Source organism: Acomys russatus, chromosome 32 (genome assembly GCF_903995435.1).
Source record: "Acomys russatus chromosome 32, mAcoRus1.1, whole genome shotgun sequence".
Classification (NCBI taxonomy): domain Eukaryota; kingdom Metazoa; phylum Chordata; class Mammalia; order Rodentia; family Muridae; genus Acomys; species Acomys russatus.
In genome coordinates, this window is record NC_067168.1 from 41,524,255 (window position 1) to 41,668,433 (window position 144,179).

Below are 144,179 nucleotides of genomic sequence, written 5' to 3' on the forward strand. Positions count from 1 at the left end.
TTGAGAGCACCAGGTGTTAGATGGACGGCTCTCCACCCACCCTATGCTGTATCACTAACTCATGGCATTTGAATCTTGAGAAACAGATGTACGCTGTGTAGTGTTCACTCAACATTTTCATTGCACGCTGCATGGTCTTTCACTATCTTCACTCATCAAAGGGTATTTTCACTTCATTTTCTGAATTACTTCAAACTCCCTGGTAGTGGGAGCTATCTGTACATGATTTGATTCTTGTTGCCTTTTAAAATGTGCATGCATAAAATGCTCCTAAGACTGATGCTTAAAAGAAGCTGGATTTCATGAAATAAAAGGCCCTGTCAGCACTGTGCATGACTGGTTTCCTTTTTCTGTCAGCTCTTTGTCTATGGATGATTCAATACCTTCTTAATAAGTGAACTAGATTCAACTGGAAAGTTATTTTTAACCACTGAAGAGGCTAGAAATGGTCTGTCTTAGTCAACAGCTAAATATATATGTGAAAGAATGTACAGCAAAGCATGGGGTTGTTGTTTATTCATTTTTTTTCTACTCAGCAGTTATGGGAAACTCAAGAGCCCAGCTCAGGCTCAGCTACGCCTTCAATGAGATACAGCAGTTTCTTGATTGATGGAAAACACCACCAGGGGTGGAGAGTTCGCAATTCCATTATTTCTGTTTGTTTCTTGAAATATTAAAAAAAAATACTATCAATCAGGTAGTTGGCTTAACGGTTATAAGAATAATCATTTGAGAGGGTAGGATGAGAGCTCGCTCATTGAAGACCTGAGTAAGATCCCTCGGAACTAAAAGAAAAAAGGCTGGGTGTGGTGGCCTGCCTTTGTAACCAGGTCAGATCCCTGAACCAGCTAGTCCCATCTACTTGAGACTCTGTCTCATACAATAACAATAAATGATAGAAAGATAGATAGATAGATAGATAGATAGATAGATAGCCAGACAGACAAATAGGTGATAGATAGATTTTTAAAAATCAAACTAAACCAAAACAAGCAATGGATAGAATAGATAAAATTGTCTTTTAAAGTCTTCATTCTAGAAGAGACAGAGAATTGCCAAAGAAACATACAAGTCAGTGGTGGCAAAGCAAATACAATTAGCCAAAAGTCAAACTCTGCTAAGAATGAAATAATAGGTCTTGTTTTAAACATCTTTCAATGCTGGTTTCAAATGACTTAAATTGATGTGGGCTTTACTGGTTTGACTTGTTGACAGTGGCCAGACCCTTCCTGTTGTCAAGTTGCCAAGGCAACTATCAACTGAGCAATCCCTCTTAGTGACAGGCTAGACTGACCTCATAGTCACCTGGCTGCGTCCACCGGGCTGCACGCACTGGGATACTACCTGCCACTGTTGCTGCAGCAGCATCTACCCCAGAGACCGAACTCCAGCTACAATTGCTCTAGACAATGTGTGTGAGCTTTAGCCTTCAAAAGTCTTGGTGATCTAGGATGACCCTGCTAACCCTGTAGCTTTTCAGCTTTCTAACTTCAGGCCAGGAGGTAGCACGTCCCCCTAGTGACCCAAGAGAAAGCTTGAAACTGGTGTCATTTGAGGCCAGTGACTGGTCCTTTGTGTGTAAGTCTTATGATTGGTGGTCCTGGAAGCAGTTGTGACTGGTGTAAATCACAGTCTTGCATTTGCATGCCATATACTCATCCTTGGCTGTTTGGCTTATTTTTCTAGGCATTTTGGAAACATCCCCCTGTGCTCTCCCCAACCCCCACCTTCCCGCAGGATGGTTTTACTTACCTGCTTATGATCTTTATCATGGTAGTGTCTTAATTAGGATTTCTATTGCTGCAACAAAACACCAAAAGCAAGTTGAGGAGGAAAGGGCTTATGTGTCTTATACTTCCACAATGTAATCCATCACTGAAGGAAGTCAGGACAGGAACTCAAGCAAGGCAGGAACCTGGAGGCAGGAAGCCATGGAGGAGTGCTGCCTACTGGCTTACTCATCATGATGTGATCATCTTGGGTTTTTGTGTTGTTGTTGTTGTTGTTGTTTAGAGAACCGAGGATCACCAGCCTAGGAATAGCCACGCCCACAATGGGGGTAGGTCCTCCCCCTTTGGTCATTAACTAAGAAAATGCCCTACAGCTGGAACTGCATTTTTCTCAATTGAGGTCCCCTACTTTCAGACAACTCAAGCTTGTGTCAAGTTGAAATAAAGCTAGCCTGCGTTTGTAGTATAAGTTGACTTGGTAATGCAAAGAGGAAAAAATTGGAAGGTCAGAAGATGTGCCAGCACCTAACACTGCTGAGGTAGTGGAGGCAGCCATAGCAATAGAGAGAAGGCAGCCGAAGAGTTCCAGAGGACAGAGGACAGTGAGGAAGAGAAATGTGGGGAGGAGTAAGGATGGTGGGCATAAAGAGACAGACAGTGAAGGCAAAGAACAACATTATTGGAAGGCACAAAGCTCAGTGAGACAGACATGGGAGCCCAGGGGCCCTGGCTGCTTCATGACTTCAGGGACCAGCCAAGGCCTAAGGGCACCTTTATATCTACATCTCTGAGGCTCAAGAGCTATCATGTGAGATGCTGTTGAGGAGCTGTGATGCCCAAAGTTTTGGAGCTGTGCCACCACCCGGTGCCAAGCACTACTGCTGCTCATTTCTACTAAGAGCTGAGGGTTGTACTAAATACGAAGGGCCAGATCAAGAATGGGGATAGGCCGGAGAAAGAGGCCTCTGACAGGAGCACCTAGAAAGTTTTCTTCTTCTTCTTCTTCTTTTCTTCTTCTTTTTCTTCTTCTTCTTCTTCTTTCTTTTTTTTCTTCTTCTTCTTCTTCTTCTTCTTCTTCTTCTTCTTCTTCTTCTTCTTCTTCTTCTTCTTCTTAATGTTTACAGCTGACATTCCTAAGCCTCTGTGTCTCTGTGCTTGGATCTATGAGGCCCTGTGTCTGCCAACTCACTCCATAAATGCTTGAATTCAAGATTCCAAAACTTCCAGCACTGGGAGAGCTAGACACTATTTTTCTATTCTTCTCATGATTCCCATCTGTGTGGAACAAACTGACTCCAGCCAGTTGTCTGGTAACAGCACTAAGTATTATGAAGAAAAACAGAAGAAAGGCTGGAGTGTAGAAGGGAGGGAATAGGGAGAAGTGGCTATTGTAGACCAGTTGATCAGGCCCCTGTAGTGTGGTCAGAGTGTGAGGACTACAGCCACAGTGTATCCAAGGACCAGCGTGGAGCAAAGTGAATGTTGGAGTAGCTGTATATGATTAAATCAAAGATGTTTTGGAAGTCAGTTATACAGACTTGCGTGGATAGGACCTAGAGTGACGCGGATGCTCACTACAGCATTTGACCTGAGTGTTAGAAGAAGTATGTAACTGTACTTTGGATGCTGGGGTGTAAATGGGAAAGAGTAGATATGGGAAGAACAGATTCTTACAAATTTTAATAAAAATTTCAAAGGAAAACTGTAGCTATTTAATTATTGCTGCAACCCCACAATACCCACATACAAATAAAACAAAATAGAAAGGAGAAGAAAAGAATCAAATGAATAGGAAAATAAGTCAGTTCCTGGAGTCACATTTGCTTCTGGGCTTTTCCTCCTGGTTCTTGAGTTGACGTGGCCTCTTCCACACATGTATCCGAGCACTGCACATCTTCCATCCCGCACAACATGCTTTCTCCTCCTCTCCTCTGCTTCCTTGAGGGCGGCTTCTATCTTCACACCTTCATTCTGCACAGTACTGAAATCCAGTTTGCTGTCTTATTTCCTATAGCTTTTAGTCCTTGCAAAAGAACGTCACAGACATTTTTATAAAGAGGATTTTCAGTGTAGTTCAGTAATTACATGCTTTCCAAGTGCTTAGCAATTTCTTCTTCTTTTTCCTCTTCTTCTTCTTCTTCTTCTTCTTCTTCTTCTTCTTCTTCTTCTTCTTCTTCTTCTTCTTCTTCTTCTTCTTCTTCTCCTTCTTCTTCTTCTTCTTCTCCTTCTTCTTCTTCTTCTTCCTCTTCTTCTTCTTGTTTTTTGAGACGGTGTTTCTCTGTGTAACAGCTCTGGCTGTCCTGGAACTCACTCTGTAGTCCAGTCCAGGCTGGTCTGGAACTTACAAAGATCTGCCTGCTTCTGCCTCCTAAGTTCTGGGATTAAAGGCATGTGCCACAAGGAAAGCTTTTCTCCATCAAAGCTGCAACATTGTCTCTGAATCTTATTTCACAATCTCAAATGTAGTTAGGATCTTTCAAGCTATTCTCCCAAGGAAGATAACTGCTGAGCCACAGGATCATGCAATAACCAAGTACTTTCAAGTAGCCAGGTCGTAATGCACCACCGTGCCATGTGTGCATCCAATGCTGCTGAACTCCAATGTGCCGTCGTGGCATCTTTGGGGAATCTTCTTTGTTCTCTTTATGAATTCCATCTGGGCATTTCCAACAAGCAAACGCATAGTCTACCAAGTACACATGCTTAGGGTTCCTGTAGTTCAGAAGGAGGGTGGCGGCCTTGTTATTGCTGTACACATATTTATGCTCATGGGTGTCTCCCAGGAGATCTACAGTTCTTAAGCTAAGCTGCAAGGCAGTTTTCGGGAAAAAAATTTTTTTTGATGTTTGTTTCATCTATTTTCTGACCCTTACTCCCCTTTCCCCCTGTTATAAAGTAACTTTATTAAGTTCATTTACACATACTGTAGATCTTCACAGCGAAACAGCTCAAGCAATCATGTCTAGTGTTAATGGCTGTTTATCCTGGAGTTGTAATGGAAGAAGCAGTGGCTGGGGCTTTGATTCTAGAAGCTTCTACAGATAGACTGATGGGCATGTTAGTCACTTTTCTCACTGTTGTGGCAAAATGACTCATGGGAGGAAGGACCCTGGGAGGGTTCATGGTGGGGAAGGCAGTCCGTCTCACAGAACATAGGAAGAGGAAGGAATTCAGAAAGGTCAAGAGGAAGAGGTAGTTGGCAGGAGAGATGGCTCAGTGGTTCAGAGCACTGCTTGCTCTTCCAGAGGACCTGGATGAATCCCTAAACCTGCATCGCAGCTCCCAGCCATCCATAACTCTCTTCTGCCCACCCCAGACACCAAGCAAGATATGGTAGACAGGTATACACACAGGCAAAACACTCATGTACATATAAATAAGTAAGTGAGTAAATGAACGAACCCTTTAAATATACACCCACAGTAACCTGCTTGCTACAGCCGCCTCTTATTCCTCTCTATTCCCCCAGTAATTGCTTCATGTTATGAATCCATCAAGTGAGTAAAACAGAAATTAGGTTAGACCCCAATAAACTCCAAAGCCCACCAGTGGGCAGTCAAACCCAGTACAAGGGCCTCTAGAGGACTGGTCACATTCAAGGCACAGTAGGGCTGATGGATGGAATAGAGCATCCAGAGGAGGGATTCAGGACATATGCTTTTGGTCGGACAACTTTTAGGCGGGACTTGTGGCTTCCTGAAGTGGGAGCAGGAGATTTATAATGTGACCTGCGTAGGCTGTGCTAGATTTGGGCCGTCTATAAATCAGCCCTCCTCAGATGATTTATTGGTAATTATGAGTCTCAGCTTCCAGGGAGGAAGTTGGGAATGAAAGACTTAAATTGTACTAGTGCAGGAACGGTATTTTAAGTCACAGGGTTAGATAGCGCAGACCGTGTTTGAAGATTAAGAAAGAAGAAGCAAATGAAAAGCCAGAGCCTGGGAGCATAGCTCCCAAGGAGGAGAAATCTGCCAAGTCCTCAAAAAGACAGTGTCTCCACTATTCTCCCTCTTGCTGAGACAGAATAGCCTAGCATTGGCATCTTATGCAGGGGAAGATTCTGATACAGTTTCGCATGCTCACTGTTTAAAATGGCGTTTCGTGTGGGCTGGTAGCGATGTGTGATGCCACTGATGATTTAACTCCTTAAGGCACTGCTGGTATCTAAGTGAGTACATTACACAACGTGAGACTTGCCTCGTGAAACCAAAGCACAGGGCAGAACTCAAATCAGCAGCTTTCCCTGGGGCTGTGGCATAAAACTCAGACACAGGTCAGAAGTGGCCACGACAGCACAGTCCACAGCCTGACAGGCATTCCAACAAGTGCAGTCCTGTCTCCAAGCTAGGGTCTGTTCCCCTCAACCAAGAAGAGCCAGGGAAACAGTCGTTGCTTCTCTGATTTCAGAAGATGCTAGTTGAAGATTCCATTCAGCCCCAGCCAAGTTCTAGTGTGGAGGATGAGGAGCTAGGGGCTTTATCTAAAACCCCTGCCTCAGGATTCCAGGTGTTTATCAACTTGGAGAGCTCTTGAGTGGGAGAGAGTGGGGGGAGGGTGAGAGAGGGGGAGAGGAGAGGGGGGGGGAGGGGGGAGGAGAGGCCAAACTGTTAACTATAAAATAGCTTTAATGGATATGTCTGGTAGGGCAGCTGCCCCAATCTCAAAATACAGTCCAAAGATGATTAGCTACCATTGTGTCAAAAGTCACCCTTTAGAGACAATTGCTATATTGCCATATGTTGCCTTTCTTTTTCTTTTTTCTTTAAGTGTATTGCGTATGTGTGTTTGGAGCTTTGGAGCTTTGTGCATAGGAGTTCTGGTGCCTGCAGAGACCAGAAGAGGGCCTAGATCCCCTATCACTAGAGTCTTAAGCGCCAAACTCATGTGCTGAGAACCAAACCCTGGCCCTCTGAGAGAGCAGCAAGCGTTCTTAATTTCTGAGACATCATCTCCAGTCCCATCACCACCCATCTTTTTTCTTTTTCTTTTTTTCTTCCAACAACAGAACTTTGTTACTTATTATATTGTGTGTGCAGCTGGGTGCTCACTCTGTCTTCAAACTGAGAGCCTTCGTCGACTGCCCAAGGACACTTGGAAGCACAAGATACAAAGAATTTCAAAAGACTTCTCTGGTTTTCTGGTTAACACCCCTCTCCTGAAGTCACCCTGACCTATTATGTATCCCAAATGGTTTAAGTGACCAGAGTGCCACCTTAAAAAGTCACTGTGGAAGACCAGAATATGCCACACTTTGTATACCTCCTTAGCATTTGAACTATTTTGAGATGTTGGACAGTGCAGGAGCGGGAGGGGACAGGGGAAGACCGGGTTTGGGGAGACGTAGGGGTAGAAATGCTGAGAACAGAACTCACGCACGAAATTCTCAAAAGCTAGAGTAAAATGAAGGCTCGATTTCTGCTTAATTAGAATAGGAAGCTGATGAACAAGCTCTTTTTAAGGGCAGCAAGTATCGGGAGATATATAGAATAGATTGTGTCATGTGCAACTGACTGGCGGGCCCAGAAATGCGGGCACGTACAGTCTTGTCTTGATCAGCAGTGTTTGCAGAGCAGGCCTGAAAGGCATGGCCCCCAACTCCAGAAGTATGGAGCCATAATTATTCCAGTGAAAGTGACAGGAGGAAGCTAATTAGAAATGTGATAGAAGATGATTAGGCAGTTACTTCAGGGGGAAAGGGAACGAGAGGAGAAGGTGCCAACTGGGGTAGCTTCTGTGGAAAGGGATAGAGTGGGGTGGGGCTGGTTTAGATGAAAAATTCCCTGTCTGTCACCTGGGGAAGCAAGTTTCCTCAAGATGCCATTAACATATCATTTGCACTCAGAGTTTAAGACCTAAAAGGAAAGGTCACCACAAAACAGAAAGTCCTGGGAGCAGAACAAGGCAAGGGTTTAAAAGGCTGTGACTGGCAGGAGGGACGGGCTCCCTGCTGAGGGCACTTGGAGAGTGCTGCCAACTGCTAATACTCCTGACCTCGCCATAGCCCAAACTAAAATGACCAGGATGGAACACAGCCTGGAGGAAAGTCAGGGGACCTTGGCTTCTGTTTTGGCCAAGGCTCTTGAGTGTGAGCCCAGAGACCTTGTGCGGTTTAAAAAAAAAAAAGAAAAAAGCTTTCTCTTCCTATGCTCTGCTTGGCCTCTCCAGTCTGCCAAGGGTGTCTTCTCTCCTCTGCAGTTTGAGCTGGTGCTGTGATTTGAATGTGGACATACCCCCCACAGGCTTGCAGTTGAGCCTTCCCTGGTGGAGCTATTTTTGGAAAGCTGTGGAACCTTAAGGGGTGGAGTCTCGCTGGAGGAAGTGGGTCATGGAGGGTTCCCTTGAGGATTTATTGCAAGGTCCCACTTCTGAATCTTGCTTCCTGGTCGTGGACCCTGTTACTCCCACCAGGTGATAATAAGACTACTGCCAGAGTTCTTGAGCCCGAATTCGAAGCAAGCTTTAATTAAACACTGGCCAGAATGAGGAACTCCATCCGGGTCCATCTTGGAATTCCTGGAAAATGGTGACAAGTCACATTTTGCAGAGGTTTATAAAGGCAACCCTATAAGGCTATGTATTTCCCACCAGGTCCAATCAGGGGCAAGTGTACATCCTGACATATTTCCTGCATCACCTGTGCAGTTGGGTCAAATCAGCTTGTCTGGGGAAGCTAAAACACACGAGGCTGGTCATCTTACGTAAACAACAGCTTCCAGCATTTCAGGAAGTAGCTGTCCTTGGGCAAGGGCCTTACAAGTTAGAGGCATTTCTGTTTTATGAATCTCTTAGGCATAGCCATTAAAATTTAAAGCGTAGCTTCACACTCTCAAAGCCACGACGTGACCAGCTGCCTCCTGTTCCCGCTGCCATGCCGTCCCAACTACAGTGGACTGTGTCACCTTGAACTGTAAACCCACAGATACTTTTCCTCCCTGCTTGTCAGGGACTTGGTCCCAGCAACCAGAAAAGTAATAGAACTGCTGAGTTAGACCACTGGGTGCTCCAGGGCTCTGTGTGGTTGCCCCGAAGTCTAGCCTTGCTGGTGTTCAAGGTGGGCAATCCGAGGCTGCTGCTGCCCTTAGAACCATCCTGGAACTGGAGTGAGGATTGAATGGCAACATAAAATGAGCATTTAAATAAATGCCAGTTTGCAAAGGCAGACAGGAAGCCCATGCTCACCTGAATGTGCAGGGAGTCGGGTGGGATGAGAAGGAACCCCTCAAATACAAGTAGAGGAGGCGGGAGCTATGAAAGTTCTAGAAAGGGCAGTACACCTGGCAGTCAGATGTTTTATGGGGTTTTTTTTCCTCAGCTAATGAGGCTACTTCCTTTCTTGAGGTTTTTAGAGAATTGGCGGCCCTCTGAACCCATCTCCTATGATTGCCATAAATATACTGTTATCCTCCAACGACTTTTTTAAAAGTCCATTTTTTTACTCATTTATCATTCAAGACATAACATTTGTGAAAGTCCAGATGTCATGTCCTACTGTCTTTCTAGTATGTTTTGAAAAAAAAATAAAGGCATATTTGCTTTTAAAAAAAAAGCCACATTCTTGCTGGCTCGCAGACACGGGACCATCTTAGGTCCCAGCATACACCCTACACACGAGAAGCGCTACCCACACTCAGCCACTCACTTGGTTCTGGTTGCTCTCTTGGCAAGAATTTCTTCAGACTTTGTTAGGTAGGGTGTTCTGGGCTGTCTTGTGCAGGGGAGGGGAGGGGGGGAGGAGATGAGAAGCAAACAGAGATACGAGGAGGGAGATGCAAAGCTGTGCTAGCTGGAGTTCTGGGCATTTTCCTCATGGTGTGGCCCTTTGTCCTACGGAACTGGTCAGTTTTAATCAGAAGACAACACGGAACACAGAAAAGCAAGCGCTTCACTCGCTCAAAATTTCAGGTTCCTGGATGACTTGGCTCTGTCCGTGATTGTAGCTGGGGAGCCTGTGTTCTGAAAAATCCAGCTCTTCCCTTGGGAGGTGGGCATCCCCTCCTCCTGGGCCTGATGGAGGCTCAGGGTTCATGCTCATTTAGTGAGTGTTTTGTTATATTGTCAACACTCACGTAGGCAGACCCTTTCCTGCACCTGGACTGTACCATGACCTCCTTCCCTCTGTGTTTTTAATGGTACGTAGGGTTTGGTTTTTTTGTTTTGTTTTGTTTTCTTCTATAAATCTGCCCTTCCACAAAGCCAAGATGCAAGCAAGGTTTCTTAAATTCAGCACACAAATGCAAAGCTTCGTACGGGCTACCGAAGAGCACATGGGGCAGTCACTGGCATGATAGTAAGAGAAAAGAAAACACACAGCAGAGGCACATTTCATGAAGCAACCATTACCATGACAACCCTGGACCAAACAGGTCCTGGGGTGGGAGAGAGGCCGTGCTGGCAGACCAGGAGCCACCATGCCAGGACACATGTATCAGGGACAGACAGCCAGAGATAAGGGACAGCAGGCTGCCCAGGGCTAGTGTCTATCTGTGTTAGTAAGCTTCTGTCAGGAATTATTTTTTTCCGTTTTGTGTGTATGTGTTCATGTGCCGACATGCAAGTACACATATGTAGATGTGGCTGGCAAAGGCTAGAGGTTAGCCTCCAGTGTTGCTCCTTAGACCTGTACATTTGGATTTTATAGTCTCTTCCCTGGGGCTCAGCTAGGCTAAGCTGGTTGATGAACAAGCCTCACGGAGCCTCTATCTTTGCCTCCTGAGCTGAGATTAAAAGTGCCTACCAGCATCTGTGGCTAATTTGCCTGGGATCTGAGGGCCAAGCTCATTTTCTCATGCTTGTACAACTGCCCTGTCTCTCCTGGATTGTTTTTAAAGGGGCTCAAATCTGTTGTAGAATGCTCCACCCCCACCCCAACATAAGAGACAGAGCCATCTTTATCAGAGCAGCTATGATGTCCTATAGGGCACTGCTGGAAAGGTTAAAGTCTAGTCTGGTATATCCAGATAGCCACCTAAGCTTGGTCTATTATGACGGACTCCCTTTTTCTTCCCCTGATCTGGGGATCCCTAGATCCCCTAAGAAGATCACATAGCCCTCAGGAAAGATTATAGGCCCGACCCTTTCCTGATAGAACCTGTGCAGCAAGCAAGCAAATGGGGATTCCTGGAAATGCCCTACCTTTTGCTAAGGAGATCCTAGCCTTCAGCAAATGACCTTTAATCATACCTGGAAGTTTTTCCCCCACCTATAGGATAATTAAGCAATGTGTTCTCCTTCTTGTGATAGGGCCCTGTGCCACTGCATGTAAACTTGGTGCTGTACCACTGCATGTAAGTCAAGTATCTTTTTAATTACAGTGAGACATGAGATAATATAAGATGAAATATGAGCCACACAAAAGATATGATTTTGAGAGGTTTATTATATGGGCATGGGGAGAGAAGAGAGAGGATGAGAGAGCAAAGAGGTAAGAGATTAAAGAGAGGGGTGAGGTGGGCTTGTCCTTTTATATACTGGGCGGGGCCATGCCCAGTGGCAGGTGGGCAATGACATCACAGGTGGGCAGACTGGTTCAGAATCCTAACACTCCTCCCTTTTCCTATAGTTAAAAAAAACAAATGAGGATGTTGGATCTTTTTTCATGTAATGTAAGTCAAAGTATATAGATGTAGACTCACTGGAAGCAGCTTTTGGCTACCATGTAAGGGGAGAAGAGAGGCAGGGCGCAGGAGCAACAACACGTCCAGAGTGTATGGGGAAGCTCTGAAATGCTCTAGCTGTTCCTGAAAGAAATGGGGCCTTTGATCTTGAGGTCCATCAAGACGTCAAGCAGCACCTGGACGGGCCTGCCAGATGCGGTAGCCAGGCCACCTGGCAGATGATGAGCAACTACCCCATAAGAGATCTTCAAGACTGGGCCTGGTGCCCTCCCCTCACAGAAACAGGGGGTGGAGAGGGTCAGCAGACCCTTCCCTTAGATTCAAACCACTCTTTCCTATACCTCCTCCCAGACTGCATGTAATCTCATGGTCTCAGGATGTGCCAGGCTATAGGGAAGGAAGGTCCACTAAGGGGCTCAGTCTGCGTAGCTATGAGGACGTCATCGCCCATGTGGGGGTGAGGCTGTGGGTAATCCACCCTCCTGTAACTTACCTTGTGCCACACTCTGTAAGTAGGCGTGGTGACTCGTTTCTTCGCCAAGTGGGACTTGGATGGGACCGTGACTTTGCTTTGTCACTGGCACCTAATCTGAGGTGAGCAGACATGGTCTACCTGCCCAGGGACATGAACTCACAGTACTGTCCAGAGACAACCGACATGGAAAGGGTAGAGAGGATTTGTAGACTGACATTTTCTGCCATGCTGCAGAATAATCTCCTGTGCGAAGTGGGTTTAGCTGCTGGGAACAGCAACAAGAGGCAAGATTGTCTGCAGTCTTTTGATTTATTTGATCTCCTAGACATCTTTATTTATATAAAAGACAAATGCTGCATAGAATGAAAATAAGTGCTTTAGATTTTGATATAAAAAGAATATTGTGCATTCACATTACTATTTTAATACATGAATATGGCTGAAGTGTTCAATAAAAGAATAAGACCTTCCCTTTATGCAGAGTAGTGAAAAAAAGTCAACATTTTTAGGAATGACAGCAATGTTATTCCTTGGTCTTTTTTTTTTTTTTGGATAAGAAAAAAAAATTACACAAACAAAACAAGCCACAGTAACATGACGCCATGTTCCAGTTTCTGATGAAGACCCACTTTTGAACCCTAGAAATCCTAGTGGACCGGTATTCTACAAGTTCACCACTAGAGGGCGGTGAACATCAGCTACTGGGATGGCACTGGCAAGCCTTAAGGTGCAAATGGATTTGGCAGTTTCCGTGGTGTTCACAGCACACTCCCACGGGAAAGAGTGCATAGATTTTTTTGTCCTACCCCCAACTTGACCATACATCTTAAAATCCCCTGTTATCTGAGGCCTCCCATGGTCCAGACAGAACAAAAGACTCCTTGATAGTCTTTCAGTCATGTTCCTATTGGTTGAAAATAGGTAGCTTCAAAACCACGTTAAAAAAAAAAAAAAAGCTGTTGCTTGCATCATCCACTTTTGTTGGTGGATTAACAAGATTCCTATTAAAGCTCATTCTTTGCTCTCATCCAAGTGGACACAGACTCCTGGCTCTATACGGGCTCCTGTGTGTCCCCTATTCAAAGACCCACTCGTAATTTCTGCAAAGGTTAGGGCAACGAGGAGACCAGTAGCCATAAAGAAAGACTCAGAGAGCAGAGAGGTTTCCTTGCAGAGGCATGTGGGACTTACTATGCATACGAATGAGACGTGACCTAATGGCAGTCACCTACAGGAGGTCTTTTGAGGTCCAATTCATGGTTAGCTTCAAATCATAGCACGAGAGGTCTGTGCTGCCCAATCTGTTGGCAGAACAAGGCGGCATGAATGCACGCTGCTGGTGTGTGCACGCGTGTGAGGGTGCTGGTGCATGCACTCCTGTGAGGGTGCCGGTGTGTGCACGTGTGATAGAGGCCAGAGGTCAATGTCAGATGTTCTTCCTCGGGATGCTGTTCTCCTTGCTTTGGAGACAGCCTTCCTAACTCCCGGGTATAGTCATCTCACCAGTGATGAGATGGCAAGCGTGTTCCATGGACCATGGGTTTTTCACGGGTTCTGGTGGCCTGAGCTCAGTTCCTCTTTCTTGTATGGCAAGCATTTTTACTTGCTGCGCTACCTTTCTAGGCTCATGAATGCACACTTCCTACAGCGGATTATTGACCAGAAGTAGCTTTCCTTTCTAGACTGGGGTGTGTGTGCGCGTAATGGGACTAAGACCTGTTAGTGCTGAGAAGCGAAGCCCTCGCCTTCTGGCTGTAAATGGTGCCACCTGGTGGCAGAATTAGGTACCACCTCCTTTCCTTCTCCTGGAATCTAGCTTTTTTTTTTTTTTTTCCCCCTGTAACATCTCAAATACTTAGAAAGAAGCTAACTTTCAAACATTGTGCTGACCAAGCAAAACAAGGGCCCAGAGTGTTCCCAGACACCGCTGTACAGTACGGGCAGCGTGTGTCACTCAAATCCTGGATGCTATTTGGGAGCCTGGGAGATGGAACCCACTGGTGTTGCCATGGCAAGCTGGAAGCTCCAGCAGGATTGGCAGAAATGAAATACACTGAGCCACAGGGGGCTGGGTGTAGGGTGTGCCACATTTAAAAGGGGATAATGGCTTGGGGGGGGGTGAATAATAGTAACTTAGGCACAGGAGAAAATCAAAAAACACAATCTTTTAAGTAGATGGTGGGGTGAATTCAAGGATGGGGAAACCGTCTTCTTTGATTGTGGTCGTCTGTAAAAGCAGAAAAAAGATGGGTGGGGGGGCCAAGTTTCTAGGCTAAGTGAGAAGGTTTGCAAGTCAGATGTGGGTCTTGAACGTCAAAGATAAAATCAAGAAAAGCAAAGGCACATGGGAGACCCCGGGACATAGTGGTGGGTTGGAACTTAGCTCCCTGGCCAGGAAAGCACCCTAGTGTGGAGGGTAATTATTGCAAAACAAAATGTTTTGTGGCCGAAGCAGGCTGTGAGGCATGGATCCTTCTCACACAATTGTCTCCCCAACCCTGCAGTCAGGAGACCATCCTGTGTGCGATTGTCAAGTGCTAAAGCCGTCCCGAGTCCCTTCTGCTCCCCTCTGGAGCTCTCCAATAAAAACTAATTTCTTGGGAACGTTAGATCTTTTTCTTTGTCTCCTTGCAGAGAATGGCTATATGTAGAGAGATATAGACATATAGATATATAGATATATAGATATATAAAACATAGCTATTTATATTTACATTACAGGCATTAATAAAGTGCAAACGTTATTGGCTGTTGTAAAAATCAATCTCATTTCCTGAGGAGGTGCTAGCACAGCTTATGCCATGACTATGTCCAAGGCATAGAATGCTCTCTGTCACTCATCCCCCGCTGCTGCTGCTGCCGCTGCTGCCGCTGCTGCTGCTGCTGCTACAGTTGCAGCGGCAGCAGCAGTGGTGGCTGTTTCTGAACACGGAGCAGTGTTTGGGGAAGAACGAAGCAAGTCCTTGGTTTTCCAGAAGCATCCATCAGGAAAGCATCCTGCTGCCTCTGGTCTTTGGTTAGAGGACGGCTTCTGGAGGCTTGGCCCAGTCTGGCCAGAAAAAGCTATTTGGTAGTGTTCAGCGAGCCATCTTCTGGAATCTTCTCCTGGGAGCAGCTCCTCCCGGAGAGTCTATCAGGGTGCTCCAGCTCACTGAAGCGCTCAGCCACACACTGGGCTGTGAGGCGGGCCTCGGGGTCATGGTCCCAGCACTCGGTCAGTGTCTCACACACGATCTGGATGCCCTGCAGAGGAAGGGAGGGGTCCCAAGGGCACCGTCAGTGGGTGGTCTCCAGGGAATTAGTATCACTATGCCATTATCAAAGTCCACAGCTCAGAACAGGGCTCACCCTTTCTATGTGCTCATGTGTGTGCAAGGCTGGGTCAAAAGCTAACGGCAGCTGTCTTTTCAATCGCTCCCCACCTTATTTTTTGAGACACAGTTTCTCCCTGAGCCTGGAGCTCGCTGATTTGGGATCCTTCTGACTCCTCTCCCTCTGTGCAACTTTCCAGGTGCTCACCACTGCACTCAGCTTCTTGCACAGATACTGGGGAGTCCAAACCCTTTACTGATGATGCCATCTCTCCAGTGCCTAGGGTCCAGTCTTGGTAGCACACATTGTATGGATTGTAACAAATACATCCATTATATATCCATCTGCTTCCCACCTTAGGCTGGGTTCTCTCTCTCCCTTCCTTTCCATTGCTTCTGGTGTCTTACTCTTTCAGACTGTAACAACAGCTCTGTTTGAACAGAACTGGACACCCAAGCCCAGAGTGGGACAGGCATTAACCTTGGTTCATTCAGTAAGGCCCATATTTCATGAAGTGACTCTCAAGCTGCTTTCAGAACTGCCTAGGGTGACCCCAGGATGCCCCAGTCATGTCCATTGACATTATGATAGGCCCCATGACATGGCTGTCTTTGTATGCAAATATGCCTAAGTGTAAGTTATTTCATAGGTTATCCCCACCAGTTAGCCCCACCCCCTTGAGGCCCGTGCAGGAAAGGCTATCCAGAACAGCAACAGACTCTATCACAGCTGGATTTCGTTTTTGCATCAAGAATGTTTTTTTTTTGTTAATATTTTAAGTCCTTTCAGAAAGCCAGAAGGTAAGTAAATAGCCTGAGAGGTGGAAGTAAGATCAACTCCTTCCATGGAGAGGTCAACAATGCCCCTGGCGATCTCCACACAGGTGGGACAGATGCATCTTACACTCTTCGTGGAGAGTTGGCACTTGCCTGTCAATACCAGCAACTTTCACAACATCTGGGGAGTCCCCACTGCCCCCCCAGCTCTTGATGTGGAATTAATTGCATAATTCACCTAACTGATAGTATTGATTGATGGCCCTGTTAAGAGTAGAGTGCTATTGTTGCTATACCAGAAGCATTCATTTTGTTCTGACACAGTAATTACAGGCAGTAAATTAAATTAAATATTAAGCATTACCTTGAAATCAATAGGGCAACAAATCTCATTAAGAGAAAAAAATGTATTATGCAAATTCTTTCCAGAATTTCATCATAATGACTAACGGCTTCATCATAAGAACTTTGCAGGAGAGACCTCACGAGGTGGTGACAGAGTTTAAGTGGAACAGACCATTCCAGTACTTTATAATTCTTGAGTTTCTACAAACAGCACAAAGCAGAATGCAAAAATTTTTAGCACCAGAGACATTTTGTTTGAGACTCTGGTGTAGATCTTGGCCCTGGGAAGCCTGGCTCACCTACTCCCTGCTCGCAGGGCTGGCTCTGGGCCAGGACTGCCCTGAGCAGGCTTCCTGGCCCATCTGTCTTCCTGACTGTGCCTGACTTACTGTTCCTGGCCCTCGCTTGGATTCTCCTTGCCTTTAGGCAGACCTACACAGCCATGGCCTAGGAGGATGAAGGACTTTCCAAGAGAGCAATAAAGGGCTTTGCTGGATGGAAAAAAAAAATCGTTTTGCCAGAGAGATGGGGGAAACATTGTTTTAGCTCTTTCCTCACTGAGGCCCTTTCTTGGGTGTATCACACATGAAGCCAACTGTCTCTCACTCACAACCTATCCTGTCTTCCCCTCTCCTCTGACCTCTGCTATGAGAACAGCCTCAACTTCCAGATCCTGGCAAGGAATGGCAGAGGGCCTTGAGGATGTCACTCAACGGGCCAGGCCCCTCCTTCTCCCCCAGCAAGTTCCTCCTTGACTTGCTGCCCTCCACAGTGGTGAGCCAGCCTCTTCCTTCCCAGGCATGCTTACACGCAGCAACCCTCTTGTCTCCGTGCACAGCAGCAGATACAAGCATGCCAGATCCCCGACACCCCTGCTTGCTTCCAGGCACTAAGTATTTCTTTCTGAAGTTGAAGGACCACAGAGGAGGTAAGTTAGAGGCCAGAGAGCATGAGATGCAGGCTCCTTATGTGAAGGCACCGCACCGCAGTGGGCAGCTGACATAGCTAGCAAAATATCTTAACCCTGAATCAAGAGGGCTTGGGAAATGTGACCAGTGCCCTCCAGTGGTTTTCTGAGAACTCTCCATGAATGCTGTATAAGCCTGGGGAATATAACTTATGAGGAGTTTCTCCTTATGAACACACAAACCTAACAGAGTTACAAAGAACCAATGACTTTGCGCTTAGAGTAAAGCTCTATCTCCCAGAATCCTCTGCTGCCCATGAGACCTTCTGACTCTTCAAAAGCCAGCACGACATACCTGGTGGTTGAGCCAGAAGCTGGGGATTTCAGGCCGTCCTCGATCTCTCAGCACATTGTCCTTCATGCTCTCCACACAGGGGTGCTCCCGCACCTTGGAACCAAATGGGGGCTCGTAATCTTTCACTTCTGTGAAGAAAACAGGCAGACGTGGGCCAGATGAGCACAAGGCACATGGCTGAGAAAAGTATGCTTGGTGAGTGCCTGGCTGGGTGATACGAGGTACCGAATGGTAGAATGAACCTGTTGCTGCCAGAACATGTTTCATGGTGGTGTTGGAAGGATGCTGGACACTGTCCACCGGTGATTGTTCAGTCCTTCTAGGCATCATTTTACTAGTCGGTACCTATGGACTAAGGCAGACATGTGCCCAGCTTTCCCATCAATGCAAGTGCACTCAACTGGGGGCAGGATACTGTTTCTAAGGAGGGACTCCCATCCAGCACAGGCTGGAGAGGCAGCTCAGCAGTTAAGTGTGGGCTCTTGCAGAGAGGACCAGAGCTTGGTTCTCAGCACCCAAGTTGGCATTCACACAATTACTTTTCACTTCAGCTCCAGGAGCCCGGGAGCTCTGATCCTCAATAAATGTACCCCCAATCTTTGTGTCAGTTCCCACTTCTGGAAATGCTGGTCCAAGCCATCTGCCCAGGAAGATCTTTCTTTCTCTTTTGGCTTCTGTCTGCTCAGCTGCACCATCTGAAGATGGCTGTCACTCTGCCACCAGTGCCTTGCAAAGCCCTTCCTTAGGAAATAGGAAGAGTGCTCAGAACCATCCAGTGTCACGGGGGTCTGATGAAGTGCTTTTGCCTTTTCAGAAGGCTTCCTAGCTTTTCCCTTCCCAGGGAGCACTTCAGAGAGCGCTCCAGGGACCACAATTCTCCTACCCATACTCCAAAACAACAGGCCAAAACATTGCACCACAGTGAAGAAAATACCAGAATAAGACTCTAGCCCACTGTCCACCTCAGGGAAGACAGGCCAAAGAGCAAAACAAGCACTTGTGTGGTTGAACTATTAACTAGGGCTAGCTTATTCCACTCCAAGTTCTAACCCTTGAAGTCATATGTGATGGCTCAACTTCATTTTCACCTTGCCTGGACTTGGAATCACCTAGGAGACACACCTCTGGGTGTGTCCCTGAGGTTCAGGAAGGAGAGAACGCCCTAGTCTCAATGCACACAACACCCTTCAAGGGGCTGCAATCCAAAAGCAAATCAAAAGGCTCAAAGGAGCCCAGGTGACTAGGCCCAGTCCCTCCCTGCCTCAGGACTATGGACACCCCAGGTGACCATTAGCTACCTCATGTCCCTGTGTGGGCTGTACCCACAAACTCTGGGCCTAAAGAAGTCATTCCTTTCTTAAGGTGCTTTGGTTGCAGCTGTCTTGATCACAGCATTTATTTTAAAGAGGAAGTTCAAAGGAGGCTTCTGTTTGGGTGAAGATGGCTGTGGAGTGCTTCAGCTTGGCAGGGAAGAAATAGATGTGCTTCCTCAAAGCAAGGGAAAGCTTAGCTGAGTTCCCTCCATTTCTCCTGAGACCTTGGGTGCTGAGAGACTTCCTGTGCTTAAAGGGATACTAGCCCTGTTTCCTTTCTTTGGCTAAAATGGGGAAGGGGGAGGGTCAAGGGTCATTCATCTGGAAGGCTCTGGCGACTGATTCTCTGTGACCCACCGGGGAGGATCGAGAGCTTTGCTGCCTTCTAAATTTAAAACAGAAAAATCGGGTGGGGGCAAAGAACATCATGTGACCTAAACCTGCAAGGTGACCCTTAAAGAGGGAACAGAGGCACATGCCTGTCATCTCAGCACAGGAGAGGTTGTTACGAATCTGAAGCCAGCTGGAGCTACACAATGACCTTTAAGCAAACAGTCTGGGCTACAGAGTGAGAGCTCCGTGTCTAAACCGTTCAATCACTCACTAGTCAAGGGCTCTCCCGGGTTAGGAGTGGGGCGAGAGGATTTGAAGTGCACATATATCTACATCTGTTTAATCAGATCAGCTAATCGATCAAATTTTGTTTAGCTAATTAATTAATTGTGCACAAGCTGTGGCAAGCTTGTGGAGGTCAGAGGACAACTTTGGGGGGTTGTTCATTCCCTCATTCTGCCGCGAGGGTCCCGCGACTTGAACTCAGGAGCTCGTGTTTGGCGGCTGGTGCCTCCACCTCCTGAGCCATTTCCTATCCTTCTGCACACATCTCAAACTAATTTTTCCTTCAACCCCTGAAAACGCCACATTTGCACAATATATGCATCCACAGCAGATAACAATGTGTACTTGCTTTTTTTTTTTTTTTTCTGACTAAGGATTTTGTTGATTCTTCTTTCTCTGGTTTTTCCCCTCATTTTGAACACCCTGGTACTGACATTTCTTCTCTCTCCTCCTTACACTTGGCTGTGTGTACACCTGCCGCTCAGCCAATACGTCTACTATCCGCTCCGTACACTAAAGCGGAGGTGTTGGCTGCTACCTTTGTGGCTCTTCAGGCAATCCTATTTGCTGTTCTCTGGGCCTCCATGGGGACCTGGGGACATGAACAGTGCATGGGAGGCCATTCTTTCCTGAAGAGAGTTTTCTAACTGCTACTCGGATCTAAATTTCCTTCAAGTTTTGGCAGATGTTCACCTTGACCCTGAATGAGAAGGCAGTTATAAACTGAGTTAAAATCCGGACTCTGAGAAGCAAGGTCAAAGGTCAGACCGCTGAGGGAGAAGGTTAGCAGGCAGGAAGTTCTGTTGTAGGTGGGTGAGCTATGAGAAGAACCCCAGACTCCGTATTAAAATAGTCCTAAGAATGGAGCAGAATGGCTGCTTGGCAGCACGCATATTGGTGGCCTGGACTCTTTGGCTCCCAGCATCTCCCCACAGCTTGGAAGACTGCAGTGTTCAATCCACCTCAGTCAAGGACTCACATCTGAACTCTTATTGACTCTGCCTATCTACTTATCTTTCATATTGGGGCTTAAAATAATTTATAAAATGCACGTGTTTAAGCCCATGAAATTACTCAATGAAGGTTTCTAGAAAAATCAGACCTCTTCTCACCGCTGTGCCCTGGGTTCTTCCACTAAGATGGCTTCGGTGAGATTAAAAGCGATTTAAATCATTACATTATTGGTTATAAGTGGACACTTCTCAATCTACTTTTTATGAAAGATCAGGTAAGTCGCCCTCAGTTCAATAGGAGAGGCTTCTGCAAAATGCGGTAGGAATGAATTACAGGGAAATTGAATCCCAGTTGGGTGGCTCTAGCTATACTGCGTTCCTATTAAACTCACTTAGCAGCGTAGTAAGATGGCTCAGTGGGTAAAGGCATCTGTTGCCAAGCCTGAGAGCTCAAATGGTGGGCAGAGGGAATCAACTCTTATAGCGTGTCCTTTGACCTTCACAAGTATTCCAGGGCACGTGTGTGTTGCCCCAGGAAATACTGTCATAAAAAAAAAAAAAAAAGGTAAAGTCACTGAGACCCACTCTTGGTCCCTTCCTCACCCTATAGGAAGTCTGAAACAAGCACTTCTAGCACACTGGTCTCAAATGAGCCAGGGTGGGAGCTGGGTCACGACAACGGAAAATGAACGGAGGTTACTGATCATGTTTTGAGAATGTCACAGGATGCGGAGCAACAGTTTGGAGAGATGTGACAGCCACAGTTCACCATTAAGAAGAGTGAGGCTGGAAGCCAGTCCCCGAATCTAGAGAGAGGACTCAGCGTTGCTCCAGCTGTCTCAGCCACACTGCAGAAAAGGCTTTGTCTTGCCTCTCCATGTAGCACCTCATAAGGTGCTTCCTGCATCCTGCCCACAGCACCCAGGGAATACCACACCCACTGACTCCCTGCCAGGTGTCTCCCTCCATCCCAACCTTAGTGAGGCCCTCTCTACCATAGACTCTCAAGAAGGGCTCCTTTGGGGATCTGCGGGATGGAGACAGTTGGCAGTTTCTAAACGAGCTGTGGAAAAGCTAGTTAAAAAGAAATCCCCTGACTGTCGTGATTTCCCCAGCAGGGCACCCAGACACTGTGTGTTCTGGCTTTGGGAAAGGTGGGGCCGGTGGTGGTGATGATGGAGGCGGAGAAAGAACAGGACAGTCTCAAGCTTCTAACCACAAGCAGCAGAGGAGGGCGGGGTTGGCATGGCACCAGTACAATGTTTACTCAGGTTCCTCTTTGTGGGATCCAGGGTGCTGAGACTAAAGCAGACATCTTTACCACAGTCAAGCCAGCCCTGGTCCCATCCTGAGAGTGCTAGGACAGAATGCCCTGTGCTCCCCATATCGTTCGAAACACACCATTCTGAAAAGACCTTTGTTTTACTGCTGTACAAAGCTTCCTCTGGCTTTCCTTCTCCCTGCCGCCAAGGTTGAGGACCACCGCGGCTGCTCTTCCTAGCACTCAGGAAGTCCAGCAAGCTCCTCTGAAGGGAAACAGCCTGTCCTTCTTGGCATCCCCATGGATCCGACCCCCAGACAGGTCTGGTTTCGCTTTGACCATCAGCATCTGGCCCACAGCTGTTGTGGCTGTAGTTGGGCAGTGTCCCCCAAGGCATAGGCTCCTCTGATTTTATATTTACTTTCCAAATGGTGCTGCCTCGGAGTCCTTCAAAACAAATGGTTTTCATCCTGGTCTTCCTGAAGTTTCTCCAAGCCTCCTTCTCCTTTGTTCTTTTGGGGCTTGCTTCTTCAAGGAGAAGGCACTATTTGTATCCAAGCCTTGCTCGCAGCCACTGTGTGTCAGCTTCTATTTCAGGGGTCCAGGTGGCCAGGGACTGGGGTCGGTCGATTTGCATGTGGGCCAGTTCTGGCTGGGGATGGATACACGTGGTGCCTGCCGTGTTTCCCAAAGGGGCCTTGGACACCTCCCTCATCTGCCTCCCACACACCACAGTGCAAACACTTGCCCAGACCCCAGGCCAACTGCCTGGCCTGGGACAGAGGCTCTTTGTAAAAGAGAGCCAGTGTCAGGCCTGTCCTTGCCCAGTGGAGGTCTCCTGCCTTCTCTCCATTAGAAAGCAGCGGCACGGCAACCATCCTTCCATCTTGTCCTCTCCAAACAACTCAGTTTCTCATTTTTCTTATGTATTCCTTGAGATGCTCCAAGTGTCTGAAGTTCCTACCCCTATGGTGTTATCTGTCCCCTAAATCTGCTATATTTTTCCTTCTGAAATAACTGTATCCACCAGTCCATTGCTGGACATCAGATCTGCCGCTGACCTGCTCCCTTGGGGAGAGGGAACTTTTGGGCCTGCTGCTCTTGCCAGGTGTGGCGCTATATTCCTGGTCCATCTTCCGGTACCAGGGAGCCTGAGCCTGGGGAGCTGTGACTGTGATGCCACTGTGAGCTTCCTAGCAAGAGCGTGCCTCAAAAATAAAAAATGAACTCCCGTTCCTCCACAGGGGGAACAGTGCCTGAACACAGAGGCATCCATTAGGCGTCATCTGAGTGAGTGAACGAACGGATGCATGAAGGAAGGACTATACAGAAACTGAGAGCCTTGACATCTGTTAACAGGGATCTGAGGAGCAGGAAGAAGATGACTCTCAGTAAAATGCTTGCCTAGCAAACACAGGGACCTGAATTTAGTCAGAAGAGAGCAAATTTAAAACACGTGTATGTGGCAGCTCCTGCCTGCCATTCCAGAGGAGATGGAGGCAGGTACACACCTGGGGCTTGCTGACCAGTCCATCGGACCTAGGTGGCAAGTCCTAGGGGAACTGAGACATCCTGTCTTAAAAAACAAGGTGGACATTTCCTGGTTGACCTCTGGCTGTCATGCTCACATGTTACACACACGCATACATACATATACACACACGTGTGTGTGTATGTGTGTGTACACACTCAGGGATCCACCAGGGGAGACTGGGCATTTCACAGCTGCAGACGTTCAGAAGCAAGACCCCTAAGGAGGATCGCCTGACACTTACTGAAGTACTTAGCAAGGACTTGGTACTTCTGAAGAGCTGTGTGTGCCTGCAGGTTGTGCAGAGAGGCTCAGACCCCCACATAATACTCTGAGTATTTATTTCCTCAATTCTCCACCAATCAGACTGACTCTGTCCCACAGAGAGGCAGGCCACTGGCTACAGGGCTCCTGGTGCCTTGGCTGTCCCACCCTGGAAGCCTGATTTCTCATCTGTGAGGGGAGGATGACAGCTGCAGGCTCCAAATGTGATTCTGGTGGATTCGGTGCACGGATGGATGAAGCTGCTGCTTTGGTGATGTCATTTGTGATGCCTTTCAGAGCTTTGTTAACCTGGACCAAATCTTCCTATTCCCTTACTGTGGTGGTCGGTGGGGCTCTGTGGTGGAATGTCACGCTAAAGGAACCTTACATCTGGCTTCAGAAGGAATGAGTTATCACGTGTTAACACTACCCTCCTGGTAATGCACATCCCCAGGGCTGTGCTGGGTGCTTCCTCCCTTGGGCTGCTCTGCAGAGTCCAGGCTGCCTGAGAGAGGACCACTGCAAAAGGACACCCAGCCACACCGCTCAAAAATGCATTGCACTCCAACTGTCCTGCCTTGGCACCTACTGACTTAAGCTGGCCTGGCCATCTAGCTCTCTGTCTTCTTCTGATGGCAGCAACCCCCTCCCCTGCCCCCCACCTTGTTGCTATAACTGAACCGCCTCCGGCTACAAAGAAGTTCATGCCTGAGTGTTAGTCCCAGGAAACTGCTTGAAATGGAGTCGACAGAAGCTGAAAGAAGTTTATAGTGATATCGCTAGAGTAAGGATGCAGCATGGGGGTGGCACCAAGAAAATAGAAGGGGAGGGGTGGGGCAGGGCGGGGCAGCCACAGGGGCAGGGCAGGCATCCCCAGAAAAGTCACCATCACCACAATCCCCTAAAGCAGGGCAGGAAGGATTTAATTCTCCTAGGACTTCTGTCACATAATGCATGCTGCTTACTGGCTTGCTCTTCATGGCTCGCTTCCTCTGATTTCTTAGAGCTCCCAGGACTACCTGTCTAGGGTTGGCACTGCACTTAGCTGTTCACTTAAACTAGATGGGATATTAGCTGACCCGATTGTGGGTAAGATTGCAATTTGTGATGGCTGATGAAGAAAATATTCTGCCTCATCATTTAAATGTATTAAGTATAATTATTATGTGTGGGGGAGGGGCACATGGACCATGACATGTAAGTGGAGGTCAGAAGTCTGTAAAGTTAGTTCTTTCCTTCCACTGCTACATGGGCCCAGATCAACAGGCTTTTATAGAAAGCATCTTTGCCTCTGAGCCATCTCAAAGGCCCTTCATCACCATCATCATCATCATCACCACCACCACTCTACTTCCTCTTTGGAATTCAATAGCTGATGAAAGGAGTAATCACATATCATCAAGGGGGTAAAGGTCAAGCTTTAGAAGGACCAGGGACACTTCCCCCTCCTGCACTTACACATCAAAGTCCCCTAGCAATTAGAGAACTTCTTATCTATTTTAGTAAAAAGATGACGAATAGGAAATGTGTGGCAATGTTTAAAAAGCATGGTTTGTTGTTGATGACGATGATGTTTTTGGTCTTTTGCTTTCTGGTTTTTGCTTTCTGGTTTTTTGTTTGTTTCTTTGTTTGAAGTGCAAGTCTTTCTTGCACACTCCAAACTTCTGGGGGCCACAGTCAGAATTCCTGTCCACCTGTGATCCTGGCATCAGGAAAGAGGAGGACATGAAGGCTTGTGCCTGCAGGGGACACGTCTGTATGTGTCTCATGTGCTTTCCATGTGTACAAATAATGTAAAAAGAAATTTTTCTGACATGAAAGCTAGGTTAACCAAGCTGTCTTTAAGGTCTTTAAATTGTCTTAAAAGAAATTTAAAAAGATAATCTAAGGGACAGAGGAGACACTTCACTTGGGGCAGTGCTTGCCATGAGAGGTCCTGAGTGTGGATGCCCACACCCAGGTAATAAGCTGGGCATGATGGCATGCACTTGCAATCTCAGTACGGGGAAGGCAGGGGCAGGTGGATCCCAGCAGCTCCCAGGCCACCCAGCCTAGCTGAACTAGATAGGGCCAAGTTCAATGAGGCTTCATCTCAAAGACAAAGTGGAGAGACACTGTGGAAGACACAAGAAGTTGACTTTGGGTGCCCACAGGTACACACACACACACTAACATACACATATACATGCGCACACACACACATACACAACACCCAAACACATAAACACACATGCACATATACACACCTACACACACACACACACACACACACACACACACACACACACACACACGACGTGATACTCTCAGAAGAGGCCAATGTATTCTCACGGACTTAAATCTAGTGATGTATGTGAGGGTAAACACAGCCTGGGTTTCTGCAGTTGGAGTGGAGTCAGGGGAATCAGGAGTGGGGAGTTATGATCAAATGAGAGCCAGGATAGGGATCCACGCAGTCCCTGCCTGTTCTTACCACAAAGGCTGTAAAGGGTTTTTCTGAGATGAGCTGAACAAACCACATCCTGGTTCCTTCCACAAGGAAACTGGTTTATCCTGTAACTTATTTTAGAACCCAGAAAAGTTGTTGAGCTTGGCTCTACCTCATGTGCCTCAGTTCTTCCTTACTCAGCAAATATCAACAGGGAGATGCTCTAGGCAGGGATTACACTGCAAGTGGAATGCACCACAGCCTAAGGCTGACTCTCTTGACAGACATGGAGACCAGACATCATAATCTCAGTGGCTGTCTAGAGAAGCACAGCTCTCAAAGCATGGGAGAAGGTACTGTCAGCCACGTACACTACCTGTCGGGAACAGCATTGTCTTGGACATGACTCCCATCAGTCTGCAGATTCACTTTGGAGCTGTTAAAGCTTCCAAATAGAAAATTGTTTATAATGGCTGATAGATGATTAAATAAATTTGACTGTGAGGAAATAGCTCTCTCTCTCTCTCTCTCTCTCTCTCTCTCTCTCTCTCTCTCTCTCTCTCTCTCACACACACACACACACACACACACACACACACACACACACCTACTTTTAGAAGTATGGAGGAAGACCTCTTAGGCAGGAAACTAGGAGAGAATTGTGCCAGGCAGAGAGGAATCTCCTTATCCACTGAGGCCAGAGAAATAGATGACAGTGACCCAACAAGGAATGAGAAGGAGGTGACCAAGATCTTCCTTGGAGTGTAGGTACCCAAACATATTCTGCAAGGAATGAAGACTTCCAGACCCAGCAATGGGTCGAGTTGGAATGGCCCTGGACAATATGTTGGGAAGCTTGGGTTATGAACCAAAGGGGTTGCTATTTGAGCAATAAAATAAATACCGCATTTTTCAGACTATAAGACACATCCAGTTTTTAGAGCAGTAAAACAAGAAAAACAGTAAAAACAGCAATCGGACCATACCATGAAGCACACACTAATGCCCCCCACCACATACACTTTTAGGGGGAAAGCATGTCTTATTGTCCAAAAAATATGGTAATGACAATGACATTAATGGACATCCATAGAATGAAAGAGAGACTCATTGTCCTCCGCTGATATAAGTGCACAAATAACGGATAAATAACAAGGGGTACTGAGAGGAAGACTAGAAATTTCCTCAGAGCGAAATAGCTACTAATTAACCAGGGGTAAGAAAAACAGAAGCATTGCCACGTGGCAAACGTCACAGTGATACAGTGATATCTGTTTCAAGTAAGAATTCTCAGTAGATGCTCAAATTAACAGATGAGATTATGCCCAGGCCTGAGTGTCCTCCCCTGCATGTGTTCATCACAAATTGGAAAACAGCATCTCTACAGAAGGGGACCAGGCAGCCAGACTTCCTAGCTGACATCAGCAGCCCCGGCCTTGGTTCCATGTGCTCAGAAGTTACCACAGTGCTGTTCTGATTCCAGACACGTCATCTCAATCTAACGAGAAAACCAGCACAACCCAAAGTGGGATCCAGGCTCTGTCTCAAGGTCACGGAAGACTGAGTGGGCTGAACTAAAGCAAGACTACGGAAACACATGAGTTAGATCTGTGTGGATCCTCACCCCCCCCCCTCCCCCCCCCGCCCGAGCCCTCTTCCGGAAAATCACATTACTGGTGACTGGGGAGTACAAGTGAGGTCTATGGGTCAACTGCACCAATGTTAATGTCCGGCTTTAATAAAGTTACATTGTTTCTTCTCTTTTGGATTTAGGCTGGGTTTTAAACTGAATTAAAGGTAGATGGTGGACTGGAGTCTCTGTACTTTTATTGTTGTTGTTACTGTTGTTTTCAGGTTTGTGTGTTTAGGACAGGATTTCTGTAGTCCAGGCTGGCCTGTAAATTACTATGTAGCCCAAACTGATCTGGAATCTACTGCACTCCTTTTGCCTTAGGATCCTGAATGCTAGAATTACACACTACTCTCTGTGTTAATTTTTAAATTTAATTTTGTGTGTATATATGTATGTGTGCATGCTTGTGAGGGGGTGTGCACTTTTGACATTGGGTCAATATTCCTCTACCAGGCTCCTCTTTATGTTTTGAGACACAGTCTCTTACTCAACCTGGAGCAAGCTGACTTGGGTCGACTGCCTGGCCATTAAGCCTCAAGGATGCCCCTGTGTCTGCCCCCATTAGGATTACAGGTGCCCTCCACAAATTATAACCATTACGTGGGTGCTGAGGAGCTGGACTCATGTCATCACACTTGTGCGCTAAGGCTTTATTGATTAAGCCATCTCCCTAGTGCTCTGTGTTCTTCTTCATGCTATTCTGTAAGTCTAATTTATAAAACAAAAAAGTGTGAAAGAATGAAGCCAAGTTTGACTTCATGTGGACCAGGCTGGGATGTGCTCATCTTCCAGGGGAGACCCTGATGGAAGTTACTGAGTGGAGAGTGGGTAATGGACGTAGAATGTAGAGCATTACCAATCTCACTTTCTGGCCATGTAGCATCAATCCTGCCCCAAACAGTGATGGCAGAACATCCTGGTAGCAGAACAGCCAAAGGCTGTCCATTTGCATCTACACTCTCAAGGGCAAGGCGATGGCAGCCTAGGTCGGCTAGTTTTATGTCAACTTGACCCAAGCTAGAGTCATTATGGGAAAGGGAACCTCAATGGAGAAAATCCCCACAGCAGACTGACTCATGAGGCATCTTTTTGGCTGATGATTGACGTGGGAGAGCCCAGCTCACGGGGGCAGTGCCACCCCTGGACAGGTGGTCCTGGGAGCTCTAAGAAATCAGACTAAGCAAGGCATGAAGAGCAAGCCCTGAAAGAGCATTCCTCCGTTGGCTTCTCATTAGCTCCCTCCTCAGGTCCCTGCCTTTTTTGAGTGCCTGCCCTGACGTTCCAGGGCCACGGACTGTTCACCTCAAAGTGTCAGATGAATAAAGCTCTTTGTCCTCATGTTGCTTTTTCGGTCAGTGTCTCAGCAAGTGATGGGATCCCTAAGGCAACCTCTCACAGCGGAAAGTGACGTGATGCACTCACAGCACGCAGGGAAGAGAGCCAGGGGACCTGGCAGAGTTGTGGTCCTCTGCTTGGGGAGAATTGCTCAAAGAGTGAAAGAAGATACTCGAAGGTGGGGAAAGGACAGAAGGCCGGAGCCCCTGGGGTTCGCAGAGGAAAGGCAGAAGAGACGTCTTAGAGGCAAGCCATCTTCTCCAATTAGCATCCCTAGAGTCTTAAAGCCCAAATAGACGTATTAAACCATCCTGCTTAGTTTTGTGAAAAAGAAGTCATCTCTATAAGAGAGTAAATATTTAGTCGAGTGGTTTTTTTTTTTTTTTTTCCAGTCCTTTAAATCCAAATGAGAAGAAACAAAATGCAGATGCTCATCTGACTGTTATCGTTTAGGGAAATAGAAGTAATTCTTATTCCTGCTTCAAGGGGCCACCTCTCAAAAACTATTGAAGCATCCGTGGAGAGAAGGTAAGTCTATATAGCTGTGTGAGAAGAGATGGAAAGTTCTTCCTTTAGAAACCTTGGCTATTCAGAATCATCCCCAGCACTTAGGAGGCAGAGACAGGTGGATCAATGTGAGTTCGAGGCCAGCCTGGTCTACAAAGCGAGTCCAGGACAGGCAAGGCTGCACAGAGAAACCCTGTCTCAAAACAAACAAAAAACAAACAAACAAAACAAAACAAAAAACAAAAAACAAACCCAAAAAACAAACAAAAAAACAGAATCATCCCTAGAAATTCTAGAATAGCCACACGCTGCACGATCTCAACTGTCTCTCAGTGTGGAGCACACTGGTCGGTTGGTGCTGAACCCTGCGACCCTGCCTGAAACAGACGGAATTACATCATCTGGGCTGGGGACAACAGCGTCATCCCCCACAGACTGCGCTGGGACCAAGCACGTACCTCCCACCGCATTGCAGCGGGATGTCATTTCCCAGAGGACCAGAGCCATGGAGTAGACATCGGTCTGCTTGAAGGACTCCACGTTTTCCAAATTCATCCTGGACTCCAGAACTTCCGGGGCCATGTATCTTGCAGTTCCCACCTAAAGTCAAAAGAGGCACAGCATGAGGTTCGTCGCTTAACTGAGGGGATCTGTCACGGGGGACTTAAGCTTGGCCTTCTCATAGAGGCTCACTTTTTTGTTTGTGTCTAGAGGTTCCTTACTTTATTCACCCTCAGCATCCTCTCTTATTTCCCGCCTTTCTTCTTCCCAAGCCCTTCTTCCTAACAAGCGCCCTGTCTGCTTCCATGTCTTTCAAAAATGCATTTGATTGGAGTTGCTCCTATAAGCATGGATGGGGCTTTCCTGGATGGTGGGCGACTATCAGCGGCTGCTCCACTGAAGAAACACGACCCCTCTCTCTTCACCCGCAGTGGTCATTAACTGACGACAGCCCCTAGGGTAGACTTCCAAGATGGCTGGCTTCTTTCACACCCTCTTGACCAGATACAAAAGCCCAGCAGCTTAAAACAATGGCCTTACAGGCATTTTCTTCCGGTAGCAGGCCTCCAGCTAGGGTGGCTCACCAAGCTCAAGGCCAGGCCAGGCCATGTTATGTAACAATTGCGCCCAGCCATCCTACAGCTCTAAATTAGGGGAGGAAGACCCATCAGAGCACATAAAGCCCCCATCCCTCAGGACGGGACTGGACTTTCAGTTTCCGAGGCCCCCTCTGTTCTGCCTTTGTCTGTGTGTCTGCTGCGCATGCGTATCTTTTCACGACCAACAAATGCCTTACTTCAATTGCTGATTCTGCTCGTTGCTGTTTGCTGTGTTTGAGATTTCTCCACTGCTGTCTTTTACCCTTATGATTTTTTTCTCCTTTTCAATTCTTTAACTAGCAGAGAAAAGGACCCTGATCAAGTCCCTAGATGAACCCTCTGCAATGGCAGCAAGCGCTCTTAGCCACTCAGCCACCTCTCCACCCTCTTACGTACTTATTTGTGTTTTTGCAAATTAGAGTTTTTCCCCCCTTATTCTTGAAACACCAAGACTCATGATGAAAATAATTGCCACCCGTTTGGGTCACTTAAGGACCATTTAATTTTAATTTACCCCATGGCCCATATGACATAATTTCATAAATCCCTGCTAAATTAAAGTCATATGAAAAGACCAAGTCACACAATAATTTCCATGAATGTGATGTGTAGCTGTAATCTGGTTACTTAGGCCTATGATCAATTTTATGATTGACATTAAACAAACAGGGTGCCCACAGGGGGAAAAAACTATTTCTAAGAGAAAATTTTCAAGTGAAAAATGTCTGACACTGTAGCATATTCAGTCCATCCTATGTCAATCACTGTCCTGTCATGCAGAGGTCAAATAATTTGATGCCGCTGTTCCAAAGAGTGGCTCTTCCTGGCATGCCTTTGAAGACACTTTCCTTTTTAACAGAGCACTCTGTGAGTCACTGTCCTGACATATTAATTTGTTTGTGTCTCAGCAAGATGACCTCCACACAGCATGTGCTGCTATGGACAGAGCGCTGACAAGGCAGAAAACTCACACGCTCCGTCCGTTCAGTTCAAGGAGAGCTTTAGACTGTGCCCTGCACACCAGCTAGAGAAAACAGCAGTGCTGCCGGTGGACCCACTGTGCGAGCATAAACTGCAGGATCACTGGCTGCAAACATGGCTCAGTCAGCAAAGAGCTTGCCACGAGAGCAAGAACACAGCACTTTAGACTCTACACTAAAGGTGGCTGTGGCGCCACACCCCTGTAGCTCCACCACTGTGTGGAAGGGGACAGAGACAGGAGGACCCCTGGAGCTAGCTGTACAGCCAGCCTACCCAAACTGGTGAGTTCCAGTTTCAGTAAGCAGCCATGGTGCACTAAACAAGGTGAGGAGCAACCAAGGAATGTGGCCTTCACGTGAATACACATGTGTGTACACTGACACATATGTGCATCTGTCCGCGCACGCACACACACACACACACACACACACACACACACACCTCTCGTAATGAAAACATTTCAGAAAGAAAATAAAAGAAAGAGGTGAGGCCAGTCATGAAGTCAGGGGGCAGAGCTGCCCCCACTCACCTGCCCACTGTTGGCCAGGTCATCCACAGACAGAGTAGGGTCCAGGCGCAAGGACAGCCCAAAGTCACACAGGCAACAGGTCAAGTCATTCTTCACTAGGATGTTGGAGCTCTTGAGATCCCTGTGGACAATGGGCATCTTGGGCCTCCCACACGGAGTGTGGTCACTGTGGAGATGAGCAATGCCCCGTGCCAGGGAGCTGCCCAGCTTCCGCAGGTCCTCCCAGCTGATGACATGCCTCGTGAGGTACTCCTGCAGGTTTCCCTTGGCGTGGAACGCCGTGATCAGCCAGTACTGCTTGCCCAGCTCTGTCTTCCGCTCCTCAGCTGTCAGGAACTGCAGGACGTTCTCGTGTTTCAGGTTGATATCCGAGAAGATGTCCTTCTCCGTTTTCCACGAGGAGTATTCCTCATAGGGGAAGATCTTGACAGCCACGGTCTCAAACTGCTCCGAGGTGTTCTGCTTCAGCTTGGCCTTGTAGACCTCGGCGAAGCGGCCCTTCCCCACCAGTGTGTCCAGCTCGATGGGCAGCAGTTCCGTGTTGTGGTTGATGTTGTTGGCACACGTGGAGCTGATGTCAGAACGGTCGTCCTCCAGGATGATGGCGCAGTTGTCGCTGAACTCCATGAGCTTCCGGGACTTGTTGCTCTCCCAGGACGGGCTCAGTTTCTGCTGCCGGTGGACACGGTAGCAGTAGAAGATGATGATGACGGCTATGGCGATCCCCAGCGGAGGCAGGAGACTGACTCCAGTCACTTGGATAATGACCAATAACAGGTCGGGGCTGCTGGTGGTGTATTCTGATGTGGAGATAAGACAAAAGGGAGAGAAGGCATTAGGCTCAGGAGGTGTGAACCACCAGGAAGCAAGTCCACCAGCATGTATGTATGCACAGTGGCCTATGAACCATCTCCATGGATACTAGGGAGTGATTCTTTCCAGGAATGCTACACACTAGCACACCATTCGTGTCCTTCCCAATATGAATCTGAATCCGAAATGATCAAGCATATACCATAATAACCAATCCATTGTTGTTAGATACTGTTGTCAAGTCTCTTCCTCATCAGCAGTCACACAAATGATGCAACACGGGGGGGGGGGGGGGGGAATGAGGCTGAGGAGATGACTCAACTGGTAAAGCACCTGCCTTGTGAGGATGTAGTCCTCCAGAACCCATGTAAATGTGTACATGCTTGTAATCCCAGATTTGGGGAAACAGAGAGAGGCAGGTGGATCTCTGAGGCTCATTCGTCAGACAGTCCAGCCAAGTCAGTGAGTCTCAGGTTAAGTGAGAGACCCTGTCCCCAAAAGAGTACTAGTCAGTGCTAAGAAATCCACTAGCATCTACATGCACATGTGTGCACATTGTGTACCTGCAGACATAAACACGTATATGTGCATGCATGCAGATACACACATGCACATGTGCGTGCACACACACACACACACACACACATACACACACGCGCACACACACACGCACGCACATGCCAGGTTGACATAAGGTAACAGGCTCCCAAGAGACCTTTCCTTCCATGCCTCTCCTTACCACTCAGGCACAGAGCTGATGGTTGAGGGTAGCCTGGATGTACAGCACAGAAAGAGCAGGGGCAGATGGGAGTACAGGAAGGAGCAAAGGCTCCCTGTCTGGGATCATCTATGTAAACGTCTCCTATTCTTCAAATGTCCACTTACATGCCACTCTCTAAGAAAAGCTGGGAAACTTAGTGCAACGTCTTGCGTCCTCTCTGCCCTTCCTGAGTCAGTACAATCAGGGCGGAACAGCTACACTAACTAAACGACGACTAAGGCGGAGGCCTTGGGATGGAGGTCGAATGACATAACTGCTGCTTTCAAATGGTTGCTCATCTATAGAGAGGTGTGACTAAGTGCTCCCTGCTTTTCTGTCCCCTTGACAGGATCATGTGTTTGAAAACTTGATTCCCAGCTATTGGTGCTGTTTTGAACGCTTATAGAACCGTCGCCAAGGGGAACCTCATTCATTAGGGAAGTGAGTCTTTTAGAGTAGGTATTGAGGTAATATAATCTCATTTTCAGTGACCTCTCTGCTTCCTATGGGTGCACTGTGGCCAGGTCCTGCTAGCCTGCTTTCACCACGGTGACTGACTGTATCCCTACAAACTGTAAGCCTAAATACTCGCCTCCTTCCTTAATTTGATTCTGGTCATTTGGTCACAGCAAGACAAAAGTAACAATCCATATCGTGCCTGGTGAAACTGCAGATCGGCGGTTCTCAAGGGATCCCCCTAAGACCATCAGAAAACACTGATGTGTACATTATGATGCATAAATGCTGCAAAATTATAGTTAGCAATTTATTACAAAATTACCAGTTGAGGTAGCAATGAAAATAACTTTATGGCTGGGGTCACCACTGCATGAGGAATTGCGTTTAAGAATTGCAGCATTAGGAAGATTGAAAACCACTGCTCTAGAGACTATCATAGTCCATATTGTTCCTGTTGGTCCCAGCCTCCATCCACTTTGCCCTTCTAGCTCCCAGCCAGGCTACGTGGGAACACCAGCTCTGAGTCTGAGAAGCAGAAAGAGCAGTCTCTGCCAGTCTGTCACCTTGTGTGCACTCAATAGCCTTTTTTTTTTCTGCTGGTTGGTGATGGTGGAAACAACCATCTTGTATGCAGTTTGGGTTCGCCAGCCAGCTTTGACCTTTTGTTACTGATTCTCCTCTTGGGGAAAAAGGACATGGTTAGTACTCTACCATGGGAAGAGGGTGTTTGAAGACATCCACATGAAAGCCAGAATCCACTCATGTGTTGTTCATCTGCACTCGAGGTACTCATCAATGACAGGCCTTAGGCTCTGACACTGTAGTCACAGGATTCCTGAATGCCTACTATAGGCAGGCCACTGTCCTCAAACTGCCCAGTGCAGGAGCCGGGGTTTACACACAAATGCTGGGCACTCTGGCGCTGCAGAAGGGAGCCAGGTATATGGTACAATATGTGGGGTTAATGGGGCACAAGGAATCCTAGAAGGACATGGAAGTTACAGGAGCAGAGACTCTTTGAGCCGTTCTCTGACAGATGAGAGCTCCCCATGGGGCACAGAAAGAACACGTGTGAGGGAAAATGAGCACATGGCAGATCTGAGAACCTTTCTAGAATACTCCGTGAGGGAACAGAGAGGTATGTAGTTGCTAGAGCGTACTGAGATGGATGTCAGACCGAGGATTTGTAATTACTCAGCTGATAGTCCTCAGCTGCTTCAGTGACAGGGGGTGGAGGGTGATGAGAATTCAAGCCAGGGAGCTAAGACGAAGACAATGGTACCTGCGAAGGAATCCTAACTGACATTCGGTGTGGCCGCTTAAAGTGACAAAAGAAAGGAGACACACAGACATGGGATGTTCTGACTCACACTACCTTTTAAGTGAAATGTTTGGCGAATCCATTGACTGAACTCCAAGGTTGTAACTCTGCTTCATGCCACCCAAAACTAAAGTAACTCTGAAATCTTAGAATTCTAGCAACCAGCTGGGGAAAACATAGTTTTCTGAAGAGATACGTCAATGAACTTTAAAAACAGGAAAAAGAGGACTGGAGAGATAATTTAGTGTTAAGAGCATTTGCTGTTCTTGCAAAGGACTAAGGATTGCTTCCTAGCACCCACATGGCAATTTACAACTGTCCTTTACTCTGGTTCCAGGGGGTCTGACACCCTCTTCTGGACTTCACACGGGCAGTACACATATATGCATGGAAGCAAAACACTCATATACACAAAACAAAAGTAAAATAAATCTTTAAAAAATAGGAAAAGATATATAATTAGTGATGGAGCCTTCAAGACACAAATAAAATAAAAATAAAGATATGTTTAAGATTTAGTTAGTTAGTTGGTTTTGAGACAGGGTTTCTCTGTGTGGCCTTGGCTGCCATGGACTCACTTTGTAGACCAGGCTGGCCTTGAACTCACAGTGATCCACCTGTCTCTGCATCTCTGAGTGCTGGGATAAAAGGTGTGCGCTACCATGCCCTGCTGATTTATTTTATTTTTAATTATGTGCAAGTGTGTGTGTGTGTGTAGTTAAGTAGGTAGTAAGTAGGTAGGTGACTTCAGAGGCAAAGGGGGGGGGGGTCAGATCGCTTGAAACTGGAGCTATAGTGAGTTCTGAGCGTAGTTCAGTGTGGGTGTTGGGACCTGAACTCAGGTCAGCTGCAACAAAAACACACTGTCAACTACTGAGCCATCTCATCAGCCCCTGAAACACACATTCACATTGGATAATAAGTAGTGGACTCTCCTTATGCTAGGAGGACTAGAGTGTAACAAAGACTGTTAGGACAGGGTATGAGTGGCAGAGCACGGCAGTTACACACACACACAAAATCCTGGGTGGCAAAATTAAAGACAGACTGAGATACTATTCAGGTGCCACAGCAGATTACAGCCCCTAGCCCTGCTACCTGTGGACACGTTAGCACAGGAAGGCTTGCTTGTCTCGGCTCTCCTCCGCCAGATCTACACGAGATACTTTGCCATAAACTGATTTGGTTGATTGACTAGATGTTCCTCTCAAGACGATGGAAGCCTCATAGGTGCAAGGGTCAGGTCATCCGGTAATACTGGAATATGCTGGCAACTGGCATAGGCTGGACTTCATGATTTCCTATGTTCAGGCCGTGAGATAAATAGAGCCTTATGCTGTAAAGCAGGCAGATTTGGCCAGCTTTTGTATGGCCTTATGATCGGGATACCCCCCCCCCCCTCGCTTTCAATGGTTGTTAAACAGAGGGGTTGGCGGAGGGAGAGAGAAGCCCTCTGTGGATTCTCCTAATAGGGACCTTCCTGCAAGAAAGATCAGCTCTGCTCCATAAAGCCAAAAATATTTACTATCTGGTACTGTTTAATAGAAAGAAAAAAAAAAAAAAAAAAAACCAGCAGCCTCCTGTCCTATAAATGTTATTTTTAATGCCCTGTAACACACTGGAAGCATTTGGAGAGATTTTACTTTGGTGTAGTGTGAATATTCCTTCGCACAGATAAGAGAATATGATTCAGACTTTTTAAACTATACCTGCGTGATTTCTTAGCTGTGCCTCCAATGCATTAAAACATCTGCACAACCTGCTCATCTGTTATTAATCAGCTTATAATTCCTAGCTCCTCACAGGAAAGGTCTTCCATTCTCATTTCTATTTCTTTCAAGTCTGAGGCAAGTACCCACACTGAAATTAACGTGTGTGGTGTTGATCGCAGAAGGTTCCACAAGTCCCCTGATTTAAGGTCAGAAACCAAATCTTCACTTTCCCCTCCAGCTTCCTGTGACCTTTATTTTTAAAACCTACATATAAAGCTGTGTGTGCATGTGTGCGTGTGCGCACGTGTGTGTGTGTGTGTGTGTGTGTGTGTGTGTGTGGTGACTGAATAACATTAGTCAATCTAGAGACTTCAAAGAGGAGGTGAAGGGAGTCACAATAACAACTCAAGACAGAAGGAAGCTCTAGGATGTGGCTGGATGCAAGCAAGAGCCACCCAGGCACGCCCCAGGCACGCCCCCCAGGCATGCCCCCAGGCACGCCCCCAGCCACCCCTCACCCCTTGAGTTGACCTCTGGGCTTCTATTAGACAAAGAGAGCTTTAGGTATGGGCACACACTGGGGTCAGAAACTCACACTGTTTCTTCCGGCTAACCCCCAAATATGAAAGACTCCAAACTAAGCACATGCCATGTGCTGGCTGGGCTCACAGCGCTTACATAAGTCTTATATTTAATTGCTGGGAAAACTCTGCAGGCTAGAAGTTGCTATTATTATAAGACCCATGTCCCAGAGAGGAAAGCTGAAGTTCAGACTGTTTAATTTCCCAAGACTGACTCAGGCAATAAGGAAGCCAATATTTGCAACAAGCTTTATTTGACCAGAGCTCTTAGCCTTATGCCACAGTGTCTCTGAATGTCACACTGGTGACAAGAGCCAGCGACAAATGGCTTCAAGTAACCTCTCAATTTGACACAGCACTTGCCTTTATTGGAGGCTAGACCAAGGATTTCAGTGGCCATCTGTTCAGCCATACTACCAACTTTTTCTCTTTTCATGCGTGTGAGTGTTAGCTTGTGTGAGTACACACGCGCCACAGACATGCCTGGCACCCATAGAAGCCAGAAGAGAGCGTGGGATCCCCTGGAACTGGAGTTACAGATGGCTGTAAACCCTGATGGATGCTGGACCCTGCACCCTGGTGGTCTACAAGAGCAGTCAGTGCTCTTATCAACAGAGCCATGCTCCCAGTTCTTGGGTGGGGATCACAAGGGCCACACAGTCGGTGTAGAGACTTTTTTCTCAATTAGGAGCCACAGTGGGGTACTGTCCCTAAGTGGACATATCTTCCTGCTAGGAAATAAGGATCTACATTGAGAGTGAACTTGGGAGCCTCCTCCAGGGCCTCACACATACAGAGATTCAAGACACACTTGTGAAACTAGTGCAGTCTTTCACGGAAAGCTTTCTTTTTATGTGACATAAAATTAGAGCTATCTCTGGGGTATAATTTCTTGAAGGCGCATTAAAAGAAATGAGGCTTATGTTCACAATAGGGAAATGGTCTCATCCTGGGCGTCGTGAGTGGAATCAGTGGTTCTGTGAACTTAGTGAGCAAAAGGCCTCGGCTTCTCTCATCCTTAAATAAATGCATCATTTAAAAAATAATTATTTCTTATTTCACGTGTATGTGGGTGTGCCTGTGTGAATGTATGTGCACCCTCCGTGTACAGTGCCCTCTGTGGTCAGAAGAAAGCATTGCAGGCCCTGGAATTGAAGTTACAGATGGTCCTAAGCTGCTATGTAGGTGCTGGGAAACAAATCTATGCGAGTTGTAGTAAGTACTCTTAACCACTGAGTCATCACTTCAGCCCCAACCAAAGCGCTCTGAATCATTCCTTAGTATTTGCTGTACCTACAATTATGTCACCAGTAGCGATCATAGATACGCTCGTGGCAAGTGACATTTGGAAGAGCTACCTTGACAAATGCACGCGTTACTCATGACTTAGACATCCGTCTTTTCTTTCTTTCCAGATCTGCCAGTAGACCCTGCCCAAGCATTAGTATAGAAATACATATTCATCTATAAAAACATGAGATCATTGCATTTCAATGCGGTAATATTTCACACGCGTTTACAAGTCCCTCCGAGCAATTCTGCAGGCGTCATCTGACTTCAATTAGTCCATAGCGTGCACAAGCACAGAAAACAAAGTATCCTTGGACAAGAGAAGGTATCAAGTGCTGGCTGCTCTGACAGTGTTTCCGTCAGTGGAAACACCACCTGGATGGGCACAGAGCTTCCCGCCAAAGCAACTGTGGCGTCTGTTGCTAGCTCTGCTTGGCCTGGGAAGGAGCTCTGCGCTGTAGCGGGAGCCCTCTGTGATTCTGGCCTCAGGAAAGACAAGGAGCACACAGTGAGCTCTGTTAGCCAGGGCGCTAAGCGACTCGTGCGTGAGCATTATACTGCCAACAGTCCTGAATCAGGTCCGTTTCACCTACACTGCGGAGATGGGCGTTGTGTTTAGGCTGTGTATGCTATGCTTCCTTATCGAAGATTCCCAGAGCGCTTCCCCTGGTAGGTGCTTAGCAATAAAATGAGGGGAGTGACTCGGGACAGGATGCTCTTTCTTTCCTCTGTGCATCTCACTCTAGCACCACTTCCTTTCTGGCCAGTTGCATACGTATCCTGTGGCTCCAGATGCTCACGGTGACGTGAACATCTTAACACTTAGATAGTTGGTGACATCTCTTCAAGGATCTCTCTAGATGGCACGTCATGTTCATTAATATACACACCAGACACCAAGGTGGGCAGAAACCAAAGCAGAATGTCCCTTTCTAGTGTGGTTACACTAATGGATTTTCACTTCAAGCCTTTATTGGAAACTGCTCAACTGCTATAAATGTTAACACAGGAGTTCATGTGCCTTAACTTCATGTATGGTCATTGGGTTTTTATCGAGACATAAATAACAATCCACTTAGAATTTTTGTTTTAGTTTCTTTTTTTTTTTTTTTTTTTTTTTTTTTTTTTTGCTTTAGGTTTTGAGACCCTGTCTCTCATAGCTCAGGTAAGCTTCATCTTTGCTGTGTAGCTGGGGATGACATTGACCACCTCACCTTCAGAGCGGTGGCATTACAGGCAAGTCCCACCATATTGGATTCCAGTGGTGCTGCAGGTTGAACCGGCAGCCTTGGGGCAGGCTATACAAGCACCCCACCAACTGAGCCACACTCAGAGGTTCCGCACTCAGAGTGTTTTCACCACCATGTTGGCCTCATTATTTGTTTATACTAAGCATTAGGGAGTCTCAGTTTTAAGTTTTTAGCATGGCAGAGGACATAAGGAGCCTGGGAGTTGCTTGTTTTCATCTATTCCGTGTGCATGTGTTGACATGCATGTGACTGTGTGTGTGTGCGTGCCTGCCCGTGACCATGTTTATAAGCAATGCTCTTGATTCATGACTGATATGGGAGGGCCCAGCCCACTGTGGGCAGCACCATTCCTATGCAGATGGGCCTCAGCTAGATGAGAGAACTAGCTAAGAATGAGCCAGAGAGCTACTGCTCCATGGCCTCTGCTCAGTTCCTGCCCTGACTTAGTGATGGACCGCGGCCTAGAAGTATAATCCAAATATAAACCCTTTCCTTCACAAGTTGCCTCAGTTATAGCAATCATCACCCAGTAGAAACCAAAGCAGAATAACCCTGCTCAATTCATCTATGTGTCTTTGTCTAAGTATCTCCATGTATATATCCATGCATATATGTATGCATACTTATTCATATATGTTTGTGTGTGTGTGTGTGTGTGTGTGTGTGTGTGTGTGTGTGTATAAGTAGGTAGCTAAGTAGGTGAGTAGATAGATGATAGGTAGGTGGATAGAGAGATACACTGATTAATTAATTGATTGATTGGGAAAAGAGGGAGAGAGAAAGCTCAGCTATGTTGTATATACGACAATTCTAGAGTTTGAATATCTTGCTGTGATCACGTGATTCTTTAAGCGTTTCATTGTCCGGTGCAGAATCTCTTTGTACTTTTCCATTCTAAGTGAGGTCCCAGACCAACAGCATGAGCACACATGACCTAAGAGCCCATGGGAAAGTGGCGTGTTTGCCCCTGTTCTGAATTATCATTACGTCAGAAAGGACATTTGGATGTTGCCTGCGTGGCCCTTCCCGCCTTTAAGCTTCAGAAGCACCTTTCACACAGCTAGAGTAGGTGTCTTAGCACTCTGCCAGAGAGACTGCAGTCCTAAAAACTAAGTCTCTTAGTGGCATCATCATTGGCAGAGTGGTGGCACAATTGCATTCAGAATGGCCAACAAGAAAACAATTCCCAGGAATATTCCAGTCAATTAACCAGCAGAGGAGTGTGGAATGAGATAGGAGCCCCCATTCATCCTCTCAAACGAAAAGCAAGCCAATCCAAGCAAACAATTACACATGATTTTAATTAAACAACGGGAGAGTAAACTGGCTGCAGTCACAGGACTGACTAACTGGCACCATGGTGACAGTGCTGCTAAGCATTCTGGGTAGATTTTTGAGGATATTTCTTTTCCTGTAATGAGGGAAGAGGCGTTCTCTCTGTGCACTTTGTTTGAATTCCTACTGCAAATATATCAAAGCAAAGCCCTCCCTACCTAACAGTCTCCTTTGAATGGGTTTCTTCTTGACTCTCCTTTGAATAAAGTTCAGTCTGGTGCAAAAGCCTCTTCTGGGAAGGAAGTATGATAAACCCTCAAGCCGAGAGCTACAATAAAGAGGCCTGGCCACTACAAAGTCCAAATACTAGGATATTTCAAAGTCATTCTTCATGGGGGCTAGGGAGACACTTTCGTCGCTAAAGTGCTTGCCTTGTAAGCAGAAATACTGGAGTTCAGCATTCAGAAACCACACTTGAAAAATTGGGAATGATGGCATGTGCCTGTGATCTCAGTGCTTAGGAGACAGCAACGCGTGGGTCCCGTGGTGGGGGGAGGGGGGTGGGCTCACGGACCAGCCAGCCTAGCCTACTTGGCAAGTTGCAGACCAAAGAGAGGCCTCACTTCAAAAACACAAGATCAAGAACATATGAGGAATCTAATGTTGTCCTCTGGCCTTCATACATATATGCACACACACATGCATGCACACACACACACACACACACGCACACGCACACGCACACGTACACACATGATTGGTGCTGGAGTTAGCAAGAAGTTAGGGAACTGAGAAAGGAGGGAGATTCTCCAGGGCACAGCTTAAAACTGAACTGTTAGCTTTTAACCCAGAGAAGGGCAGCTGATCACTGACCTGAAGCGGAAAGGTAACCTGACAACAAATGCAGTTAGATATTTCCCACTCTCCATAGCACGCACGCAGGCACGCACGCATGCATGCCCGGCTTAGGAGTCTCACAGAAAAGCCTTTAACTAACTGCAGAGTTAATGCCAACACCGATAGTGTGGTTATTTCCTCACTGGCTAGTCCACAGTGCTTATGCCCAGAAGCCTGCGTCGTCCTGACTCTGGGTAGCCCCTTTTTTATTGCCAACACTGTAGATTGGCAGGCTCTCCAGCTACCTACACGGCAAAGCTCTGGACAAGTCTGTGAGCTGGCTTTCAGACTGGACGAACTGAGGTGGGAAGTGCCACCCTGAAGGTGACAGGCACACTTCCATGGTCTCAGGTCCTGGACCTGATGAAAAGGATAGAGTAAACGCAACCCTGGGGGTCTCCTCTTCTGCCTCCTGATCCAGGACATAGTGGACCCGGCTACCTTGAACTCTGGTCTCCCCATGAGCTCCCTGGTTGCCTGTCTCCTCCCTGTGCTCTAGAATCCTAAACCCAGAGATGCACTGAAGTTGGGTGTTTAGCATCTTCTCCAGGGAGATGAGCTGGCTTTGGAAAAGACCGTGCACTATAAACATCATCAGTGTCTTCAACAGTATCTGGTAATGGCTGATACTTTATGCCCTAAACTGTGACCCTGCTGACTGGGTACCTTTTTGGTCCATGTCATCACACCCTTCACTCACTCTTAAGGCTCGTTCTAAAGCCACAGAAGCCCAGCCCATCTTCTGCAGACCAGGGGCCTCACCAAACTAACTTTTTTTTTTTTTTTTAATTTATTCTTGTTACATCTCAATGGTTATCCCATCCCTTGTGTCCTCCCATTCTTCCTTCCCTCCCCATTTTCCCATTATTCCCCTCCCCTATGAGTGTTCCTGAGGGGGATTACCTCCCCCTGTATATGTTCATAGGGTGTCAAGTCTCTTCTTGGTAACCTGCTGTCCTTCCTCTGAGTGGCACCAGGTCCTCCCCTCCAGGGGTCCCGCTCAAACTAAGGCACCAGCCAAGGACAATACAGGCGGTAAACCAAATTAACTTCTAATCACATGAAAGCAATCCTGTTCCTCTCGAGATTAGCCAACCGACATAAGCCTTGCTTGTTTTTCTCCTTAATCTTAAACTGAATTTTTGCTTCCTCTGTGGAGATGGCTTCGACTCACTAAGGTCTCTACCCAGGGTACACAGGGAGTACAACGCAAGACACAGAATCTAGCTGAACAGCGTTTGTGGGTCCAGTGGCTCTTGGTGTCAGCTACATACTGAGACATCCTGTGGGACTAGAAAACACTCTTGATACCAGGTCCAAAACCAGTTAAAGCCAGAACCTGCGGGAGGGAGGCACAGCTGATACAGGCTTTATGAAGCACCTGGGAGGTGAACACTGCAGCCAAGGCAGTTATGTCGGCCCGGCCTGGGAAAATAGGAGAAATTTAACACCTAAATTTCAGATCCATTGTATGTGAAATGACATTATGCTAGGCTTGTCTGGAGCTGGAGTTACAGGCAGGTGTGAGCGAGCACCAGACGTTGATGCTGAGAACTGAGCCTGGGTCCTCTGCAAGAGCAGCAAGTGCTCGTGACCACTGAGCCATCATCCCAGGCCCATGTATAGCTCTCCTTAAATCAGAAGGACAAATGAAAATTGTTTTATTAAAAGTCAACATTTTGTAGTGTATATATATATATATATATATATATATATATATATATACACACACATATATATATATATGGCGGCAGGATTGCATACTTGTGTGTCAGCTGGTACACACCCATGAATGTGCACGTGTGTGGGGGGGCGTGGTGAGGCAAGAGTCCACCTAAGGTGTTCATCAAGAGCTGCCCACCTTGTTTTTGAGTCTCGCACTGGCCTGGAGCTCAAGAAATAAGCTTGGCTAGCCAGTGAGTGAGCCCAGGGGGTGTCTTCCTGCCCTGTCTCTGCTTCCCCAGGGCTGAGACTGCCAGCAAATGCTACCACACTCAGCTTTCTCATGTGGAGCCTGGGGTCCCAACCATCTCAGGTCCTTAGGTTTACAAGACAAGCACTTTACTGACTCGGGCATCTTCCCCAGCCCTGGTATCATTGTTTCTAATAGACATAATGAATAACAAAAAAAGGCTTACATAACAGTAGGCAGGAGTGGCTTACTGTCAGAAAAGACTCCAAAGCCAGGAGCCTGTACGTGGAGAAGTTCAGATGTACACTATCTGGAATTCAGCTTGAGTGGAAATAAAAGTCAGTTCACAGGGTTTGCCAGCTTCTCGGAGTCCTTTTTTTTTTTCCCCCATTGTATAATAGGACTCTCTAAAAGTAGCCAACGGTTTAACACCAGCCATTTTGCCATTACCTGTGGGTGTGGAGTTTGTGGAACACATAGAGGCAAGCTGCGGAGGACACAGACATGCAGCCACTGTAGCAGCTCTAGGGTCTGATTAGTGCAGTGGCCACTCATAGCCAGTAGACGGGTCCAGGGAAAGCTGCACACATACTGGACCCCCACCACGACCCCCACCTCCGCCTCTGCAATGACTTTAACCCATACTTTTCTTCTTATTGTAACAATTTTTCTCAACCATATTTCCACCGCCTGCCCCCCCCCTTCCCGTCTTCTTTTCTTCTTCAATTCTACTTTTAGTCCAGAAAGTAAACCAGCCTTGTTTCATCTTAAACCAAAGATGCAAAGCTGGAAAGGAGCCATTCTGAGGGCTGAGTGCACAATCAAAGGCAACGTGTAACCAGAGGCCCGGGGTTGCCAGCGCACCACTTACTCTTCTCGTTGCGTGCCTGTAGGACCTAAGGGACTGGGATGGAGCTCAGCTAGTAGAGTGCTCACTAGCCCAGCACGCAGGAAGCCCTGAGTTGATTCCCCAGCACCCTAACATCCCACCTCAGAATCCCACAGCCCTAGTGGGGACACACCCGTAATCTCAGCGCTGGAGAAGCAGAGGGAGAAGAGGCAGAAAGGTCAGGGTCAGGACAGGGAATACATGTCGGCTGACAGAACACTTGCCTAGCTTTCAGGAAGCCCTGGGCTGGGTCCTGAGCAAGTCATAAACTGGGCATGGCGGTGCAGGCCTGCCATCTAAGCACTCAAGACAGAGGCAGGAGGATAAGAAGTTCAAGGTCATCTTCTTCAACTATGTAGAAGACTCAAAACCAGCCTGAGCTATATGAGAATATGTCTCAAAACCAAAATAAATAAATAAATAAATAAATAAATAAATAAATAAATAAATTAAAGTTAAAGATACCACAAACCCCTAAATTTCTTTTCAGAAGTCAGTTGCTGGGCTATACAGGCTCAACATAAGATTGGGGTTCAGGGGGACAACACTTCTAAACTGCTTTCACTTGGAAGGCACTGGAAGTCAGTGAAGTGTGCATGGGATCTGGTGCACCCAGAATGGACTAAGTGGATGGCAAGAAGCACTACCATTAAGGTTGTAATGGGCCCAGAGGGAACCAGCTGGCTGAGATGTACTGCCAGCAAAGTTAAACATAGACAGGAAACCACATGTCTGATACTGTTTGAAAAAAGAAAAAAAAAAAAAAACAAAAAAACAAAAAAAAAAAAAAACCATTTGTCTTCCTGCCAGAGTGAGGCTCGCAAACCAAAAGGCTGTTTTAGGTTAAGAAGAAATTCTACAACAATGAGAGAGGAAGGGAGCAAAGCATTGTGGTTGGAGTCCTTGCTCTCCTCTCTTCTCTCAACTTCTCAGGTAGCCTATATGTGTCTCCATGCTAACTGCTAAGGCCTGCGTGCAGCAGGCAGCCAGCTGTCCACACAGCTAGGTGAGACAATGATCCGCTTCCCTATAGAATTTATTTCTGAGTGTGTGTATGTACATGCATATGCCTCTGTGTGTGTGTTTGTGTGTGTGTTTGTGTGTATGTGGGTGTGCACTTGAATAACAACAGCAATTAAATTAGCAAAAAAGAATTTGAAATTTGAGAGACAGCACAAGGCTGCACAGGAGAACTGGAGGGAGGGAAAGGAAGGGAGAAAATGATGTAATTATATTGTAATTAAAAATAAGTTATTATTAAAAAGAGAAATGATCCTTCCTAGGCAGAGAAAATGTGGAACTTCTCCTGGCTTTCCCCAGCAGAAACATCCAAACTTTAGCCATGGGCTGGACATGACCACATGTAGCCAAGAAGAGCCAGTATAAGCATCCTAACACTCAATCATACTTAAATCATATTCCTTTTGAGGTAAGGTCTTGTGTGGCCCAGGCTGGCCTTGAATTCTGAATTCTGATCCTCCTGCCTCTACCCCCTGAGCGTTGAGATTCCAGGTGAGTGTGAGCATACTTGAACTTATGTCATGTTGGGGATCAAATTCAGGGCCTCACGCATGCTAGTTAAGCGCCCTCCCAAATGAGTTATGTCCCCAGCCCTCAACACAAAATTTTCTCCTTTTTTTTTTTTTTTTTTTTTTGCAATTTTCTTTTCTAAATCCATAGCAATGTTCTCAACTGCGATATCTATAAATGACAGTGCCTTTCTGTAATGTCCAAATGACTGACAGGCACAGAAGTTAATGTAGACAGTGATGCACTGCTTTTCACAGTAACACAATTCATATGGGAATGTGTCAGGACAAAGGAGAACACGTGACCTTATAGTCGCCTGGTGACCAGGGAGTAGCAAGGGAAACCTTGCGCAGCTCAAGTTACTGCTGGCTCTGCTGTGCTACAGTCTCAAAATCCACAGGCTTATTTATTCTCCCAGCATCCTATCAAGCTCACCATTCATTCTTCTTGTCTCTATTTGTGTGTGCACATGTATGTGTAGATGTGTGTGAATGTGTGTATGCCTCTTTGTATGTGGAGGAGGGACAATGTGTATGAGCATTGTATCTAAGGTGGGTGGTTGTGTGTGTGTGTGTGTGTGTGTGTGTTTGTGTGCATGCACACATGTGCACATGTGCATTGGAAGGCCCAAGGTGAATGTTCGAAATAATTCTCCATTACTCATCCACCTTCTGCATGAGGCATGGTCCCTTAATTTAACCCAGGACTTGCCAATATGGCTAATCTCAAATGGCTAATTTGTTATAAAATTAAAAGGAAAAAAGATTATTTTTCCAGGCATGGTGGTTGGTCCATGCTTTTAACTCCAGCACTCTGAAAACAGACCCGGGTAGATCTCTGTAATCTTCAAACCAGCTTCGTCTAAATAGTAAGTTTCAAACCAGCCAGGGCTACCTAAGGAGACCATGTCTCCAAAAGAAGAGTCACTACTAGAAAATGAGGCACACCTGAAAGCAGCCTGCCCACCTGAACATATCTACCAGAGGCTCCAGCATGGCAAAGCCCTCACTTTCATAATCGTGTCCTGCAAGTCCTTAGTCTGGGTCTTAGGAATGGTTCTGCCTTGCCTATACAGAGAGACTTGCCCTTGGCCCAGTCTGTTGGATGTCTAGGATTTACCTCCGTTGTTAATTCCCTTTCCTACATGCCCACAGTGCCTCTAAGGTTCCAAAATGAGCTGTTTTCCCTCCATGTGGAAAGCAAATGTAGGATGATCAGAAATCGTCACTGGGATCCAGAAGACGTAGACGCCACCTGCTTACTTCCTTGTGGCTCATTTTCTTGCTTTCTGCATACCAAGCCCCAACAGAATACATAACAACCCACTGAAGAGCCACACAACTTGGGCAAACTCTCATCAGTGTCACAGCATCATCCCCCAAAGAGTGACACTAGGCTAAGGAGCATATCTCTTGCAGACCCAAGACAGGAGGGCTTGTACAAAGCATCCTGAAGACTGCCTAGATGGCCTGTTGTTATTGGGAAGTAAAGGGGACATTCTCACAGGTAAATGAATGCAAAAAAGGAAGCAAGAGCTGTGCTTGCTCGGTCTGAAAATGGCTCATTATCATTACTCATTGGGGAAATGCAAGTCAAAAGCACAGAAAAATGCTGTCTCATCCCACTCAGAATGGCTACAATTAAAAACAGAAACATTAGGCAAGTGCTAGGCCCTATAGCAGTGCTTGCTGACAAGCCCACCAGCCCAAGTTCGATATCCAGGGCTCACACAGTAGAAGGGGAGAGAACCTACTCCTGAAAACTGTCCTCTGAGCTCCACACACATGCTGCACAGTGCCCCCCAATATGTAACTGCAATGTAAAAAAGAGACAGAACTAATACTTGCAAAACTTGGAGAAGGAGAAATTGTCTTACACTGCTAGTAGAAATGTAAATTGCTATAGGCATCATGAAGAGCAGCATGGTGGCCATCATGAAGAGCAGCATGGCGGCCATCACGAAAAGCAGCATGGCGGCCATCACGAAGAGCAGCATGGTGGCCATCAGGAAGAGCAGCATGGCGGCCATCATGAAGAGCAGCATGGCGGCCATCATGAAGAGCAGCATGGCGGCCATCACGAAGAGCAGCATGGCAGCCATCACGAAGAGCAGCATGGTGGCCATCACGAAGAGCAGCATGGCGGCCATCATGAAGAGCAGCATGGCGGCCATCATGAAGAGCAGCATGGAGGTGAATGAATGAGCAGAATGTGAATGTGTGCATCTGTATGTTGTGAAATGCTGCCCTCTGAGCATAATGGCCATCCTCATACTCAACAGAGAAGCTGTGATCGCCTGAGCCGTCCTCAAGACTGAACCTGCTGACTTCCCTCATTGGACCCTCACATGAGATCACTGCCACTCCTTTCTATACCTTCTTCCACTCTAGCTGCATGGGGTCTCAGTCTTGGAAAGCACTAAAACAGATACTATATATAAAGTAAGAAAGTGATGGGGAAATCCATCTTTGCATCCCTGGGGAAGTTGTCATGCATACTGGGGAGAGATCTTTTGTTTATGCTTCTGTTGCATGTGGGATCACCCCTGATCCTCTGAGCTCCTCCTCACCCAGTAAGCCTGATAAACTCACAGCTTTGTCAAGTTTGACTTTGGTAGAATCATACTTTGGTCTGTAGTTGAAGCCTTTGCTTCTCATCAGGAAAAGTTACACAACACACACACACACACACACACACACACACACAGGATGAAACATTATTCAGTTATTAAAAATGCAATACTTCCATTTTCAGTAGTTTAGATGATGCTAAAAAGTATGGTAAGTAAAATGAGTCAGACAGTGAAAGACAAATGCTGTGCACTCTTCTACCTGGAAACTAAAAAGTTAAGTTCTCGGCAGTAGAAACAGAACAGCAGACTCTGGAGCTTGGAGAGGGTATGCCGAGAGACCAGTTAATGGTACAGGAGTGTGGCGGGGTGGCAAGAATAATACCTAATATTCTACTGCACAGTAGATGCACCATGTTGACAAAAATTAATTGAATATTTCAAAATAGTTACTACAGAGGGCTTTGGATGTTTCCACGCAATGAAGTGATAAATGTTTGAGGCAAGTGACACTGCAGGTGTACTGAGGATGGTTACTCCTGTATTGAAATGCTTTACTGTACCCCAAATGCTACCTTGTATCCAAAGCACCACATTGCTCCACAAATATATACAATCCTGTTAAAATATTTTAAGGTATGGCTGGGGAGAGGGATGAGGGCATAACCACTTGCTGTGTAAGTGTGAGCACCTGAGTTTGGGTCTACACAGAAGCTAGGTGTAGTGGTGTACACCCATAACTCGGCACTGGGGGTAAGGTGTAGGGATAAAAGGACATCCCAAACTTGCTGGCTGGCCAGCCAGCCTAGCTGAAAACAATGATCCCTGAGTTCAGTATCAGGGACCTTGTCCCAAAAATAAGATGGGAAGTGATAGAAGGAGACGTCAGACATCAGACACTAGCCTTTGGCCTCCACCTAGACGCACAGTGGCTATCCCTGCATACACACACAGCACACATACATACAATCACATGCATTACATTGCCACGTAAACATACATTTTCTAGAAGATCTTGACATGTCTGTAGATATGTTTACTGCAAAAATTTTCTTTACAATTGAAGAATTTATACATGAGATTCACCTTTCACTAGCCTATGATGTAACCGCACCAAATAAAGGTTTTGCTTGAGAACATAGTTATCAAGGCCTCTCTGGTTCCACCTTCCTCTCTCTCTCTCTCTCTCTGTGTGTGTGTGTGTGTGTGTGTGTGTGTGTGTGTGTGTGTGTGTGTGTATGTGTGTGTGTGAAGGTGCTTGAGAGGCCAGAAGGTGTCTGATCACCTGGAGCTATAACTACAGATAGTTGTGAGCCACCAGGCCTGGGTGCTGGGAACAGAACCTCAGTCCTCTGGAAATGAAGGGAGCACTCTTAACTGCTGAGTCATGGTTTCAGTGCCACCCCTCACCCCCACCCTCTACAAGTGCTGCTGACATTTCAGTGTCCCCGAGACCCTGTGATGACGCAAATGCTGGAGGCTCTCAGGGTTAAGGTTGGGATTAGGAAGGCATGGGCAAGGCAGGAGTGTTAGCTGGGATTTTCTAGAAAAGCTACACCCCTGTTGCAGATCAGAAGGGCCACCGACTCATCAATCAGAGCTTACTGATAAGGCTGGGCTAGAGTGCTATGGGTGCTGACAGAAGATTACCTTGGGCTACTTTATCCCCTCTAATTGCTGCTTGTCACCAACCACACGATCCGACTTAACATCCTTTGAGGACCAGGTGGAACCTTTGGAATGAGTTAAGTGACTGACAGAGCTCTTGCTTCCAGAAGCTCGGAAGCTAAGAACGGAGTCAGGCAGAGTCTGGAGCCATCTGGAGAGATTCCTCCGCTTGGCCATCTCCAGCCTGCCGGCTGCATGCTGCCCCCATGGTATATTCGCTAAATATCTCAATATTTTTAATTGCCCTTTGTTCTATAACCACACAGGGTTGGTCTAACCACTTCCACTGTGGTGCGTGTTCTCAAGGCTAAACCAAGACTGTGTTCCCCGGGCCATGCCCATTCCTACTCGCCTCAGAATAAACACTCTTACTTTCTTTGGAGCAAGAGAGGTTGTAGTGGTTAGCTTGGTTTTTTGTTTGTCAATTTAACATGTGGTAGAGGCACCTGGGAAGGAGGGACTTTCGCTGAGGAAGTGCCTCCATTAGATTGGCCTGCGGGCATGTCTCGATTAACTGTTGATGTGCAGAGCCCAGCCCACCATGGAGAATGCCACCCTGGTGGTCCTGTGCATTCAAAGAAGTAGGCTGAACAAGAAGTAGGAGAACAAGACAATCAGGAGCATTTCCTGCCGGCTTCTGCTTCAGTGCGTGCCTTGAGGTTCCTGCCTTGAGTCCCTGCCCTGACTTTTCTCAACCGATGAATTAATGATGAGAAATGTAAGCCAAATAAACCCTTCTCTTCCCAAGTTGCCTTTGGTCATGGTCTTTGTCACAGCAATGGAAACCTAGTTAGGATAGGTGAATTTTACAAAGAGCCTCTGTGGCAGCTGCTGGGGACTCTGTTGTCCTGACAGTAACCCTCAGATGCCATCACAGCACCCAGCCATAAGCACAGAGTGGCCAGCCAGCCCTGAGCAAGCTTTCTGTGGAAATAAAGAAACAGGAGGGACTACTCAGAGCATGATTACTCTAGTCCCCGATCTGAAAGTCACTTTCAGCCCTTCTGCTCTTATTTAGCAGCTTCCTGCTGTGATTCTGAGTCAAAACAAGAACAAAGTGCTTAATTTGTAATATTACCCGGCAGTGTAAAGGCCGTGGTTAGCTTTGATTAGAAATCCTAGACTCAGCATGCTCCCTTTGACTGGGGAAGGTATGCAGGGAGAAAAGAGAGACTGGAAGAGGCACAGATTAAAATGAAGCAAGCTTTCCAGCATGCCCGCAGTGTGGTACCCAGGCATCTGGATGCTTTGTTTGCAGGGCCTGACCAGAACTCAGCTGGAGAATGCAGATGCCATAACAGACCTGGAACTGGGCAATTCTAGCATCAAGGAAGCAGAGACAGAAGGTTCCTTGGGGCTCAGTGTCCAGCCTAACCTACTCGGTGAGTTCTAGACCATCAAGAGACCCTGCCTCAAAAGCAAGGTGTGGCTCTAATCCCAGCATTCAGGAGACTGAGGCAGGAGGATTCTAAACTTGAGGCCAATCTGGGTTGGACTTAATGAATTACAGACTTAACCTGAGCAGCATAGTGACTATCTCAAGATTAATTAATTAATTAATTAATTAATTAATTAATTATCTCAGGAAAATATTTGTCTGCATTCATTATTTACCTGCAATCTTACATAGAGCAGTAGTACCTCTGGCCAGCCAACCCAGCCTAATCATGCCCCAATAAGAGAGCCTGCTTCCAAAAGCAAGGCGGATGGCTGCTGAGGAACGACATCCAAGGTTGGCTTCTGGCCATCACACCCATGAGCACACAGATGCACATACACTGTGCACACACCCACATATCTATGCACTCACGCAGAGAAAATAAATTTCAAATAATACTGATGATTTGCAGTTTGAACAAATGTCCAGGTGCTGTCGATGGCCCTGAGAACGAATGTGGGGAAACCATTGCTTTAGGGGAAAGAGACTTAACTTGTCAAGGCAAGGTACAAAAAACGGGCTCTGGGGAATGAAATCTGAGAAGGGGCAGCCTGGACCCCACTGCTTCCTGAGCACCTCCGTCCTTCTGGAAGCATGTCCTCAGAGCACGCTCCAGTGTCCCGCACAACAGCAACGTGGCTCCGCTGGAGGACAGCAATGGGGGGGGGGGGGGGGGGGGGGTGACAGCTCACCTTCTGAAAAGATGATGTGGTCATTGCACTCTTCCATGTTACAGGCGCACATGAAGAAAGTCTCGCCTGCCCTTTTCTTTTCCTTCATGATACACTTGGGAGACGTGGCGTCCTCCAGGGTAAACCCGTGGTAGGTGAGCTTGGGGTCATGGCAAACTGTCTCCAGCGTAATGTTTTCATCATTCTTCCTCCTGGGGTTCGGAGGTTCGTTGAGGACAAGAGAGGGAGACAGAAAGTGGGCGGGGGATGAATAACCAGTCTCTGGATAGAATAATCCCGTCTGTACATTGCTCAGGAAATAGCTTCCGCTAACAGCAGTCACTTCCTGTTCTCAAGCACTCCTAAGCCATCGCATACTCTCCTGCACTGACTTTGCTGTTTACGATTATAACTAAGACAGCTCTCCCTGGGGGGGGGGGGGGTCTCTACCTGAACCTTCAAGCATCATGACTCAGGTCCTTATAGAGGGGAAGGTGTGGAAAAGAGAAGTCCCAGGGACCCAGTCATTTTAAATCTCCCACTCCTGGGGCACTACAGGCTCACACCGTGCCTCTAGCTCATGGGGCAGAGTTGGTATCTTGTCCAACCAGAGAGTTCTTAGAGAGGTCCCCCAGGGACACGGTGGTATATCTTTCTCTTTCTATCTTTGGTATACATGTGTGTGCGCGCATATATGTGTACCTGCGCACATATGCATGTGGAGGCCAGAGGTCAACCACCAGTGCTGTTCTTCTGGAGATGCCCCCCTTGATTACTGAGACAGGGTCTCTCACTGGCCCGGAGCTTGCCAACTCTGCTAGGCTGGCCAGCCAGCAAGCTGCAGGCTTCCTCTTGTCTCTGTTTCCAGAGTGCTGGGATGGCAAGTACAGGTCACCACACCCAACTGCCTCTAGGGAGCAAACTCAGGTCCTCACACTTGTACAGAAAGCACTTTACTGACCACAGCACTCCTAAGGCCCATGATCGGCTTTTCCTGGGTGGCGGACACAAGTCACTCTTTATGTGTATGGGATAGGGGTTTGGGGTACATTTCATGCCAATAGTTGGTTCCAAAAACAAAATGGGAAGGAAGAGCCTAAATAAAGAAATGCAAGCTCCTGAATCTGAGAAAGGGTCAGGGGAGAAAACAGGTAATTAAGGGAGCAGAGAGAGGGGCAGGGTGTTCTTCCTTTCCAGAACAGAAAAATACGAATAGTTTATGCTGTACAAAATGGATTTTCTCTCTTCGATCCAAATGTCTGGAGACTAATTTGGCCTAGAGATCAAAGGATAAACAGCATGGCATATAGTTTGGGAAATGCCCAAGTGTACATCATATTTGCTCAAGTACAAATTCATTTATTTTAATTTTATGTGTACCTGTGAGTGCCTATATGTGCACCACATGCATACTTAGTGCTAGAGGAGGTCAGAAGAGGGCGTCACATCCCTTAGAACTAACTGGAGTGCCTGGAGGCGAAGAGCCTCCATGTGGGTGCTGAGAAATGAACTAAACCACCTGGGGGTGACATGAGCCTGTGGTGGGGGTGAGGGGTGGGGGCATTTCACATCCAAACCATGATAGGAGGTGTTCTGGCAATTAGATTTAATAATTGACAGAGAAAGGCCAGGAATATCAGTATCTGTATTTGAGGGGATATACGCAGTGACTCTTGCCACGAGCACACATGACTTACAAAGATGGAAAACAAAGTGCTCTGATTTGAATGTGAAATGTGCCCAATAGGCTTAGGTGTATGAATGCTTGAGCTCCAGGTTAGTTCTCTGCTCCCTAAATGCTGATACCATGTGACTGTCCGCCGTCTTCCTACATGAGGAGCTGCATTCCCTTAGATCTGTAACCCAGAACAAACCTTCAACCTGAAGTTGCTTTGGCCAGGAGGTTTGTCACAGCACTGTGTAAGGTGATAGGAAAAGCAAGACCCCCTTTCTGCAAAGGCCCTCTTACCACACAGCCACACAAACTTACCACACAGCCACACAAACTTACCACACAGCCACACAGACTTACCACATGGCCACGCAGACTTACCACACGGCCACGCAGACTTACCACACGGCCACGCAGACTTACCACACGGCCACGCAGACTTATCACACGGCCACGCAGACTTACCACACGGCCACGCAGACTTACCACACGGCCACACAGACTTACCACATGGCCACACAGACTTACCATACGGCCACACAGTCTTACCACACGGCCACGCAGACTTACCACATGGCCACGCAGACTTACCACATGGCCACACAGACTTACCATACGGCCACACAGTCTTACCACACGGCCACGCAGACTTACCACACGGCCACACAGACTTACCACATGGCCACACAGACTTACCATACGGCCACACAGTCTTACCACACGGCCACGCAGACTTACCACACGGCCACGCAGACTTACCACACGGCCACGCAGACTTACCACATGGCCACACAGACTTACCACACGGCCACGCAGACTTACCACACGGCCACGCAGACTTACCACACGGCCACGCAGACTTCATGTGGCTTCTCACAGATGGATGTGATGCTGCAGTTGCTCATGCAGGACTTCTGGTTGTCACAAGTGGACGATCTCACATCACAAAACTTACACAGCTGTGGAAGCTTGACTGCACCACTGTTGTCATTGGTCATCACATCGCTGTTAACTGAGAGAAGAGAGAAAGAGCGAAAGGTTATCCCACTATCACACGGCCTGGGTTTGATCCCAGGATCCCATACTATAAAGAGAGAAGCAACTCCTGAAATGTGCCCTCTGACTTCCGAATAAAAGACATGGCATGTGTGTATCCTCCATAATAAATAAATAAAGGAAAGAGCATGGAGAACGCTAATTTAAAAGACTCCATCTCATCAAGTAGAATTCTCAGGTGCATGTAAGGGGTGATGCCCATTGCATGGTGGTGGTGATGGAGATGCAGAGTAGCTTCTGGGCTTTGTCAATGATGGACACAAGCATGTTTTACACACACATACACACACACACACACACACACACACACACACACACATACACACACATACACACACCCCCCAACCCTATCAATCGACAAACAGACTGGCCCACTGCCCTGGATGTTCCAAGTTCTCTTGAAGAAACTTGGTTTACTGGGGCTGGATATGCAGCTCAATTCCTAGAGTACCTGCCTATCCACCATGAACCTGGGAGTCCCATTGTCAGCATTGTGTAAACTGGGCATGGTGGTGCACCAAGCCCTCAGGAGGTAGAGGACGGAGGGTCAAGAGTTCGAGGTTATCCTCTGCTATATAGTGACTTTGAAGCCAGTCCAGGCCACATGAGACCCTGTCTAAAATAAATAAGCAAGCAAACCAATCAACCAACCAACCAATCAATAAAATCAGGCCAGAGCAAGGGGAACAAGTTAGAGGTGGGCACATAAAATGGAGTTACCAGAAAAGAGTCATCACCCAAGTGGGCAGAGAGGGCACCACCAAAGTGAAAGCCAAGAGTGATGGAAACAGACATGAAGGGTTGAACTGACGTGTTCCTGGGAGGCTGCCATACCCTCCGATGTGAGGACTAAGGGGTGAAGGAACTGGGGTGACTGCAGGGTGGAGGGATGTGGTCAGAGAGGTGGCAGGCTGACAGCAGGTCCTTAAAGTGCAATCATTTTCCACCTAGAAGTGGCAGAGGAGGGGAAGAAGGCAGTGGTCAAACCACCTCCTGTGCAAAGACCTTGGCAGTTCTCTCAGGTTTAGGCTAGGAACAAGATGGCGAGGCTTATGTTTCCGGCCAGATTCGCACTCCCACACTTGGCCCACACCATCTTGTGTCCCAGCACTGCCTTCTTTCCCTTCTCTACTGGCTCTACATGGAAATGTGACTCCACCTCAAGGTCCCAACAGTGGTCTCCCTCCTCTCTGACCACCTTCACCCCACCTTGCAGTCACCCCAGCTCCTCACCCCTTAGTCCTCACATTGGAGGGTATGGCAGCCTCTCTAGGAACATGTCAGTTTAATCCTTAGTGTCTGTTTCTACCACCCTTGTCACGCTTTTTGGTCTCTGATTAAATGACATTCTTCATCCTAAAGTGAGCGGCTTGAAACTACCGAAGGATTCTGGTTTCCTGTTGGCCAAGCTATGTGGGTCACACACTTCCATATAACCTACCCACTGACATGAAAGTTCCAAGAGCCTCAGGCTACCTGTGTGTCCAGTGTGTCAAAGAGCACCAGCATAGAGAAGGCATCTGTATTAGTTCCTTTTCTCACTGCTGTGACCCAATATCTGGCAAGGAACAACATAAGGAAGGTCAGGTTTATCTTGGTTCACAGTGTGAGGGCACAGTCCACCATGGTGAGGAAGGCATGGCAGCTGGGGTGGGAAGTAGCCAGTCACACTGTATGTAGTTAGCAAGCAGAGAGGATCGGAGTACATTAGAGATGGTTGGCAGTTGATGGAGTAAGACTAAGCTGTTGTGTACTCAAGCCAACAGAGAATTAACTCATTTTTCTCTGCTGTTTAGACACTTGGGCTTTGTGTGGCTAAGGGACAGATGCTGGCCCTGAGGCAACTAAGGGGGACATCTCCTAGAGATGCCCTGTGAGAGGGCTGAGAAGGGCCCCATGTATGCTCCTTGTGTTAGCTTGTTCCTGCCCAGAGGGTACCAGCTTCAGTCCTCCCACAGTCGCTCCCCCTCATGTGACCTTTAGATTTCTGCCCTCAACAGTTCAGCCCATGACCTTCTTTGTTAGTTGGGCACAACACCTGCTTCCTGGGTCTCTAAAAATACAAGCTTATATATTTAAGGTCTGCTTTCTTGTGGTGACAGTAAACATAGGAGGAGAAGAAAAAAAAAAAAATCAAGCCCATTCATCCCTTTCAGGCTTCTAGCTCATTTCAGGAAGTATATTTTTAGGTAAGAAACTATTTTGAAATCCCCAAACGTCTTCCAGGCTGTTTTCTGCTTAGCTAAAAATATAGGCAGCGATGAGCTCTGAACCTTGTTTAAATTTGGTACCAACACAACAATGGGTATACTTTTTTTTTCAACCTTTATGTTTGGATCCATTTGAGAAACAATTCACTCGATCCCTTAGATTTTCCTATAAGATAATAAAATAAAGAAATATGAAACTGTATTTTCTACAGACAGGTTTTTTTTTCTTAGTATTGGGTGTGTTCTGAACAGACACTGTTTGCTGGCCAGGAGGCTACGATGGTCTTCTCAATAGATAATCAAATTTTGGGGAGATGGACTTAGCCTTCTGGAATTTTAAGATCTTAACCTAGATGGGTGGTTACCAGCTTTTACCACCGTGGACAAGACAGTATCAACACTTGAGCAGCTGGTGGATTTCAGATGGCCTGACTACATGGTTCTGCAGGTGGCCTGGACCTTGGGCTCCTCTTCCTTCTCCTCCTCTTCCTTCTCCTCCTCCTTCTCTTCCTCCTCCCCTTCAGTTTTTATTTTCTTTGCATGTAACTGTGGTCGGTTGAACAAGAATGGCCCATAGGCTCATATCTTTGAACACTTGGTCCCAAGTTGGTGAAACTCTTTGGGAAGGATTAGGAGTTTCAGTCTGGTCTTGGAGGAGCTAACTGGGTATGCTGAAGTTTGAGGTCTAAAAAACCTAGCATCATCCGCAGTGTGGCTTTCTCTGCCTCCTACTTATGACTCAAGATGTGAGCTCTCAGCTTTCCCTGCCACCATGTCTTTGTTCGGCATTATGGTCTCCGATCCTATAAAGCCATGAGCCAGATTAAACACTTTCTTTTATAAGTCGCCATACACCATAGTCACAGCAATAGAGAGGTCTCTATGTTCACACGGGGCGGGGGGGGGGGGGTTGTGTGTTTGGGAGTCAGAAGAGGGGGTTGGAGTCTCCCTGGAGATGGAGTTACAGGTGGTTGTGAGATTCCAGGTATGAGTTCTGGGAACTCCAGTCTCTGCAAGAAAACTAGGCTTTCTTAACCACTGAGCCATCTCTCCAGCCCCAGGCCTCTGGATTTTTGAAGCTACATGGGTGATTCTGGTGTACAGTGGAGACTAGGATTCCTGAGGGAGAATCAAGTGTGAGAGAAGCTGTGCAGCCAAAGCACCGCAAGGGGCTGGGTATTTGACTCAGTTGCCAGCATGCTCAAATTCTACCCCACCCCCACCCCACACCACAAAAACTCATTAAATCGGTGCATGCATATTATCCCAGCATCCCATAGGTAGAGGCAGGAAGATTATCCTCTGTTACACAGGGAGATCAAGGCCAGCATGGGCTGCATGAGACCCTGCCTCAACACCAAACCAAAAACAAACCCTACACTTACGGAATTTTTGTGGTGCTGACAGGAAGTTCCCCAGTAATGCGGGGAAGAGGTCCCTTGGGAGGGAAAGCCTGCAAAGGTAGCCTTAGCTCCTGCACATCTCCTTTCCCAGGCTGGCCTGTTCTTGTCTAGCGAAAGCTCAGAACTGAAGAGAAGTGACACAAGTCGAGAGTGACAAGACAGCAGTAACAAAAGCTGATGATGCAGTTGATGACAGTAGCCACTACAACAGCCACCAAACAGATGTGTTGACAAGCCTTAGTGTCTAGGTGATGCCTGGAGTACATGCCTGATGGAAGAAACAGAAGGATCCATAAAAAAATTTACACACACACACATATATGTGTATGTATGTTGTATGTATATATATATGTATACACACACACACACACACACACACACACACACATATACATGAAGGGAGAAACAAGGACGGGAGGGAGAGAGAGAAGGAAAATGGGAAGGGGAGGGTAAAACAGGAAGTGGGGGGGACTGGAGAGGAAGGGAAGGGGAACCAGGACAGCAGCTCACCCAGCTCTTGATGCTGCCTGCAGTGGTCTGAGCTGACCAGGGCCTAGACATGTAGAGATGCTGCCTTCCAAGTAGGCCCAAGAGAAAGTCTTTCCATTGAATTCTGGTGGAATGGTAAACAGCGTACACACTTCACATTTGGGAGCAGCGAGTAGCACGTAAGGCGAGTGTATGCTTGCTCAGTGTCAGCTGGGGACACACTTTGCTTTTTAAATTTTGTTTTTATTTTATTTTTTTCTCCCGCCATTACAGCAAAGCAAAAGATACCATTGTTCAAGTTCAGCCAGGATGTTTTCTTTCCTCCCTCTTCTTCCCTACCTCCTTGGTTTTCCTTTTGTAAACCTTACAAGTTTTCTACAGTTCACCCCTACTCAGTAACCCCTGGCAAGAGGACACGACCCATGAGCAACTCCATCGGCTCCTAGAAGCCTCTAAAGCATCCGTGTTTTCTTTAGGCCAATATTCTCTTCCTTCGGTGTGGCAGCAGCCCTCTGGCCCTTTGTGAAACTGTATAGCAAGACAGATGCTTTCAATACTTTGAGACGACAACACTATTGGTCATCTGTGTTGGCCTCATGCTGTTCCAATAAAGGCTTCCTGAGCTCACTCGGGGATAGGGAGCAGAGAGACACCAGCTTTTGTTCAGCTCTTGGTTTCAAGAGGTTCACAGATGCCCTGGCAGCCTGTAGGCAACAGGTGAAGGACCTCAAGCCTCCCTCTGTGTCCTCGAGAAACCCTGTAGACCAAGTGAGCTCACAAGGATGGGCAGAGGGGGCAGCTGCACCGCAAATGCTCATCCCGGTCCATAGGAAGAAACTGCCAGCCATGCCCTTAAAGCACCAAGCAGTGATTCCTTATGTTAATCTGTGATGCTTCTGAGGCCAAAGGGATAGCATTGCAAGGAAACACATCTACATAAACAGCTAGGGACAAAGATATAATTATAGACACACCCAAGAAACCTCACCTGGCCTGAAAAGAGAGCTCAGTCAGTATGTTGCTTGCCTTGCAAGCCGGAGGTCCTGACTTCAGTCCCTAGACCCCATGTAAGAACACAGAACACACAACAATGACCATGCATGACAGCATACTGCTGCCCTTCTATTGCCTCGAGGCAGTGACAGGGGGCTCCTTGGAGCTCACTCACCAGCCAGCCTAGCCTACTTAGTGAGCTCTAGACAAATGAGAGACCTCACTTCAAAAATAAAGTGAAAGAGACCTATGTGTGTGTCTGTGTGAGCGCACACATATGCCCAGGTGCCCCCTATGTACACACACTAAAACAACAACAACAACAACCCAACACATTACCAAGACAATTTAACTAACTTTGCAATAACCTCTAACCAAAATTCAAAACACTTTCCAATCTGGTAGCTGAATTACTCTCCGTGTGTTTAGTTAAAGCGTTTAATATTAAGGCAGCACATTTTAATTGCTACCGATTCTCTGTTAGCAGCTGGCCATCCTTAGGGAATTGTCTACCCTTAGCAGGCAAGTTAATTATTCAAAATGTTCCCTAACAAGAAGTCCCAGGAAGAGGCTCTTTCACCTAGAAAGTCTCATGCTGGCCTGTGAACAGGGACAGCTGTCACAGCATGTGACAGACTCACGAGGCCCAACATATTTCACTTCTCTCCCACAAGCCCTTGAGTAATTGCAGAACCTTCACCCCAGGTTACTCCATCTTTACCTCCCATTTCCCCCAAATTCACTGCCCGGGGGCAGGGGGGGGCTCTCAGTTCTGCCTGCGAAGGAGGATTAATCTCAAAGTATCCTGTTGTCTGCATGTCTGTGGTGAGCGGCCTGAGAAGGGCTCAGATTCTCTAGCTGGGGTTAGTACTTCCTGGTCCACATCTTTGGAATGGATCTACCAGGGGCTGGAAGTTTAGGGGAAATTGGGAATTTCAGCAGGAATGCTTAAATCCCTGCCAGAAGCCTGTTCTTGTGACTTTGAACTTTGTCCTTATTATTTATTATCAATGTGTGTGTGTGTGTGTGCGTGTATGTGTTGTGTGTGTGTGTGGTGAGGGCACAGCACACAGGACATGGACACAGGACAGCCTTGGACAATTGCTTCTTCCTTCCAGCTTCACACAGGGCTCAGGGACCCAGGTAGGGTCTTCAGGATTATACAAGGAGAATTTATATCCAACAAGTTGTTTCCCCAATCCTATTCCTTCATATAACTCTGAATCCATGCCTCCCCCTCCTCTATTATGGGCCAGGTTTGGGGAGGACCTGGTAGCTCATTTACTCCGCAGACATCCGCAATGTCTGGATGTCTGGCTCAGTGCTGAATATTTAATAGTACCATAGCCACTGAGGCAGTTCAAGGTGAAGCATCTCAAAAAAAAAAAAAAAAAAAAAAAAAAAAGCCCAGCAGCAGGCAGTGAATAGGGCTCACTATGCCTGGAAGCTGTGCTTGTCAAACAGTAATATGCACACGAAGCCCTTGGGGGAAATATTGGGTCTGCAGGTGTAGGGAGTGTACTGGCTCCCAGGGGTGTGGGGGCTGGTGCGTCTGATTGAAGTGTGGAAACCAGTCAGGAACTCAGGCTGAAGTTTTTGGGCAAGAGTCTTCCCCCCAGGAAACCCCACCGACTCACATGACGGATGGCAACCTCCTTCAGTTAAAACCCATTGACAATAGCTGCCAATCATGCACGCGAAATACTTTCATGGCGGTGCCAAGGCTAAGGTTTCATTGAAAAGCTGAATGCGGGACGGGGAGACTATACAGCTCAAACCTGAACTTAATCCCCAAACCCTCATGATTTAAACAGGAAGAAAGAAGCTGCACATGGCGGTACAATGGGAGGTGGAGGCAGGCATATGCCTGCAGTCTGCTGGCTAGTCAGGCTAGCTTATTTATTAGCAAGATCGAAACCCTGCCTCAAATATATAATAATTAAAAAAAAAAAAAAGTGAATGTTTGTCACCTGAGGAATGACACCTAAGGTTGCCTTCTGGTTTATACATACACAGAAACACACACACACACACACACATACACACACAGAGACACACACACCACACACACAGACACACAGACACACACACACACACACACACACACGCATAAAGCATCTAGTTGCATATGCCCAACGCATCCATCCACCTAGCAAGTCTGACTTTACTCTTGTCTGGGGTGGAGGTTCACGGCACCCGGTGTGGAGACGGGCGTTTTTCTCCTTTCTCTGTGGCTTTTAGAGCCAGCCAAATGGAAGACTGACTTCCTCGCATTTCACAGGCATGATTCCTCTAACAGTCTTTCCCATCTGCTATTCTCTTGAACTTGGCCTCGTAAGTGATCGCAGGCCCAGAGGCTGGCTCGCCATCTGCGCCCACACTGAAAGACTTGCTCTCTGAATGGGTTTTAATTGCAGCTGGCATTTCAGAGTCAGACACCCCGGCCACCATCTGGCAGACAGCAATGTGGTTTGCCATGCCGGCAGCTAACACCCACGGCTTGGGAGATCAGGTGGGACCAGTCCACTGGCCTGTCCCGTGGTCTCCCTCACAGAACAAAGAAGCAAGTAAAAGTTTCCACTCCTATTCGATATGGTAGACAATTACTGCAGCCCATCCAACAAATGCAAAAATACTTTCTGATTGAGTTTTAGGTAAAAAAAAAAAGAAAAGTTCTGAATCCACTTCCCCGTGTGATTAAAGTGCTTTGACACAGAAAAGCTGAGCATATGTCTTCAGGTGGCAATGTCATGTGGTCCCTGAGCATTGGTACTAGACAGCTACTACTTAGCTTACTGGGAGGCGCTGAGGGCTACAGGAAGGTAACAGTGGCCGGAAGGAATTCATTCGCCTTCTTGTGCAATTGCTGTATGATTATAGTACTTTACTAAAGGGGCTGGGGGGATAGGGATGTCCTTTCAGTGAAGTGTTCGTTTTGCAAGGCATAAGAACCCGAGTTCAAGCCCACACCCCACGTAAAAGGGCAAAGCCTAGTGGCACATACTTGGTGTCCCAGCGCTGGGTGACAGAGACAGGAGGATGTCTGGCACTTGCCGGCAGGCAACACAGCTGCTTGGTGGATGTCCAGGCCTGTGAGAGACCTTGTTTTAAAAGGGGGAAGGGGTGTTCTCTCAGAATGCAACCTGGGCCTATTCTCTGCCACCAACATATACATACAAACATGTATACACATGCAAAGATGACAGAGTTAATGCTCTGAAATATGTTTGAAATGCCTTTATGTTTCCTGCTTTGTAGATAAAATAATCTCAACAAATAGTGCAAGAATCAAGGGTCATTAGAAATGCCCATTGTCATCGGAGAGGAAGGACTTACAGGCAGAGGCCCTGGACTATGGGGAGAAATGCAGGCTACAGTGGGCCCTGGCCTCCCTTGCCTTGTTCTGGCAAAGATCCTCCAAGGCTGGCATGGTAGGCTCACACTTGTAATCCCAATACTTGAGAGGTTGAGGCAGGAGGGATGCCATGAATTTGGAAATAGCCTGAGCTACATAGTAAGTTCCAGGCTAGCCTAGATTACAGAGTGATACCCTACTACTTCAAAAGGAAAGAGAGAGGGGATCAGAGGGAAGGGAACAGAAGAGAGGGAGAGAAGAGAAAGAGGGATGAAAATGAAAGAAAGAAAGAGAATAAAGAAGAAGAAAAAGGTGTGGGGCACAAGCACTCTCTCAGAGCAGGTGTGAGCCTGTGTTCCCCCAGAGCGTTTACAGTATCTATGAAAAGAGCAAATGCAAACGATTTGGCCTCTCACCTCATACTTTCACTTGTAGCTAGGCATTCCCCTCAACAGCCAGCCTTACTGTGCCAGCAGCAGGTCCAAGGCCCACACTAACCATGGGACAGAATGGTCCAGAACAAGAGACAGCTCTGTTAGTGGCACTCCAGCCTTCCCGCCCTAGGGATGCGCTCTCCGCCTCTCTGCTGCAGGAGGCTGCTCTTCACTAGACTATGCTCCCTTGTTGGGTATCCTCAAACTTCTGGGAAGTTTGGCCAGTGGGGAGATCCAGCAACGTCACCCAGAGGTAAAGGCGGTTTCCTTTGGAGCGTCTTGTCTAACTGGATCCCTGGGCATCGTTAGCCCAGCTGGCCGAGTCTCTCGCCTGGAGGCCACATTGGTGCTTTACGATTGTCCTCTACTCATCTCAGAGGCTTGATGTTGGGAAAAATCAGTTACAAAAGGCAAGAAGACCAGAAGGGAAAAGGAAAAAGTCCCAACAGAAGCGTAGAAGCCAAGAGTGTGAAACCCAGATCTTGTCCATCTAAATAGCACAATCTACTGTTCTTCTGTAAAAAGATTTGTATAAGTTCAATGGCCTGGTTAAAATGTCCAAGACAAAAGCTGATAAATGAGCTACCTGCAGACTGCCTTCCTGTGGCTCCAGCTAAAACTCACTGCGATACAGGCTAGAATGAACGGCCTGGGGTAGCAGGGCGGTTGTCTGTGTGTGTGCACCCAGACGTATGGATCTCGTTCTACTCAGAGAATTTGGCTGGGAAGGTTTCAAGCACCTTCATTAATTGCTCGTGAGTTAAATGGTCACTACAGCTCTTCCAAGAAAAGCACACAGACACAAACTTATATTCACCAAGCAAGTAAATTAAGGGATTAAGGAGTTATTATCTGTATTTCTTAAAGATTAATCCAATAGGTTCTCCAGGGGAAAACCTGGCTATCCCTGAAGAGTTTTAAAAATATATTTCACAAGGACATTTTTACAAATCCATTTACGGAATTAAACAAACTGGGCGAATGGAAAGCTAATCACTTTTTAAAGTCCCAAACATCAAATAGCTAAATGAGTTTTACTTCCCTCCTTCCTCACTAGGCAAGCAAGCAACCCCAAAACCTACCTCCCCAGTGCAGTCCCTTTGCCAACCGGAAATGGAGGGATTAAGACTTTTCTAGGCACTCCAGGAGAATCTGCCTCTCTGTCCCTCCCTCCCTCCCTCTCTCTCTGTCTCTGTCTCTCTGTCTGTGTCTGTCTCTGTCTCTCTCTGTCTCTGTCTGTCTCTGTCTGTCTGTCTGTCTGTCTGTCTTCTCTGTCTCTGTCTGTCTGTCTGTCTGTCTCTCTCTCCCCGCTTCGATGTTACATGTTCCCAAATCTGAAGACCATAACAGGGGGGGGGGGAGAAGACTAAGCATTTAAAACAATTCTTAAGGTGGATGTTTCTTGAGGTACAGCATTCGATGCTGACCTTTGGACAGATGCGCACGTGCGCACACACACACGCACACACACACATTAAAAATCAAAATGACAAAAAAAATTTTAAAATGACTCTTAGGAGTCTAGCTTGTTACATAGCTGCTGGGGAGTTGAACTCATGTCCTCCTGCTTGCCCACTGCACTCTTTATCTACTAGACTATATCCCAAGCCTGACAGTGGTTTTCTTAGAAAAGAGATTGGTCTTTTGTCACCATCTCACTTACTTCAGAGGACATTTATGGTAAGAGTGTCACAATGGTCGAAGCCCAGGCACACTGAAGTCAGACACTCGAGGGTTGCTCTGTTTCCTTCAGGAAGCTGTGATAAAACCCTGATCAAAAGCAACTTGGGTAGAAAAGGGTTTACTTTATCCTACGCATCCAGGCTACTGTCCATCATGGAGGGAAGTAGGAATAGAACTCCAGGAAGGCATGTGAAGGTAGGCCTGCTTGCTATCCCATGCAGCACCATCTCCAGGCAGGGAACTCACTCACACGAGGATCCATGGAGGATGGCGGCATGATGTTTTATGCAGGCACCTGCTTATCCAGTTACCCACTGGCCGGGACCACCTGCCTAGGGATGCTGCCAGCCACAGTGCGTTGGGCCCTCCAGCCATTAATTAGTATCAAGACGAATCTCCTAGAAGCGAGCCCACAGACCGATCTGATCTAGGCAACTGCTCAACCAGGTTTTCCTTTCAGACGACTCTAGTCTGTGTCAAGTAGGCAAGCAAACTAGCCCAAGGGCAACTTCAGGGTCAGCCTTGGACTTTCTGTGGGACTACGGACAGCATACACTCGATCTATTTCCTGAGCAATGACAAGGTACCTTACAGGGTTAAGATGGAGAACACTCAAGAAGAATGTGTGAAAATGTTCTAAGGCAGAAACAAGCATGTCTCAGCCCCCCATTAGCTAAGTAATGCTCCGTAAAACAGTCCCTCCATGAGGAAAATGATAGGAAAATAACAGTGAGAGGAGTCTAGAGAGATGGCTCGGTAATTAAGAGCACTTGTTCTTACAGAGGTCCCAGGTTCGATTGCCAGCATCCACTAGATGGTTCACAACAATTTATAACTCCAGTCCCAGAGCATGTGATAGCTCTTTTGACCTCCCCTGGCCTCCATAGACAAAGGCAAGCACGTGCTACACTTATATACACGCAGGCAAAACACACATACACATAAAAATAAATACATCTACATAATTATAAATAATTTTCAAGATTAAAAAAGAGCATGGTGACTCTGTCCCTGAGTGTTAATGGAAGGCAGTGAATGTTTCTGGGTGTTTGAGTGGGCAGACAAATGCAGCACTGTGTGATCGCAGCTGTACTATAAAGCTTTCGACAGATAAAACTGAACCGTTTTTATAATTGGTGTAAATTCTAAAGATTCTTCCCAGGTTCAACAGAGAGATGTGCTGGGATGGCATTCAGGGGACTCTCTTTAGTGATGCTGGCCATCCACCACAGGGGAAACTGATAGACCCCAAACAACCCAAAGAACCTTGTTATTATAGACATTTCAAGGGTAAGGTGTCTGTGCTTGGAGAGCAGGGGTCTCTGAACTTAAAGGGGAGGAGTCTCTGAGCTTGGAGGGGGAGGGATCTCTGAGGTGTGAAGATTAGCAAAGGTTTTAGATAGAATGTAAAGTCATAACTTAAGAGATGAATCCCATGGTCCCATCCTGTTGTGAGGCTGCTACATGCTAGGAGTTTGGCAGCATAGGGAAGGCTTTCGGTGGGAACCTTCTAGAGGAACTCCCTTCTACAAGGGGCAGCCTCTGTGTTCCACAATAAGTGTGCTGAAACGGTTTTGACCTGTGCAGGGGCTGGGAGGTAGCTCAGTAGTAGAGTACCTGCCTAACACACACACACACACACACACACACACACACACACACACACACACATGGTCCCGAGGACAATCCCTAGACTTCCTTCCTTCTTTCTTTCTCTCTCTCTCTCTCTCTCTCTCCCTCTCTCTCTCTCTCTCTCTCTCTCTCCCTCTCTCTCTCTCTTTCTACCCCCCCCCTTCCTTCTTTCCATACTGTTTGTAACCAGCTTGGACCTGACAACTTAAGAGCCATGATCAGCCGTGAAGTCTTCTGCTGACTGCTTGTACATTCGTCAGGTGAGAACTGATCTGCTTGGCAGCGTGCTAATCAGAACACAGATATACAAAGATGACAGGCCAATAATGCACTTTAGAACTGTGAGAATCTGAAATATTTAAGTGAAGTTGTGCCAGGTTCTGTTTTCTTTCTCAGAGACAGAGCTGCCACACTCAGATTCACAGCCAATGAGAGAACTGGGAAAGAACTTGGGCAACACATGTAGAATATCTTCAAGTCTCCAGGGGAGAGGCGCTCTGCACATACAGACATACAGAAAACACGTCTTTACTCTCCTAGAGCCGTTTCCTGGCATAAAGGACTGATTGCGTAACGCTGCCTTCTGATTGGTTCTGGAGGAGGGTTTGGCAAGCTGGAAATGCAAGCACATGAAAGCAGAAGAGGCTCGGAACCCTCCACACCCAGCTTCAGGTGCTGAGCAATTAGCTGCTCAACTCTCTGTGTCTTTTCATGGACCAAACAAGTCAAGTGCCTGTGATAATCTTTAAGGCCTATTCCTTTTGAAAAACATTCTCAAGTCAAGCACTGAAGATCTAGGAAATTTAAGGGTTTCAGTCCCAGCTAAACAGAATAAGTTACGGTTTGGTCTATAAGGAAAGCAGGGTGGGGCGAGGGAGACAGCTCAGTGGGTATCTGCCCACTGCCATGTAAGTATGAGTGCTGGAGGCCCATTGCTAAAGCCCATGGAAAAAGGGCAAGTGTAGTGGTGCATGCTTCCAATCCCAGGGTTGGGAGGCAGAGATGGGCAGATCCCCCCAAGGCTCATTGGCCAGCCAGGCTACTGAATCAGCAAGCCTGGGGTTCACAAAAAACAAGGTGAAGGAGGTGAGACGGCTCAACAGATAAGGGCATCTGCCACCAGGCCTGACAACTAGAGCTCAGTTGCAGAGACCCTTGTGGCAAAAGGCTAGAACTCCCAAGGCTGCGCTCTGCCCTCTACCTACGAGAGCACCCATGTACACACACAAACTCATGTGCGTACACACACAGACAGAAAGAAGGGTTTGGAGAACACGGGGTGCACAGTGTCCTGTCTGCTTTAGTGGCTGTGCGAGAGTCCCTGTCTTTTTCAACTTCCACCTCCCCGCCCTAGGCTCACACACAAACAAATCACTGCAGCTGAACAGGCTCCCTAGGGGCTAAACTCTCAGTGTCATCTGGGTATCACGAGTTCAGAGGAAGGGACTTTTTTTGCCGAGTGACAAAGGACCACTTTCCATACAGAGGCTGTAGGCATTTCCTTCTATTTTTTTTTTTTTTTTTTTTTTTTTTCAGGGCAGAGGAGGAAGCTCCAGTCCAGAGAAAGGTATTTACTGCAAGAATTTCAAACAAGCCTCAGCCTCAGAAGTGTCAGTGTTTACTTGACGCCTCCGGCCTGGACCTGAAACATAAGTAATACTAAATCCCAGGATGGTTGCATGTGTAAATCTAGTTCTTAACTGATGAGTTGATTCTTCTGCTGAGTGCCTGCAGAACACTGACATCAGCTTCCTTGTTTCCAGGGGGAGGGGTGAGCTTTAGTAACCTGGTCAAGTTAGCTCAGACAACCATCCATAAGCATCACAAAGAAGGGACTGTCCACTCCTGGGAAATAATGGTTATTCTAGGCCCAGCTCTACCATCTAAGAAGGGTTCGGTATATTGTTAGTATTAAATTCCAGATTCTGTTTTGTTTTCTTTTCTTTAACATTTATTTATTATGTGTGTACCTGTGTGGATTTGCCTGTCATAGAGCTAATGCAACTTCTAGGAATTGGCTTTCTTCTTGCACCACCTGGACTCCAGGAACAGGCTAGGCAGCAAGCATCTTTACTCCCTGCACCGTCTTACCCATCCCATTTGTTTGTTTGGTTGGTTGGTTGGTTTGGTTTTGCTTGGTTTGAGACGGGTCTCATGTAGTCCAGGCTGGCCTTGAACACACTATGTAGCAAGGGTGCCCTTGAACTTCTTAGTCCCTCTGCCTCCACCTCCAGAGTGGGGGGCTCACTGGCCTATGTACCGCTACATCCAGTTTCCTGTATTTCTTGACGTGACTCTCAGAGCTTTGTGTGTGCTAAGTGTGCATTCTACCTGCTGAGCTTCATGCACAGCCTATTCATGACGTCAGTGGAATTAAAAGTCAGAAGTGAGTGTGAATCCTGCTCTTGCATGCATACCATTCACTCAAGGCTCTCTCCAGGGCCAGAGACTTAGTCCATTCTCAGGCCTGTGTGTGGCTCTGGCGTCGTGTTACAACGATGGTCACTTCTAGCGGCCAAACTCTGTTTGACAGACTGGCCTCGCGCACTGTGAGCAGAGATCCACTCGGGTTTCTGAGATAACACCAGGCCCTTTGGAACTTTCTCCCTCGAGTGGTTTCCAAGCAGAGGAAGTGAAAAGAGAAAGAAATGAAGATCCAGTGTTGTTCAGACTTCAAGAAAAGAACAAAGGGCAGGAAATTTGAAATGAAATCTGAGAATCTGCCCTCAAATTGGGCGACTTCGCTTGTTTTCGCCCGGAGTGCTCAGATGAAGAAGTGTGGGGCTGGTGGCGCCTTTCCTGGTAGTGCTCATTGTCCCGACTCTGGGTGATTTGCAATCCACAGCACAAAGGTCTCTCTGAGGGAAGAAACTTCATGATGCAGGGGGCTGCCCTCCAGCACAAAAGGGAAGTCAGCCAGCCCCGGAAAAACAGACAGACAGACAGACAGACAACGATTCCACTAAAGTTGCTATCTATCATGGTTCATTTGTGCTCTGGGTCATTTAGAATAGACACTTGGGACTAGGGAAATGGCTTGGTGGGAAAAGTCCTCCCTGTGCTGTGCAAAGGTGGAGAGCAAGAAAAAGGCATCCAAAATCGACCTCTGACCTCTGTACATGCAGACAAGCAAGCCTCTTGCACACACACAGATACACATTCAAATAATTAAAAAGAAAAAAAAAAACTAAATGAATAAAAAAATACACATTTGGCCAGCCATGGTGGTGCGTGCCTTTAATCTCAGCACTCGGGAGGCAGAGGCAGGTGGATCGATGTGAGTTTGAGGCCAGCCTGGTCTACCAAGGGAGTCCAGGGCAGCCAAGACTACACAGAGAAACCCTGTCTCGAAAAACAAACAAACAAACAAACAAAAAACAAACCAACCAACAAACAAAAACCCAAAAAAACAAAACAAAACAAAAAAACCATTTATTCCTCACAACTATGAAGGCTGGAAAGTTCAAGGTCAAAGTAGGCAGGTTCAGTGTCCAGCAAGCGACCTTTATCCCGCTTCCAAAATGGTAGCGTGTTGCACATCCTCTGGAAGGGGCCACTGCTGTGTGCTTGGCTGTTGAACAACAGAAAGGCAAAAAAAGCCTAGCTGGTTAGCTTCAGTCCTTCTCTGTGGGTCCACTCTGATCAGATCTTAACTAAGTTTCACATGAGGCTGAGTCTGTGAATTTTGGAAGGCCACATTCAGGCCATGGCAGTTGAAAACAGCAGAAAGCATGGCACTGCACTGGCTGTCAGCACAGGGTGGAAGAGCCGAGACAGAGTACAGTGGTGATTTTAATAAGGAAAATGAAACATATAGTCTGCCGGTTGTATTTTCTAGCAACTGCTCTCTTTTTTTCTGGTGTGTGTGTGTGTGTGTGTGTGTGTGTGTGTGTGTGGTCATGTTTGTACAGGTGCATATGCATTTGTAAATGTGTCTTCACATGGGCACCCATATATACGAAGGACAGAGGACAATCCTAGTGGTTGTTCCTGAGGCAACATCCTGCTGTTTATCTGAGACAGGGTCTCTCATGTGCCCAAAGCTCACCTATTTGGCTAGGCTGGCTAGACACCAGGCTTCAGAGATTTAGCGGTCTCTACCTCCACAATACTGGGATCCACCACACCTCTTCACTTTGACCCGCATTCAAATAACTTGCTCACTAAGCTGGAGCAAGGGAAGGCTTAGGGCAGGAGGTGACTAAGAGAGTGTATTTGCCTAGGAATCCTCTTATCAACCTTAACTCAAGCTTTTCAGCCAGAGGAGTCAAGATACCAATTCATGTGAAGGCAATCTTTAAAAAAACAAAACAAAACAAAACAAAACACAAAACAAAACCACATCAATAAATACAAAAAAGAAATGACTAAAGGAAGCCATCGAGCAGTGGGCTAAAGGCAAGAGGGGGCAAGCCACAGCTCTGAGCCACTCATCCTGTTTCTCCTAGCACTGCAGTGTTCTCACCCTGAGGACCTCCCTCCTCACGCCTTGACTCCAAAGTCTGTTTGAACATAACCTTACCAAATAAGCAGTTCTTTGCTTTTTTTAGCTTTAAATCCCTGCATGCCTGTTGTATGTGTGCGCCCATATTCATGTGTGCGCACATGCAGGCTGGAGGCTGATATCCGGGACCTTCTTCTATCACCTGCCCTGCCCTCCACCACTACTTTTGAGGCAGAGTCTTTTATACCTTGAAGCTCACTGATTCCTCTAACCCTCCCTAACTACCTCCTCCTGTGTTTATTTCCCCAGGGCTGGGGTTACAGGCTCACTCTGCTACACCCAAGTTTTATGCACAACCCAGGTCCCCCTCCAAGTGTGAGCACTTTACAGGATGTGGCTTTGCCCCAGGCTATTCCTGACAACCCTGGTTAAATGACAGACACCCACAGCCAGCCTCTGGTCCTTTCCCATTAAATTGCCTCAAATTTATGACTGGAGTCTGTTCTTTAACTTCAACAGACTTGGGTTCATTTCTGGCTGCACTCTGGGCATCTCTACATTGCCTGCGCTGCCCTGGCTGGCTCTCAGTACACACTTGTTGATGGGTCGCCCAAATCCTCTGAATCCTCCTCCCACATCCCAGCTTCAGGTTCCAGGAAAAAAGGCCTTCTCTTCTGCCAAATTCATCTGCTCTTTAAAAAACAAAAATAAGGGAAAAAACAAAACAAAACATATTTACAGTTGGTGCCCAAAGACTCAGGGTATGTTCACAGGGGAAATGGGACAATAGAGTTGTGTGTGTGTGTGTGTGTGTGTGTGTGTGTGTGTGTGTGTGTCTTGGCAGAGCAGGACAAATCCAGATACAAGAGTGTAAATAATTTGTAAGAGATAAATAGCTCAAGGTTTAAGCAGTCAAAATTACCAGTGGAGAGGACATTGTGTTAGAAGTCAAGGAGAAGTTCTCTCCTTCAGGAGCTGGGCCTGCAGCCAGACTGCTGAGAGTCCCCAGGAAGGCCTCTGGCAAGAGGCATCTTCCTGAAATCTTGAGGTCAAGGGCAGGATCCCAAGCTGCAAGGCAGCCAGCATCAAAATACACTTTTCACAACTAAGATTAAGATAAGTAAAACCAGGCTGCACAGTAGCTCAGTGGTAGTCAGTGCTAGGTAACAATTACTTCTTCAGGCCTGAGGCCCTGGGTTCAATTCCCAATATTGCCAAAGGGGGGGGAGGGGGGGAGGCAAATAAAATCACATACTCGGTTCTTTGTCACACTAAGCCACTAGAGAAAGTTACCTGTAGTCAACAAAACAATAGAGAGATTTTCATCAGGATAAGACATCCCAAGGGCTGGGGAGACAGCTCACTAGGTCAAACGTCTGCTTTGCAAGCATGCAAACATGAGGACCAATGTTTAACCCCCACTATCCAAGGCAGGGGTGGGGTGGGGTGGGGAGAAAGAGGAGAAGAAGGAAGGAGAAGAGGAAGAGGAAGGAAAAAGAGGAGGAGAAGGAAGAGGAGGAGGGGGAGGAGGAGGAGGAGGAGGAAGAGGAGAAGAAGAAGAAGAAGAAGAAGAAGAAGAAGAAGAAGAAGAAGAAGAAGAAGAAGAAGAAGAAGAAGAAGAAGAAGAAGCCAAAGCCGAAGCGGAAGCCCTGGTATTTGATGGTAATCTCTGTGCTAGGGAAGGTCCCTGGACCTTGATGAGCAGCCAACCTAGCCAGTGTGAGCCATCCAAGCCAGTGAGAGATTTGATTTCAAAAGGGGGAGGTGGCATGGAGTGGGTTAATGGCTCCTGAGTTCTGACCTCCATAAGCTCATGTACACGCAAATGTAATACCTTCACATTGTGCGTCTGCACGCATATACATACACAACCACATATACACGCACTCAACCAATCAACGAGATCTCAAAGGATCTAGCAGCCTCAGTTCTCAAGGAGATGGGAAAAGGAAGACACTCTGTGGGTTAAAAAAAAAAAATGACCATGGTGATAAACCTAGCATGGGGAAAAAGGAGGCAAGAGAACTACCAAAGTTATAGCCAGCCTGGGCTACAGTAAACAGAATCTTCAAGAAGAGAGAGCAGAGATGTGGGGGCAGGGCTGGGAATGGAATGGAGGTTTGGGGACAGAAGAAGGGAGCCCCTCTTGCCTTTGGTGTCATTCCTTATGGAAGTGCTGCCCCTGGGGGAATGTGGCTTGTCTGAGGTGGTTTGCTGGCTCTGGCCTTGGTGTCCCTGGTGAAGCAACAGCAGAAAACAACTAAGGACAGGAACTAGCTCTCCTGGTTAAACTCTCAGCCCCTGAGCGACAGCACCAGGAGGTTCTAATAGTGAGAGAAATGGGCCGAACTAGGTCTGCAACAAGTTGCAACCTGCCAGGGTTGGAGTCAGCTGGCTCAGCCTCTCGAAATGCAAATCCCTGGCCCCAAGATGAAAGACTGTGTAAAACAGGAAAGGCTTGCCAAGGTATCAAGTGACCCTTGCTAAGCCCCATTTCAATGACAGCAACATAATGCAGAGCTCAGGGGCTGCGATTAAGTTTGCAGTCAAAGCCCACAGCAGCCTGGAGCAAGGAAATTAATATTTCAGAGAAAACATTGGAGTCCTTTAAATACAAGGCTTTTTTGGAGGGTTCTAGTCACAGCCTGACAAATGCTGCTGAGCTCCCAGGACAGGACAGAGATCTAGACAGCTCACAGCAGGGGAAATCCAAGGCCCCAGGGAAGCCAGTTCTCTACAGGACACATTGATAAAAGTCAAGACCAGTAAAACACAGGCATTCGTCAACCTGAGACTTCTCAAACTGCTCCAGGTTTCTTGCTTTTTCTCTCCTTTTCTGTGTCTCCAGGAGAGGTTTTTTAAAGTTAATATACAAAGCTGTAGGTTTCATTATGACTTTCTCATACAAAGGGGGTCACCATGCTCTGTTCTGATCTGCTCCCCTAGCCTTTCCAGTGGTCCCTCTCACTCCACAACTGTTCAAGCCTTCTGCTTTTTTGTCCAAGATGAGTCAGAGCTATTTATAATCCCATAATCCCCACTACCTTATAGACAGACTGAGACCAGATGTAAACTCTACTCCCACAAAACAATAGTATGTTTTTAACCACCCCCCCGTCTGTCGTCTGTCTGCCTGTCTGTCTCTGTCTGTCTGCCTGTCTGTCTCTGTCTGTCTGTCTCTCTCCCTCTCTCTCTCTGTTTCTCTCTGTGTCTCTCTTTCTGTGTGTGTGTGTGTGTGTGGTGATGTGGTGTGCTGCCTAGTGATGTCTCTGTTTCTCTCTGTGTCTCTCTTTCTGTGTGTGTGTGTGTGTGTGTGTGTGTGTGTGTGTGTGTGTGTGGTGATGTGGTGTGCTGCCTAGTGATGCTCTATTCTCTGCTTTTCACAGCATTGGAATTACAAATACAAACAGCCAGCATTACCCAGGCTCGAGATTTGAACTCAGGTCTTCATGTTACCCATGCCCCCTTAGGATGTGAGGAGAGTGAGATTTGAAAAGATGCCAATAGCCAATGGCTATATGTTGTCCTTTCCAAAGGATGTTTCAGGGGCTGGAGAGATGGGTCCATCAGTACGACCCTTGTCATACAAGCAAGATGATGGAGTTCATCTCCAGCACCCACCTGCTTAGCAGTCCCAGCACTGGGCATACAAAAAACAGAAGCTGCCAGGAACCAGCTGGCCATCCAGCCTAATGGAGCCAGCAGGCTTTAGGTTCAGCGAGGGACTCCAGCCCCATTCTCCACATCCCCAAGATCTCCCAGGTAGGCATCCAGAGAAGGAACTTGTGGCCTCCAGTTCACTATGTAGCTACGGACCACTTTCGATCCTGGCATCCTCACTCTCCAGAAAGCTGGGGTTCCAAGCAAGTGTGTGCTACCCCACCCAGTTTATGCCTTCCTGGGGATGGAACCCAGGGCTTCACACATGTTAGACAAGGGTGCTAAACTCCACCCCCAAGGAAACTCTACTCTGTGGATAAGTCTCCAAAGCCTTGCTCATTTTTGTTAAAATGCCAATGAATGGAAGGTGTTGAATGCAGAAAAATGGTCTTTTTCTGCTGTAGGACACTGCTTAAAAGTCTTGCCATTGCTGGACACATGGTCATTTGTTCATTTGTACCCTCAGTGGGTTTGGCTGAGTCAGTGTTTTTAATCCTGGCTTCCTATCAGAAGCATCTAGGGTGTTTTGGTTTGGTTTGGTTTGGTTTTTAATATTGCGATGAAGCCAGAACCCTGCTCACGCCAGCGAGCCAGCACTCTTGTGGGTTTGACTAGGCAATGGAATTTACTCTAAAACTTTTCAGATGAGTTGGATGTACATCCAGGGTGGGAAATTAAATACAGTTCAGCAGAGGACATAGTCTTGGGCCTGGGGTGAGGGACTGCTCTGTTGGTTACGTTCTATTCTGCAAGCACAACAGCCTGAGTTCGAGCCTCAGACTCCATGTAAAGCTGCTGGGCGTGGTGGCGTGGTTTGTAATCCCAGGACTGAAGAGGAGGAAACAGAACGGCCCTGGGCTTGAGTCTCAGCAGGTCTCCATTCCACTGTGAGCTACAGGCCAACGGAAGAGCCTGCCTCAAAAAGAAGCTGGAAGGCATTTCTGGGGATGACACAGGAAGTCACTCTCCAGCTAACAGTGAAATGAACATACATGTGTAGGCATACCCACCCTCACACATGTGTATATCCAAATGCTTACACACACAGACACACACAGACACACACACACATACACACACACACACACACACATACACACACATGGCTCAGCAATAAAGAGTACTTGATGCTCTTGCAGAGGACCCAGTTCTAGTCCCAATTCCACGGGATCCAACACTTTCTTCCGACCTCCGTGAACATCAGGTGCACACATGGCACACACATACACACACATGCATGTAGGCCCAACACCTGTACACATAAAATAAAATAAATGAATCTTTAAAAAAAAATTACAAAATACACATGGGAGAGAGGGAAAGAGAGGCTGGGTCTATACAGAGCGATGAATCTGACAAAGGTACATCAGGGCCTACCAGGGAGAGGCTGCCCACAGCACCTCACATCCCCCAAGTGTCTGGAACACAGCACACTGCATTGGTGTAATAGCTCCAGAGTTTTACACAGGTGTGGTCAGGCCCAACCCAAAGCATCTTCCTACATGACTCAGCTTCTATTCCTGTTTCAGGGATAGGGCAGGTATAGAAAGACATGACCCCAGGGCTTTTCATTTTCACTGTGTCCGTTCTTCTTCAAAGATTACTCTGGGCAAATTCTTCAGAATGAATTCTGCCAGTTGCCAGTTGTGATCTTTTGAAAGGGTGTAACTCCTTAACCAGTCCTGAGAGCAGACAGCAGGACACCAAGGAGCTTCATGTGGGCCTGGAGGATTGATAAAGCTGAACTTCTCTTTTTAGTTAGGGTTTGTTTTTTTGGAAGTTTGTTTGTTCGTTTTTTCATGAATGTGCCTTGGTCCAATCAAACTCATCTCCCATTCCCCAACTCCAACTCTTAGGTCCTTCTTCTGTCCCCTTTCCACCTCATGTCCTCTTTCAGATAGATAGATGATAGATAGATAGATAGATAGATAGATAGATAGATAGATAGATAGATGATTGACGGATAGATAGATTAATAAATAGATGAATAGACATACAATTGACATATGGACAGAAAGACAGATGAACAGATGAGATAGATAGATAGGTAGATAGATAAATATATAAATATTGAAATGGTGCATGGAAATATAGATATCTAGTTATAAATACCCAGTCGGAGTTGTCTGAAAGCATGTGGATGTTGGGCTATGCATTGTAGCCTGGGCAGCCTAGCAGGGTTGCCTTCAAGCCTCATGACCTGAGTTCAAGCACCAGGAAGAATCCACATGGTGGAAGAAGAGAACAAAACTGACTTCCAGAAGCTTTCCATTTGTTCTCTGACCTCCACACGCATGCACGTACATACACGTACCAGCCACACACATAAACAAATAAATTCAGTACAAACAATTTTAAAAACTAAAACGTGTCTTGAGGTCTAGAGATATGGTTCAGCTGGCAGAGTACTTGCCTACCATATACAAAGCTTTGAATTTGGTCCCCTGCACCAAGTAAAGACAGCAGACTGTAAATCTTAGCGCCCAGGAGGGAGAGACAGGAGAAACAGTTGTTCAAGGTCATTCTTGCCTACATGGAGAGTTCAAGGCCTGCTACTTGGGACAGCATGTGAGAGTTTGAATAAGAATGGCTCCCATAGGCTGTGAATGTTGGTTCCCAGTTGGTGGAAATGTTTGGGAAGGATTAGGAGGTGTGGCCTGGAGGTGTGTCAAGGGATGGCCTTTGAAGTTTCAAAAGCTCATGACATTCTTAGTGTCTCTCTCTCTTCTCTCTCTCTCTCTCTCTCTCTCTCTCTCTCTCTCTCTCTCTCTCTCTCTCAGTCTGGTGGTTGTCTAAAGACATAGGCTCTTAGCTGCTGCTCCAGAATCTCTCCTGCCTGTCTGTTAACATGTCGCCCACCATGATGGTCTACTGCTACCTTCCCATGATCCAACAGAAAATGGTTCCTCAGGTCAGAGGTGACAGCTGTGTATATATTTGTTGTTCAGAAAAAGCATAAGGCCGCAAAGACATAACACAAACATGGTACATTGTAAGTCACCACATCCCTGTGATTTAGCTTACTTCCTTAGGCTTTGTGTTAGTTCTCAATCCTTTGACCAGTCTCTACATTCCAATCTGAAGAAAGGCCATTTCTTTTCTTTTCTTCTTTTTGTTTTGTTTTGTTTGAGATAGGATTTCTCTGTGTAATAGTTCTGGACTCACTTTGTAGACCAGGCTGGCCTTGAACTCACAGAAATCTGCCTGTCTCAGCCTCCCGAGTGCTGGGATTAAAGGCATGCGCCACCACACTAGGCGCAAAAGGCCATTTCTGAACTGTTGGAATTCAATATTGTTGTTTGTGCAGTGACTTCTTCCTTAATAGAAAATCAGTATGTAAGGATTCTATAAAGAGGATTACCCCAGAAAACTTAAAAATAGGCAATCTTTTCAAAGAGAGAAGTGAATAAAAAGTAACAGTGAAATTCCCAAGAATTTGAGGAAAATTGTGGCAATGCTAACATGAACCCATTAATCCAGTCATTGCTTAAGGAAGCTCAGCCTTAATGGAAAGTCGCCAGCAGGAAGGAAGCTCACGAGGCCCCTCCAGCTCACTCGAGCCACAGGAACCTCGCCCTGCCGATGACTGGCAGAAAAGGAGAGAATGAAGCCACTGTCACCAAGGCTCATTTAACCAAAAATAAATAAAATATATTGACTCAACTTCTCCTTTTTTTCTTTTTAATAATAACACTTCAGAAAAGTGATCTGTAGAGAAATGAGAGTGCCAATTAGCCTGGTAAACTGGCAAGGCATGCACTGTCTGCTGGCCACTTGTTCTTCTCTAAAGAGAGACTTGCTTTATTGGTTTTTATTTATTTACATGTGTGTGTGTGCGCGCGCGTGCGTGCATGGGTGTTTGTGCGTGTGCGCGCATGTGTGTGTGCGCGCGCGCGTGTGTGCACGTGTGTGTGTGCGCGCGTGTGTGTGTGCATGTGTGTGTGTGCGCGCACACGCGCAAGCACCCAGGGAGTCCAGAAGAGGCTATGAGATCCCTGGAGCTAGAGTTACTGCTAGTTATGAGCCACTGGGTGTGGGTGCAGGGAACTGACCCCCACGTCCTCAGTAGCAGGAAATAGTTCTTATACACTGTTGCACCTCCCCAGCCTTTAGGTCATTCTTTATCCCGTGTCCTTTGGAAACACCCCAGCTCTAGGCTGGCTGTGCTACCCCCTCAAATGCCATCCAGTTTCTATCTAAGCAACCTGACGTGCCAGGCATCTCTCGTACTCACTTTCTGCCTCTGAAACAACTTTATTCTTCACATCTTTATTTAGAGATTCAAGGTTGAGAAGCCATGGGAAGGGCAGACAGAGTGGATGGCTGCCTTTTAGGTCTACTTGGTTATGACCTGCTCCTTGTTAGACATGTTTGTGTTCCCCGATGTGCTGGGCACCCAAAGATCTGGGAAAAGGGGTGGGGTGGGGGCCAGGGGAGGAAGGATCACAGAATGGCAGCAACTAGCAGGGTTACGTGTTTTCATTTATCTATTTATTTTTGGTATTTTGAGGCAGGGCTCCTGTAACACAGGCTGGCCAATAATTTGAACTTGAACTCCAAGCCCTCTTTTCCTCCACGTGCCAAGTGCTGGAAATCTAGAATTGTCCCACCTCTGCCCAGCATGGCCCACGCACCAGCCTTTTGTAGATAAGAACCTATGTCTCTTGGCAATAGTGCTGCATCCTCACCAGGGCAAACCATGTGGGCCCAGAAGAGAGGCTGCCCCACGGTCAAAGACAAGACGGCTCTGTTTGAACTCCACAAAGATGGGACGGAGAGGCGAAACCCTCGAAGAAGTGAGCCTGAAGGAAGAATGCCTCCAGCTTGTTCACTTTCAAAGCGAGAAGATGCCTTCTGGCCTCAGTCCCCCACGCCCACCCCCACTGTATCTGCAATCTAGCTACAAGTATGTGAAAATGTGATAGGAGCATAGACATAGACAGCTTAAAATCATGCACTCATGCATATGGTTGAGGATGGGTCTGTACACATCATTCAGGGTCCACGGAGGCCAAAAGAGAGTCTTGGGTTCTCTGGGGCTGGAGTTACAGGTGATTGCCATCTGCCCTCTGTGGGGGCTGGGTACTGAACTCAGGTCTTCTACAAAAGCAGCATGCACTCTTAGCCGCCGAGCCATCTCTCCAGCCCTACAACCATACATGTTTTTATTTTCTTTCTTTCTTATCTTAGGCTTACTTATAAATTAAGCAGTGGAAGAACATAACAGCTACAAGTGATAGAAAGATGAGAAGACAAAATCAGAGTACGTTACAATGTTTCAGTGGGTGGACAGTCCTATTACAGCTTAGGCGGATGGTTGGTACGTCCTTCGGGGCCTCTAGTTCCACGTCTGTAAAACGGAATGGAGAATGAGACCCTCTCAGAGGGCGTCTCGAGACTTAAAACGGCATGCAAATGAATACATTTTTTTTTTTTCAATTATCAAAGTGTGGCATTCATGGAAAAGATTAGACCCAGACTATTACAGCCAGGTATAGTTAACAGGTTGTCAGACTGTAGCCCCCAGCCTGGCTGCTCTTCTCTGTCCACTTCTCTGTCCTCTTCTCTGTCCACTTCACTGAGAATAAAGTAGTTCAAGCTGATTCTTTGTCTTGTTTTTCTGGCCTGGTTTCCCACCTGCCTACAGAGGGGGATAAATATTCACTTTGGAACATCTGTGTATGGTGTTGGGACACCTAAGCTCAGGGCTCCCAGATGCTAGGCAGACAATCCACTACTGAGCTGTTTTCCCAAGCCTCACAACAGCTTTGCGTTTAATATTCATGTTTTCGTTTTAGCGTTCATTTTAAATATTCATTTCATAACTGTTCGAACAATGAAAGACATTTAATGTGTTCCCAGGCTACATGGAACAAAGATGATGGCTCGGCTTGACGGTCAACTTGGTGGGATTCAGAATTGTCGGGGAAACACAATTCCCAGTGTGTCTATGAGAGAGTTAGCTGAGTGTAAAAGGCACCATCTCAGGTCTGGGGCCTTGAACTCAGTGAAAAGGAGGAGACCAGCAAATACCAGCCTGTGTCTCTCTCTGCTTCCTGACTGTGGGCATCACCATGACTCCAGCACCTTAAAGGACAGAAAATCCAAACTGTGAGCCCAAATAGACCTCCCTCCCTCCCTCCCTTCTGAAATTGCTGTTATCAGGCATTTTGTCACGGAAGTGAGAAGAGTGACAAAGAGAGGCACTTAGCTCACTAACATGGCCCTGCTGTGTCCCTGGTTACTCCAACAGCGTGCATCCAGCCCTCTGGGAAAGCAGTTTGAGCTCTGCTTCGAATCAGTGCACCTGTGCCTTATGACCTGTCCATTTTCCTCTAACCTTATGATCCTTCCATTCAGAGAGCATGAGAAACAAGTAATGGACACCTCGGTGATATCACAGTAAAGGATTTACTAGAAGTGACCCAAGCTCCCCAGGGCTACCCGCAAAGGCACTGCTGCTGATAAACCCCATTACAGTGCCGATCACAATCTGCTAGCCGTATCGGAGGCTGCATATTGTTTCTCATTTCCCTTCCCAGAACTTGTAAAAGAAGAACATCTGAAGGAATAGTCAGAGAAGTATGGGGCTGTTTTGATTGGCAGAGCGTGACTCACATAGACATCGGATACCTAGGCAGTTGTTTTTTATATACAAGGAGTTTCAGGGGATGGGAGATGACTCAGTCAGTAAAGTGTCTGCCATGTCATCAAGAAGCCATGAGTTCAGATTCACAGTAGCCAAATAAAAAGGCTGGGTGGGCATGGCAGTGCTTCCTTACAATCCATCGCTTGGTGAGTAGAGATGGAGGACCCCTGGGGCTGGCTGACCAGCAAGGCTGACCTAATTGATGAGCTTCAGGTTCAGTGAGAGACTGTCTTAAATAATAGTAGTAGTGGTGGTGGTGGTGGTGGTGGTGGTGGTGGTAATATACAGGGCAATAGACACACTCAACATTGACCTCTGGTCTCCACATGCTTACACACACACACACACACACACAGAGAGAGACAGAGAGACAGAGACAGAGAGAGAGAGACAGAGAGACAGAGACAGACAGAGAGAAAGACAGAGAGAAGAGAGAGAGACAGAGAGACAGAGACAGAGACAGAGAGACAGAGAGACAGAGACAGACAGAGAGAAAGACAGAGAGAAGAGAGAGTGACAGAGCGAGACAGACAGACAGACAGAGACAGACACACACATACACAGAGAGAGAGAGACAGAGACAGAGAGAGAGAGACAGAGAGACAGAGACAGACAGAGAGAGAAAGACAGACAGAGAGAAGAGAGAGTGACAGAGCGAGACAGACAGACAGACAGAGACAGACACACACATACACAGAGAGAGAGAGACAGAGACAGAGACAGAGAGACAGAGAGACAGAGACAGACAGAGAGAGAAAGACAGACAGAGAGAAGAGAGAGTGACAGAGCGAGACAGACAGACAGACAGAGACAGACACACACATACACAGAGAGAGAGAGACAGAGACAGAGAGACAGAGACAGAAAGAGAGAGAGAGAGGAACTATATAAACATACATGTGACATGTACATACGTATGTACACCAAGAAAAAGAGAATAGGTAGAGGGGGAAAGCTGCTGTCACACATCGACAGAGACCCTAGCAATAGACTTGGTTCATGGGAGTTAAAAGTTGTAGCTATGATTCAAGAAGATAACATTGAGCTGCTAAGAAACTAGAACTGGATGCCAGCAACTCAACTGTCACATGGGTAGCCCTGCTTATCGAAAATAGGTCACAAAACCAAAAGTCATGTACGGGTGGGGTAGGGGAAGGGTGACAGTGGTAGGAGGAAGAGTAAAGAGAATGGGAAGAAATTAGAATGCATTTTGTGTATCACAAAATCATCAAATATCAAACTTGAATATTATTTAAAAGAAACTAGGTGCTCTGTGCCCTGGAGGCTCCCTAGGCATCTCATCAATAAGTATGTGAGAGGTGACAATACCTAGCAATGCCCTGACCAGTGTAACTGATTATATAATGGCCACAAGCATCCTCACCAACACCGTCATTAAAATATTGGTAGCACACGCCTTTAATCCCAGCACTCCGGAGGCAGAGGCAGGCGGATCATTGTAAGTTCGAGGCCAGTCTGGTCTACAAAATGAGTCTAGGACAGCCAAGAGAAACCCTGTCTCCACAAAAAAAAAAAAAAAGTATAAATGTTTTGGCAGTTTTAAAAGATAACTAATGGTGGGTGGGTGGGTATGTCTATGGTAACCCTCGCGCGTACCGCAGACATACCACCCACCCCTCACTCCCACAATTGTACCCTCACATATACCATGAATATACACATAAATGTATATCCTCACAGATACCATAAACACATGTCCAAATCAATCAACCAATCAATTAATTAGAAGACAGAACATTAAGAATGCAATATTAGAAGATAAGAGAGACCCAGTCTGGCCTGTTCATGTCCTCATGATTGGATCTGCAAGGCACTGTCTAGTGTGTAGACCAGGCACACAGAGGACTCTGACCTTAACAGGGAAGGGAAGTCCTGTGGTCCCTGAAAATTCAGGGAGAGATCCCACCAGAAGCTGGGCCAAGGGAGCGCCAATAGACAGAAATATGTGCGGACTGATTACGGAAAGTCAGAGGTGCCCAGGGAGACACCAGAGGAGAGTCTTTGAGAGAAAGTTGGCGCTGCTGCGGTTACTGAACTGGAGTAAAACTGAAAGCAATTGGCTCTGCCTCGCACACAACGGGTTTCTGCTGTAAATGAGAGCCTCACTAAAGGGTCCAGGCTCCAAGGATCACAAGTCAGGCTCATGACGGTGTTGAGATTCAATGCAACAGAAAGCAGCAAGAGAAAAATGGTGGAAACTTTCCCATCCTTTTTTCTTTTGAGGCACGTACAGTTCCGATGGCAAAGGTTAAAAAAGAAAAAAAAAAGTGAGAAAAGAAAATGACTGGAAAGGTCAGAAACGTCGTCCCGAGAACTGCTCACTGCTCCAACATTACTTGAGGGTGTTTATAACTGACAAGACCTGAGAATTCCAGAGGGTGGAAAGAGCCAGGGTTTAAACATTGCCTTAGGATTGAGGAAAACACAGAAGTGGTGGCACACTCCGAACAGTTTAAAGTCTGGGTAAAGTTTTGGGAGTTCTTCTTGAGCGTCAGGTCAGCAAATTAAGTCCCTCTAAACAAAAGAGGGGGATTGGAAAGGGGTTGGTTAGGCTGGGGAAAGGCCTCAGAGGGGGAAGGGGTGATGGATGGACCTGAGTTTGGTCTCTGGGGCCCACACAGTGGAAGCCGAGGCTGTGCTCTCATGTGTTTCACTCTGAGCTCCACATACTCTCTATGAGATGCCTCCTCCTTTCCCCACCATATCCAAGCCAAATAAACAAACAAACAAATAAATAAATAAAATAAATGTTTATAGAAAAACATTTTTATGTTTATTATGTCAACTATGTAAGTAAAGAATTTTAAATGTAGCAATATTGAGACATGGAGGAGAACCAACTTCTTCATTAATGACTAACTGTCATTAATTTGTGAGTTTTCTGGCATGCACACAGGTGGCACTGAGGACGGAGGCTGATACCACACAGTTTCCTTTTTACATATTTGCAAAGCGGGTGATATCGAATGACCACTTGCTCCAAGCATTATAGTTCCAGAGAATAAAGTATGAACATGATCTATGGTCACATGAGAGTCCTACCTATACTTGGAGATGAGAGATGGCTATGAGAATAAAGGAAAAAAATGTGAAGACCTGAATTGTATCTCAGCACCATGTAAAACGCAGAACATGGTGGAGTGCATTTGGCTTTCTTTTGTTGTTTGTTTTTGTTCCTATTGTGAATGTTTCTTTCTCTTATCAAATAGATGGGTTTTTTTTGTTTTGTTTTTTTCAAATAGATGGTTTTATTAATTTGCTGACAGTGTATTTTTTGATCACATTGGGTGGTATGTATTCCTAATATAAAGCTGGGCCGGTAGAGACTGGTGGATGCCCTGTGCTCTCTGGCCGACTAGGATAGTGAGAGACCCCAGGGTGGATGATGTCTGCGGAATGAAATTCAAGATGTCCCCCTACATTTGCATACATGTGCACCTGAACACAGATTTACACGCATGCACACAGATTTGCACACACACACACACACACACACACACACACACACACACACACACACATCCTCACCAAAATACTCCTACTCTGTCCCTAACAAGAATCTGCGAACTAAACAGAAATGCAATTACAGGTCTCAGCAGCTCCTCCCCGGCCTACAACAGAAGTCTGGAAGCTGCCAGGCCACGGCAATGTCTGTCTTCCCTAAGGGTATTTTAAGAAGAGGGATGGTGCAATCTCTGAAAGGCAACAGGACACTAACTATACCCACACTCACTCCCTTTCCTTCCCCAAAACACAAAAACACCCCTTGGGTCTTGGTCAACACCCAGCAAAGTCCTTGATTTTTCCACCCTGGGGAAAACTTTCTTGGACATTTTATGGACTCAAGGGAAGATCAGAACCAAACACTAGAATTGACAAAGAGAAAAATGGCATTACCACCAAAGCGGGCGAGGCTGTCTTAGCAAGGCATGAGTTCCGGCTGAAGCAAACCTGCTATTTCTTCACTCTGCCACTCACACACCTGCAGCAGGGAATTCTCAAAATAACTGCAGCAATGCATTTTTAGATTCTCTTTGGTAACAGTGAGTTAAAAACTCCAGGGAAAGGCGGCTGCCACCTGTGAGGATTTGGGACGCTTTCTGTTTGTATTAGTTCAGGATTTAATAAATGTTTTCTAAGACAAATTGCTAATTTTCTCTATTAGCATAAAGAATTACATGTTTCCGAGGGCTGGGGGAGGTAACTCCGTGGCTAAGGGACACAAGCAGGAGGACCTGAGGTGGCATCTCTAGAAACAATATTAAAAAAACAGACACCGGGAGGGGGGGAATGGAGGGTGGAGGTGGGGGGGTGGAGAGATGGCTCAGCAATTAAGAGTGTGCACCATTCTTGGAGAGGACTTGATTTGATTCCCAGCACCACTGTTGGGCAGATCACAACTGCCCATAACACCAGCTCCATGGGATGATGTCTCTGGCCTCCATGGGCACCTGCACTCACATGCACACATCCACACAACGAAAAACAATTTTAAACCCCTTTCTAAAAGCCAGGCATAGTGACGACTTGTCATCTCAGTGCTGAGTGGTGGACTGTGGCTCCCTAGACCAGCAACCTAAGCCAAAAGGACAATTTCCAGGTCAGTGAGAGATCTGATCTTGTCTCAAAAACCTGGTGGGGGCTCCGGAAGACGGTACAGCAGGTAAAAGCATTTAGCTAGTGAGCGCCAGGGCCTGAGTTCCACGCACCTCTGCAGTGCAGCAGCAAAAGCAAGAGAGACCCCCCCTAAGAGGAGAAGACTGACCCCTAAGCTGCCCTCTGACCTCCACAGAGGCACTGTGGTAGGCATGCACAAGCTTTCCATTCCCTGGTGCTTGTGCATACATGCTCATGCACTCGCACTCACACACACACACACACACACACACACACACACACACACACACGCACACACACAGGGAAAGGGAGGGAAGAAGCAGAAAATCACACCCAATTCAAAACAAGCCCCACCGAAGCCAACACTCAAGCAGGTCCCTGGACACCTTCCTGCGGCTGGTGCCTCAGTCCCCTCCCTCTGTCTGTCTCTCTGATCTCAAAATAAGGGTCAGTCCTGGGTTACCTTTCATTTAAGGTCAAGGTCTTGCGGTAATTACACATTTCCAACTTTGTTTCTCCTTGGCACAGGACTGGAACGTGAGGCAAGTGATGAAGGGTTTTAGTTGAACCTGAGGTAGGGGCGGGGGCTGATGGAGGACAGGCTTTTGTTTGGTGATGCCATGGTGCAGACTCCAGTCTCTGTTTGTAGCAGGGGGAAGGAGGAGGAGGAAGAAGAGCAGGAGGAGGAGGAGGAGGAGGAGGAGGCATTCTTAAATATATCTCCTAAGGCAGAGAGTGAACCCTAGCATTATGCACAGCGTCAGATCTCGAGGAGGGTGATGTTTATGCATGTTAGAGACACTCTGTTAAGAAACTAACCCATGATTAAGAATAGAAATTCTGCTGCGAGAGTGAATACCTATCTAGAATTATTTTCATGGTATGTACAAATCACAAATGCCACAAATAGAAACCTTTAGAGAAAAATAAATATTTTTGCCCACTAGTGGCTTGACAAACTTCTCTGAATATTTTCCTATATTTCGTACATGCTTTTTGATCATTTTTCCCAATGATCTTGTAATATCTTCTAATGTGAGAAAAAATCTTCTATCCTCCATCTAACACCCAAATCAGAATAATGTATCATTTGCTATTTTTTCCAAAACTTACTTTTATTTATGTATATGTATGGGTGTCTGTGTGGGTATGTGCCTGTGAATGCAGAATCTGTGGAGGCCAGAAGAGGGCCTCCTATTTCCCTGGAACTGGAGTCACAGTTGACTGTTAGCTGTTCAAAGTGTGTACTGGGAACTGAGCTCAGGTCCTCTGGAAAAGCCGTCTTGGAGGCATGTTCTTCAATAATTTCTTGCTAATTTATAAAACTGTCTTTCCACTTCCTAATCCATTATAGGCGATGCCATATAAAGACTTTGGTCTGCCTCCAGACCCATCAAAACTTCCAGAAGGACAGCAACGCCCTTGCAAGTCTTCTTGAATTCTGTTTGCATTGATGGCACTTGTTAGCCACAGTCCCAGACCTGGAGCTGGGCTTCTACGCTTCTACCAGGGAAGCCCTGGAGGTTAACAGCCAAACACTTGATGGAAGATCCTCTTGGATGTACCACATGCATCCTCATTTCTGGGCTACAGCCTCAAACTTCCTCCGTCCTCAATATGGCACCTGCCTTACTAAAGCTACTTAATGTCCCCGGGGAGTAAATCCTCTATGATTCTCCTGAGAATTCACCATTTGCAGTACATTGTGCATTTTCACCTTGAGGCCATCCATCAGGCATCACATACATGGTACATGGATCACGCCTCATTTTAGTTCGCCAGGGAAATTAAACAGGATACTACGTTTTAAATGCTGATGCAGTCGACGCATGTGGAATATACTATTATTCTTCTTAACTCCTAGTGTCTTCTCACAGACAGTGAACAGCTTCTATTCACTGAGACAGCCCACGTTCAGCACACTGTACGCACTATGGGTTTAGGTCCCCAAACCAAATCCTCTGAAAGACTTAGCACGTGTGCTTGCTACCGTTTCTGTCAACTAGACACAAACTAGACAAACTGGAATCGGCCTCATGTGAGAAAAGTGCCCATACCAGACTGCCCAGTGATGAGCCTGTGTGGCACCGTCTTGACTGAGGATTGATGTGGAAGGCTCCAGCACACTGTGAGTGGTGCCACCCCTGGGCTGGTGGTCCTGGGTGCTATAAGAAAGCAAGCTGAGCAAGCCGTGAGGAGAGGGCCGGTAAGCAGCACCCCTCCATGGCTATCAGCTCCTGCCTCCAGGTTCCTAAAAGCCTTGAGTTCCTGCCCTGACTTCCCTCCATGAGGAACTGTGGTTTAAAAGTGTAAGCAAAATACACCCTTTACTCTACAAGTGGTGCTCATCGCAGCACTAAGAAAGGATAGTTAGAAGATCCACCTGAGAAAGGTGGCTTGAGTATTTCCTGAGACACGACAGGTGGGGGGGATGGGGAGGCTCAGCATTTCCCAGGCCACAGGATGATCTCAGCCATTGAGAGCTCCTGCCATGGTTAGGAACCATGCCCAGAGGACTCCAGACCCCAAGGAACAGCCACAATTCTGTGTGGAACACAGAGCTTTGGGGCGCGGGGGCAGGTAGAAGGCAGTCATCTGCAGTCATCAGTGAGTGATCCCCCCCACCCAAATTAAATTCATCTTTGTAAACCATTTAGGTCTTTAGTAGATGAAGAGCCACTGTGGCATTCGCTGAAAATATGCACCACGCCTTATTTTCCTCCAGGCATTTGTGTGTGTTCAGCCGAACCTTCATTTCTCCAAAAAGCACACCTTTGCCTTTTTTTTTTTTTTTTTTCAACCTCTCTAAACTGTCCTAAGAGCCCCATTTGAAAAGAATGCTTGAGAAGCCATGGATTGCTCAAATGAAATATTCATAACAGCGGAGAAACGCACTCGCCCTGTACTTATCAACCCGGCTGTGCGGAGGAAATGAAACCAGCTTAGCAGCTGCAGCAGAGTGAGCCCAGCGGCTGATCTCCCGTTCAGTTCCCACAACAAAACTGCCGCTGTATGTATGCCTTGAGTCTCCCTCGCCCTAGAAGATGGCCAAGGTCCTTGCTTTCTTTCACGAATGGGAATGCTCTCCGCTCTGGGGAAACAGGATGCAGCCAACAGATGTAACGTTTGCCCAGTTCTTCTGCACAGGAATGTGGCTCGTTCCTAGCCCACCAGACACTGGAAGGCCCCAGGATTACAATGCCACGGCCCAAAGCAGGGACAGTTAGTTGCATGCCCAGCCAACGCCCAGCTGAACCAAATGTGCCATATCCTTGTGCCTTGACTGACAAACACAACGCCCCATTGGTTGGAAGGCCTGGTTGAAGGTTAGAAGTCTTTGCTTGCTCGAAGACCTTCCCCTGGAAATGGGGGCCTGGTTGGCATGTTGTCTTTCCTCTCTGCGGCCTGTTCCATCAAGAGGGCATGGAGACGGTTCAACAGTTAGAGAGCACAGGCTGCTCCTGCCAAGGATCCAAGTGTGGTTCCCAGCACCCATATCAGACAGCTCACAACCACCTGAAACTACTGTTCCAGCGCATCTGACACCCTCTCTGGCCTCCGCAGGCACCCACATGCACAGGTGCATACTAACGTGCAGAGGTACACATGGACACATAAATAAAAATTAATTTTAAAAGCAGGACACAGAAATGGAAAATTATGTCTTCTAATGAGCATTCTCTCCTCTTTTGTCTTCTCCTCCCCACTCCCCTTCTCTATCCTGACTACCCACTAGAGCAGGGCTTCTCAACCTTCCTAACGCTGTGACCCTTTAATATATGATATACAGGACATCTGATATTTGATCCCAAAGGGGTCACAACCCACAAGCCTAAGGTGTCCAACCAGAGGCTAGGAAGGTCTTTTACAAAATGGCCCAAGCATCCTTGCAGATTGCAGATGTGGGTTTAGGATAGAAAAGTCTGGTGACCCCGATACCCACAAGATGGGCATAAAGGGGGCAGAGCACAGATTAGAACTCTACAGAGTGTCCTTATGCCACGGGCACGCCTGAGGAAAATGACTGCCTCTGAAAGGCCAAAGCATGGGCGCCCTTTGCTCCCGATACCAGGCTCATATTTCAGCTGCAATGCTGAAAATATTTGAAAGAAACTATTCCATCAGATAAACAGTGGGAGGGCCTGCATGCCTGACCTTTCCCAGATAGCATCTCACCAACCACAAGTTCTCGCCTTGAAGCTAATTCCTTCTGATGGCGCACAGCTCCAGTCCTAGGAACAGCCAGCATATGCGGATGCCAGGTCCCCCTTAAGAACCTAGGCAAGAGGCCAGAGGCCAGATTGAGTCAACTGCAGCCAAGAGAGGGGATGGTTGCTCGATGGCGCCATTTAGATGCTCCATTGGGAGAGTGCTCGCTCAGAGTGCACACAGTCATGGGTTCTATCCCACCCCCCCCCCCCCCCCCCCACCCCCCGAGATCACAGAAATCAGCTGTAGCATTGCATGACTGTCATCTCAGTGTCCGCAAAGTAGAGACAGGATGATCAGGAGTTCAAGGAAAACCTTAGCGACATCGTGGTGAGTTTGGGCTTCAAGAGACCCTGATTTCGATGGGATAACAATTGAGATGTAATATGAATAAATTAATAAAATATATTTTTAAAAAAAGAGACTCTGATTCCAGGAGGAGGGGGAGGGAGAGGGGGAGGGGAAGGACCCAGACCAGAACAAGTCACAATCCATCAGGCTACAGTGTGGGAAAAGAGTGTTCCCCTCAATTACAGAGTTTCAAATTAGCTGGACCTCAGAGGTAAATTTTTTTCATCTTCATTAAGTCAAGTTAAATGTATTTTGCTTTCCAGCACCAGAAGTTGTCTGAGCCCCAGGCTTATGTGATGGTTCTATAGACTTGAAATTTAGAGTTTCCAAAACACTTAACTGAACAGGTTGCAGCTGAACTGCTATCGGTATGGAACCCAGGTCACCCTGGTTCCTACTACCATGATGTCACTGTCAGGCCAGGAACCATAAACGACACTGTGCAACACACCCTTCCTGTCTTGATTTTCTGTGGTGCAAAGACCATCAAGAGGTACATGCATATTTCCATGAAAAATGCCCCTGCCACAGAGTACTGTGTACAATGAATGTGCATAAGGAGAAATGCAAAATGAAAGAAAACCTACGGCAGATCATAGACGCAGGGGAACCAATCAGAAGTGATGCATCGAGGGCATTAGAGGTGCAAAGGTTCCCCACCAGCACCACCAAATATGACATATCTTTGGCCCTTCCAGCTTCCTATCAAGAGCCACTTACACACACACACACACACACACACACACACACACACACACACACACACACACGGTGAATGCCAGTAGCCTCCATCTATTTATAAAGCAGAGAATTGTAGGGATTATCTTTTCGTTTCCTTCCTATGATCAAAGTGAGTAAGTAATGTCACTGTTCTTCCTTTTTTTTTCTTTTCGAGGCAGGGTCTCTCTGTGTAGCCTTGGCCATCCTGGACTCACTTTGTAGACCAGGCTGGCCTCGAACTCACAGCGATCCACCTGCCTCTGCCTCCCGAGTGCTGGGATTAAAGGCGAGGGCCACCACGCCCGGCTCTTCCTAACTGCTCCTCAAGATAAGCCTAGGTGTCTGCGCAGCTTCCTGAGTTGCTCAGCAAACCCCACACAGAAACCCAGTGATCGTTCGCTCTCTTGCCCACTCTCTTGCCCCGTCAGAGGCCACAGGTACCTGTGGGAAGGAGGAGGGAGAAAACAAGCTGTGGACGCCATGTTGCTACTGCTCAGCCCTGGCCTGGTTCTGAAAACCACAGCTTCAGCTGTCCACGAGTCCATAAGAGCTGGAACACAGAACCTAGTAGGGTGTTACGGTTAAACTTTTATGTAGCCTTTGGCTGCATATGCCGAGCTGGGGACAGGAAGTACAGTTCCCTGCAGCCTATTTAAAATGCCTCGGTGGTTTGCATCTGACCTGAATAATCCCCAGGATACTCTATGATAGACAGCCAGTGACGGAGGGCATACAGTCCTTAGACACATTGCTCAGAGACCAAACCACAAAGCCTGGGGTGAGAAGGAAACGTAAACATTCAATTCATGATGGGCTCGGCCTGTACTTGAAATGCTAAGGCAGGAGGATTGATCCAACTGTAAGGACAGCTTAGGCTATGCAGTAAATAAATTCCAGGCCACAGAGTGAAACCTTGTCTCAACAAACAAACAAATAAACAACACCAAAATACCTGACAAAGCCTGCATTTAAAAGAGGGGTGCCATGTCCTCTAATCCCAGCACTCAGGAGGGAGAGGCAGGTGACTCTCTGTGAGTTTGAGGCCAGCCTGGTCTACAAAGTCCAGGATAGCCAAGGCTACACAGAGAAACCCTGCCTCGAAAAATGTAATTCAGTGTTATACTTTGTGATTACTGTCTCCTTTCTACAATCTTTGAGGGAAAAAAAGAGAGAGAGAGAGAGAGAGAGAAAGCGGGGGGGGGGGGGGGGGGGGGAGATATCTAGTATTCCCAGGGTAATTTTGTAGGTGAAAACTTTTCTAAAGTGTCATGGTTTTAAGGGCTCTATAGTCATTTAAAAAACATCAGAAATCAAACATCTTTTTTATCTTTGGTCAGAATATAGTAACCAATTACACAGCATAGAAATCACCAAAACTGCGCCCTGAGGCACAGGCCTGGAGGCTTGGCTATTAAGGGCTGAGGCAAACGCAAAGCAGCCTGTAAGGCTGTTTTTCCCCAGGGGACTTTAGTTGAGACCCTAGTACAAAATTCAGAGACAAGTGAGGGGAGGGGGTGCATAAAGCCCTGGGTTCAATCACAGGTGCTACAAAGCCACATTCGTTCAGATACGATCACTCACAACCAAATGCCCAACATAGCAAGGACTGCCTAGGTATTAAAGACTGTCACCCTCTCCCCAGCAGGATGAAGAGAGGCTTAGCCCAGCCCTTCCTGAGAGCAGCTGACCTGTCAGCCTGGGAGATGGGCGTCAGAGTGACAGACCTTGCTTGTCTTTGAGGGGCTGCAAAGCTCCGTGGACTAGGGGACCACACAAAGATGACGGCTGGCTGCTGCTAGGAACTAGAAGAGGACCGAGGAGAAGGCACTTGACTCACCTGGCACGTTGAAAGCAGGTTTCCTTATGAGGCCCAAGGTAGGTCTTCAAAGATGAGAAAAAGAAGTGAGATAGAAGGTCCAGAGAAAGGCAGCAGAGAGGGGATGGAGGGACAGCTGCCTAAACTGAGGTCTGGAATGTTCTAGAGGTAACCAACCTTCCTAACGCTGTGACCCGTTCAGACAATTCCACATGTGTGGTGACCCCAGCCATAAAATTATTTCATTGCTACTTCATAACTATAATTTTGCCACTAGTAAGAATCAGAATATCCCATACGCAGGATATCTCACACATGTGCCCCCAAGGGGACCGCAACCCACAGGTTGAGAAACACTGCCATAGGCCTTGGTACGATGCAAAGTCATAAAGAAGAGGGAAGATGAGGCCTTTGTCAGGTGTGACTGAAGGGTTCAAAATGACCAGACCCATCTATGGGGGGGAGGGGGGAGAGACACATGAACATGGGGCTAGGCACTTGAGAGTGTTATTTTATCCCACCCAACCACAAGTCATCCCAGTTTTACACAGTGACAGTGTGTGCCAAGGCCTCCTAGGCCACACAGCCAATAAGGGAGAGGCAGGATTGGAATCCAAGGCAACCTGTGTGGCTCTCACTCTACCTCCAGGTCAGGCAGCAGAAAGGTAGGCTGGACACACTTGGTGCAGCTTGCTAAGAGGAATGAACATGGACCATGGGTCTTCTGGGACTGGCTTGTAACCAGGCGGAGACAGTGGAGTAAAAACACAGCAATGAGAAACTCATACAGAGGCACCCAGGAGGAACTATCCAACATGCACACCCTCCTGGGGCGTTCAGGAAAACATGAGGGATTTGGGGTGTGGGTATCGGAACAGAACTGAACAATGTTCTAAGCCCCTGATGTGTCCTGTGCTCTGTGACACAGTGCAGATATGGAGCTCAAAGAAACAAAACAAGCAAGAGGGGGGTCTGTCTCACTCGTTTGGGGGTAGTGTTCTCTGAGTCTAAACATCCCCATAGAAGGAGATATTCAATAAATACCGCTGAGAAGGAATAATAAGGCAGTTTCAAAGGTAGCATTAATAAGGGTCCAATACTCATTAGGAAAATAGAATTGTTCCCAGGGGCAGAGGTGTCTTACAACTATCTGTAACTCCTGCCCCACTGGCCCCTGCACCCGCTGCGCTCTCCCACACATACCCACAGCTGCCACACACACAATGAAATTAGGAAACCCAAAATGTAAAGAAAACTATAAAGAAGTCAGGACGATGGCAGGAAAAGGATGAAAGGAGCACGGACACCACAGAGGACTACAGTGGGTGGGCGATTAATAAGAAGTCCTCAATGTGGGGGCATTAAACCAACACAGAGGCAGCAAATTAAAGCCCTGGTTTGCATTTTCTGCATAATCCACTTGTTAAAAAAAAATAAGATGTCATTAAAGGAAGTGCCCTGGAGGTGTGAGGGAGAAGTAGGCCCAAAGGATTAAACTCCAGAACTAAGGATTTCTAGGTCTGGATCTGGACAGGTGTGAGGACATCCTTAAAGACCTGTTGGGACCAGTGATGCCTGGGACACTAGGATCCAGGTTTAGTCCTCTTGAGGACCTTTCTGTAGGTGTCTAAAAAGTAAAAACCATTTTTGAGGTCTGACGCATCCAGGTCACGGTTTCCCCTAAAAGTAATTTCAAATTATTGAGCACTTATTAGGATGAATATACTACATCAAAAACAATTTTTTTTTTTTTTTTAAGGTAAGGTGTTTGCATCCAAGCTGTAAAAGCCAACTATGAAAGCTGTCCCCTGATTCCTTCCACACAGGAGCAGACACAACACACACACACACATACTCACACACGTTTTAAAAATTAAACTTTGTCTAAGCATACTTCTTGGCAGCTGGGGAGATGGCTTAGCTCAGAGAGCCCTTGTCATGCAAGTATGGGGATTGTGAACTCAGATGCCCCCAGCACCCACATAAAGAGGCAGGAGGATGTGTTGGTCACCTGCAGTACCAGCATGCAGGAGACAGAGACTGGGGGTCCCCAAGGCAACCTGGCTGGCAGGACAAACCTGCACAGTGCACTCTGGCTTCAGCTAGAGGCCCAGCACCATCAGATAAACCTGCCTGGGTAAATGAGGTGGAGCAATTGAAGACACCTGATGCCAACTTCTGGGCTCCACACCCATGAGCACCAAGTGTGAAGCTACCCTATTCCAGCACTCATGAAGGGCACCCACAGAGAAACAGGAGGGGAAAAACATTTTTTAAAAATTGTGTGTGTGTGTGTGTGTGTGTGTGTGTGTGTGTGTGTGTGTGTGTGTACACGCACACTCAATTTTTCCTTGTGCTGAAATCATTTGCTTACCTGTCATGCTGGTAAGCATAGATAGTTTTTGTTTCTGTTTCTGTTTTTTAAAGGTTTTTTTCCTTTTTTTTTTTCTTTTAATTTATGTGCATTGGTGTGAGGGTGTCAGATCTTGGAATTACAGACAGTTGTGAGCTGCCATGTGGGTGCTAGGAATCAAACCCCTGTCCTCTGGAAGAGCAGACGGTGCTCTTAACCACCGAGCCATCTCTCCAGCCCCTCATTTTTTTTTTTTTTTTTTTTTTTTTTTTTTTTTGGACTGACTAGGACTTTGTAAACAATCTCTTTCGTTCACATCTTATGTTGCATTAAGATATCTTGGAAAATATTCTCACAATTTACCACTTACATCGGAGAAATTCTGACACCTTTCTTTTCTGTGAAAAGTGAAAAGGCAAGTGGAATTCCACACGTCCTTTCCCTGGGAGCTGTCTTCCAACTTTAAACCATCTTTAAAAACTTTGATCACATGGGTACAACTCAAAGTGAATTGTCCAAATACTCTGGGGTAGCAATTCCATAAAATATAAAAACTCTCAGTTTTGTAAAACTATTTAAAGCCCACGTTTAAAAAAGACCCACCGGCTAATTGTTTAAAACCGTATGTATAAATGACTCATGAGCTACAGAGCCTGGAATTTGAAAAATCACAAATCTCAATCTTGTAAACAAAACTTAAATGGAGGCCTCCAGAATTTTGTTTCTTCTCGATCTAAAGCAAATGTTTTATGTACACTGAAAAACAAAAACAAACAAATAAACAAAAAACAAAACGGGGGGGGGGCAGGGTGTTGCTTCTGAGGATCATCAGCAAAATCCAGTTTTTCTTTAATTTCTTTTTTTTTTTTATTTCTTTTTTATTTTTTTTAAATTTCTTTTAACCATATTCTCTCTGTGTGTGAGTGTGTATGTGTTTGTGTGATTACGTGTATGCAACAGAGGGTCTATGTGCATGTGTGAGCGGGGCCCAAGGAAGACACCACTGATTCCTCCACTGATTTCCTTAGTCAGGGTCTACCTCGGAACCTAGAGATAGCTTGGCACCCAGCAGTTTCCAAAGTCTTCTCTCACTACCACCAGGATGGCAAGGGACCATGCCCAACTTTGCATATGGACGCTGGGGATTTGAACTCAGGCCCTCAAGCTTACACAGTAAATGCTCTTACCCACTGAGCCAAATCTCCAGTCACCCAAGCCAGCTGAGATGCAGCTTAATGGAGACCAGCAATACCAAAGCAGAGTTCATGAAACTATAGGACAGGTTTGTAATCCTGTTAGAACTTTCGCTGTTTCGTTTTGTGTGGCTCTTCCCTTCTGAAAAGCTCCACTGCTGCTTCCAACATGACCAGTAATTTTTTAAATTTTTATTTATTTATTTATTTATTTATTTATTTATTTATTTATTTATTCGAGACAGGGTTTTTTTCTTCTGTGTAGCTTGGCTGTCCTGGACTCACTCTGTAGACCAGGCTGGCCTCGAACTCACAGCGATCCAAACCCCTGCCTCTGCCTCCCTGAGTGTTGGGATTACAGGAATGCACCACCTGCTGAACCCACCTTGCTGATCCATAACTCTTTTTGTTTTGTTTTGTTCTTGCTTTTTCGAGACAAGGTTTCTCTGAGCACCTCACCTACTCTGACATCTGTAAAGGGCTCCCTCTCCCCACTCCCCGTAGCCTTACCCACTCCTCAAGACACACACACAAGGCCATGGTATCCTCAGCATTTCACCCAAAATTCACCCTGGCAATCTCACAGTCAGTCACCAGGGAAGGTCGCAGAAAGCCAATGGTGAAAAGAGTGTAAATTTACATAAACTGAACCACTGAGTTGTCCAGAAGAGGAAACTGAGGCCCAGAGTCATGTGACTTGCCCGAAGAGTGTCCCTGACCACAGATAGCTGCCACAATTCTAACTTTGGTGTGCAAAGGTCAGAGATTCTGCACTTCCAAGGCAAGCCCTTAGGAAGGAGCCCTGATTCCTGCTCTTACTCCTTTAACTACCACCCCTGCTGTGGGGCCCGGAGGGCATCCTGGCTTAAGTGTTTCCATTGAATGGTAACCTCTAAGATCTAAGAACTCCGGGCAGCATCCCAGGAGTCCAGCACTTAGTAGGCGCACAGCAAAAAATTTCCCAGCCATCAACCTGACCACCCTCACTGCGTCCCATTCCTGGAGACCAAGAAACAGTGGGAATAGATGACTGTCGTTTGAAATCAGTTCTTTCGCTCACTTGTATCCAGTGAGTCGCGGCCCAGAATCCCTCCCGAGGTGGCGGAGCTGAGGGCTGTAGTCTGGTTCAGTCTAGCTGTCTAGGGCAGTACACGGCCCAGGTGTGCAGCAGCTGGCCAGCCAGTGCCCAGCCGCTACTCTTCCAAGCCCCAACTTCTCCAACTTCCCTTTCCGGGGGGTGCAGGGCCCCTCACGGCCGCCCTCGCCTTTCGTGCGTGCACAAAGGGGTCAGGAGCGTCCTCAAGTCCCCCTCAAGCGGACTGTCCTACTCTTTTTTTGCGAGAGATCTTCCCCGGATCTCCGCGGGCCTGGGGCGCCTCGGGCCGCTACAAACTTCCCGTTTCCGCCTTCGCGCCAGGTCCCGCGGCCGACTGTCAATCGCTGCCCCCGGGGTTGGAGGAGGAGCGGGGAGCCCTAGTGAACCCCCAGCGTCGCGCCCCGGCCACTCACTCACCAGGCTTGGGAACGTGCGGCGGGATCGTGCTGGCGATGCGCGTCCACAGGACGATGTGCAGCGGCCACAGGCCCCGAAGCAGCCCCCGACCCATGGTAGCCCCCGTTGCTCCTCATAGACCGGCCCCTGGGGCGCCGCGAACCGAGCCTCGGGGACCCCGGGCTGTGCCTTGACTCTACGCCCTCTCAGGATGCCTGCGTCGCCGGGAGCGCGCCGGGCAGAGGTGCGGGCCAGATGTGGCCGGCGATCTCGGGAACTTGGAGGCCAGGAGGAGGCCCCCGGCGGCCGAGGAGAGCTGCGCAGGAGGCTGGGGCTCCGTCCCCCAGGCGAGCGTGTGCGCGCGCGGGGGTTGTCGTCGGTCGGTGCGCGCGAGTGACTCACTCATCAACTTTACCCGGGCGCCGGGAGGGAAACAGGAAACTCCTCGCCAACAGCTGGGCAGAACCTCTCGCCGCCGCCCGAGAGCCTTCCAGCTCCAGCCCTCTCCCGCTTCCAGCCCTGCTTTCCTCAGGCCTCTAATCAAGGCCGCTGAATCGGCCCTTTAGGGCCCCGCACCGCGCTCCCACGCCTCCCTCCCCGCCCACCCCCACCGCCCAGTCGGAGCTCCAAGTTCAAACTCAGAAGTAATTAAGCGCACCTTTCGCAAAACAAGCTAGAAAGTGATTACACTACTTTCCTTGATACCCCACACTTCTAAACATTGCTCCCAGGGGCTTCATATTTCCGTTGGGACCCAGGAGGGAGTTTGGAAATGTAGACCCAGAGTCCCAAACACGTTGAACACGTTGTTTTCTCAAATAAAGTAACGGTAAGCACTGCTTGGTTTCAGTTTTATGTGCATGCACGCATGATCACGTTGTAAGGGCCTGGGTTGTGTGTGTGTGTGTGTGTGTGTGTGTGTGTGTGTGTGTGTGTGTGTGTGTGTGTGTGTGTGTGTGTGTGTGTTGTTGATGTTTCATTATCTTTTATTTTATTTACTGTGGGGCAAAAATCTAAGGGTTTGTCTCAGACTTTAATGTGCTTGTTAATCACTTTGGTGATTAACCTAACTTTGGTGAATTTACCTAACTTGAAGGTTCTGGTTCCGTAGGTCTGAGCAGAGAGTCCTTTTCTAATGAGCACCTGGGTAGAGCCTCCCCATTGGAAGGACCATTTCCAGGGCGTGGTCTGCTGGATGAAGCCAAATAGTCAGCCATGTGATCTTAGTGGGGCTGATATTTTCAGGGTGTTGACTGTAAGGAACCTTGGGAATAAGTGTCTTTGGTGAGGGGGGGGGGAGGTCCGCTTCCTGCTTTCCAGGGATCGCTCTTGGATAATTCAGGTGACCAGAGAAAATACTTGGCTGAAGGTAGAAAGGCTATCAGTAGAAAGGCATCACAGCCATCAAATTTCTTTTTTTCTTGGGGTAACCATGTTTTCCAGAAACAATACCTGCTTGTACATGTGTGTGCCCATGTGTGGAGCACGTGGATGCCCACATCCAGTGTCTACCTCAGTCACATCACCTGATTTGTTTTTAAGGGTTTCCTCCCTTTATTGTGTGAGCATTTTGCCTTCATGTCTATATGTGCAACATGTGGGTGCTGTTGCAGAAGAGGTTATCACAGGACATTGGATCTCCCTGAACTGAGTCGCAGAAGGCAGCGAGCCACCACACCCCAGGAGATGACCATGCGAGTGCTGGGAACTGAATCCGGGTCTCTATGGGAACAGCAAGGGCTTTTAATTGCGGAGCCACTTCTCCAGTCCCTTGGCTTGCTTGAGTCTCCCACTGATCCTGGAGATGGAAGACTGGCTAGACCAGCTGGCCAGCAAGCCCAGACATCTTCTTGCCTCACTTTGCCAGCACTGGGGGTTTCAGATGCATCTGTGCCAGCCTTTTTTTTTTTTTTTAATTATTTAAATTTTTGTCTGTGTATGAGTGTGGTATACATATGTGTGTATGCACATATGCACATACATGAAAACCAGTGGGTATCAGGTGTCCTGCTCCATCACTTTCTGCCTTATTTCTTTGAGACAAGGCCTCAGTCCCAGTGATCCTCCTGTCTCTACCGCACAACACCAAGGTTATGGGCCCAGGCAAGGCAATACCAAGCTTTTTATGGTGGTGCTGGGAACTGAAGTCGGGTCCTCAGGATCCTGCAGCAGGCAAGCGCTTTACAGACTGAGCTCTCTTCTGCTCCAGCACCCAGCTTCCTCCTAGGCAGGTGCTAGAGGTGGTCTCTGCTTGTGTGGCCTTCACTTTATGGACTGACTAAACCATCTCTTCAGCCTCTGTTCTGCAGTTTGTTAATGGAGCCTCCGTTCTCTGTCAGATATCTGATTGGATAACTGAAATATGCAATCAACCTACTTCCAGCCCTCAAAAGACGGGGATGTCTCAATAGCCCACCTTCCAGGGGGTCTGTTGCTGAGATGAAACATCATGACCAAAACCAACTTGGTGAGGGAAAATGCTTTTTTCGTTTTGTAGTTTGTACTCTATCCTACCATCCAGGGAGGTCACAGCAGGAACTGGAACAGGACAGGAACCTGGAGGCAGGAACAGGAGCAGAAGCCATGGAGAGGATGCTACTTACCGCCTTGTCCTGCCTGGTTTACTCAACCTGCTTTCTTGCACAGCCCAGGACCATCTGCCTAGTGCTGTGGGTCCTCTCACATCAGTCACCAATCAGCCTACAGTCCAATCCGATGGAGGCATTTTTCTTAGTGGTGGTTCCCTCTTCTCAGATAGCTTTTAGCTTGCGTTGAGTTGACAATAGCAGCCAACGGCGACAGAAGGTTTGAGAGACACCGTCTGCAGTAAATTGTGCCCGAGACAGGTCCTCTGCTAGGTTTACCCGGAACCAAGGCAAAGAGCCCTTCCTCAAACCCAGTGCCTGCAGGTGACTTTGGCAGGCTAAGGGTGAATTTATTAAAAATGGAACTCTCAGTCTTGGTTAGGCACCAAAAACTGCCTCTGGATGTGTCTTTTAAGAAAGGAGCAGTTCCTGTCTCTCCGGCATCTGCTGAGGAAACTGAATGGGGCTAAAACAGGAGAAGGAGATCTGGTCAGGCATGTCAGCAGCACACGAGGCCTGGCAGGTGTCACACCATGTTCGTGAGGGAGACTGCAGAGTTCCAAGTCCGGTTCCCCACATTCCTTCTTGGAAGGCCATGGCCATCCCTTGACCATTTGTCTTGTAGGCCACTCACCCTCAGGCAGGGCCATTCCTTGTCTGAGATCTGAGGTGAAGACGTTTCCGCAGAGCTCTATGGGCTTGAGAAAGTAGAAGGCAGATCCTTAACACCTGCTCAAGAGTCCAGTCCCCACACAGCCCTGCAGTGGCTACATCTACTGCTCTCCTCAGAGCCTGTTCCGCGCTCCTGAAGCCTGCCTCCACAGACCCCTCGCTTAGCACTGTGACCTTCTACCTGACTGAGTAGATTTTGGAATATGGAGTAGATTTTGAGTCTCCCACTGATCCTAGAGATGGAAGATAGCCTGCACTGGCTGGTGGGCAAACCCCAGATATCCTCCTTTCTCTGCCTCCTCCGCTCTGGGGTTTTAGACACATCGGCACCAGTTTTTTTGGTTTTGTTTTTGTTTTAATTTGTGCGTGTGTATATGTGTGAGTGTGGTATATATGTGTGTAAGGTATGCACACGTTTGAGTGTGCCTCCGTATCCCTGTCTCCAGGTGCTTATTTCGTTTTATGTCTGGTTTTCATTTTTTGTTTGTTTGTCTGAGGTGGGGTTCACTGACCTCCAACTTGCTAGGTGCTTGAGGCTGACTTTGAACTCTGGATCCTCTTGCCTCCTTCACCCAGTTGCTGGGGTTACAAGTGTTTGCCTACTACCCCCTGATATCTTTTCCAGCACTTTTTATCTCAATTCCATAGTGATTTCTCATGATTTAACCCCCAATCCCATTCCTTGCTCAACACCAAAGGTCTTGAGGGCGGGCAGGCACTACACACTTTGCTTTCCTTACTACTGAATGCCCCCCGCCCCCCACACACACACTAAGCACATCACAGGTGTGTAGTCGGGTGTGTGAGCATGTGACATAACAAGGACTCAGATGAAGTGACCTCAAGGACTTTGTTATTTCGTAATTCTGGGGGAAACATTATGTAACCCCACTAACCCTACAGTTAGAGATCTGCACAGATGAGCTTTCTGCAGGGGCATGCAAATCTGCTTCCGTTTCCTGAGAAAGGGGAAGTAAACTCATCGCTCCTTTCTGTCTTAATTCTCCCTGACTTTGTCCAAGTTCCTCCAACCATGACAGATGTGCTGTCTTCTCTGTGTGCACTGAAAGAAGCAAAGGTCCAAACTATGCCAAGGAGCCTGGAGAGACAGCACAACTGATAAAGTATTTGCCTTGTAAATGGATCCCAGAAACCGCATGAAGGAAGCTAGGCCTGGTGGCACCTACCAGTCTATAATCCCAACTCTAGGAGAAGAAGGAAACAGATGGACCCTTGGGGCTTGCTGGCTGTGCAAGCTAACACATTTGGTACACACACACACACACACACACACACACACACACACGCACGCACGCACGCACACACGCACACGCACGCACACGCACACACACACACAAAACAACAACAGCAAAACAAGTGAGACTATCAAATAAAACATCCAGCCACTTCCCGAAATAAGAACAGGCTAATATTCTTGCTCCCTCAAGATTTGCGCCCCCCTCCCGCCCCAAAACTCTCCAGCATGGCCAAGAAAGAATTGCTGCTGGAGGCATAAAGGAATTTAGCACTGCTTTCCAAGAGGGGTGAGGGAGCACCCCTGCCCACAGTGGCCTAGCAAGTGGAAAGCTTGCAAAGCCTTAGACCCACAACAAACCATCTCTCTGCGCTTGCACCCAGTCTTGATGTGCCTGTGTGTCTGGTTGGTGAAGGGCCTCTTTGCTGAGCACCACCATACCAACCTAGCTAAGCTTGATGACAAGAATCCAAGAATGGGCAGGTCTCTACAAAACTGATTGAGAGAGGAAACTCATTAAAGTGGCTGTTCACAGTTGTGTAGTAGTTAAGGACTATGGCAAAACAAACAAACAAACAAACAAACAAACAAGCTGTCAGGCAGAGGATGTTATCAAAAAGTCTTTTAAATGCAAAATTATCAAAGAATAAAAATTGATTCAAAATTCAAAATAAAAAAACAATAACAGGAACAAAATGACAATCCCAATGCCACCTGAGGACTAACAGCCAAGGTTTCCTCTGTCCTCCTCACAGATGCACCTGCACACACACACACATGAGTACATGCGCTCTCGTGCACACACACACACACACACACACACACACAGACTACAGCAGTCAGTTCCATCTTGGAGTACTGAGGTGGTTGGTCTTTGTATCACGTATGGCTAAACTGATTTTACTGCGTTGACCTTTTACACTTCTGTCTAACCCAGTCACCCGTGAAAGGGAGAAGTGGGGCATTTGGCGTTGCCTAGTGGAAACCCATCTTCTAGAAATCACCCGAGATCACAGAATCCTAACCCCATGTTCATGACAACCAGATCCACTGAAACAACTTTCAATACTGAAAATACTTAAACTTGCAAAGAGTCTGCCCTTCCTTCGGATGCTTGCAGAAAGAAAAATCTGATAGTCTCCACTAAGAGACTTCTCTGAGGGGGTGTGGGGGCTCCTGTCAGTCCCAGAGCTGAAGAGACTGAGAATCGTGGCACATTCAAGGCCAACCCAATCTACTTAATGCGTTCCAGGCCAGCCTGGGTTACAGAATGAGACTATATCTCAGATTACCAAAAAGGAAAAAAAGAAAAAGAAAAAGGCATTGTTTTCATCCATCATTTTTTTAAAAACCATTTTTAACTTGGGTTATCATAGTTTTCTATGGACTTACAAAGGCATTTAGAGACTGAGCCATTTACAAACAGAACCAAAATAATACAAGTGTAAATTGTGGGACTGGTGAGATGGCTCAGAGAGTATAGGGGCCTGAACCTCAGCCTGGAGACCTGAGTTCAATCCCCAGAGCCCACCGTGGTGGTGGGGGGGGGGGACTGACTCTGCAAGTTTTCACTTGACATCCACAAATGTATTGTGAGACATGTGCATGCTCTTCGTAAGGAAGAAGGAGAGGAAGAGTAAAAGGGTAAGTTAGAATTTTTTTAAAAGAAGAGTAGTTTTTGGCCTTGTTTTTATTTTTTAATTAATTATTTAGTGTGTGTGCATGTGTGCACATGTGTGTGCATGTGCACATATGTGCGTGTCCGTGTGTGTGTGTGTGTGTGTGTGTGTGTGTGTGTGTGTGTGTGTGTGTCCCTCGCTTAGTACAGCAGTCAGGTCTTTTTCTCCCCTAACCTTTTCTGCCAAGGGATTAAACCTAGGCCCTCAGCCTTTGCAGCAGCAAGCTCCTCCACCCACTGAGCCACCTTGCCTATATTTCACCTATTTTCCACTTTTGGCCCAACCTGGCAAGTAGTATATTTAGGCCTTCTTTTACTTTTTAGGAATCACAAAACATCCTCTTCCTCTTCAGTTTTCACTGGAGGGGAAATGGCTGTATCTGTTTTCCCAGCCCAGCCTCTTGTTTGCCCTTCTTCTCAGCTGTTAATAGGCTCCAGTTATGCATGTTTACATAAAGTATCAGCATATTCTTTTTGGAAACATGTAACACTCTACAAACATGATGTACGTTAATTATAGAAACATGGGAGCTGCAGATAAGCCTTCCAGAAAAATTAAAGAGGAGCCTAGCTCTGACCTCACATAGAATCACTGCTAACATTTCCAAGCAAGTATCAGCCTAACCTTCCTTTTACAGATGAAGAATTTGAGGATTAGTGAGATTAAGTGCTTGGCAAAGGTCATAGAGCCAGGAGGATATAATGCCCAGGCCCAATCTGAGCCCTTCTGGCTCTGGATGCTGTGTCCTCTAAAGCTTTAGTCAGAAAGCTCAGGAAAGGCCACCACAAAGTACATCACTTTGGTTTACCCCTCACTGAGTTGAAGATACTCCAAAACACAAATGCAGGCAAGGCTTTCCTGGATCCCCTTATCTGCCTTTGGACAGAGCCTTGGGGAAGAGTACCACCCCAACACACACACACACACACACACACACACACACACACACACACACACACAGTGTCACATCTACCCAGAAAGATTAACTGTAGCTCAAGAAAAGAGACTAGAGGTTGACCCCTTGCCCTGCCATGCTGCACAAACTGTGGTGTGTCCTGACCTCATTCATCTTTTCCTAATACCCCGTGGACTCTCATCCAGGTGCCATGTCCTCCTCCTCAGGAGGGCTCCTGGGCTCCTGTCACATCCCATCTGTGTTCTGAGTACCCAGGTTTCTTTGCTGTGTTGCCCTGGTGCAGACAGCTTTCCTGCCATTAACTTGCCTATTCTTTAGTAGACACGTTGTTGCCTTCTCGGAGCGTAGAAGGAAAGTCTTCCCTCCCTGATACTGGACTAGTCGCTCTACGATTTCAAGACAACTCTAGAATGATCAAAGGTGTCCTCTCCCACTGCGGCTTCCTGTCTGTTCCTGGTTACAGTGGTTTGAGTGAGTGAGTGACGTCATCCGTGCTCTCTGGCATTTGAGCACTTGGTCCTGAGTTGGTGGTTTGAGGAGGTTTAGGAGATGCATCAGTGGGGATGGGCTTTGAGGCTAAAAGCCTCAAGCCACTTCAGTTTCCTCTCTCTTCTTCAAGTCCAAGGCTGAGACAAGTGCTCTCAGCTTCCTACTCCTGCAGCCATGCAAATGTGAAGCCATGTTTCCCTGCCATGGTGGACTCTTATCCCTTGGGAACCATAAGCCCAAATAAAATCCCTTCTCTAGTAAGTTGCCTTGGTTGTGGTATTTTAAGTCAGCAACAGGGAAGACATCCGTCCATCTGCCAGTGGCATCACCCTCCACTGGGAAGTTCCTTTGTTTAGTTCAAATCTGACACTCAACAGACATAAGCTGTGGACCACTTGGAGTCAGCTAACTTGGTGCCTATTGCTTGAAGAACTGTTTCAACCTCACCCTTGTGACTCCCATTCATCTACTGTTGCCCCACAGTGGATGGTTAGTCTTTTGTGTCAACTTGAAGCAAGAGGGGACAACCCAGGAGACACGCCCCTGCTTGGGCATGGGAGAATGTCACTAGAGCATTTCAGGGAAAGGACCTTGGAAGTGAGTAAGCCTAAGGCCTGGACCAAATAAAAGAAGGCCAGCTGAGGGCTAGCCTCCTTCTGTCTCTGCTTCCTGACTGTATGAGACATGACCAACATGACTGGCTGCCTCACACTCCTGCCTCCTCCCCTCCCCTCCAGCCTGGCCAGGTGTCATGGCCTCAGGCTGTAATCCCAGCATTTGAGAAGCTTAGACAGAAAGATATCGTGTTTGACGCTAGCCTGAGATACACAGTGAGACCATCTCAAAACAAAACAGAGTGTCATTCGCTTCCTAGCCCTTCTGTCACCAACCTTGAAACATACTCAGAGGGGGATAAGACAAGTAGAGATATTGTCATCTCTACCTTCAGCAATAAAACCCCATAGGGTCACATTTAATAGCACTGCATGGAAGCCAGCAGTCACCTCACCAAGGATGCCACAGGAGTTTGTCGGCTCCTTAACAAGGCCATTAGCTCATCCTTTCTTGGTTTCCTGAGGCAGTGACCCTGACATGGACAGGTGGGAGGAAGCCTAGTTTTCCATTCTCTCTCCGTGACTCTAGGTTTGTTGATGACATTCTTATTGCTGTGACAGGCTACCTGAGGGAGAGATGATGTATAAGGGGAAAATGTTTATTTTTAGTTCATAGCCTCTGAAGCTTCACTTCAAATATTGGGGCGTGATTATGGACCAGGCCCTATTCAGCTTATGACGAAGCAAAGAGAGAAGAGGCCAGGGAGAGACCCACCTTCAGAGACAGTCCTCCTGTGGCTTGGAACCTCCAATCAGGCCCCACTGTCCACAGTTCTACCCCTACCCCAACCGGCCCTTCAAAAATGTATTCTATCGAACTATTTATGAATGCAGAACCCTCACAATGTAGTCATTCTTGGAAAGACCCTCGCAGGTGCAGTTGAAGTGCATTGTAGGAATTTCCTGGCTGCTTCGTGGCCCAGCCATGATGGCCGACCATCTCTCTAAAGTTGCCCCGCTTTTGCCAGCCATGTTGATCCAGTCACATTGGTCACCCATTACTCTAGGAAGGCTGGCTTTTCCCAGGGCCATATATCAGGAATATTTCTTCCACTCGTCTGTAAGAGATTTTTCTCTATCAGAAACCAATTACTAGGTACGAATTCTAAATATCCTCAGACAACCCAACTCAGACACAGTCCAAGCTAAGATTATGGGGAAACACACAGAGGAAGGAATGCGAAGCCATGAGCCATGCCTTCCCTTCTATACTGTGCCACTTAGGTTTTGTCAACTTGACCCAAACTGGAGTCAGTTGTGGAAGAGGGAACCTCAGCTGAGGAACGGCTCCTGTCAGCTTGATCTGCGGCCATGTCTGTGGGGACATCTTTGTGATTAATGTTTGGTCTGCTGCTGTGTACAATGCCCTAAGCAAGTAGGCTGAGCAAGCCATGGAGAACAAGCCAGTAGCAGTGTCTCCCTCTGGTTCCTGTGTCTGCCCCTGCTCCAGCTCCCTCAGTGATGGACTCTAATTGGGACATGTAAGCCAAATGACTTGGGGGAACTTCCATTCTCAAGGTGGCTTTGGTCAGTGTTTTGTCACAGCAGCAAGCAGAAAGCAAATTAAGACATGTCCTAGGGGCATGAGTAAGCAAAGATGCCATGTTGAACTCTGTAGCCTCAGAAACGTCAAGACAATCACCACTCAGGTCACATGACAGGAGGCATAACCGATGCATGTGCTGTTAATTCTACGTGAAATAAAGAAATCTGCTAATAAACTGGAGAGAAGAGGAAACTCCGTGAGTTCAAGGCCAGCTGGTCTGCAGAGTGAGTTCCACAACAGCCAGGGCTACATAAAGAAACCCTGTCTCAAATAATGAATGAATGAATGGGAAAAAACAACTGAGAAAAAATTCTACGCCAATGTTAAGCCACTCAGCTTAGCAGAATATGGTATCTGAGGAGATGCAGGGTGACACCGAGGGTGCTGATTGCAAAAGGCAGCCTCCCCTGGGACACTGTGGTTATCAGTGATCTATGAACACTATCTTGTTGCTGTTCTGTTGCTGTGTTAAGACCAAAGCAGCATAGAGAAGGAAGGGTCCCTCCCGAGGGAGGGAAAGTCCATCTGCTGGGGGAGGAGACATGGTAGCAGGCAGCTGCAACAGGAAGCTGAGAGATCACATCTTAACTGTAAAGACCAAGCAGGCACAGCTAACTGGAAGTGAGGCGCCTGTCCCCAGACAGCTAACTGGAAGTGGAGAGCATCTAGCCCTGGTGACATATTTCCTTCAGCAAGGCAGTACTTTTCCCAACACTTGCCCACCCCAAGCCCCCAACAGTGTAATCAGCTGGCACCAGGTGTCCTAGTGCACGCGCGCCTATGGAGAATATCCTCATTCCAACTGCCACACACGTGCTCATTCTCCCTAACACCCTTCAGGTGGCGGCTGCGTGAACATACTCACAGGTGTTAACATACCCACTGGACAAGTGAGGAACCCGACCCATAAAGAAACTGGGTAAAGGCAGAGCCTGAATCTGTCTCAGGCTCCAGGAAACTCTGCCATCTGCTGCCATCACCAGCCACATACCAGTCTCCCCCACTCATCTGTGATAGCCTTTATGTGCCTGTGTGTGTGTGTGTGTGTGTGTGTGTGTGTGTGTGTGTGTGTGTGTGTGTATGTGTGTGTGTGTAGGTGCAGTGTAGTACGGGAGTGCATGTACATGAGTGTGTACATGTACATGAAAGACAGAGGACAACTTCAGCTCTTCAGCTGCTGTTTCTGTGGAGCCAATTACTTTCCTCCCTCTCTCCCTCCCTCCCTCCCTCCCTTCCTTCTTCCTTCCCTCCCTCCCTCCCTTCCTTCTTTCTTTCTTCCCTCCCTCCCTTCCCTCCTTCTTTCCTTCCTTCCTTCGTTCCCTTTCCCTTTTGGTTATTGCTTGTGTTTTGGTTCTCTTACATAGTCTCACACTGCTCTGGATCTCACCTTGTAGACGAGGAAGTCTGTCCAGAGAGCCGCAGGGATCTGTCTGTCTTTACCTCCTCTGTGCTGGGATTGCAGGCAGCAAGGCACCACCACATCTGGCTTGGGATGTGGGTCCTGGGGTTCACACTCAGGTCCTTGTGTTTTCAGGGCACATTTACTGACTGAGCCATCTCAGTCCTTTAGACTCCAATTCTCAGACAACTTCTGTCACGTGCCAGCCATTTTTATCCTCAACTTACAAGCATTTGTGAGTTACATAATGGAGGTCGGAAATAAATTTTCATTGGTGAAATGACCAGCACTTGAGATATGGGGATTGGCTAAAGAAACTGTGGTAATAGTTTTACTGCACCATGAACAAGGCATGCAAATTTGTGTCCTGTGGAACAGAGCCTGAACTTCAAGTACTCAACCCCATGTTCAGCCAGTGTTGGAATCTAACATTCATCTCAAACTAACTGCTCCAGAATGCTAGATAGATTGCTATCCAGAGCGTGTACAATGGCCAAGAGTGGGCCAGGGCACGTACTGTGGCCAGGAGTGGGTCAGAACATGTGCAGTGACCAAGAGTGGACCAGAGCATGTACAGTGGCCAAGAGTTGGTCAGAGCATGTACAATGACCAAGAATTGGTCAGAGTATGCACAGTGGCCAAGAGTGGGTCTTTATCTTTGTTTGTAGCAGAGGCTGTTCCCTGCTGCCTTGTCAATAAACATGGGCACATGTAGCCAAATTCCATCCAAGACTTCCCCCTCTACATGTTGCCTGGCAGCAGGATTTGGGGAGGCCCCGACTGCTTCATTTTTAGAATCTCCCACTCAGCACACCCAATCATACACTTGATGACAAGCTGTCCTTGCTTGGTGCAGAATAGTTCTCTGTATGCTAAGAACAACTACAAAGACTATTTGGTAACAAAACACTTGGGCATTGGTGTCCAGTGAGGAATGCACAGAGTGATTCCTGTTCTTGCATAACGACTTGTGCAAGTCTCAGGGGGATACAATGATTAACCTACGGACTCACCTGCAAGCTTTTGCCATTTGGGCTTTCGGGCATTTCAAAGGTTGCTTCTTTCCCAAAGTTGACAGTGAGCCCATTCCTTAGTGCTTAGAATTGCTACCATAAATACTTATCTTCAATTTATAATAAAGCCCTTCCAACCTCTCCCAGTTAGTCTTTCTGCAACTAGCATGCTATCAGACCCTACTGGCTCCTTGGGAATCCAGAGGAAGCCACTTGGGAAAGGCACCTTTGACACCTTTCCTTATCATGTTGCTTCCCCTCCACACATCAAACAATGTCCTGAAAGACAATTACAACATTGTTATTTGCACTTAATATGTACTGTTTTATGTGACTTGTCTCATGAACGCCTTTACTGTACCATTCTCTTTTCATCTCTGCCACCTTCCCTTAGTGAAATGTATTCACTTCTTTCATGGTTACATAAATGGACTGTAAGGCATTTTCCTTGGAGCTGGGAGCTGGTTGGTGGGAAAGCTCATGTACAGCACAAACCTGAGAGCCTGAGCTTGAGTCCATGGTGCTGCATAAGAGGATGGATGTGGGTGTAGGACTTCCGGAAAAGACAGTATATGAGTGGGTGAGGCACGGAGGCAAGAAAATCTCCAGAACCCACAGGCCAATGCCTACCTCCTGTGAGAGACCATGTCTCAAGGGAATTATGTGGACAGTAATGAGCAAGACAACAGGACACCTTATGCACTCCTGTGACCTCTGCACATGAATGGGCTCATGCACCATACCTCTTACCTCTCTTACATACACCAAACACACATGCACAGATGCAAGGGGATATATACCAGGACACACCAGGTATTTCTCTCCAAATATGGAAATCACTTTGTAAGGTGAGATCCTGGTCAGTGCCATCTTTAGAAGATTCTTCCATTGGGAAGCCTGTGTAGAGAATGATTGTATGGACCACTCATCTCTTTTTCAGATGCTTGCACAATAGAGATGGGATTTAATGAGTGAATGCGAATAGAAGGCTTCATAGTTACTTTTGATGGCTATAAGCATCACCTTAGAGGATGCAGAAGACATTTCTTTTAAAACAGCACCAGGACAGAGACCAAGAAGAGCCACACAAAAAGGAGATAATCTCTCTGGGCTCTTAAGTGCCTCCTGAGTGATTCTCATATTTGGGACTTTACAGAACTATGCCACAAAACAGCGATGCACGGCCTTCAACACCATCGCATACTGCAGATTCTGTTAGCGGGTTTCCTTTCTGTGGATACACATAGCCCTCAGGAAGAAAAGCATTCTCCCTGCACAGTCAAGAGAATGAACATTCATCCCTCTGCATCCCTCATGCAACTTTACTAGTTTGTCCTCTAGAGTTCAAGACGTGGGTATGTAGTACCCTTCAAGCAAACAGAAACATTGCTGGGGCTGAGGGGTGGGTAGGCAGACAAGACAAAAGAAGTTTATGACAATCTCATTGCTCGTCCTAAGATAAGAAGGGCTTCCTCTTGAGGGTTGTGAGCTTGTTTGTGGTAATGATGCTATAACCAGCTAGCAAGGACGAAGAGTTAGTACTGAGCAAAGACACCAGCACCAAAAGAGCAGTTTTGGTTTTTGGCAATGATGTCACTCATACCTTTACTCACCCACTCTGACTTTCTCCAACATGAGGTAATTGACTATCTCGCAGTTGGAACATTTCCAGTCTGGTTTTGTTTTATGTGAAGCTGAACTGCCCATGATTATGAAGTGTCTTTATATACATTCACTGCCAAGGAACTGTGTCTGAGGCCCCACAACTGGTGCATAGCAGAACTTGGATATGAGCCCAGGTGCTTCCAAGCCCGCATTTCTGTTTTTCACGATACTGATTTATCACACAATATTACTTTTATTGGTCACTTACTGAGTTCCAGTCCTAGACTGTAATTATCTTGTGGGTAAGTTCATTCAACTCAACCTGTGGACTCCCTGCTTCTGCAGTCTACGCTTGTGAACATGAGACCAGGGTGAGTAGGCAAGGCAACTCAGACTGCTCTCTCTTCCTTGGCAGTGACATTCTGGTGGCCCTTGAACATTTGCCTTAGGCTTCCTTCTCTGATTATGGGATATAAGGTTTACACGGAGGTGACTACCTTCAGGCTCTAGACATAACAGTAAGCAAGATGCCCCATCTTTCTTCTTAATTTAGAGGTGCTGACATGATGAACACTAAACATCAGAGTAAAACTCTGGAGTCTCATTGATATTTTGTATCTCCTCTATTTTGAAGTGAAGAAGGAAATACAGCCCCTTAGAGGCCCTGCCTGCTGTCATGAGGGAAGTCAGACTGGTGATGATGAAAAACACAAAGGAGAAAAAAACACAGAGGAAAATGATCCTTGAGGATGCCGTGAACTTCTGATGATCTCAGCTGCATCCATCAACATGTTCATATGACACTGACCCAGTTGGGAGTCCCCATCACATACATTGGCCAGTGCATTTTAGCCACTACTCTTCTACTACAGTAAGCTTAACGCCAGTCTACACTAAAGAATACAGACATATCGTTTATGTATGATTAGCTCTCTCTTAAGTCGCAATAAAACCATCATCAGATATAAATTCAAATCTCTCAGATTGTGACAAATGGAGGCAAGTATGTTTTATAAGCTAATCCTGGCATTCTGGCATTGTGTCCCTCCAACCTATCAAGGGAACTTGAATCATACAACTCCCATGTGTTGGAACTAAGGGTACAAACCATCATCATGTCTGCCTAAAAGATTGAATTCTTAGGATCCTAATACTGTGTTTGTCAAATGAATGGGTGGATGAATGAATGAGTGAATGAATGAATGAATGAAGGGAAGTTATCTGGCAAGGTTTTGGAGTGATCTCAAGAATCAAGGAAACCTTTAAATTCAGCCTAAGAGGTGGGGTGCTGGTCTGGAGAATGAGAGATGTGCTCTGGAGAAGATGTAGAGGCGTAACTGTGATGTTCTGGCTGAAAAACTTGATTTTATATGCCAGGTGGTGTTCTAAGGCAGAGGCTAGAGCAACAAAAGTGAAAAGCATGGTGTTGGAAGTGAGTCAGTACCCAGGAGACTGCTCTAGGGGGATCTGCGCTGAGAGCAGTGACACCCACGCCTTCTCTAGCCGTCTTGAAACCTTGACTGGACTCTGCCTGTAGCTAAAGAGCCTTTTGTAATCAAAGCTTCACCTTGGGCTTAGTCTTACTCATGCAGGAGGTAAATGAGTTTATTGCAAGTTGTGTGCTTTGATCTGTGATTCTTCCACCTAACTTCCGCCCCAACCAGAAAGAATGGATGTCTGCGTTAGTGTTCAGGAACAATGGTAGGTTTGTCAGAGCATGAGACACGCCCCTTTAACCACAGCATTGCGTAGTCAGAAGCAGGAGGGTCTCTGTGAGTTCAAGGCCAGCATGGTCTATGTGGAGTTCCAAGACACCTAAGATTATGAAGAAAGAGACCCTGTCTCAAAAAAACAAAACACAGAACAAACAAACACCACAAAGCAATGGCAGGGCAAGAGAAGGAAGGGAGAACGAGAGAAAGTAAGAGAAGAGTGGTGTGGGAGGTCTGCTTATGAAGGAAGTTTGTCTCCTTGAGTAATCTTCAGGTCACCAGCTATCATTTACATCTTGAAGGTCATCCAAAGGTCAAATGCTATAAAAAGTTAATGTATTGCTGTGACAAACACATGACCAAAAGCTACCTAGGAGGAAAGGATTTATTTGGCTTTCATGTGCTGATCACACTACACCAAAGGGGGAAGCCTGGGCAGGAACTTAAGGCAGGAACCTAGAGGTAGGAACTGAAGCAAAGATCAAGGGGGAACACTGCTTACTGGCTTGCTCCTTGTAGCTTGCTCAGTTTGCTTTCTCATACAAGCTGGGACCACCTGCCAAGGGAAGACATTGCCCATAGTGATACTCTGCAGACTTGCAATCTACAGGCCAATCTGATAGAGATATTTTCTCAAGCGGGGCTTCCTCTTTCAAGCTTGTGTCCCTTTGACAAGATAAACCTACCCAGTGCAGCCTGTAAGAGGTGAGGCCATTGACTGGGAGCCTTTGAAGAGCTTGTAGCCTCTTCCTTCTTTTTTGCATCTTGGCCAGGAGATGAGCAGTTTTGCTGGCCACATACTTCCATCATGATGTGTGGTTTTGCCTTGGGCCTAAACAAGGGAGCTGAGCTGGCCATGAACTTTCAAATCCATGAGCAAAACAAAAACAAACAAAACAACAAACCATTTTTCTTCTTATATTGATCGTTAGTGTTTGTTATAGGGATGGGAAACTGATTAATGGAATACCTCTGAAGGAGCAGCTGAGCAAAGGGGAACACTGGCTATTAGGCTGGCTTGCTCCTTGGTGGACACTGGGACAGGTGTTGGAGTGATGGCCCTTCCCTGACCTTCAGCTCACGCTCCTCTGGCCCCATTCCCGTTGTTTTATGCATCTCTCATGATCAATCATAGAACTCTCTTTCCCCTTGCCATAGATCTAGAATCTTCAAGGGTTTTGGTTGTCTGCCTTTACTAGTTAAGGAATTTTGAAGGTGAAAAAAGTTTTTCTTTTTCTCATATGAAACAAACTTTAGACTTTAACCTGCCAGAGTCAGTCTGGTGGCTCTCTAATGTCACGAGCTCCTGAGTCCTAGCTATCTCACCTGGGCCTAGGAGGGAGGAAAAGGGAAGACATTATCGAATGGAAAGTGCCCCCGCCCCCATAGGCTCCAGGTTTGAAAGCCAGTTGTGTCCAGTTGACAGAGTTGTTACGAAAGGCTGTGATTCTTTTGGGGGTTTATTTTCTGTGTATGCTCATTTTTTCGTGGCCATGTAGGATGCTGGCAATGGCGTGCGAGCATCTGCCTTGAGCCTTGTCCATCTACCCACCATGGCTCTCAATGGCCTTACATGTTCCTTAGTGGATATGGATCTCACTGGCTTGATATAACTTTCCACAGTTCTTGAGGCAAAGACGCAAATAAAACCTAAAACAAAACAAAACAAAACAAAACAAAAAACCCCACAGTATCTCTATTAGAAGAACACTCTGTTTTTCACTGCTCTTTGCTCTGCCTCATGCCAGCAATCCACAGCTACCCATTGTATGTCATTCATGTTATGTAACTTTTCTCCTGCACCTTTCCCAATGACCTCTTGGCATTCCTTAGGAGCCTTCAGATTATAAACAACAAAGGCACGTCACTTGGGCATCCCTCGACTACCCAAAATTATCCTGGGATGCTTGAAGGGCAGAGCTAGGATGGCACTACCTATGGTTCATGACACTTTCAGGGATCTTCGTAGGTGCAGTCACCAAAGCGGGTGTTCTCATGATTTATAGAGAAAGAACTCCCACCAGAAAGGGACTTAGGGGAACAGTATGAGCAAAGGGAGAAACCTCACTAGAGACATGGGTACCAGTTGCTATGAGCTTCTGTCTGATTCCAAGGGGTGCTTGTCACCATCCCAAAACCAGTTTCATGTTGTGGTGAGAAGATGGTCTAGTGTGGCCCTGGCATAGGAGCTCATTCTCAGGGCTTCCTATGGACAGTAGGATACATAATTTGGGGTGGGCTGGAGCTAGGTTGGGCCTCGCATCAGTTGGCTGTGTTGGATACTACTCCAGCAGAAGGTGGGCTATTGAGGAAGCTGTTAGAGCATGTGGCATGGGACATCAAAGCACCAGCAGAATCATTTTGGCCCAGGTGCCAGACTCAAAGGAACAGAACTCTAGATAGTTTTGGCTTTCTGCCACCCAAGTGTTGGAGAGTTCTCAGCTGAGGTTCTGACACAGCAGAATTCAGGCAAGCTATGACAGCTATGCTACTTGAACTCCCAAGACACACAGAAGAACCCATGAGCTCTGTAACACAGGCAAGCTCTGCCCAATCCCAGAATGCTTTGCTGTGCAATAATCAATGAACGAAGAGAGTAGGTTCCCTGCCCATCTCGACAAAATATTATACAGTCTTAATCTTTGCAGATGGAAACTGAGTCAGAGAGCTTGAGTCGGTTTTAGTGTTGCCACTGAGGATAGCAGAGCAGGGCGAGGAAGTGGGGACACGAAGGTGGAGTCTCCATTCTTGTGACCATGGTGGTGGCTGACCTCTGACATATGTGTGTGGCCAGCCTCATGAGTTGCACAGGCTGAAGAGGCAGGAGAACCCAGTTCTTGCTCTGGTGTGTGTTTCTGGAGGGAGTCTGCTGATGTGGTCATCAAGGAGCCCCTCCTAACTATTATTCACTTCACATCATGATTAAATGCTTTGGGGGTTCTCTACGCACAGTAAAGCCCTAAGTACTTATCTCTCTGGGGAAAAAAAATATTTACTAAAATTCTTGTTAGCTGTTTAGATCTGAGAGATTGATTTCTGCTCCTACCGCTGACCTACTTTCTTCCTGAGCACGCAGGCCTCCAACAACAACATAAATACAAGTGGGTGCCTCCTGGGTGGAAGGTAGCTGGAACAGAACGCCCTTTTAAGGATCTGGGGTAGAGCTTCCATAGGAGACGGGTGAGGAGGACCTCAGCTAAAACCTGCTGGAACTCGTAAAGGCCTTTCTTGAAATCCGGGCGTGGTGGCGCACGCCTTTAATCCCAGCACTCGGGAGGCAGAGGCAGGCGGATCGCTGAGTTCGAGGCCAGCCTGGTCTACAAAGTGAGTCCAGGATGGCCAAGGCTACACAGAGAAACTCTGTCTCGAAAAACCAAAAAAAAAAAAACCAAAAAAAAAAAAATCCCAATAGAGAGGTGTATTCATTTTCGCGGGGAACCTTGTTCTGCATAGTCTCACGGGGAGAGCGGAAAGCAGCACAGGTTAAGAGAGATTGCTCGGTGGGTAAACTGGATGCTCTAGCTTGGTCCCCGGAACCTACTGAGAAGTACAAAATTAAACAGCTGCATGGGGGTGTGCGTGCTTGTCATCTAAGCACTGAGGAGGCAGAGGCAGGGTTCCTGAGGCTCTCTGGCCACCCAGCCCAGACTACCCAGCAGGCCCCAGGTCCCAATGAGAGACTGGTTCTAAATAAGAAGGTTGTGAGCAGTGCTAGAGGGACAGAAGCCAAGGTTATCCTCTGGCCTACACACACACACACACACACACACACACACACACACACACACACACACACCACGAGAAGTGAAGAGAGAGGAAAAAAGAAAACAAAGAGATGGTAGATTAAACAGTGAGATGTCCAATCTATTAGCACTTTGAATGAAACCAATTACTCTCTCAATTGAACTAAATGCAGTGACCCAGGAGCACAGGAAGCTGTTCCCTGGGTGTCAGATAGAACTGATGGGGTTAGCATTTCCAGAAGAGCTTATTTGCATACTATATTTTGTATATTTATTTTTATTTGCATGCAATTGTTGTGATATATGGGGAGTGGGTCTTGGTACAAATTTGCATTATCTTGCTGTGTGAGTGACCAACGGGTTATTAGAGCCAGCAAGGGCCAGAGATGTGGCTTGGTGGCACAGCACTTGCCTTGAGGCTAACTTGCCACAGCTTAGAAATCCCTGGGAGAGGAGTAGTCTTCAGAAGGCATTGCCTAGATCAGGCTGACTAGTGGGTGTGTCTGTGGGGGTGTGTCTAGATCATCAAGATGGGAAAGCCCACTCTGAACCTAGGTGGTGCCATTTCATAGCTTGACCCCCTCCCGGGTTGTGTGTGAGCAAAGAAAGCTAGCCCAGCAGAGCCATCAAGTGGGCTGCTTAAGTACATAGTTTGTGACTATGTAAATGACATGAGTAAGCGGCTCCTAGCTCCTGCCTTGTCTGCAGTGATGGGCTATAACCCGGAAGTGTAAACTAGATCTGTTCCTCCCCGAACATCGCTTTTCGCTGGGATATTTTTATGACTATAACAGAATGAAACTAGACCACCGGGCCGCAGAGTGAAATGAAATCCTAGCTCAAAAAAAAAGCAAGCAACCATCTAACCAATGAACGGGTCAACCCCCTAAAATAACTACACAGGTAAATCAGAGGCAGAGAGCTATGCAGTGCCTGGTTAGGGTGCGAGTGTGATGACAGGGTCTTCTGTGTTAATTGACTGGTCAGTTCAGGATTTGCAAAGACATTGTTCAGATTTCTTGACAGTCACACAGGTGAGGGTTGGATTTCGGGTGGCAGCAATGAGATTAATGTTGTCTCTTTAAGGTAATGGAATGGGATGTCGTTTATATTTATGAAGTGTTATTCACTGAGATTAGCATCCTAATATTAGTCGTTTGGGGAGACAGGAATTTTCTAAATTTCCGTGGGCCACAGACCTCTTCTCAAAATGAGTTTATGGAGCTGACTTAAGATGTTTTGGATCACTTGTCTGCTTGGGAATTTTTATGAAGAATACAAAATGTAATTAAGTAAAAAAAAAAAACCTGCTCTAATTAGCTGAGTATCTGTTGCCGTGGTTTGAATGTGTCCTACCTCAGCATACACGTACGGATGTTGTGAATTTAGTCACAAGGTGAGCTTATAGGGTTAGAAGATGGCGTGAGGGTCAGTGCCACAACAGATCTGGTCATTGGATTTTTAAAAGGCAGTTCAGGACTGGGGACATGGCTCAATAGGTAAAAAGCCCTCAGTCCTATGCCCAGAACCCAAGTCTAAAAGGCCAGACATGGTAGCACCCATGTTATGACAGCACTGGTAGTGGTGAGGTGGGGGAAAACAAGGGGGCGGGAGGGGGGGTACGGGAGGAAAATCTCTGAGGCTCTCTAGCCAGCCAGCCAGCCTAACCTTGGTGAGTTCTAGGCCAGGGGACTCCTGATCCTCAGGCCTCCACCCCACCACCACCACCACCACCCCACCCTCCCAGTGCTGGGATTACAGGTACACAATATCAGGACTATCTCATTTTAAGGTGTCCTAAGTGACTTGATCCTTGTCTTTTGTTTTGGTTTGTTTTAAAGAGGGAGGCTGACTCCCTTCCTCAGCCAGAGGATCCAGAAGTGTTTTCTGCCCTGCTGCCAAGCTCACAGCCTGGCCTTTCATAAACCTTTGTTGGTTCTGTTCAAATCTGCTTAATCCACTCAGCCTTCATCCCCCCAAGGCTGGGAGAAAAGGGGGGATAATCTTTATCAACTGTCTCCACTCAGCAGCATGACTCTGAGGCCCACTTAGGATTTAGCTTGATTTTTTTTTTTTTTTTTTTTTCAGTTAAGACACAAACAGGAATTAGAAGCGGAAATGAAACAAATGGAAATCCCCCAACCGGACAGACGTAGGGTAACAACAACAACAACAAAACAAAACAAACAAACAAACAAACAAAAAGAGACAGAATGCTGACAAGTAAAGAGGTCGGTTCAATTTTCTTATAGCCAGCGAGGAATTGAGATATAAGTAGCCATTAATGTTTCCATTTTGGGGCATGTTTTAGTGCTAAGCCTTCCAGTTTCACTAGCTTGGTCAGTTGTTACTGTTTCGTTGCTTTGTGTGGAACACCATTTGCTTCTGAGCCCACTTGAGTTCTTCCCTTATCGCCTTGGTGTTCCTCTGAGTCACTCAACATGGTGCCTGACGGGGACTCTGCAAAGAGATTTGAAACGTTAATAAGAAATGAAAAGTAATTACACTAAGGAAGAGAAGAAGAAAGCAGGAGACTAAGAGGTGAAGTTGAGACCTTGGGAGCTGGGAGGGAAGGTTTAGGTTTGTTAGTCAATGAGACTGTTCCTTTTGGGCCAGCGAGACGGTGGGCCAGCGAGACGGTGGGCCAGCGAGACGGTGGGCCAGCGAGACGGTGGGCCAGCGAGACGGTGGGCCAGTGAGATGGTGGGCCAGCGAGACGGTGGGCCAGCGAGATGGTGGGCCAGTGAGATGGTGGGTCAGCGAGACGGTGGGCCAGCGAGACGGTGGGCCAGCGAGAAGGTGGGCCAATGAGACGGTGGGTCAGTGAGACGGTGGGTCAGTGAGACGGTGGGTCAGTGAGACGGTGGGTCAGTGAGACGGTGGGTCAGCGAGACGGTGGGTCAGTGAGACGGTGGGTCAGTGGGCCAGCGAGATGGTGGGCCAGTGTAAAGGGGCTTGCTGCCGAGCCTGGCCACCTGAACTGCATGCCACACCCTCAGAGTGGAAAGAGAGAGCAGTTCCAGTAAACTGTTCTCTTTTCATGCATGCCATGAGCATAAATAAATGTAACAAAAATATTAATAAAACATCCTTCTTGGTTATGGTGTTGGGTCCTAGGAAACTCCCCCTGTGAAGGAAACCCATCATCTCTGCTTCGGGTCCATGTTCACATCCTAATGGAGCAGGGATTTTGTCACATAGAGTGACATCTCAGGAGAAATTACAGGAAATGTTGAGTTCTCTAGTTCTACTCTTCCAAGCTTGACAGACATATTTGCTTTGTTTGTGAAGAATAATTAGAGCCCGGTTGGGGGGGGCACTACATAGAGTAATTAGGGTTTCAAACTGGCTCAGGAGCAGGCTTTTCCCTGTGAGAAGATGGGTTTGAATTCTGAACTGAAATCAATACCATACAGAAACAAATACACATGTGCTTAATTAATCCGCAGGGTTATTTTTTTATTGTGATAAATGAAAAGGAAGTATAATTTTCCTAAGAACTTCCTGGTTTAATTTCTAGAAACAATCTCATTACCTGAAAGGGAGATTATCACTGCCAATGAATGTCCCCGGATGCTCTGTAGTCTCAGAACCACGCTGGAGGTTCCCAGGCCTGGATGATGGTCTGCCTCGCCATGTCACAATGTCATCAAGGACAACCTGAATTCCACCCGTTTGCAAAGTCTTGGCCTTTTTTGTTCTCCTGTTTTTTATTGAATTCCTCATTGGATAGGAGCCTGTGTCAGGTAGTTAGAACAATTACAAAATACTGCCCCATTGACTGGAAGGAAGAAAATCTTCCTGGCAGGGACCACTGGGTAGTTTCTATGTAACACTCACTCTCAGTGTAGATCTGAACTTTTATTTTACACACATAGGCAGGAGCCAAGAGAAGCCAGGAATACTGCTTCAGAGACAGATGGACACTTCCTACACAACTGTGAAGCCCAAGGGCTTCGGGAAGCAGAAAAATATAACTTGTGAGAACCAAGAACTCATCCTTGTATCTTCAGGATGGTCACCTTTTTAGGGGCTGGAGAGATGCCTCAAAGCACTTACTACATTTCTGGAGGAGCCGAGTTCAGTTCCCAGCACCTACGTGGTGGCAGCTGACAACTTTCCATAACTTTCACTCCAGGGCACCCAGTGCCTGTGGAGGCGCCTGCACCCACACCCTCACCCACCCCACCCACCCCAAATTATTTCAAATTGTATTAAATTTATTTTATTTATTGGGGGAAGCACATATGCCCTGGTGCATGTGTGTGTGTGTGTGTGTGTGTGTGTGTGTGTGTGTGTGTGTGTGTGTGTAGGTCGTGGGACAACTCAACAGAAGTCATTTTCCTCTTTGCACAGCTTGGGACCCAAGAGTCATCAGGTGTAGCCACTGACCACCTCCTTGGCCCTCTTCCTTCTATCTTGACCTTTGCTCATGTCCCTGACTGCTGAACCTGATATACTTTAAGGGCAGACTAGCCTATAAGAAAATGGTGGTGCAGCCATAGACAGCAGTGCTCAGGGAGACTAGTGTGGAAGAAGCCTTCCAGAGACCAAGTAGGAAGGAGTTTTCCTCTGGGGTAGAAGCGAGCTCTCACATGAGCCATCGTTACGTCACTTGAGATGCCTGCCCTTACTTTCTGCAGCTGACAGTAGCTCATAAGGGAGTGACAGTCATCATCCTGTCTACCCAGGCAAAGAGCAAGAGAGCCCCCTACACCACCGCAGCTCCATCATGGAGCAGCTGAAGAATGACCTCACTTTTAAGCTTATTTACATCACTGCTCTGCTTCGTTCACCTAAGAAAACATGAATTGATGCTGTTTATAAAAACATTCTTCTTCTTCTTCTTCGTCGCGTCACCTTTTCTTAAAGGGCTACTTTCCTATTCTTCTTCTTTTGTTTTTTGAGCCAGGGTCAAATATGGGCCTAGCTGGCTTACGACTCGCAAAATAGCCTAGAATGACCTTGAACTCCTTCCCTCCTCTTGCCCTCATGGCCCTAGTGTACTGCTACACTCAGCAATGAATTTTTAAAACTGCTATACAATTCTGAAACTTATTTTCTAAGTATGCATGATTCTGATATAAATTGTGTATACACACACATACATACACACACACACACACACACACACACACACAATTTGAACACATACACAGAGCTTCAAAAGCTATGCTACTTATAAAAATACTCAGAACTGTCTTTTAATCTTCTGTTCTATGGGATCAAAGCCAGAACCTAGCACACAATATACAGGAGCTTTACCACTGTGTCACATCCTCAGCCCTTCGGATTTTGATTGGTTTGGAGCTCTCTCTCTCTAACTCAGGTAGTCTGTGATCCTCTAGTCTCTTCCTCTTGACTGCTAGGATTATTTGCTTGCTTACACTACCCCTCAAGAGAGTCTTGTCAGTAAGTGTGCAGTCTTTTTAGTGGGCATGTTTTTATTCTATTTATCGCCGGGCTGCACATTGGACTCGGGGCTTTGATTTGTGTGTCTTTAGCAAGAGTTCTACACTGACCTACGTTCATAGCCTGGCATCATTTTATTTTCTTTTAGTTTTTGAGAAGTGCTTGTTTGTTTAACTGTAAAGGTATGTGTGTGTGTGTGTGTGTGTGTGTGTGTGTGTGTGTGTGTGTGTGTGTGTGTGAGCATGCACACATGCACACCCTTGCAAGAACACACCAAAGCATGTTAGATGGAAGTCACACTTAGGGGAGACATTCTTCTAGCACGTGGGTTCTAAGGGTCAGGCTCAGGTCATCAGGCTTGGCAGCAAGCCAAGACATCATTTTATTAATAGATTATTATATACCTTGCTTGCCTCTAAAGGGCATTTAGAAAAGGTTACAAGAGCCCACAAATGACAGACAAATTACATTGCAGTAATTAGAACAAAATCAAACAAAAACGCAAACTTTGGAACATAAAAGGGTGTGGATGAGGAAACAGAGAGAGCAAGCTGAGCCCTGGAGGCGTGGGGCTGAGTGTGTGTGCTCAGACTGCGGAGGCGTGATGCTCACAGCAGAACAGTGCACAGTGATCACAGCTGCTTCTGATCCTGTTCTCGGCAAAGAATCGCCTTCTTTTTTTTGTCCATTCCCTCGTGTTCTTACAAAGAGACTCTTGTGATCTGACTCCCTTCCTCAGTCATTTGCAGGAGCTTTATAGCGGGGCATCTGGTCCTGCCGAACTTTCACGAACATTGTCCCAGATGAAGCAGGGAGGGCAAATGTCAGCAGCAACAGCCATCTAAACATAGGTCCCACTGGAGCTGCCTTTAAGTGCTTGAGTCAATATGGTCCAACCCGATTTCAGCTTTTTGAGACAGGACCTCATATAACCCAGGCTAACCTCAGACTCATCGGGTAGCCAAGCCTAGCCTTGAACTCTGATCCTTCTGCACCCACCACCCAAGTGCTGAACTTACAGACATACTCTACCACACCAGACTCTGAAATCTGGTATTATAAGCAGCTGCTGTGGTTATTAATGCAGATGTTAGGAGCACAGCCTCCGAGTCAGGCCTGGCTTTGGAACCCAGCCCTCTTACCTGGGTGGACATAACAAGCTACACAGCCTGCTGTGCCCTCCTCAGAGAGATGACTGAAGTGGGAAGCATGCTTGGTGAGTTTCCTAAGACACATGCCTGCTACTTAGAATGAAAAAAAAAAAATGCTACAAGTGTGTTTGTGTTCCTGAATAGAGCCATGCCTACCTGGGGTTTGAACTAAGGACAGATCATTCAGGGTTCAGTACCTTAGGAAATAAATTGGCCTGCATTGAGTGGCTTTGGGCAGTAGTCAGAACATGGCAGGCTACACAGGGATGATTTCTGCCACACAGCACTGACAAGGGTCCTTCCATGGGACTTAGTCAGTGGCCAGTCTGGGCTGAGCAGACCAAGGTAGCTCTGCTTACATGCCTGGCATGTTGGGAGGGCTGGCTGGACATCTAGTCTTGGGGGAGACCAAAATTTGAAACACCTGTTATTGCCAAAGACAGCCCACCGTTTCTATGCCTCAAATTTCTCACACAGAGATTCTGATTTCCTAGGGTGTATATCCTGGAGACGTTGGTGGAAGCAGCAAGGTATCCAAAGGTCTGGCCTTAGCCAGCCGTGGTAGCGCCTGCCTTTAGTCCCAGCACTTGGGAGGCAGAGGCAGGCAGATCGCTGTGAGTTCAAGGCCAGCCTGGTCTACAAAACAAATCCAGGACAGCCAAGGCTACACAGAGGGACCCTGTCTTGAAAAACCAAAACCAAACCAAACCAAAAAAGGTCTGGCCTTGAAAGTTTTGGAATATACTTTTCTTTGCACTCTATTGAGGTCAACATAGTTTCAAGCTAAAGAGAACTAGACTCTACCACCCAAAGCAAAAGGATGAAGGGCTCACCACCATTTTCTGTCTCATATGTCCGAGACTCTGACCATCACATTTCTGGAAAGACACCCCCCCTGAAGTTCCCCGATGCTGTCGAATAATGATATTCTGCAAATGTGTGCAGGTAATTTTATCCGGCGCTTGGGCTGCTGTCATTATCTCGGGTCTGAACAGCTGATTGTAATAGCTGTGCTTGCTGTAGACTCATCATTAGCTAATGGTTGTAGGGAGAACCAATCTTCTGTAACCCATTACAATTTAATGAGATTGCCCTTATTACTCACCAATCAATCAACCCTATCAAGCTTGCCCTTGTTTTGATAGAACAAATGCACTTAATAAGTGCTATTTTTAAGATGTATCTGTACTTTCTAGGCGCGCGCGCGCGCGCACACACACACACACACACACACACACACACATGTTGCTTTTATTAATACTCTCCAAATGTCCCTTCACTTGCTCCTCTTCATTACAGGTTTTGAGAATTTCATGTTAAACAAAGGGACAAGATGTTTGTCAGATCCCAGGGTAAGCAAGCTGCTGGATTTTGTACAGGGAGTTGTGGGACCGGCCTGCAAATGACACTTGGATCTCTCCTTAAGAGGTCATTTCTAATCCCCAGTGCCCTGCCTAAACAGCAATACAACTTGAGAGCCTCTGGTTTCCTCATTTCCCCCATACATTGCTGCCTTTTGGATCTGTGGCAGAGAATTATTCTCACTAGAACAATAACAACAAAAACCCTTTGTTCTTTCATAGGTCTCTTGGGTGACTTCAGCAGGACTGAACTCACACATAGATTTGCGATTTCTTGAGATCATAAAGCCCATATCTCAATGGGGCCATTACAGCCTTGCAACACAAGATAAAGCATGCCGTACAGTATTTATTCGAGAGATTTCTGGAGAGCAAACGGAATATGTATGGTAAAAGAAAGGGTGAGGTGGCTTGAATCTATTCTTGCCTTTAGGATCATGGAAAATTCCTTCTCTTTAAAACAACAGCTCTTTGTGGTAGACACTTCTTCTAGCTAAACCCACCTTCCCTTTTTCCTTTCCAGCAGCATCCTTGATTTTATTCAGAGCTTCAATGTATGTAACTAAAAATAATCTCCTGGAAGTCTTCTGTGTCAGAGAAAAAATTTCAGCTCAAATTCTATGACTCCGGACATAGGTTCAAATACCAGAGTACCTAGGCATGCACAAATACACATCTAAAAGTAAGTCTGTGAGGGAACTGGTGAAACTAGGGTCTGGAGAGATGGCTCAGTGGCTCAGAGCTCTTGATGCTCCTGGAGAGGGTCTATGGTTGCCAGCACCTACCTAGGGGCTCACAGCTGTCATTAACTCTGGTTCCAGAGGATCTGATACCTACTTTTGGCTCTGTAGGCCTTAGGCATACACACATGGTGCACACACACTCAATCAGGAAAACCACTCAGACACTAAAATAAAAATAAATAAATGCATAAACTCATGAAATCTTAGCGGTTCGATCCAGCTAATTATAATCTAGAAAATCTCATTTTTAATAATTACAGTAGTTATCTAAGATGCTGTCATCGAAGGACAATCACATGGGTACTAAGTGGAACTTTTGATATGATTGTTGCAGTTTTTTATAGCTCCTCATTATTAAAACAAACAAACAACAACTCAAGCATAATGAAGATCTTAACCTCAGACTTCTTTGCAGCACAAATTCAGTGACCCAGTTTTGACCAATGAGATATGAGGAGCATTTCACAGCTGGTGGAAGAGGGTGAGTTCGTTTATCATATCTGAAAGGAGTAGGCTGTTGCACGTTTTCAATCTTTGTTCTTTTACCTTCATTTCGGGAGAGAAAAATACACATCTGAAGTAGAGGTTGCCTGGGTGGACGATGTAGACAATTAAGGGTAAGCCAATTTTTATTACAGTGTCCCAAGTCAACAACACACTGCCTTTGTGCCACATGAGGAACACAGTCCCCTTACATGATTAATGCCTTGCCATGAGGCTTAGGACTTTGCCGGTCATGAAATACTAAATAATCCCCTTTGTTCTGATATAACTTGGTTGCTGATGGTCTAGATGTTGAAGAATTTTCATTTCCCCATTCTAGGCGCCATGCTCTAAAGGACACTTAGGAGTCTTCTGTTCTTGTAGACAGAAGTCTCCTTTTTTCTCATGTGAAAGGGTTGGGCTGTAGAGCCCTGAAGTCCTGCACAGGAATGGACCAGTCAACAGTCCGGCATAGACAGTGAGGGTCCAACGGTCTTCCCTCATTGGTGCTGAGCTAGAATCTGCTACTGATCAATTTGGGGAATCATCCCCGGCCGTTGTGTATCCACTCCTGACCCACCAGGATCCAAGGAATAGTCCTGACTCCAGCCCAGTGGTCACACAGATGGCCCTGCTTCAAATAAATGGGCCATCAAAGCAAAACGTAGGCCCGGGATCTAGGAAAGTACCTAAGGGGTGGGGGGATGGGGGTAGAGCATTGAAGTACATGGGAGTGAGAGAAAAGAGGGTGGGTGTGGGAGAACATCGAAACAAACCACATGCCTGTATGAAACAGTCAAATCGCAAAATTAATCATGAAAAAGAAATGGGGGCTCTCAATTCGTAGTTCAAGGAAAGATCTTTAGCCAATGGAGCGATAGAATCCAGAGGCATGCCAAGTCCCAGACTAAGAGTATTGCTAGAGTAAGTAATTTGAAACCTCTGCAGACACTGTGTGTGTGTGTGTGTGTGTGTGTGTGAAAGAGAAAGAGACAGAGACAGAGAGACAGAGACAGAGACAGAGACCAGAGAGATACTTGAAAGAGGGTGGTAGATTATCCCTTCATTTTCCCATGGAGAGAGAACACTTACTTCTACCCATCTTTCTTTCTGTGCTTCTTAGGAGAAAGGCCAACATCTCATTGCTGCTGCCACTGACTTTGAACGTGACCTTATGCTATGTATTGGAGTGTGGGCTTCTAGAGCATTACTCATTTCCTCAAAGGTTCTTGTTCCTCTCCTGTGCCATGAAGCTACTCCTCCCATGTGGAACTGACCCATGTCCTGGCTGTGGTGAGACTCTGACATAACATGAGCAAGGACTGGACCTTTGTTGTTGTAAGCCAGTGAGACAGAAGTGCTATTACAACAAAACTGACTTGCACAGAGAGAGACCTACCACCCACTGCTTAGAAGTAGTCCATGGGGGCATTACAAGAGAGTAAAGCCCATCATCCAAGGAAAGAATTATGGGTAGAAGCTGGTAAATAGTGTCAGGTACCAAATGGTCTGGAATTGAGTCTTTCTGTTCTGACCAATTCTTTCTTTTATATGATATAGACGAGTGTAGGGCCAGACCTAGAGCCCTACTATTATCTACCTGTCATCTCAGCCACTCACCTTAATTATCTATCTATCTATCTATCTATCTATCTATCTATCTATCTATCTATCTATCTATCTTTCATCTCTGCCACATATCATCTGTCAGTTAGGTATCTTTCTTATCTATCGTCTATCTTCTCTTTTCATTCCTGTATATATTTTCATCCTCTAAAGAAAAGAAAATATTTACTGAGAGTAAAGGCAGAATTAAGACAAGTTATATATTTTTTTTATCTCAATTGTTGTTACTACGTTTTTTGTGTTTTGTTTTTGCTTTTGTTTTGTTTTTTGTTTTTTGGGTTTTTTTTTTTTTTTGGAAAGATTTAAGTCATAAGCTCCTGGACACCCTAGCTTACCTGTGATATCTCCTCCCCTCCCCCTTGGGTTTATTAGGAAAAAAGTGCACACAGAATAGCATTTGGTTAAATAACTTAGAAAAGTAGTTTGCAATTAATCCTTTTCTCATAAAGAATTGGGGGCTTGGAGTCTCAGAGTTTCTTATTATGAGTTACATAGCATCAGAAAATTAGAGCATAATTATTAAGCGGTGGGTGGTATATCTGCTTGTTAAAATACAAAGTGTGGGCTAGGATTGTGGTCCTGAGCCAAGAGTCTGCCACACACGCCTCTCACATGGCTTTAGGGCACTGCTTTCTTGGCATGTAGTAATGTGAGTGATTTTTTTTTTAAAGGTGGCACCCCATAAAACTCTGAAAAAATCAGTTCCCCAAAGAAATCAATTTATTTTATTTTAATGTGTGTTTAAAGACCATCAAGAATGCAATCTATTTTATTGTTTGTAAAACAGGCAAAAATGTCCTCTTGGTTTGTGAGAGGGCGGTTTTTAGAACCAAGTTAGTTAGGACCAAGACAGTAGGGCTCCTGTTATTGTAGACTCTGAAATCAAAGATTCCCTCAGAACAGAGGGTGAGTCCTTCCTGCTGGCGGGTGAAACAGCAGCAGACAGCCTTAGACAGGGAGCAATCTTTAATTTAGTTTTTAGGCCAGACCTCATAGTGCACAGCTGTAATCTCAGCATACAGGTCACTGATGCAGGAGGATTAAACGTTCCAAGCCAACCTGGGCTACATGACAGGAACTGTCTCAAAAAGAAAATGCAAATAAATAGAAAACAGATTTCCCACGAAGCCCCTATCTCTCTTTCTCTGGGACTTTTTTTCTAGTCTCCCCGAAATAGCTTGCAGTGAACAACATTTTAGAGGAGCAGTCTAGAAATCGGGTTGGGGAGATTAGAGGAGTGATTAGAGGGTTTGAACATGTAAGTGTGGTTTACTGTACATTAAGTGATGTTAAAATCCCAGTGGCTGAGCTGCAATGTTCTATACATCTAACTGCTATTTTCTACATTGTTGTGTCTTGAGGTTGAAACATATGCAAAGAGGCTCAAGAGAAGAAAACAAAAAAAAGAAGCCTTAGGGGGTGGAGGTAAAGAGAGCTCCTGGCTAGCTTTATGTCAGTCTGACCCAAGCTAGACCGTCTGGGAAGAGGTTCCCAGTAGAAAAAAAAAAACATCGCCATGGGATTTGCCTGTAGATAAGTTTGTGAGGTTGATGTGGGAGGGCCTGGCCCTCTGCGGGTGGTGCCACCCCTGGATAAACAAGTCACAAGGAGCAAGCCAGTAAGTAGCATTCCTTCATGGCTGCTGTGTCAGTCAGTTCCTTCCCGACTTCCCCCAGTGGTAGAGTGTGGCCATAGAGTTGGAAGATGAAATAAACCCTTTCCTACCCCAGGTTGCTATTACTGATCGTGGTGTGTTATCACAGCTACAGAAACCTAATGAAGAGAGAGGGTGAGAGCATATATATGAGAGAAAGAGGGTGTGGAATTATTGGGAGTGGAAGGATATTCCTAGAAAAAGTGAGGTCCAGAGATGATGATAGGAAGGGGGCTTTTTCAGCTGCAGCTGCTAAGGTGTCATTGTCATCATTTCCTCAATACTGTATTTGCACGGCACTTACATTATATTAGATAGTAAATAATAAAAAAAAATAGCTTAAAAGTAAAATATAAATAAAAGGGAAGAAATGTAATTATAAAACGTAAATCTGTATACAGGCCGGTGACAATCAGATACTAGAACATTCAGATTTGTTTTATATAGCCCTCAAATAGGGGGCCAACAAATGTACAGCCCTTCAGTGAGATCTGGCCCCTTGTCTACTTCTCTAAATAAAGTTTTATTGGTACACAGGCACATGTTCACCTCCTATTGTCTTGGGCTGTTTTGGTGTTTCAGGGGATGAGCTAGGAGGTTGTAAGAGACTATGGAAGCCGTAAGCATGAAGCATTTGTTCAGTGATAGGATAAGGTGACTAATTAGTTAAGGTGTGAATTTTAATGCATCTCCTCTACTGTAAGTCATAAAGTGAAATCTACAGATTTCATAGCGTATTTCTCCTTCTGTCTGCTCTGTGCCTACACGAGCAGTTTGAAGCATAATATGATGCTGTCAAGTAACACTACTTTGGATTTTTTTAGTTGGTTTCTGATAGTGCAAAACATAACTGTTGGGTCAGCAGGACAGCTCAGGGATAAAAGTGCTTGCCTGCCTGATGACCAGAGTTCAACACTCAGGGCTCACATGGTAGAAGAAATGACTCCTACAAGTTGTCCCTGAACGTCCACATTCTGGCCCTAGCACACGCTGCCTCCCCCTGCCTCCCCTCCCACACAAATGTACACAAAATAAAGAAAAGGTAAAACCAGAAACATCTCCCTCACAGAAGTTTCTATGGTCACAGAATGAGAGAACACCATGAATCCAGGGACAGGGTTTCTCTGTGTAACAGCCATGGCTGTCCTGGAACTTATCCTCTAGACCAGGCTGGCCTCAAACTCACAGAGATCCACCTGCCTCTGCCTCCTGAGTGCTGGGATTAAAGGTGTGTGCCACTACTGCTTGGCATCTAACTCTTTATCTACAATTAGACAGTGTCCAGTCTTCCTGTTTGCTGTCAGTATGCACTGAGTTCTGCATATAGGGCTGGAGACTGACCATGTGAGACTTACTCAAGATTGAATGGTAAAGTTCAGACAAGGCTAAAGCGACAAGCTGAGGAAAGGTGATTGTGTGATAACCCAGAGATCATTATTTACTGAAATAACATGGCGTACAGGAGAGGGCGGTGAGAGATGAGAGGGTAAAACCGTTTGTGGTGCAGGCCTGATGCTTGATGCAGCAGCGAGCTCCTCCTACCCTGTGGTAGGTGGGAGGCAAGGACAGGAGAAGCACCTGGGCTGTCTACCTAGGAGAATACAGCACAGCGGCCACAACAAGAGAGACCCTGCCTCAAAGGGGTGGATGAGAAGAGCAGCTCCAGAAAGTTCTTTGACTTCCACACATGTACTGTGGTATGGGCACATCTCCACATATCACACACACACACACACACACACACACACACACACACACACACACACACACACACAGACACACACTACTTAAATTAAAAAAATTAGATAATGGTGCCAGAATACGTGTGTGTGTGTGTGTGTGTGTGTGTGTGTGTGTATGTATGTGTATGTGTGTGTGTGTGTGTGTGTGTGTGTGTTCACGCTGTCTCTATTCACAGCCCTCTTCCTTTCCACTGCCCAGAAGTCCTGCTCACGAGGCTCTCCAAAAGTCTGAATTAAAGGGACAAACGCCTGGCTATTGTTTACACATCCCATATGTTTCAGGAAGAAAGCCACCCTTCCCACATGCCCCAGGGCCCCCCCAACCCTATAGTCTAGCAAGTGGCACACAATAGGGTGCTCTTGTGGTGTTTAGCCCTTCCTCAAAAGCCTGTTCAGGAGACAGGATATCAGAATAAATGGGTCATTGTTCTGTTGCGTCAGGGGTCATTCTGCTGTTCCTGTCACTGGACAAAGACACAAATGCTGGGAGGTGGGGTGACCACTTCAGAGGGCACATTCCAAACCTCACTCAGTGCCCTCTCTGCAGAGTGGCTATTCTGAGAGGCAGCAGCTGAGGAGAAAGGACAGGCCATGCCAAGAGGAGTCAGTTTTAGGTTCATCTCACGTCTGCCCTTTACTAGATGTTATTAATCCATAGTTCTACCCACTCAGCATCTAAAAGAATCAGTTTAAAAATTGTATTTTTGTTTATTCTTTGAAAAATTTCTAGATGCATACGAGGCATTCCTACCAGATCCGCCCTCTACCCTGTCTCCAAATCTCCTCGGCACTCCCTTCTGTTGCTATCTCCCCTCTCAGCTTCATGGTCTCCACTTAAAATTATTAATTAATTTATTAACCCTTTGAGTCCAATTAGTGTTGCCCATGTGTGCGTAGGTGTGAGGTCATCCACTTGGGCAGAAGCAACCCACCCATGGCCACAACATCAACAAATAGTGACTCCCTGACCCCACGCACAGCCCTCAACTTCTCAGGAAGCGGTGGTGCCTCAGGAGCTACCTGTCCTTGCTGGAATTTTAACTGGTTTGATCTTGTACAGGTAGCCATAGCTGCTGTGGGATTGGGTGTACACTGGCCATGCCATGTCCACAAATCAGCATCTCCTATCAGTCCACGCCCTCCTCTACTTCTTAAATTCCTCCGCCTCCTTTTCTAATTTGCTCCCTGAGCAGGTCAGTGTGGAGGTCCCAGTGGCTTTTCCTTGGAAACCCTTGCTTCTGTAAAGTCTTTTCCTAGTTTCATCAGAAAGGCTGGAAGGCTGGAGAGACAGCTCGGTGGTTAACAGCACCTGCTGCTCTTGTAAAGGATCTGGGTTAGATTCCCAGACTCCACATGGCAGCTCTCTAGCTCCCATGCCAGGGGATGCAGCCTCTGCTGGCACCCCACATTTGTGGTGCACAGTCATGTGTATGGGCAAAACACCTATACATATAAACGAGGTAAATCCCAGTCTATAAAGGGGGTTGATGGACAGCCAAGTAAGGATGTCTTTCAGGTGTGTCTGAAGATGCTGTGATGCGATCTGCAGTGTTTGTGTATTCGAAGCCTTGTTCTCTTCCTCCTCCTTTCTGGTACCCTTCTCTTTCATCTCTTCTCATGCTACCTGTCAGGAATTGTGCTGCTTTCTTGTGTAGAGTCACCTCAGAGCGGCTGTGAGAGTGTGGATCGCTGTGAAAGACTCACCATTTACCAAGTTACAGCCTTGGAAGTAGGGACCAACCCTTTCTTAAGCCTCCCTCCCTCTGTCCCTCCCTCCCCACCCCCACCTCTCTCTCTCTGTCTCTTCCCCGCTCCCCTTTTCCCTTCCCCCAACCCCCTCCTCTTCTAATGTTGGGCTTATATCTATATTAGTCATTTTCTTAAGAAACTCCATTTCTGCCAAGAAGCCAAACTGCTTACCTTCACCTCTCTGTGCCTGAGCACTCCCCTGTCCAGGTACCTGTGGAAGCCAAGGGCTGGCATCTCAGTCACTGTCTCTACCCATTGGGCCTGGGGCTTGCTGGTTCCTGGATAGGTCTGACTCCACCCCCAGCTGTGATTTCAAGCATGGCTCCACACCTGGATTTCACAGGGGTGCTGATGATTGAACTCAGGTTTTCTAGTTTTCCCAGCAAGCACTTTACTCATTGAGTCATTTGCTCGGCCCCTCCACCTTAATGGTTACTGTTGTCCTTTAAATGCCTAAAAGTATGTAAAACATCACCTTCACATGTACCTATTGAATGTTAACTTAATTTTTTATTTTTTCTATGAATTATATTTAAAAAAAAAATCTGGAGCTAATGAGACAGCCATCAGTAAGCTTAACAACCTGAATTCAATCCCTTGGCCCCACACAATTCCTGGGATTTGTTCCCTGATTCACACACTGTGGCACGTATGCAGACATTTACACACACACACACACACACACACACACACACACACACACACCTAGATTAAATAGCCACAAAAGGGTAAAACATCCACGTGTCTTAGACTTAATCAAAGGGAGTACAATACGGCCCTTTTGCTCTTTTACAAAGGAATGCAGATTTCTCTCCCAAGGGTGACTATCTGTTCTTCTGCTGAGACCACCAGCCTCAGGCAGGTGTGGCCCAGACACAGGGATCCATGCTACAGCCTGCATCAGCTTGCTGCTTTCTTATGACTGGCACCTACTCTTCTGAAACCCAGGCACTTGACAGCCCTTCCATATGAGCCACGATGAAGCAGAGTTAGTTTGCTGGGAAGTCATTTAGCGTAGATTCGAGCAGAGTCATTCATTAATAGAGAGAAGCCCTGGGGAACAGACAAGACACACCCAAGAGCCCTGTGCTCACTTCTTTTGTCTTCCAGCAGCCATATGCAGTGTTGGTGGATTCTGGAGTTATGTTTTTCAGAGGGTGAAGGAGATTGTATGGTGTTTTCTTAGGCGCCGGACACGATGATAGCTGATAAACACCCTGGACCCCAGGAACTCAGAAGGTTCTCACTTTAACCCAAAGCTAATCTCACTCGGAGATCTCTAGAAAAACACCTGGGAAAGGCACAAGGGCCATATATTGCTCTTCTAATGATCTCCTTGGGAAATAATGTTTCTTATAAAAGGAACGTGTGCGTGCACACACACACACACACACACACCCTTGGATGTCAAAAGAGAGTGTCAGGACTCCTGAAGCTGGAATTGTAGGCAGTTGTGAGCCACGCCCTATGGATGCTTCGAACCCACGAGTTCCTCTGCAAGAGAAGCAAATGCTTGTAACTCTTCAGTCACCTCTCAGGCCCCACGAATTCTTGGTTTTCAGTTGGCGAGAGGGTTCAGTTGGATGCTGGAGTGTCTCCTTTCTGTTTCCCATCTCTCTATCTGAATCCAGACACATTTATGTGGAAGCAGCTTTTCAATGTGAAGCAGTGATACACTACTCTTACAGAGGACCTGGGTTCAGCATCCAGCGCTGACCTAGGTCACTCACAGTCACCTGTAAATCCAACTCCAGGGACAGTGGTGCCCTCTTCTAGCCTCCCTTGGTACCTGCACACATGTGCACACACACACACAAACAAAACATACACATGATAAAGAAGTTTTAAAAAGCCAGTGTTGTTTCTGGAAACAAACTCTAATATTTTCTTTTGCCCTGAAATGATCTTACGGATATCTACATGAGTTGGTTATCTGTGATCCTAGCACTCTGGAGGCAGAGACAGGAGCATCCCAGGTCAGAAGCCAGATTCAGCTACATTGTGAGTTGAAGGCAAGCCTAGGCTACAGAGCTAGACCATGCCCCACAGAACAATTAACGACAGCCAAATAATTAGATAATATAGATAGTCTGAGCCCAGCTCAGTTTGGAGTCCTGCGATGTCCTATATGCTAAACTCTTACCCATGTGGCAACTTAAATTGTTTGTTTTTGCATCGGGGTCTCACACTGTATCCCAGCCTCCCATCAGATTCACAAGCCCTTAGATTATAGGCATGAGCCGCCATGCCCTGCTTGCATCTCATTTTAATTTAACTACACCGAACAAGATTCAAAATTCACTTCCTCAGTGGCATGAGCCAAATTGCACAGGCTCTGGCAACACCTGTGGCTGGCGGGGGGGGGGGGGGGGGGGGTGTCACCATTGGGCAGTTCAGGTATGGAGCTCTGCGCCGTCATAAACCTGGCGCTGGCAGGAAAGGAACAACTTTGTGGGAACATAGACACGCTGGGAAAGGAGCTGGCCAAGCTTTGAAAACAATCCATAAATGCTTCAGATCTGACCTGAGTGAAACACACACACACACACACACACACACACACACACACACACACACCCAACACTGTGAAAGGCATGAACATCTGTGTCCCCCAGAGAACGGCAAGGATGGAGCACAATACAGCTCGAGTTCTCTGATGAAGTCATTTCCTTCCCATCCATGCCAGAGCTAACAAGGCCTTCACTCAATGGGGTTGTGCTGTTCTCACTTACTTAACAGGTCACTGTTTTGGTATTGCTTTTGTGTGTGTGTGTGTGTGTGTGTTTTCCTTAATTGCTCTCCATCTTACTTTTCAGGACAGGTCTCGCACGGAGCCCAAGCTCCCTGCTTCACTCCCAAGGCTGGCTAACCCGCCTCCAGGGCCCACCTGTCTCTGTGCCCAGAGCTGTGCTTACAAATGAACATCTTTGCCCCTGGTCGTTAGGTCAGTGCTGTGGATCTGGACTCAGGACCTCATCCTTGTGCAGCAAACTCTTTACCCTTCTTTGCAGCCCCACTTTTTGGTATTTCCTTTTGCGCTTGTTAACTCGGTCCATTTTATTTGCATCTCAGATCCCCACCTATTTAATTAATTATGCTAAATTACTGCGTTTCCTATGTATTCCAGGAGGATTCTCTCTCTCTCTCTCTCTCTCTCTCTCTCTCTCTCTCTCTCTCTTTCTCTCTCTCTCTTTTTTTTTTCCCCACAAACTCTGAGCACAAGTTAGATTAAGGCTGAGTCTACTAATGTGTCACAGGACTTTCGTTTTAAAGCTGAAACATTTTAATCATGTGGCTTAAGGGACTGGAAAAATGGGTCATGGAATCCATGAGCCCTGTTTGAGTTTTGCTATTCTAGTACATTCTTAATTTTCATATGTGACAAGCATTAATACTGCATGTAATTAAATCTCACTTCTGCTTCCCTTTCCTATGCTCAATGTTAGCGACTTAAAACCCCATTTAATTCGTGTACCCTGGCACCCAAAGGCAGGATCTTGCACGTAGAAGAAATGAAATCATCTGTTAGTTTTTAATACATTTCAGTTAAAATAATTTCCACATGGTCAAACTAAGCATGATCTCCCCATACAGAGCTCCATATGGCTGAAATCACACACATAAGCCTTTAAGCAACGTGGGGAGAGGTGAAATTTCAGCACAGCTCGATTGTAAATTAGCAGGGTTTGTGTGCTAGTTCCCTGAGTGTTGACATTATCAAAAGCCTGAGAAGATGCCACTTCGAGGGGGCAGGGTTTGCTTGGGTGCTTATAGACATCATTCTGGGTCAGGGAGCAAGGCGACTATCCTGCCATCTTTGGAAATGGCCTCATAAACACTCAGCAATACCCCTGCCTTGTCATCTTTCTTAATTGAATCAAGTTGAGCATGGAAATAGACCATCATAGAGGGACTACTCCCTAAAGGGCTCCAAAGGAAACTGCCAAGTAGAAAGACATCAATGGCCAAGACTATTATAAAGGCAAAATAATAATAATAATAATAATAATAATAATAATAATAATAATAATAATAATAATAATAATTAAAACCCCAAACAAAAAACAAAACAAAAACACTCACACACACAAACAAAAAACCTACATGCTAGATATTGTTTTTTTTAAAGTATTATCATAACTAGGGGCTTGCCAACTTTTTCTCTGGGGGGGGGGTAGGCAGATTATGAGTGCCCTCGATTTTCAGGCCACCCAGGTTTTTGCATTGTGGAAGCTGCCAGACACAAGATTGACCACCTGAACACATGCTGGAGTGAGTGCTTGCTTCTCGAGAGACACAGGGCTGAATGTGGCCCTCTGGCCTGCAGGTTGACCTATTTGCTCTGCATTGGTCCTTATGAGGGTTGACGTCCCCTGTCCTCCTGAGTGGACAGGGAGTTACCTGTGTCAGCAAGGCACTCGGCTCTTTCTCATTTACCCATAATTCCTCCATCATGGCCTCCTCCATCCTCAAAGGCAATCCTGGACATTAGAGTACTAGTGACTTCCCTCAGGCTGTTCTTCCTGCCAAATGCCTTAGTTAGCAATGTAGGTAAGTCTGTGACTTAAGGCACTGCCTCGAGAGGAATCAAAACCAATGTCAGCATTTAGTAAAACTTACATTATTTTCTAGCTTCAAGAATTTTCTAAAAGATAATCCCTTGCCTGGTAGTGGTGGTGGAGAATACCTTTAAATTCAGCAGTTGAGAGGCAGAAGCATATGGATCTCTGAGTTCAAGGCCAATCTGGTCTACAGAGTGAGTTCCAGGACAGCTAGGACTACACAGAGAAACTGTCAGAAAAAAAAAAACCAAACAAAATAAAACCCAACAACAACAACAACAACAACAAAGCAACCAAACAGACAAGAACCTCTTGAATCCCTCAAGCAGTTCTTATGGCGGAGGCAATGGTGGTGGTTTTGGGGAGGGGGATGACACAGGACTCTTTGCTGTTTATCTCCTGCTGCCTCTCAGTTCACACTAGGGCCAGTGTTTGATTCTTACAACTTAAGATAAGATCACCCCCAATGTCTATGCCGCTGTCGCAACCATTTGATTAGAATTAAATGGATTTTTAAAAATTATTATTATTACATCTCTTTATTTGTGTGGGGGGGGGAGGGGTGGCATATGTGCCATAGCACATGTGTGGAGGTCAGAGGACAACTTCCTGTAGCTGGTTGTCTCCCTCACCCCTGTGGGTCTTGGGCGTCCAAGTCAGATCGTCACCCTTAGCAACAAGAGCCTTCATCCACTGGGTCCCACTTGGTCCTTGACTCAGGGTCTCTAACAGCTCCCCGGGCTCCTCAGGGTTCCACTTTTCCGTGTTATTAAAGGCAGGGATGTTTCAGTGAGGGGCGGGGACTGCATTATGTCTCGCTCCTTCACACATAGGTTGTTAGCAGCGTGAGCTCATGATGACTGACTCAGATGCCAGATACAGTGCTGGGAAATTTCCAGCCCGATTCCCTTCCTTTCTCGAAGCTACTTCCCACTCAGGAATGCACATCGGTGCATAGCACTGTAGCTCCAAGCCCTCTGGAGCTTTTCAGTTTAACCTTTACCTTTCCCAGGTGAATGAAACCATGACCGCATTTGCCAGGAATTCCCCTGTCCCCTAGCGTCACAGGAATGCCAACAGAGTAAAGAGAATTTGTTCTGCATAAACCTCTAAAGGACCAGAGAGACTGACATCCAGACCTGGAGTTTTGTAGCTTTTTAAAAAAATGATTTTTCCTGCCTAAGCATGCAAGATGAAGGGCAGAGCAAAGAGGTGCTGCTGCGGACCGTTTTCGGAATCCCCTCCCCCAGGATATTTTGGACACAGGCAAGCCTCAAATGCTTTCCTCTGATATTCAAGGTCGCAGAATTGTGGTGACTCAGTCTACAGCTGATGACTGTTAACCATGCTGTCAAAAGCTGAGGTTCTAGGAGGCAGGTTAGGGCCACAACACTACAGTCTTAGCCCAGGGGAGGTTGAGGCAGGGGATTTGGAGTTTGAGGCCAGGCCAGCCTGTGCTAACACAGTGAGACTTGTCTCCAAAAAGAAAGATTGGAAGGAAGGAAGGAAGGGGAAAGGAAAAAAGAAAAGGAAAACAAACTAAAATAATTGACATATCATCCCATTAATTGTTTATAACTTTACCACTAATGGAGAGCTATGCCATCGGGCCCACCCTGGAAACAGGTACTCTTTGTTGTTAAAGTATGCTATTGATTTATCAAATGCCTGCCTGCTACTTGTTAACTAAAATCACTTCACCATCTCCTCAGTTAAAGCGACTTAGTAAGGGGTGGATAAAATGGCGGACGGGGAGTGAGTCAGGAAAAGCTCAGGGGAGCTGAGACATGCACACAAACACTCTGGCAGTGAAGTCACGCATATTTGCTAGAGGAGTGTCTGGGCCGGAGCTCTGTCTCCCCTAGTCAGGGGATGAGTTAGGTAAGCAGGTGAATCACACCATTTCCAGTGTTCCACAGAGAAGCAGTTCCAACTGCCTAGGAGCTGAGCGTTTTCTCTCTTGAGTCCTCAAAGAAAGGATAGGTCCTCTTCGTTGTCTTAAAACATCTCAACAATAAATCCACGCACAAACTGGACCTACGCATTCACACAGCCAAAGCGTAGTTTTGGTAAAAACGATGCCATCAAAAGAGCTGCTGGCATACATGCGTGCGACAAGGTCAGAGGGCAACCTTGAGTGTTGTTTCTCAGGCACCATTCAGTTTGTTTTTTTGAGACCAAATCTCTCACTGGTCTGGAGCTTGCTAGCCTGGCTAGGCTGGCTGTTCAGGAATCTACCTGTCTCTACTTCCTCAGCACTGAAAGTACAAGCACAAACCACTGCATAGGTTTTAGGGGCCAAACTCAAGGTCCCCAAGCTTGTATGGTGAGTACGTTACAAGTGGAGCCCCCTAGGGTTGCTGAGAAAGCTTGGCATCGCCCTTCTCCAGCATTAATGCCCACAGGCATCATCACAGCACATGGGAGGCAAGCTTGTGCTTCCTTGAAACTTCTGGTTTAGATCTCTCTCTCTCTCTCTCTCTCTCTCTCTCTCTCTCTCTCTCTCTCTCTCTCTCTCCTGTAATAACCTTCGTTTTCTGAAATGACACAGCTTTATTTGATATGAAGTAACGAACCACAAGGCTATCAGCAAGACATGGCCATTGTACTGAGACTCAATGATCTGAGACAGCTCCCTTTGGAGTAGTGTGGATGCAGAATTCCTGAGCCTAAGTGAGGAAGCCTAAGGTCAGAAAGAGGACCTACATTCTGCCCACTCTCCATCAAGCAGACACAGATGCTGCATCGGCTAACAGATGGGCTAGGAAACCACTCCGAGTCAGACTTCAAGCTGGTAGCATTCTTTAGAGGTGTGAGGGCATGAACAGGTCTTGTCAGAGTCACCTCTTTGGGATGCTTCATTTGAAACTGAAGCAGTGTGCATTGTAATCTGGCCTGCCGCCTGTCCCTTCAGGACCTGGACACTTCACCATCCAGCTCCCTGGCCTAGTCTTTTCATGATTTATGCATGAGACCCTTGGCTGAATTGTCTCCCAAAACCAGATCACACCAGTGAGACAGTCAGCAGCCTTAGGAGCACAGGGATTAAAGGCAAGTGTCAGCACACCTGGTCTGTTTTTAAAATTATTTATATGCACATGTGATGTGAGGGTCTGCTATGTGCCTATGGAGGGTGTCAGACACACTGGAGCTGAAGTTACAGGCAGTAGTGAGCTACTGACAGAGGCGCTAAGAACTGGACGCATTCCTCTGAAAGAATAATAGGTGTTCATGCCTGCACTCACTCACACACACACACACACACACACACACACACACACACACACACACACAGAGAGAGACAGACATTCTGTGTTAAACCTATTGCTGGCCCTGAAGCAGATCCCTGCTTTCCTAATGCTTGAAAGAAGTATGAATGCCTGCTTCATACATTATAACGCTCTTCTCCCTTAATGACTGTGTGTGTGTGTGTGTGTGTGTGTGTGTGTGTGTGTGTTGCATGTCCTGCTCTATAATTCCCTGTCTCCGTTGAGCTCACTCTTTCTGCCAGGCTGGTGGCCAGTATGTCCCATGGACCCTTCTGTCTCTGCCTTCCACAGCGCTGAGGTTACAGGCCTGTACAGCATGGCTACAGCCAGCCTTTTCCCTAATAGGGATTGAACTCAGGTTCTCATGCTTGCCATACAAGTTTTTTTTACTTTGAGTCTTCTGTTCTGGTGACATAGTCAGAAGTAGAGTTACAAATAAAAAGTCAAAAACTGATATTTCCCAATGTGCATTGCAACAAGTAGATGCACAGAACGAGGACAGTTACTATGCATCGACTCAGCTGTCTGTCCAGTGCCCCTCCCTGACAAAGAAAGATGGTTAGCACTGTGGGCCCAGTGGCTTCCTCCTCTGCCTCAGCACAATGTGGTGCCCCCTTGTTCCCATGGCCTTAGTGGCTGGACAGCCAGTGTTCCCAGACAGCAGCTACTGCCTACAAAGCGGAACCCCTGCTCCATGCTACTTTCCCAGCAGCTTTTCAGGACGGCACAGAACTCTATGTGGAAGAGACAGAGCCCCAAATAGAAATGCTCTCTTCAAACCCAGCAGGGACTAGTTTGGTTCCCCAGAACCCATGTCAGATGAGTGTGGGCTCCTGCCCAGAATTCTAGATTAAGAAAGTGGAGACAAGGGATCCCCAAAGCCAAACTGTCTGGCTAGACCAGCCACAAGGGGTGAGCTCTGTGTTGAAGGGAGAGACTCTGCCTCAGTGAATAAGACGGGAAGTAATCAAGGAAGATTCCCAGCCTCGGCCTGGTGGAAGGTTAGAGAATTAGAGGGGTCCAGGATGCTTCCATGGATTCTGAGCTGAACCACCAACAGAACAGTGAACCTCTCGCTGAAATGGAGCCATGAGAGGGGGAGAGTCTGGGGCAGGAACAAATAGGGAGCGAGCTTTTATCCTTAACATACTGTGTGCAGGCTGCCACAGGCTGCCGCGTTTACCAGGATAAATTGCGTTCACAGGAAAGGCGAGGATCGGTGATGTAATTTTAGGAGTCATAAGATAGACTCAAAACGTGAACTGGATAAAATTGTTGGGGTGTGAGAAAGAAAGCAAGAGGTGGAGTAAGTATAAAACCAACCCAGGTGGCCAACAAGGTGGACAAAGAAAATGTGGTATTTGTGCACAATGGATTCGCTGCCATCATGAAGAACAAGGCGAAAGAATTTGTAAAATGGATGCAACTGGGGGTTGTCATAGGAAGCGAATTCAGCCAGCTCGGCCAGGCCGTCATGCTTGTTCCCCTGTGTGGCTCCCTGATTTCACATGGATACTTGAAGTGTAAATGTGACGTGAAAATAGAAGTGAAACTGTTTGGGGGGGACAAGGACTAAGGGGAGACAGGAAGAAAAAGTCCATGTTGCGAAAGGGGAAAATATCCTTAGCCTTTAATATATACTTATATGAAAACTCCCTTCCATAAATAAAATGAGAGAAATCAAATTTAAAATAAAAGTAAAACCGAAAGCTACTTCAGAGATATCAGGAGAAGGGGTGCTGATG

General features: G+C 46.8%; 1 protein-coding gene and 1 pseudogene across 2 annotated transcripts; both read right to left on the reverse strand.

The window, feature by feature from the left end:
- Positions 1–3,544: 3,544 nt before the first annotated feature.
- LOC127184155 (serine/threonine-protein kinase VRK1-like) lies at positions 3,545–8,600 on the reverse strand (annotated as a pseudogene).
- Positions 8,601–14,078: 5,478 nt separating this feature from the next.
- Positions 14,079–100,006, reverse strand: Tgfbr2 (transforming growth factor beta receptor 2). Of its 2 annotated transcripts, XM_051140773.1 has the most exons (8): positions 99,476–100,006; positions 81,306–81,383; positions 55,518–55,686; positions 53,024–53,214; positions 31,968–32,767; positions 29,816–29,957; positions 17,515–17,642; positions 14,079–15,062 (listed from the first exon to the last, which is right to left on the reverse strand). In XM_051140773.1, the coding sequence occupies exons 1-8, from the start codon at positions 99,567–99,569 to the stop codon at positions 14,883–14,885; spliced, it is 1,782 nt and encodes a 593-aa protein (XP_050996730.1). In that variant the 5' UTR covers positions 99,570–100,006; the 3' UTR covers positions 14,079–14,882. The 2 variants fall into 2 exon arrangements, with proteins under 2 accessions (XP_050996730.1, XP_050996731.1); XM_051140774.1 differs by lacking the exon at positions 81,306–81,383.
- Between the last annotated feature and the right edge of the window lie 44,173 nt (positions 100,007–144,179).

Coding starts and splice junctions, on each gene's coding strand:
- Tgfbr2 (XM_051140773.1), bottom strand. CDS start 99,569: ATGGGTCGGGGGCTGCTTCGGGGCCTGTGGCCGCTGCACATCGTCCTG. Junction 81,384..99,475: donor GCCGCACGTTCCCAAGCCTG/GTGAGTGAGTGG, acceptor TCCGTTTTACAG/ACGTGGAACTAGAGGCCCCG. Junction 17,643..29,815: donor CCGCTGCAATGCGGTGGGAG/GTACGTGCTTGG, acceptor TTTTCTTCACAG/AAGTGAAAGATTACGAGCCC.